The sequence below is a fragment of the Mastigoproctus giganteus genome, chromosome 14 (assembly GCF_048544385.1).
Source record: "Mastigoproctus giganteus isolate SK-2022 chromosome 14, ASM4854438v1, whole genome shotgun sequence".
In the NCBI taxonomy this organism is placed as follows: Eukaryota; Metazoa; Arthropoda; class Arachnida; order Uropygi; family Thelyphonidae; genus Mastigoproctus; species Mastigoproctus giganteus.
Window position 1 is genome coordinate 104,595,488 of NC_143588.1, and position 144,179 is coordinate 104,739,666.

Here is a 144,179-nt window from a genome sequence, read left to right on the forward strand (position 1 = left end):
ATTGAGACTCTTTCAACTTGGTCTCAAAGAAAATGGGTTGTGTAAATGTGGAGAGCTAGAAACATCTGAGCATGTTAGCTTGACTGCAATTATTATGTTGAGTTGAGAATGGAATTGGAATTATCAATTGGCTATCTGGAGAAGGAGAGACTCCATGTCATGTTCACTGATAAAAGGTTATTTACTTATTTTAATAAGTATGTTGCGGAAGTTTTTAAAAGAAGATTTAGATTGCTGGATAGTAGTGTAGTGGCACGCCTCCAAGTGGCAGGGATGTCAACTCATCCAATTAGGATCAAAGGATAAAAAAATTTCAAAATTGATTCTCTTTGCACGAGGCTAAGTGGCCAGGATAGGAATTGTTTATTGTTGGGTTATTATTTATTTATTTATTAATTAACAAAATTTGAATTCTAAAAGTTAGGAAAATCCCATTTTCTGACATTACCGCGGATAGGCTATGGCCTCGGTAGTGGATTCGGCGAATGGAGGTTAAAATGGAATGTCCAATCAAATTAGTGAGACAAGTCTTCCCCTTTACAAACCCATGCTGTGTCCACGTCTAGAAGTCTTGTCTAGATGATCCTGCAATGCTTCTTTAACCAGTGCCTCCATTAATTTCCCTGGAACAGAAGTTAAACTAACTGGTCTGTAATTACCTGTCTCCCTTTGAACCTCCTTTGTGGATTTGGGTCACATTTTCACATCTCCAGTCCATGGGTACCTCCCCTGAGTCCAGGGAAGCTCTCATAATTATGGCAAAGGGTTTGCTTACTTCCTTTGTCGCCTCATTTAATATAACTGGATGGATTCCATTCACCTCAGGTGTCTTTCTTATGTTTATCTTCAACAATTTCTCCTCCACTTTACTCTCAATTATTAAAAGATTATCTAGCTTACTGCCAGAGTTGAATACACCTCTGGCATTCCCCTCCCTGAATAACTCATGTGTGAATGTAGATGCAAAATATTCATTTAGTTTGTTAGCTACCTGAGCTGAATCATTGACAGTTGAACCATCAATATCAAGTGGACCAATCTGATCATCCCTTTCCTTCTAGAGTTTACATAAGTAAAGAACTCTTTGCTGTTTTTCTTTGCATCCTTTGCCAAAGATGTCTCGTAATCTGCCTTCGTCTGCCTAACCTCCTTTGTAACTTGGTTACAGACCAGCTTATATCTATCATAGGCTTCTGTGTCACATCTGTTAATTTATATGTATCCCATGCATTTTTCTTCTCTGTCACGTGTCTAATTAGTTCATCTGACATCCATGTAGGATTAATCTTGAACAATATTTCTTTGTTGGTATGAAAAGCCTAGTAGCATCCAAGATTAATCCTTTGAATGCTTCCATTATGAATTTGCCATTGGTAACATCATCAGTTGGTCCCACCGTATATAATTTAAATACTGTCTCAGATCACTGTAGTCACCTTTACGGAAGCAAAAATCCTTCCCTTTACCCTTGATAGTAGTTACCTCTCAGTAAATCCCTACTTCAGCACACTGTGATCACAGCCACCTAGTGGTTTCTTTATCTGCAGATTCTTGATGCATGAAGAATCATTACTGATAATCAGATCAAGAGTATTATTCCCTCTAGTTGCCTCCCAAACATACTTCTGTAGAAAACAATCATCCAATAAATCCACAAAAGCCTTGCTAGTGTGTGTGTGTGACCAACCCACAAATTCCAGTCTCTGGGAAATTAAAATTCCCCATTATAAGACACTCTGATTTACTGGCACACTATTTCTCTGCACAATTGCTCATTATACTCATCAAATTCATTTGGCCTATAACACACACCTACTCTCAGTTTTCCTTTCCCAGTGCTTATGTCACACCAAACAGACTCAACATTGCATTGTCCAACCCAATTGGATGCACTTCCAATTGTTTCTTAACTAACAGCATAACCCTTCCTCCCTTTCTGTACACATTGTACTCCCCAAATTCCAGTTCTGCACTGCTTATGTCTGTGACCCCATGTGTCTGATATCCCAATTCTTTGAATGCTTACCATTTTGAATTTGCTGTTGGTAACATCATCAGTTGGTCCCACTGTATAGAATTTAAATACTGTCTCAGACCACCATAATCATCTTTGTAAAAGCAAAAACCCTTTCCTTTACCCCTGATGGTAGTTACCTCTTTGAGTAAATCCCACTTCAGCACACTGTGATCACTGCCACCTAGTAGTTCCTTATGCAGTTTACTTCCTTTGTCATCAAATCATCAACAGCATTATTATTATCAGCCATATGGTGCAAGGAAACCTGAGGCTTATGCTGCACCAGTCAAAAAAAAAAAAAAAACATTCCCGAGTTACCCTGAGAGAGAGAGAGAGAGAGAGAGAGAGAGAGAGAGAGAGAGAGAGAGAGAGAGAAGCAGAAAGGAATCATCAAGAAAGAGAAGAATGATGATATCCAGCTCAGGCTCCTGGGTGTGCCAAGCCCATACTCACCAGATGAGAGCTCCTGGGATAATCAAGCTAATAAATTCATTAGAAACTATGTCTTCCAATGTTATATTTAATAAAGAAATATTTATTACTAAAAATATGTAATATATTCATTTTAATAATTTCTTTGAATGGCATGATATGCAGGTAGATTAGATGTCAGATACAAAATTAAACACTGACCCTGCAAAGGTTTTCCCACCAGATTTTTTATTCAACTGTTATACTGAAAGATACACGGAGATTACTTGCAATAATTATTTTCTGCTTCTTTCAAATATGGTTTAAAAACTAACCATCATAAGTAATTAAATGCTCCAGTACTTAAATTGCATAAAATGTATAAGCATTTTTCAGTTCAGTACAGACTGTTTCATGTTAATTAAAAAAAACTTTATATGCTGCAATTGCTTTTGAAAAGATGAAGTATAAGCTAACAGACAAAAAATTTCTTGTACACAGGAAACTTTTGTATTAAGAGAGGCTGTGAACATTTTAATTTGTGATCTGTTTGGTAATAATTACTTTATGTTACAGCCAAATTTTTTTAATCCAGTAAATAGGACCAAAGGGCAGAATTAAATAAAAATACAATTTTAAAAGGATTTAGTTTAATTTTAAATTGTAAAAGAGACCATTACTTACAGGTTGCCTTTTTTTTTTTTTTTGTGAACTGCTAAGGTTTAATGCCTGTAGGTCTATCAAGCTTTTTTCCAGACAGATTCACCCACAGAGCAAGGCAGAGCTATTTTTGTGGAGGAACATGCTGGAACAACATTCCAAAACAGTTTTCTCAGGACACTACCAGCATGCATTTATGCCTTTCCCAACTTCAGAATAAAATCAAAATATGCAATCTTCCACCTCCATAAATCTTAGATAATAGCTACTAATAATAGATAATTGGCAACTAACCTAGCTAGGCCGATCTGCTAATCTGGAACCAACCTTATGAAAGTGTGCACAATATTCTTGAACTAAGAGAGCCTACCTATTGGTAAATTTCCATATAGTTTAGAGAGACAGTTAAAAATTCAGGATTGTCTGTTAACTTAAGAGACCTGCATAGTCCTTTAATAAGGGAATGAGCTGACACGTTTAGTTTGGTTTCAGCATTAGAGCAAACAAAAGTGTTCCTGTAGCAGCTTGGATATTATTTGAACCCCTCCCTTGGTGTAAAAATTTTAAGCTAAATTATATAAAGGTTATTTCCAATGAGAAAATAAGGAAACAATTTAAAGGCCAAATAAATACCTAAGAAAATTATGTTAATTGGAATGCATAAGTTTCCTAATTACAAGAATTTTTTTTTGTCCATTTGCCTATGAATTGGGCCATCTTTCCAATTTCCAATTGGGTGGTAACATGTGCATTTCTTTAATATAAAGACCATGCCGAAGTTAAAATGTTTGTAATACAGTCGAACTTGGTTATAACGAGCATGGAAATAACAAGATCATGGCTGTAACAAGCAAAGAGTCATAATGATTTTAATTTATGCGTATTCCCAAACAGTTGATCGTTCACTATTATAATGAGCATACTACACAGATATACCATACAAATATTGGTAACTATGTGTACATTCTTAATTGCTCGGGTAGTCAAAAAACCCTAATCCTTGGAATAGACAAAAATGAAAAGGGCGACTTAGCCATTATGACCACCCGCATTGCATCAGATTAGTGGCCGGTTTATGACCTTGTCCTTTTGGGGATAGGGGCTATACAATAGTGCATTGGTGTTGCGCTTGTCACATTACCCTATTTACAGATTGTTGTAAATAGTGAACCATAAATTTTTTTTCAGGACTTCTAAGAACTTTGTATGCAGATCGCTTTACTGTCATTTTAAAGTAAAATCAGTTAGAAATGAACCCTTCCTTCGGAAACATGTCTACTAACAAAAGAAAGTGTCTCTCGATTCACAAAAAAGGCAAAATTATTTGTGAGTTAGAATGTGGTGCAAAAAATGTTGAAGTGTGTAAAAAGTTTCTTTGTGCTCTTCAACAGTAATGACATTGTGGAAGAATAAACATGTTTACATATCGGCACTGGAAAAGAACATAACTGAAAAAAAAATTTAGAAAGTCTGAGGTTACAAATGCAGAGGAAGCATTGCTTCAATGGTTCACTACACAAAGAAGTGCTGGATTTTCAATAGACAGTCCGACCTTGAAAGCCCAAGCTGAAAATTTTGAAAAACAATTTGGATGCGCCAATTTTGTATGTAACAACAGTTGGCTGGATCGATTTAAAAACTGAATACAAGCATATTAATACAAATAATATGTAGGTATATACTAACATTATTTTTTTTCTCTCTCTAATATTTCTTTCGTTTTTTGAATCTATCTTTTCATCAAGTTATTGAAAATTAAAAAAAAAAAAAAATAGGAGGTAGATTTAACTCATCACTGATATAGTGAATAACAGTTATAACGAAATTTTTTTGGTCCCTTGATGCTCATTATAATCAAGTTCGACTGTATTTTAACTCGAGTTCCATAGAATATTTAGTTACTTGTGACAATCTTTTCAACCACACAGAAGGAAAATAAGAATTATTCTGTGAAATATCTGTGTATTTTAATAATTTATTTAAAGTAGACCCTTGGTTATCTAGGCTGCAGATTAACTTTGGTCTCTATGGTCCCCAGAAAAGCACATCAGTGCAAGTTGAATAATTAAAAGAAATATGCAGAATCTACTGTGGGTGGCATTTGGTTTACATTTTGTAATGTTGGTTCCTTGTAGTACTAAAAATGGATAGTGCCATCTATCCATCCTGGTATTAGTGTTTGCCATGTGGTGAAAGAAAGGCTTTTGCTGCACCAGCAAAACAAAATAAAAGATAAAAATCCTTCTTATGTGTTCCACTCCTCAATTGGATGCTAATCTTCCTAAGTTTCCAGCCTCAACTACACATGGAGGTAACTTATTTTGGTAATTTACAACTTTCTAGCTATGGGAAAACTTCCTACAATCTAGTCTGTAATTCTTTCTCCATAAGTTTGAGTTTATTTCCCCTAGTTCTAGTATATATGTGAAATCACGTTTTAGCCAAAATAAAAGAATCTGCACAAACCTTATTACTAGCAATTACCACCACCTTAACATTTTTGAAAACTTTTTTTTGAAAGTTAAACAGTTTCAGGAAGAGCAACCAAAGGAAAAAAAGCAAACGTCATTGTTTTCCCTTTTTAAAAACATACATATGTATTAAACTTTAAGCTGAATCTTCTCAAGTTGTAATATACTTTTATAAATGTGAATACAGTATTTATGTAAACATTTAGATTTTTGTCACATTCACAAGCTTTTCTTTCATTTTGCAATTTATCCAAAAAAATCTGATTCCCCATTTATTCCAAATAACCAAGCGTCTACTGTATTTTGGTGTCATAACTAGATAAATAGAAATTTGGTAGAACAAAATCTTTTACAGGATTACTTCTTAATTTTTTCATATGACATAATATATGAAAAAATTCTATATATGAAATAATATATGAAAAAAATAATATATGAAAATTATCATCTAATTAACAATTACTACTAAAATGAGTTCACAATATAAGACAATCTCATAGGATAAGGTGCTTTCCTAGTATTTATATAGTAAGTTATACCAAAAAAGACCACTTTGCTCATTTCATATGTTACTTAAACAAGTTTTTTCTCTCAAATAGCAAAAGCCTGTCTGATAAAAGAATAGCAAAATATTCATCTGGTTCGTCTTCATACAAATAAGCTGTAAAAGTCATTTATTGATGCATATCTATAAAACATTAATGCACAATAAAAATAAACACTTATTTTTAAGATTTTATTAAAATCTTGAAAACAAAAGAAACTAAAAAGGCTAAGACTTTGTGGAATACCATATACAAGTAATGCTTTTTTTGTTCTCATTGTTCTACAGTTGTTCAAATTGTAGATGTATCATGAGTCATGGTTATTAATCACGTAAAATATACAAATAATTACTACTAAAAATAGGTTAACTGCGACATTACATTTTAATTTTTGAAGATAATACCTAACTTCTAAATTACTTAGAAACTATTATATACCATTATAAGTTTTTTCCCCCTTTTTAATTCAGCAGTACATGTATTTATCCATTCTGATCAATATATATGTTATGTATGTGCAGATCATGAAGGCACACAATTCATGAAATGTGTAGTTTCTTGTCCATTTCATGAATTGTACATTGCTCTTGCATAATTCCCGAAATATGTAGGGACCAGCACATTTCATGAATTGCATATATGTATTTCTGCACAATTCATGAATTGTGCATCGTTATACACCAAAAATTGCCTGGTCAGATTTTCCTGGTCAGATGAAGTACATCAAACCTCCTTGCAGTTCATAACAATATCGTTACTGAGTTCCTACTCTGACATAGTAAGTATTAGCTCAGTGTTGTTATTATAATGTCATTAGATCTTGCCTAATTGTTATTTCCAAATGAAAGCATGTACACTCCAAATAATTAATATTTTAGTACTTTTTTTTAGATTACAGAGGTTAGTTGCACATAACGTCAGTAAATTTAGATTATGTTCTTGGTGGCGTAGATGGTAAAGGTGCGGTTTTCTAAACTCAACGTCGCAGGTTTGTGCCACAGTGCAGATAACTATTAACATTTTTTTTATTATATTTTTATTGTATTAATCATTTTTCCAAACATTTTATTTTGAGCTATTCATTATATATTGTTTTAGATTTTATCTTCAAATGTTGTGTGGGAGGGGTTTACCTCTAAAACTATTCCCTTGTTTACCATATTGCTAACCATAATATAAACACGCAGTTTCAGCTTTTCAATGCTCCACAAGCCACCATAAAATCCAAAAGTTGAAAAGTAACCTTTAGATGTCCTTCCTTTTTAGCCATATAACTTTAATCAGAATTACTTTCATTCCTTCATAATCGTACCAATAAAACATTTGAATATAAATTTAACTGAGAATGTTATTTATTTTTGTACATATTTGTAAAAGATCCGACATCTATTTTGATTTTAAAATTTTTAATTTGATTACTTTTTAGACCCACAAAAAAATGAGTGATATGCATGAATATCTTGAGAATGTTGTTAGAGAATGTGATACTGTATGGAGCCCGGAATTCGAAAGACATGTCATAAACATTCTAAACGATAAAAGAGCTGGCATGAAAAGAAGTAGACAAGAATATCATCTTAGAAGTAAGTACACTTATGTAAAATTTAGTGGGTGTTACGAAAGTAGTGACCAAAAAAAAATGGTCGATTCATGGCAACAAAAGAATCTGCTATTTCAATCATTCATGATATTCATCTGTCTACTGGACACAAAGGCGAGACAAAAACGCATAAAAAAGTAATGGAGAACTACGGCAACATCCCAAGATGAATTGTTTCTGAATTCATGAAACAATGCGAAAGACGCACCGAGAAGCTAAAAAGGAAAGAAACCGTGAGTGGAATTGTCATTAGACCTATTACTGTTAGTGATATGAATCAAAGGGGCCAGGTAGATCTTGTTGACTTCCAAAGTTTACTGGATGGGAATTACAGATTCATTATGCACTATCAAGAGCATCTAACGAAGTTTCACTTGCTTCGAGCGCTGGTCTCAAAAACTGCAAAGGAAGTGGCTAAGCATTTATTAAGTATTTTTCTAGAGTATGGTGCTCCACATGTCTTGCAATCAGATAATGGGAGGGAATTTACAGCTAAAATAATCAGAGAACTCTCTGCTCTTTGGCCGGGTTTAGTTTTGGTGAATGGAAGACACAGACACCCACAGAGTCAAGGATCAGTGGAAAGGAGCAATGCAACACTTAAAGATTCTCTAGTTGCATGGATGAGAGATAATAGAGTCCTCTAATTGAAGTCTAGGAATAAAGTTTTTACAGTGGAATATGAATACTACATACCATGAAACTATAAAAATGGAGCCGCTTATAAAGCTCTGTTTGGAGTGAAACCCAAACTGGGACTTGGTACAAACCTTCCAATAGAATTCCTGAATAAAATTCAGCCAGGAATTGATGAAGTCTAGCTGCTTCAGAAATGTTAATAAAGGATGGAGATATTGATGCAGATGACCATCCAGCAATTAAGTTAAGGAAGGTTGCAACATGGAATGTGTTGCTACAAAAATGGTTCTAAGAACAAATAAGAAACTGAAAGAAGTGGAAGTTGGTGACTGTGTAAATGTTTTTGTATCCACTTTTGATCATGGCCAAGGAGACCCTGCAAACCTGATTGGTGTTGTTCTTGACATAAAAGAGGAAAAATACAGAACTGGCACCAAAGGTGGAGTCATTGAAAACTGGCTTCAGAGGAATTGTTTTGAAACAGTTAGTTATGAGGGATTATCTATAAGTGAGAGACCAATTATGGAACTCAGTATCAGAGCTCTGGTTCGCAAACTTTCTGTTGGTAGTGGACAAGGATTCAAAAGATGCTGTTGTAAAGTATGTTGTGCAAGTATAAAATTGGAAATAGGGCAATTGGAAATGCCAATGTTTTAAAAATCAAGTTCTTTGCAATTCCTCATGCCATCCAAATAAATCTTGCGAAAATTATTGAGGGTTTTCTTTCAAAGAAAAATTATATAACAATATCAGTAATGTTTGATTATAGGTTCATTATGTTTTTTGTAATTGTCATGAAAATTGACTACATGAATAGACATATTATGTCATCTCAGTTTATGTAATTTGTCATGAAAATTGACTATTATGTAAGAATGAATAAAAAAAATATATTGGAATAATAACTATATTATTTCTGCTTCTATACAATTCACGAAATGCACAGAAATCATTGTGCACAATTCATGAAATTGTGTAGTTTCTTGCCCATTTCATGAACTGTACAAGGGCATTGTACAATTCATGAAATGGGCAAGAAACTACACATTTCATGAATTGTGCACCTTCACAATCTGTGTGTAACATATATATACCTTGTCATAGCAATAAAATATGGAAACAATTTTTTTTTTTAAAAAACTGCAGTTCATAACCCAAACATGTTATAACTGTGCATAGTTAATAATATTCATTTGGCTACACTGCTGCTAGAGCTTGCCTTAATTCATTTCTGTAGTTTATTATACATAATATCTTCAGATATACAGAATATCTTATGAAGTATATACAAATTACAAATTCATGTAGCAAGAATATTAAATAACTTTTAAAATACATGTTCACGTATTCATAATTTTCTTGATCTTCAGTTGACACTCCAACAATTCCTTGAATGCCCGATATTTGCTATCATGGTATCTGAAAAATTATATTAACTTGCTTTAATGATTGTGTAACCAAAGAATACTCAGGTATGAGTAATTCTGTATAACAAAATTATTCCAAAAGTCATGAAATCTACAAACAAGGGCAAAGGTTTAATAAAATCTCGACTTATAACAAGGTAAAAATAATATTTATGCTTTGAAAAGTATAAATGATGTTGGAAACCTTCATTTATTACATAATGCATCAGCATCTTTTCTTTACTGAACTTTTCTTCATTCTTTTCTTCTACTTCCATTTTCTGGAATAGCCTTCCTCCATATACATTACTTAACAAAGCTCAGACTGAACTCTCTTAAAGATTGGCAATTATCTATCATCCTTTGGACTTATACTTCCACAGAATTCCAGCTATTGGTATTTTCGCAAATGCAATAAGATAGAGATTACTACCCATTTATAATTAGATGCACAAACAGAAAAGTCCAATAACATGGAAAATGCAAATTATTTTTATTGTTTTATGGTAGTGACCTCCAGAAATGTGCTTTAGTAAAATGTGCACTCGTGCAGGGTGATAATAGCGAGGTTTCGCCTTAACCCTGTGAAGTTCATTACAGAAAATTTCATTTTGACCGTTATCATGGTGCCGACTAAGAATAAGTGACAGCAGTACTAGTAAATCTACCAAGAAAAGAAAGTGATCGATTTGGATCAGAAAATTAAACTAATAAGGATGTATGAAAATGGTCAAACATTAACAAGTATCGTGCTGAATTCAGATTTGTCAATAATAATATAGTAGCAATATGTTATTAGTCATTCCCTAGTTACGTAAAACTCGACGAAGTAAGAAGTCCTGGAATGTATCTCTTACGTATGTCGGGGACTTCTGTATTTTTGGATTAACCGGGAAATCAATTATCCGGGATTTGTTTTTTACCATCTATCCCGGAAAATCAAGAGTCTACTGTATAAAAATTATTTTAGTGTAAATATGAAACAAATTCTTGTTAATGGTATTTAAAACGTGTGAATTATTATGAATTATTTATGATGTTGTTGTAGTAGTAGTAGTAGTAGTAGTAATAATAATGGCAAATGTGTGAGAAAGCAATCTTATATAGCATTGGCCAGAAAAAAAAAAAAAGTTCACCCATACCCTCCAAGGATTTTTCTAGTTCTCCCTTTTCTTATTTATTCAACCAATCTACTTCTACAACAGTTGGAAGACTGTTCCAACAATCAACCAACTGCTGATTGAAGGCAAACTTCCGCACATCTATTCTGCAACCACATTTCCTCAATTTGAATTTATGCTCCTTCATGTGCGTAGTCTCAGTTAAGGCTTTAAACACCTCAATCTGATATCCCCACAGGTGCCTAGTCTTCAGATGCTGAAATTTGCAGAACTCAAATCTTTCTAGGTAAGAGCACCCTTTTGTTCCCTTTACCAATCTGGTTGCCCTTCTCTGCAACTGTTCCGTCAGTTCTACATCCTTCCTAAAGTGAGGCCTCTAGATCTGTATACAGTACTTAAGATGCAGCCTAACCATGCCCTTATACAAAGGGATAATCACTTCCTTATCTCAGTTAGCAAAGTTTCTGTATACAATTGACAAAACCCCAAGGAGCTGTCCTAGCAGCATGTCTGCACTGTTCAGAGTATTTCATGTCTGACTGCACAATTATCCCCAGGTCTTTTTCATTCTCCACTACCCTGAGTGTAGTGCTACAGTTGATAAGTTACTTTGGGATTACTGCTACCCATGTGCATAGTATCTTGCATTTATCAACGTTAAACTTCAACTGCCATTTCTCAGCCCATCGACTCGATTTTCCTAGATCTTGTTGCAGTAGGTCACCTTGATGACCGTCATTAATTAACCCTGCCAAACTTTGAATCATCTGCAAACTTAGACATTAAGCCTGATATACCTTCATCAAAATCATCAACAAATATTGAAAACAACAATGGGTCCAGGCTGAACCCTGGAGAACTACACTAATAACATTAGTCCAAGAAGAGTAGTGCCCATTACTAACCACTCCCTGTCTTCTTCCACTTAAATATCCCTTTATCCATAGCAGTAACTTGCCCTTAATTCCACATAGACTTCTGGATCAATGTGCCACAGTATCAAAAGTCTTCCTGAAATTCAAGTATATGATTTCAAAATTATTTTTTGCATCCAGTTTCGTGGTTACTGCACCATAGTAACCTACCTATCAGATTGGTTAGACAAGACTGCCCCTTTACAAATCCATGTTGTGATTGCAAGATAATTGCATGTCTGTCCAGATAGTCCTGCATTACTTCTCTAACCAGTGATTCCATTATTTTCCCTGGAACAGATGTTAAGCTAACAGGTCTGAAATTACTCATGTTGCCTTTGTATCCCCCTTTATGAATTGGGGATACATTTGCCATCTCTAGTCCATAAGGACCTCCCCTGAATCCATGGATTCTCTTATAATTATGGCTAAGGGTTTGCTTACCTCCTTTGCTGCCTTCCATAATATAATTCGATAGATTCCATCCACCCCAGGTGTTTTTTTTTAATGTCCATCTTCGACAATTTTTTTCTCTACTTTCCTTTCCCACCTTTGTCCAAACCAGATGGTTCTGTTGTCACTTCAGCCAAGGATAAAGCTGACCTGCTAGCACCCCATTTTTCTTCCAACTCGTGTATTAATGATCTAGGTAAAACACCTCCCAATCATTCCCAACATACTCCATTCAATGCTTCCTATGGTCTTCCATCAAAATGATGTCAGAAGGATTTTGACGAATTTTGATGCTGAGAAAGCTCCAGGTCCCGATGGTATTTCTCCACTTGTTCTCAAAACCTGTGCTCCTGAACTTACTCGTGTTCTTTGCCGCCTTTTTTCACTTTCTTATTCCAAAGGTGTTTTTCCATCTGCTTGGAAATTTGCTCATATCCAGCCAGTTCCTAAAAAGGGTGACAAATCTCTCCCATCCAATTATCGTCCCATTGCAATTACTTCTACTCTTTCTAAAGTAATGGAGAAATCAATTAATCGCCAACTCTTAAACTACCTAGAAACCTTCCATCTGATCAACGATCACCAGTATGGATTTCGTCAGTGTTGATCCACTGGTTTTTTTATTTTATTTTTTATTATTTGGTTTTTAGGAGCATTAGCAACTAAGGCCATATTGCTCCGGGATATGCGGTGGTCATTCCCTGACCTTTCCGCTTCCTCCGTATTTGGTGGTGACGGGCTCGAACCCCGGTCTAATCAAGAAGCGTGTGCTACGCACTACTGCTCCTTCCCACCTGGCTACGGAGGCGCCTGATCCACTGGTGATATTCTGGCTCATGCTACCCATTTATGGACTAATTCAATGGAAAAGGTTGGTGAAACACAAGCAGTTGCTCTTGACATCTCAAAGGCTTTTGATTGTATTTGGCATAAAGGTCTTCTAAACAAGCTTCCATCTTATGGTTTGCCAACTGATTTTTGTAATTGGTTATCTAGTTTTCTCTCTGATCGCTCACTGAGGGTGATGGTAGATGGCTTTCTGTCTTCTAACTTCTCCCCTAATTCCAGTGTCCCCCAATGTTCAGTTCTTTCCCCCACTCTTTTCCTCTTGTATATTAATGACCTTCTTCCATTGACTGGAAATCCTATCCATAGTTTTGCTGATGATAGCACATTGCATTCCACTTTCCATTTTGAGAAACCTTGCCCTGCTCAATCAGCTTCAACTTCTCGAAAATCTGCTACCAATTCCTTAAATGCCGATCTTTAGGTAATTCTCCAGTGGGGCAAAGACAGCTTAGTTGATTTCAACCCTTCTAAAACTCAGTCTTGTCTTATATCTCGCAAAAAGGATTCTTCTGCTCCTATGCTTATCTTTAGTGACACTCCGATTTCTAGGCAAAATGATATATCTCTTTTGGGGATTACCCTGACTTCTAATCTCTCTTGGCACAAGCACATTACAAATATCGCTTCCTCTGCATCTAAAAAAACTTGGTTTTTCTCTCTCGCTCTCGGCATTACTTTTCTTCCAAACAGCTGCTTACTCTGTATAAATCGCAAATCCGCCCTGCCATGGAATATTGTTCCCACATCTGGGGTGGTGCCCCCAAAACCTCTCTCAGATTTTTTGATTCCATTCAGAAGAGGGCAGTTAGGTTAATTAATGATTCATCTCTAACAGAGTCTCTCCACTCGCTGTCTCATAGACGTACTGTTTCTGTTGCATGCCTCTTCTACAGATACTTCCATGGGCACTGTTCTTCTGAAGTGGCTTCTATAATTCCCACTCTCTCTTTCAAAACAGTCCGAACACATGCCGCCACCAGCCAACATCCATTTACTGTCCAACTTCAAACTCACAGAACCAACTTTTCATCTTCCTCGTTTATTTATTCAACTGCCATTTTCTGGAACAACCTTCCTTCATACGTATTTCCTGAAAATTACAGTCTACAGAAGTTCAAGTCCAATGTTAACAAATACCTTCTTTCATCTTCTCAACCTCCAACCCAAGCACGGTACTAAGTATGATAGTTTCTAATACCTCTCGTGTTTGGGGTTTACATAAAAAAAAAAAATAAATAAATAACTTTAAATGTTCAAAATATACCTGTTATCTGCAAGGTTTGGCTGTATAACCTTTCCAATTCCACACATGGATCCCATTGCTGATATAACACTTGGAAAATCACCTGCAGCTTTTGCTCCTAATATTGCAGCACCCAGGAGTACTGACTCTGTTTCATGAGGCAATATTACTGGTAGTCCTATAAAATACAAATTGGCATATTAGGTATCTTAAATGAGTATATGTTGATACTAAGAAAAAAAGAATTCATTATCTTTAATTTTAGGATTTTTATCAGTTAATATTTATTTGATTTATCAAGCACAAGGCTAAGATGCTACAATTTGCAAAAATAAAACCTTTCTTGGTAAGAACACCTGTTACTTTCCTCACCAATCTTGTTGCTCTTCTCTGCACCTGTTGCAACAGATCCGTGTCCTCTCTAAAATGAGGCCTCCAAACCTGTATGTAGTAATCAAAATGTAGCTGCCTAACAATTACCTTATCCATTGGGAATAATCTCCTCATCTCTGCTATCAATATTTATGGATATCATTAACAAACCTCCATGAGCTGTCCCTGCAGTGTGTTTGCACTGCTTGGAGAACTTCATACCCGACTGTACAATTACCAAAGGTCTTTTTCATTTTCCACCACCCTGAATGTAGTACTACAGTTTGTACATTAATCTGGGATTACTACTACCCATATGCAGCACGTTGCATTCATTAGTGTTAAACTTCAACTGCCATTTCTCAGCCCATCTCCCTAATTTTTCTAGATATTGTTACAGTAGCATACCTTGATTACTGTCATTAACAACCCTGCAACCTTTGTATTATCTGCAAACTTAGACATTAAGCCTGATATGCCTTCATTAATATCATTAATAAATATACAAAACAATGTTGTGCCCAGTACTGAAACCTGGGGAACTGCAGTAATAACATTAGCCATGAACAGCAGTGTCCATTGATAACCACTCTGTCTTCTCCACTTAACCATCCCTTTATTCATAGTACTTGCACTTAATGCCACATTGCTCGAATTTGTATGGCAGTCTTTTATATGCAACAGTAGCAAACATTTTTTTGAAATCTAAGTATATGATATAAGAATTAATTTTTGCATTCAGTTCCTGTCTTACTGCATCATAGTATCTAATCAAAGTGGTTAGACAGGTTCCCCCATTAACAAATGCAGGCTGTGACTGCAGTATAATTGTAATCCTGTCTAGATAGTCCTGTATTACTTCTTTAACCAGTGACTCCATTATTTCCCTGAAATGAAGTTAAAAAGTACCCCAATTCACAAAGTTTCCCCTTTATGAATCAGGGATACATTCACACATCTCCAGTTCATAGGGACCTTTCTTGGATCCAAAGATGCTCTCATAATTATGGCTAAGGGTTGCTTAACTCCTTTGCTGACTCCCTTAATATAATATGATTTATTTGGTGCATTTTTTATGTTTAACCCCTCCATTATTAAAAAACCATTTAGCTCCCTGATAGAGCTTGATAAACTTCTGGCATAACCTTCCCTAAAGAATTCCTTATGTGCGAATGTAGATGCAAAATATCTATTCAGTATGTCAGCAACCTGAGCAGGATCATCAACAGTTAAACCACTGACATTAAGTGGACCAACGTGATTCAACCCCTTCCATCCACTGTTAATATAAGTAAAGAAGTTCTTTCCCAGAGACTTCTCATAATCTACCTTATCTTGCCTAACATACTTTGCGACTTGATTACGGACTAATTTATATCCACCATAGGCTTGTGTATCACTTGGTAATTTATATGCATCCCATGCATTTTTCTTTCCTGCTACAAGCCTCATCAGCTAATCTGACATCCATTAATCTGACATCTAAACACTGAATAGTATTTCTTAGTTGGTATGAAAAGCCTAGAAGCTTCTATGATTATTTTCTTGAACGCTCACTGTTTAGAATTTGCTGTCGGTAACTTCATTTGGTCCCACTGTACAGAATTTAAAAACTGTCTGAGACAGCTGTAGTCTTCTTTTCAAAAGCAAAAGCCCCTTCCCTTGCCTTTGCAAATAGTTACGTGTTTAAGTAAATCCAGCATCAATGCATTGTGATCATTGTCACCTAATGGTTCTTTTATCTGCAGATTCTTAATTCATGAAGGGCCACTGTTGATAATCACATCAAGAGCATTGCTTTTTCTTGTTGCTTCTCTAATATGCTGATGTAGAAAATAATCATACAATAAATCCACAAAATCCTTGCTACTATGTGAGTGATCAACCCAAAAGTCCAGTCAATCTGGATTGTTAAAATCCCCCATTATAAGACATTCTGATTTACTTGCCCACTATCTCTCTCTCTGTACAGTTGTTTGTTGTACTCATCAGAGTCATTAGGCCTATAATACCCTCCTACTCTCATGTTTGCTTTCCCAGTGCTCATGTCACACCAAACTGACTCAACATTGCACTAGCCATCTGTCAACTGGATGCACTGCCTTAGATTTTATGTTTTTCTTAACTAATAGCAGAATCCTTTCTATCCTGTCTGTCCTTTCTGTACACATCGTACTTCCCGTATTCAAATTCTGCATTCCTTATATCCGTGACATCACATCTCTCATATTCCAACAATGTCCACATTTGATGTCTTTGATCAGCACTTCAACTTCTTCAAACTGATTTACTATGCTCCTGGCACTGGTGTACATGCACCTGTTCTTACTCTTCATTAACCTAACATAGCCCATGTATTTACTTGTTCCATATGACTCCCAGCAGTCCTTGGAATTCCTGGTATCTTGCTTTCTAGGCCACTACTTGTTCCAATAGAAGCAGTGTAAGAATCACTTTCACCTCTGCCTGTGGCTATTTTATTATTAATCTATTAGTCTATGTATCTTTCCAAGCTACTAGTTTTCCGACCCACCTAACACTGCCTCAATAGCATCAGCAAATATTATTGCACCCTTTCAATTTAAGTGAATCCCATTCCTGTAGAAGCAGTCTCTTCTGTTAACAAGCAAAGTCCACGCTGAGAAATATTTTACCCCATGAGCCTTGCACAATCTCTCCAGGGCCAAATTGAATGACAAGGCTCTAATCATATACTCTGTCCTATCATATCTGGGCAGAAGTGCACACACTTTCAAATTTAGCTCCCTAACTTGCAACTTATTTTTCAACATTGACCTATACTTGTTAAGTAAGTCTGCAGATCTCCTCTTAGTGTTATTAGTGCCAACTTGTATAACAGTATCACCTTTTTTCCCCCTTAAAAGATGACATCTGCTCTACAATGTCATCAACTTTTGCCCCTGGCAGACACCCCCCCTCCTGGTCCTATTGCACCTATCCTTTTTGCACAATATATTTCACATTTCCCTGTGGGATCAGCACATTCAGCCTTTGCTGTGTTGTGTGATGATCAAGGGCAAGCTCTGGCACTGATGTGGGCGGCTGAGAGCGTTTGATGGACCACTCAAGTTAAATCCTTTGAGGGCATCCACCCTGTTCTTCAAGCTCTAACTAAAATTAAACTCTACCAAAAAGTATAAACTTTTGCCTTTGTTTACAATTTAATCGATACATCCTCTGTAAGCCTAACGTTAGTATGACCAAATGCTCGGAAATTATTTCATCCTATACAGCTACCCAGGCCATCAATCAATTAAAATATACTGCAACAGAAAAATACTTCACTTTTTTTTTATAATAATTACATTTGTCAGCATTTTTAACTTTCGTTGCTTGTTTACTCCACAGTTACTAATTATTTGTTGAAATTCTTTTTTAATAGAGAAACTAAAGTTCACACTGTTCCCGAAAGGCTGCAAGTCATAGCTGGGTGGAAATGTGCTGGAGAGCAGAGAAGAACTATGTTAGAAAGGGTGCAGAGGGAGGAGGAGGCTTATTTGAAATTTGTGGCCACAGTGCAAGAAAGTCATTATGATTTTGTTGAACCAGTGGGGGCAAAGGAGGAACACTATCTATGTGGAGGTAATCCATTCTAATCCCTTCCCCCAGTTCTAGCATCATTTACTCCTTTCCAGAGTACATATAATCATGTGCAGGGCCTGCTATGGTATATACGTATGCTGTATTAACATTTTTAAGGTCATTTCAAGAAATATGCTTACTTACATATGAATTGTCTTGAAATCTTACAAGAAGTGCCATCATCTGTTTATTGGTGTTTCTAAGTAGTTATAAACAATTAATAATAGATGGCTGCAAAAATAACTTTTAAAATTGGAAGAGTTAAAATTATACCTGTTATTCTGAGTTGTCAGATTTCATCTTATAAAAGCCTAAATTGAACTTTTTCTGAATTTTTTAAAATAATCTCACTATAATGGAGGGCTATTAAATCAGATCAAATGAATATTTAAAAGGATTTATGCACATAATTTCAATTTTACAAAAACTTAAATTCTACAAAGAAGCTCACTACTTAGATTACCCAATATCAGTAACCTCACTATCTGAGGATCACACACAATTGATAAACTCAATCTGGAAAGGATTAAAGATTTACCTTCATTCATTTTACTCCCATCTCAAAGCCTTATAAGCTTTGATCAGATCTTCTCTATGGTACTCAGTTATCAGTATGTGCAGCATACATTCAAAGTTTCTCCTTGTGCTGTCAATATCACCAAGTGTCACTTGTCTTTGGACTTCTCCATTTGTTTCTCTATACACTCCTTGTTTACTATTGGGTTAATGAAAGCTTATCTTTCTAACACAAGGCATCACCTTCCAATAAATAAACCTCACTTTATTTATGATTGCACACAACAGGCTTATGATATGCCAGTTGCAAGTGATGGTTTGTGTGCTTCAGTCTTAATGTATTGTTTATCATTGTAATATAAGAGCAGAAATATTCTTCTGAGTTTGGAAGGGTGGAACCTCAGACTAAATCACAGGTAATTAATACTACTTCATCTGATAATACTGAGATTTATAAACCTAACTGTTCTTATTTAAATGCATATTACTAATAGATAAAAATTTTTATGTATGCTACTACTACATATTTTTATTAAAAATGCATAAAAGTATCACACCTGTAATATCTGCATGTAACTGTACATATAGAGGATTATGAGATAGGCCTCCACACATAAGAAGTGTATTTATATCATATCCTCCCTCTGACAAATTTTCAATTATATCTTTTGTTCCATACTAAAAGATAAAAAACCATGAGTATACAGACCCAACTGTTGTATCATAGACACTACAACTGCAATAATATCCAAATTAAAATTTTTCAAACATTTTCTAATCTAATACTAATTAGTAGGATTTAATGTAATCTTATATATGATATTTTAAAATAACATAATACAGATTAATCTTTTGTTTTACTAGTCATATAGATTTTTCTGATAGTTTCATTTGTTGAAATATTTTCAATTAACTTAAGTAGGGTTGTTCTTACTAAGAATGATGACTTAAGTTCTGAAAATTGCAATGACTGGAGACTAGGTACCTGAGAGGTGATCTGATTGAGGTGTAAAAGGCTTTTAATGGTTTGAGCAAGCTCAATGCTCATGGGATTCTTCCTCTTGCTCAGATTGCACACCTGAGGGGGCATAAATTCAAGTTGAGGAAAGACAGATGTGAAGAAATTTGCCTTTAGTCAGCAGGTGGTTAATTGCTGGAACAAACTTCCATCTGTAGTTGTGGAAGTTGATAGTTTAAGTGGACTTTTGGAGCAAATGGATGGGTGACATGGGGAGGGTTTTAATTAATTTTTTAGCTGATGCTGTATGAGCTTGCTTTCTTACATCATATGCCTTTTAGAATCGGTGATTTGGCATAGATAGCTAGCATGAGAGTTCGAACCACGTGGGTGGCAATAGATAGTTAAATTTACATCTATTATAACTACTTAGATTTTACAAACAATTTTTTAAATTAATACATATAACTTGTTAGGGGATACGAAATTCATATAACTTAACTCAGTTGGAGATAAAACTTGATACTGAAAAAAAAAAAAAAAAAAAATATATATATATATATATATATATATATATATAGTGTTATAACTACATTGGGATATAAGCTTAGTGTTATTATTATAACACTAAGCTTATATCCCAATTGCACCATATGAACCATATGAACTTCCTTGCACCATATGAACCATATGGTGCAAGGAAGCCTGAGGCTTATGCTGCACCAGTCAAAAAAAAAAAAAAAAAAAAAATTCTGAGTCACCCTAAGAGAGAAAGAAGTAGAAGGGAATCACCAAGAAAGATAAGAATGATGATATCCAACTCAGGACCCTGGGTTTGCCAAGCCCATACTCACCAGATGTGAGCCCCTGGGGTTGAATATATTTTAAATTGCATTGGAATTGAATCGAAATCATACCTCAGACCAGAGCAGCACCAAGGGGGGATGGTTGTGCTCTGAATCACAGCCTTTTAAAATGTACTACTTGTTTGATGTTTGTGAAGCAATCAGGAACGGGACATGATATTGCCAAGGGGAATGTGGTTTTGTGTGTGCTCAATGTAAGGAGTGTGAGGAAATCAGGCGACAACTCAGTATTGTTATGGGCCTATATGGGAGCTAAAAGAATAGAGTAGATGCCCTCGAAGGATTTAAATTGAGGGCCCATCAAGCTCTTAGCTTCCCAGATCAGAGCCAGAGCTTGCACTTGAACATCAGGCAAAACAGCGACAATACCAAGGCAGAATGCACTGATCCCACAGGAACTAGTCGTTGCCAGTGACTCAATTGTGAGGGAAACAGGAAATATATTGTGCAAAAAAGGATAGATGGAACAGGACCAGGATATATCTGCCAGGGACAAAGGTTGATGATATTGTAGAGCAGATATCATCTTTTAAGGGCACAAAAGGTGATATTGTTGTACATGTCGGCACTAATGATATTAAGAGTAGGAGATTGGCGGAATTACTTAACAAGTACAGGTCAATGTTGAAAAAAAGCCATGAGCTACGGTTGAATTTGAAAGTGTCTGCAATTATGCTCAGACATGATAGGAAGGAGTATACAATGAGAGCCTTGTAAATCAATTCGGCCCTGGAGAGATTGTGCTCATGGGGTAGAATTTTTCTCAGCCTGGTCTGTGTTTGTTAACAGGAGAGAATGCTTCTAAAGGGATAGGATACACTTAAATAGAAAGGGTGCAAGAATATTGCTGATGCTATCAAGGCAGTGTTAGGTGGGTCAGAAAACTGCTAGCTTGGGAGGATACACGGACTAATAGATTAAGAGTAGCCGCTGGCAGAGGTGAAAGTGATTCTTGTACTGCTTCTATTGGAATGAGCAGCAGCCTGGAAAACAAGGTGTGGGGGATTTCAGAGACTGCTGGGAGTCATTGCAGAAGAAGTAAATATGTGGGCTGTGTTAGGATAGCTAAGAATAGGAACAGGTGCAGGTATACTTGCGTGTACTCCTATGCTAGGAGTTGGGTAAATAAATTTGAAGAATTTTAGGTGCTGTTAAAAACATCAAAGGCAGATATTATTGGGATATCAGAGATGTGGTGTCACACAGATATAAGGAAGGCAGAATTGGAATTTGTGCAATACATTGTCTACGGGAATGATAGGATAGGAAGGGAGGAGGGGTTATGCTGTTAGTTAAGAAACACAAAATCTAAGAAAGTGCAGCAAGCAGTGTCAAGTCAGTTTGGTATGACATAAGCACTGAGAAAGCAAAATTGAGAGTAGGAGTGTGTTATAGGCCTAATGACTCTGATGAGTATAATGAACAACTGTACAGAGAAATAGAGTGGGCCAGTAAATCAGATTGTCTTATAATGGGGGATTTTAATTTCCCAGATATTGACTGGAACTTGTGGGTTGGTCACTCACACTAGCAAGGCTTTTGTGGATTTATTGGATGATTGTTTTCTAAACCAGCATGTTCAGGAGGCAATTAAGAGGGAGTAATACTCTTGATCTGGTTATCAGTAGTGATTCTTCATGCATTAAGAATCTGCAGATAAAGGAACCACTAGGTGGCAGTGATCAGTGTGCTGATGTGAGATTTACTCAAAGAGGTAACTACCATCAGGGGTAAAGGGAAGGGTTTTTGCTTTCGTAAAGTCAACTACAGAGGTCTGAGACAGTTTTTAAATTATATATAGTGGGACCAACCCATGATGTTACCAACAGCAAATTCTAAATGGAGCATTCAAAGAATTAATCTTCAAAGCTACTAGGCTTTCCATAACCACTAAGAAATACTGTTCAAGGTTTAGGCCTAAATGGATGTCAGATGACCTAATGAGACATGTGGCAAAGAAGGAAAATGCATTTGATACATATAAATTGACAGGTAACAGTGGAGCCTATGGTAGATATAAGCTGGTCTGTAAGCAAGTTACAAAGAAGGTTAGGTAGGCTAAGGCAGATTATGAGAAATCTTTCTTTGGCAAAGGATTCAAAGAAAAACAGCAAAGAGTTTTTACTTATGTAAAGTCTATAAGGAAGGGGATGAATCAGATTGGTGCACTTGATATTGATGGTTCAATTGTTGATGATCCTGCTCAGGTAGATAACAAATTGAATGAGTATTTGCATCTGTATTTATACTTGAAGAGTTATTCAGGGAGGGGAAAGCAAGAGATGTATTAAACCCTGGCAGTGAGCTATATGATTTTGAAATAACTCAGAGCAAAGACGAGAAGTAATTGTTGAAGATAAACATAAGCAAGACACCTTGGGTGGATGGGATCTATCCAGTTATATTAAAGGACGCAGCAAAGGAAGTAAGCAAACCCTTAGCAATAATTATGAGAACTTCCTTGGACTCAGGGGAGGTACTTGTGAACTAGAGATGTGCAAATGTGATCTCAATTCATAAAAGAGGATCAAAGGGTGACGCAAGTAACTACAGACCTGTTAGATTAACTTCTGTTGAGGGGAAAAATAATGGAGGCACTGGTTAAAGAAGCACTGCAATATCATTTAGACAACACTTCAGTTATAGTTTAGACACAGCATGGGTTTGTTAAGGGGAAGTCTTGTCTGACAAATCTGATTGGATACTATGATGTGGTTACAAAGGAACTGGATGTAAAATATAATTTCGATAACATACACTGGAAGACTGCTGCACAAATTGGAGCAGTGTGGCATTGGAAGCAAATTGCTGCTATGGATAAAGGGATGGTTGAGTGGGATAAGACAGGGAGTGGTAATCAATTGACTCTGCTCTTCATGGACTAATGTTATTAGTGGAGTCCTCAGGGTTCAGTGTTGGGTCCATTGTTGTTTTCTGTATTTATTAATGATATATCAGGCTTAATGTCTAAGTTTGCAGACAATATGAAGGTTGGCAGGGTTGTTAATGACAGTACGCTACTGCGATAGGATCTAGAAAAGTTGAACAGATGGGCTGAGAGGTGGCAACTGAAGTTTAACATTGACAAATGTAAAGTACTGCATATGGGTTGCAGTAACCCCAAAGTGATGTATCAACTGTGTGGTATTACACTGAGGGTGGTAGAGAATGAAAAGGATCTGGGAGTAATTGTACATTCATATATGAAGTTTTCTGAGCAGTGCAGATGGTCTGCAACAGTAGCTCATGATGTCTTGTCAATGATATATACAAATTTTTCTAGCAGGGAAAAGGAGGTGATTATCCTCTTGTATAAGGCAATGGTCAGGCCACACCTTGAGTACTGTATACAGGTCTGAGGCCTCATTTTAGGAAGGATGTAGAACTGCTGGAACGAGTACAGAGAAGGGCAACAAGATTAGCGATTAGAGCAAAGGGTTACTCTTACGAGAAAGGGTTAAGTTTTGCAAATTACAGTGTCTAGAGCAGGGGTGGGCAACAGCTGGCCCGCGGGCCACATCTAGCCCGCGACGATGTTGCATCTGGCCCCCTCGGTAAATGCATAAATATAGAAAATCCATACCTGACTACACTCGCCGTAAACATTCGGCTTAATTCGGTTCAATCGGGAATCGTGGCCAGGACAACAGTAACCAAGTGATTCTACGCAGCGTCAAAGAGTTATTTCCTAATTATTATTGTAGCATCGATCGAACAAAGTTCCTTTGGGTTTGACTTCTTATTGAAAAAAATAATATTGGTGCGAGATATTTTATGTTTTATGCCTTTTCTAATTATTACAATTTTTAATTTAATATAATTTATAGCCCATAAAATGAGCCAATTAAAAAAAAAAGAAAAATTGATGCCGAATGCCGCATTTTCAATGATAATTGGACATTCAGATATTTTTTTTAAAAATACATTAATAATTTGGTAATTCAAGTAATATAACATTTTTTAGGTTATGATTTTTTTATTAAATCGTTCAATCTATTCCGGCCCGCATCATGATGCGAAAATTTCATTCGGCCCGCATCATGATACGAAAATTTCATTCGGCCCACTGACGAAAAAAGTTGCCCACCCCTGGTCTAGAGGCTAGGTAGTGATCTAATTGAAGTGTATAGGACCTTGAATGTTTTGAGCATGCTCAATGCTGATGGGATTCTTCCTCTTCCCCAGATTAATCACTTGACGGGACATAAATTCAAATTGAGGAAAAACATCTGTGGAATAGATGTGTGGAAATTTGCCTTTAGCCAGCGGGTGGTTGACTGCTGAAACAAACTTCCATGTTGTTGTTGTAGGAGTTGACAACTTAAATAAATTTAAGGCAGGACTAGACAAACATTTAGAACAAATGGATTGGTGAAATGGGAAGGGTGTTTTTTTTTTTTTTTTTTTTTGGCTGATGCAGTATAAGCTTGCTTTCTTGCATCATATGCCTCTGCTAATGCTAATTTTTTCCACATGGCACTATTGGTTTGGGCCTTATTTTAATAACAGATATGATCCAACATACCACACAGCCTCTTTTATGGATTAGCAGTAAACCAATAAAGAGTGAGAATTCTCTAATCTTAATCAAAAAGAACCTGTATTTATTTGGTACAATTTTTCTGGAATGCTCTCCAATATCAACCCCCTCACTAATATATAGGAATTTACAGCTGCTGTTAGCTGGGAATGAAGACAACTGGCTTCATAATTATATTTCCACCATGAAGAGAATATTATGTGACCTATATTCCAGTGATAAAAATTATGAATTTTTGTTTCATATTTTGAAACTTGCATTCAAGGGTGAAGAGAACAGCAAATATATTTGTTATATCAGTTTTGCATCAAATCATATTCTTTTCCTAAATATTTATTAAAATATAAGTGCATCTTTGAGATATTCCATTTTTTATATTTGTCACTTAACCTTGGATACATCTAAATCTAACTTTAAATGATTTGAATGTTGAAGTGGTTTGTTTGTTCAATGTTTATAAAATTTGTCTTAGCTGAACATAATACAGTGGGGGCCCAACTTACGATGACATCGACATCTGATATTCTCAGGAACTGATATACCATTGTTTATTTTAAGGACCGATGATATTTTCAGGTACTGATGGCTTTCTGATATAGCTGGAATGATACGTGGGCGAAAATTTTCAGACTCGTGGCGCACGGAACATCACTCGTACAATTGTTTTCAACCAATTAGCATTTTTTTTTTTTTTTTTTTTTTTTTTTATTGTTCAACGCATGGCTCACAGAACATCACTCGTATGATTGTTTCAGATCTATGACAATCCATCATAGATCTGAAACTTAAAAAGCTCCATCAACCAGTAGCAGTGCTGTGTGCTTTGAAGACTTTAAAGCCAGCAGAGGCTGGTTCAAACGCTTCAAAAATAGGGCGAATATCAAAAAAGTGTTGAAAAGCATGGGGAAGGCATCCAGTGCTGATAAAAAAAGCAGCTGAGACCTTTAAAATTGAATTCCAAGAGTTTGTTGATCAGGAGGGTATCTTCCCCAGGCAGGTTTTTAACATTAACGAAACTTGCCTCTTCTGGAAGCGAATGTCCAGGAGAACATATATCACTAAGGATGAGGCTAGTTAACCTGGGCATAAGCCTATGAAAGATAGGCTCACTATCCTGTTGGGTGCCAATGCCTCTTGAGATTTTAAGCTGAAGCTAGCATCCCCCAGAGTATTTAAACAACAAAAGGTTGACAAAGGCATACTGGGAGTGTTTTGGCGCAGTAATAAGAAGGCCTGGGTTACAAGATATGTCTTCAATGAATGGGAGCTTGAAGTTTTCTGTCCTTCAGTGAGGAATTATCTTGAGAAAAATAATCCTCCTGTGAAGGCACTGCTCCTGCTGGATAATATGCCAGGCCATGATCCCAACCTTGCTCAATCTCTTTAGGCACAATTTGACTTTATTCAAGTCAAATTTTTGCCACCCAACACCACTCCTCTTCTTCAACCAATAACCAGCAAGTGATTGCAAACTTCAAAAAAATCTACACCACGAAAATGTTTGCAAGTTGCTTTGCAGCAACCTCTGGTGAAAATTCTGTCACCCTCAAAGATTTATGGAGGTCGAAGTTCAACATGCTGGATTGTGTGAGGCTGATTGTAAATTGTTGGAATGATGTTTCCACCAGGTGCTTAAATTCACCCTTGAAAATCATTTGGCCTTTAATTATCCATAATGTTGTATGGATTTTGAAGATGATGGTGCTTTGACAAATGATATTGTTACTCTTGGTAAATCAATGGGTCTGGAGGTTGGCGAAGAGAATGTAGAAGACCTTATTGGGCTCATGGGCATGAGCTACAAGAGTTGGGGAAAATTACAGAGAGTGACACTGGAGAGGAAGAAAAAGACACCCAAAGACACCAAAAAGTGTCAGCTGAAGACTGTCATTTCTTGTTGGGAGTGTTTAAGAGAAGTGATAAAAAAAACACCCTGACATTGAAAAGACTGAACTCATGTGAAATGGAAGACTAAGTCATTTCTTACTTCAGGAAGCTACAAAAAAGTCATAAAAAACAGTTTCTTTGCCAGTAGCAACAAAAGACACTTGATATCGTCCTACCACCACTACGCCACCACTGATTTCATCAGCTCTGCACTTCAAGTCTAAGGTAAATGCTAATTTGTTTGTTTTTTATTTTAAGATGTTTTATGACTATTTATTAAATAATCTTTATAAAACACTAATTTTTAACGTAAAATTTTAACATGTAAGAAATACCTATTTTATGTGTTCTTGGGGAATGAATTGCAGGAAATCAATGTTTTTATTATTGGTTTCAACTTACAATATTTTCAACATACAATGGCTTTTGTGGAACAGATTACCATGGGATGTTGAGGCCCCACTGTATTCTGTAAAATTACTAAAGTTATTTTAAATACAGAATTTTTTCTAAACGAAAAATTTACTTTTGAATGAATTAGAGTAGTAGTTTAAACTTAGATAACATAAATATACTTACAGCAAGGGCCTGCAGCGTTGCTAGGTAGTATAATTCTAGATTTCTCATATCTGAAGAAAGAGTGAGCCCACATACCTGAAACAAATAAGTTTTGATGTATATAATTTTTAAAAAAAAGTTGCAGGATAGATGTGTGGACACATCATTTGTTCTAACAAGCAACTGGCCAAAGGCCAGTTGCTTGTTAGAATAAACTTTCATCGTTGTGAGGTGGATAACTTGAATAAATTCAAGGAAGCACTAGAAAAACTAACAGAGGGGATGGACAGGTGATGTGTGAAGGGTTTTTTTTTTTTTTAAGAGCATAGTAGCACTAACGGCAAATATGAATTTACTGCTCCAAATGCTTGGTGAAAGGCTAATTTCAAGAAATGGTCAAAATCTCTTTCCTGCCATTTTGTTTATTTGGCTACTAAAATGCTTATGTGTACAAAAGAATTTATATATATACTTTCTATAGTAGAAATACACAATATAGGAGAGCTGACAGAAAAAACACAATATGTAATCAGTGGAATTAGCAAAGAAAATGCAACAAGCATGAATAATGTTTTGACAACATTCAAAATAGTAGTAGCAGTAGTAATAGAAGCATGTGATGCAAGAAAGCAAGCATATGAGCTTATGTAGCATCAGCCAAAAAACAAAAAAAAAAACAATTTCACACAACCGTTCCCTCTAAAAGTTTTCCCAGTTCCTCCTTGAATTTATTTAAGCTATCAACTTCCACAATGACAGATAGAAGTTTGTTCCAGCAATTAACCACCTGCTGGCTAAAGGCAAATTTCCACACATCAATTCTACATCTGTCCTTTCTTAATTTGAATTTATGCCCCCTTAGGTTCGTAATCTGAACAAGTGGAAGGATCTCATCAGAATTTAGCATGTTCAACCTCAAGGCCTTATACACCTCAATCAGATCACCTTGCAGATGCCTAGTCTCCAGCCGCTGCAGTTTGCAGACCTTAAGCCTTTCTTGGTAAGAGTACCCCTTCGGCCGACCGGGCTAGCCGAGTGGGTAAAGTACCTGCCCGGCAACCCAAAGGTCGCGGGTTCGATTCCCGCTTCGGGCTTGGATCAAAGTACTGCAAAAACCTTGGGAGGTGCAATATGGCCACAGAAGCCGATGCGCCAACAACTAACAAATCAAAAAAAAAAGTACCCCTTCGTTCCCCTCACCAATCTTGTTGTCCTTCTCTGTACTCACTCAAGCAACTCTACATCCTTCCTAAAATGAGGCCTCCAGACCTGTACACAGTACTCAAGGCATAGCCTGACCATTGCTTTATACAAAGGGATAATCACTTCCGTTTCCCTGCTAGCAAAATTCCTGTATATCATTGACAATACCCCATGATCTGCTCTGGCAGCCTGTCTGCATTTCTCAGAAAACTTCATATCTGACTGCACAATCACTCCCAGGTCTTTTTCATTTTCTACCCCTGATGGGATATTTCTCTTGCTCAGACTATGCATATGAGGAGGCATAAATCAAACTGAGGAAGGATGGCTGTAAAATAGATGTGTGGAAGTTTGTTTTCGGCAATGTGCAGCTGATTGCTGGAAAAGATTGCAGTCAATTGTTGTGGAAGTGGTTAGTTTGAATAAATTCAAGGATGACCTAGACAAACTGTTGGACTGGATGGATAGGTGAAAAAGATTTTTGACGTGTAACCGTCTTTGGTGGCACCTACTACATATCGGACAGTATTAAAATCAATTTGTCATGATTTCACGATGTGAAAATGTCATTTCCATTTCATAACAAAAAAAAAAAAAAATGGAGCTGGGAGAAGAGATCATGCAAAGGATCATGGGAGGTGATATTGAATGTGCTCAGAACTGGCATAAACCAGCTGATTGCAGAAAAACGTTTATGATTTTGGGCATACCACTTAGGTGGCTTTGGGCTAACCACTGTCACCCATAGCAGAAACCTTTCGGTAAATAGAGAAATGAATATCTTGAGAGTAGTGACCTTGGATGTGATAAACCAGCTCTGAGCACATTCAAGATCATTACATTACAAGCACTTGAACCTTACCAGTTGAAGCACATTTAATGTAGGCATTACAGTACCCGTCTGTATTAGCGAAGTGGTTGTATATTTCCATCAAGAGGCGAATCATAAACGTTTTTCCGCAACCAGCTGGGCGGGTCAAGAATATTTGAATCAGTTCATGATTGGGATATAACAGACTCCAAATTACATGTATGAGTAGAATCTTTTGCTGTTATTGGCCATTCTCATTAAGGTTTCGTGTTTCTTTGCAATTGGGCTGATCTGGTTGAGCGTGGTGAGCTTTAGATCCTCATTCATCTTGCTGTTTGTATGATTGTAAAAGCTTTTAAAGGGGTCTTCTTGCAGTCATGTTACTAGGCATGCAGGTCATTACCACATGTTTGTCAGGGTCACCGTCGTTGTTGTCTTGACATATTGTTTTACATATTTCAATCGTTTTGCAAATGTCCAAGTCTGATTCATACAATTTACGATATAGTATGAGCTCTTCATAGATCTTGACATATTTCATCTCTGACGGTATCTCTGTGTCCTCATTGCAAAATGGAATGTGCAGCATTACCATCTCGCGCTTGTTCTTGTTGAGATCCCAAACCAAGTCATGGTTTCGATAGCGTATTATGCATGGATACTGTTGTTTCTTGCAGATCTCGTTAGTACTGCATGTGTAATTTGCAACAAAGCATGACAGAATAACATGATCCAACATGATAGTATGATTGTAACAATACAAATATTGTATTGTTGCATACTATTCAACAAATGGCTACAATCAAATGGGTAATTAGGCTATTGGCCTAACCTCTTCCAAACGTTGATTCGGTAGAGTAAGCAGTGGGCATGTGTATCTTATTTATCACTAACACTGATATGGTGTTGTGGGTGTGAGCATAAATTTCATTGTTCATGATTTAATTTTTCTATCTGTTTAAAATTTAGTAGGTGTTGTCAAAGATGTTTACATATAAAACATCTTTCATGCATACAGGGTACACACGCAATTTTTTTTTTTTTTGGTTGAATCTGTAGAAACTTACTCTCTTGCATTATTTGCTACTATTAATATAATACTAAAGTCATTTTACAGAAATGACCTCACAGTTTTGCCAAGCCAGTGATATGAAGTAAATCTACAAACTATATTTTAATTTTGTAAATGATTTTATTTAATCTTACTGCTACAATATAATTCATTTTATTGTAAATCAATTTGTAGCATATTGGTGACCCACCCTGTAGTTAGCAGTGTATCTCATCTTCAAATTGTACCAAAACTGAGATGGTATTTGGTATTTGGATTTTTTAGGAGCATTAGCAACTAAGGCCATATTGCTCTGGGATATGCGGTGGTCATTCCCTGACCTTTCTGCATCCTCCGTATTTGGTGGTGACAGGCTCGAACCACGGTCTAATCAAGAAGCGTGTGCTACACACTGCTGCTCCTTCCCACCTGGTTATGGAGGTGCCCAAAACTGAGTTGCAACAATAAACACAAATGTTACAATCTGATCTGAAAATTGTATGCAGTGCTGTATACAGTTTATCTTTTAGAGAAATTTTACACAGCAATATTAGAGATGATACCATTATCAATGGTTTCAACCTAAGTTGCTTAATATCTTTTAAATGACCTCACCAATAGCTATTAATCATTTTCTTAAAAGACCAAGGCATATTATGACAGCTGTGTCAAGATTACTCATCTCTCATAAGGTTGTCTTGATTGGTGAAAATATGATCATCTGTGAATAACATATCAAATCTAAGCAAATACATTTGCTCAGTAGTCTTAAAACTGTCATGACAATGATCTTTGAAAGTTTTGGTGAACACTGTGATTTGTACAATTTTCAAATTATTTTAATTTCTGCATTGAAATATAATCCAATAATCCCACTCTATAAGGAACATGGCTAAAGAACATGCTGTGTAAAAATTTTAACATACCATTCCTTTCAGTGAAGGATCTGCATATGGTGAGCGGTTTCCATGAAAATCAGGTAGTATGTGAAATTCTGAAGAAAGTCTGGAAACAGATGGCACATTAAGCGTCTTTCTCTTAGTATCCTCCAGTGACCCATTCAAGAAAGCATAAATATCACTAATAAAAATAATATAATAATATAATTTAATATAATTATTATAATATAATATAATATAATATAATATAATATAATATAATATAATATAATCATATTTGGAAATGTGAAAGTTAAATTTTGTGACTGGGGCAATGTTGTCACTTAACTGCCAAGTTTCAAAATATGAAAAATAGAGAATAAATTTCTGCTTGCATTCATCCTCCTTGAGAATAGTGGTTATTCAATGCTTGACACTTGTTTAGAGAGATATGTGTTCATATCCCATCAGAAACTAGAGGAATTCTCAAAGGCTTCTTCAACTCAGCTGTGGTTAGCCAGTCGTGCATAGAGAAAGTAGGGTTCCCCCTGTGTGAATTATTTTGGGTTTTTATAGCCTATACAATATAAAAACCAGTTTGTAAACACACTTTTACAGACATGATACACAAAAAAATCATAAAACATTACTCCAGGAACTGACACAATGTGACCTGTAGCCAGGGCAACAAAGATTCCCAAGAATAAGGCTGGTTTCTTGCTTTTGCACAGGATAGACCCATAGAAACAACACCTCAGTAGCATTCAGAGTACTACCATCTGTATGTGATGGATGAAATGAACAAACAGGCCACATGACACTTATAGGGAAAGTGCTGCCTTTATAACTAACCAATTTTTCTTTAACTCTCCCTTTAAACCTTTCTCTCTCTTATTGTACAATTTCTAGTAACAAAATTAAATTTCCTAGTAAAAAGTGTCATATTCTGTTTTAATTTAACTCATTAAAAAAAGACAATAATATGTTTAAAGAGGAACATAATATATTTTTAGTCATAAATAAATTACAGGCATTCCTATAAAATGGTGGGCTACAATTGGCAGGTGGGTAAACAAGAAAGGAAAAAAAAAAAAAGTTGTTTGTATAAATGTCTAAAATTTCCTTATTTTTGAGAAATGGCCCTTTTTTGCAATTTCAGAGAGTGAGAAAATTGACAAACTAAGAATAGTATACAAATTAACTAAGTTATCATTCATTGTAAATGTTCAAAATGTAAATGTTGTCCATTTATATCCAAGCAGCACTAGACACATCTCATTGCCTTTGCTGCTCAAGCATATGTGGGCAATTCCCAGCTGTCTTACAAGCATTTGTTAACATGTTTCTATAGGTCCAGTATATGTTCTGGGGTATGGTACACTAACCATTTTAACATTTTAAATACTTCCACGAAAAGAAATCTAATGGATTTAGGACAAGCAGGAATGGTGACCATAGTATGGAACCTGCTCTACTTACCCATCATCAAGGACAAGTTTGACCAAGAAGCTGTAGGACCACAACACTGAGACATGTAGGAGCACCTACATGTCTCAGTTTCTACTAAAAGTCTCATACCTATTAAGAAATATTGTTCAAGGTTTAGGCTTAAATGGTTTTCAAATGAACTAATGAGACTCGTGACAGAGAAGAAAAATGCATGGGATGCATATAAATTATCATCAAGCGACTCAGAAGCCTATGGCAGATATAAGCTAGTCTGTAATCAGGTCACAAAGGAGGTTAGGCAGGCGAAGGCAGATTATTATGAGATATCTTTGGCAAAGGGTGCTAAGAAAAACAGCAAGGATTTCTTTACTTATATATACTCTAAAAGGAAGGGGATGAATCTGATTGGTCCACTTGATATCAATGGTTCAACTGTTGATGATCCTGCTCAGATAGCAAACAAACTGAATGAGTATTTTGCATCTACATTTACACATGACGAGTTATTAAGGTTTGAAAATGGCAGAAGGTTATCAAATTGTAGCAGGGTGCTTAATGGTTTTGTAATAACTGAGAGCAAAGTGGAGGAGAAATTGTTGAAGTTAAACATAAGAACGGCATCTGGGGTGGATGGGATCTATCCAGTTATATTAAAGGAGGTGGCAAAGCAACTAAGCAAACCCTTAGCCATAATTATGAGAGCATCCTTGGACTCAGGAGAGTTCCCCACGGACTGGAGATGTGCAAATGTATCCCCAATTCACAAAGGGGGATCGAAGGGTGACACGAGTAATTACAGAACAGTTAGTTTAACTTCTGTTCTGGGTAAAATAATGGAGTCACTGGTTAAAGATGCATTGCAGGATCATCTAGACAAGACTGCAGCAATAATTCAGACACAGCATGAGTTTGTTAAGGGAAAGTCTTGTCTAACAAATTTGATAGGATATTATGATGTGGTTACAAAGGAACTGGATGCAAAAAATAATTCTGATATCATATATTTGGATTTCAGGAAAGCTTTCGACACTGTTGCGCATGGAAGACTATTGTACAAATTGGAGCAGAATGGTATTAAGGGTAAGTTGCTACAATGGATAAAAGGATGGTTGAGTGGGAGAAGACAGAGGATGGTAATCAATGGGTGCTACTCTTCGTGGACTAATGTTATTAGTGGAGTCCCACAGGGTTCGGTGTTGGGTCCACTGTTGTTTTGTATATTTATCAATGATATTGATGAAGGTATATCAGGCTTAGTGTCGAAGTTTGCAGATGATACAAAGGTTGGCAGGGTTGTTAATGACAGTAATGGCAGTGTGCTACTGCAACAGGATCTAGAAAATTTGAGCAGATGGGCTAAGAAGTGGCAACTGAAGTTGCCACTTCTTAGTGAACTTGACAAATGCAAAGTACTGCATATGGGTAGAAGAGAAACGTAACCCCACAGAAACGTACCAACTGTGTGGTACTACACTTAAGGTGGTAGAAAATGAAAAAGACCTGGGAGTAATTGTGCAGTCAGATATAAAGTTTTCTGAGCAATGCAGACAGGCTGCCAGGGCAGGTCAAGGGGTTTTGTCAATGATATATAGGAATTTTGCTAGCAGGGAAAAGGAGGTGATTGTCCCTCTGTATAAGGCAATGGTCAGGCCACACCTTGAGTACTACTGCATACAGGTCTGGAGGCCTCATTTTATGAAGCATGTAGATTTGCTTGAGCGTGTACAGAGAAGGGCAACAAGATTGGCGCGGGGAATGAAGGGATCCTCTTAGCAAGAGAGGTTTAAGTTCTGCAAATTGCAGTGGCTGGAGACTAATCACCTGCGCGGTGATCTGATTGAGGTGTATAAGGCCTTGAATGGGTTGAACACGTTGAATTCTGATGGGATCCTTCCACTTGTTCAGATTACGAACCTAAGGGGGCATAAATTCAAATTAAGAAAAGACAGATGTAAATAGATGTGCGGAAATTTTCCTTTAGCCAGTGGTTAATTGTTGGAACAAACTTCCATCTGTCATTGAAGTTGATAGGTTAAATAAATTTAAGGAGGAACTGGACAGGCATTTGGAGGGAATGGTGTGATTTTTTTGGCTGATGCTCCATAAGCTCATACACTTGCTTTTCTTACATCACATGCCACTACTACCACCATCACACACAAACCACATCATTCTTGTAAGTAAAGGGACATCAAGTAATTCTGGCAGATAACTGTCACTAACTGTCAATAGAGAAGTTCTAGCAATTTGTTTGGCACAACATGAGGACCTATCAGTTGGTCTCCCAAGGATGCCTGCTCATGCACTAATTGGGAACTGCTTATAGTGCCATGATTGTCTGAATGCTTGGAGATTTTCCTAAGCCCATATAAGGATGTTATGAATTATCCAATTTTGAGCAACTCTCATTTCCTCTGTACACAACATTTGCAAAAAGAAACCAGGATTGACACACACTGTTGCAAAACTTATTTGCAAAACTTGAGGTGGATAATCTTGTGCCTTGAGGTCCTGAAGTTACAGCATATGATAAGGACAGGGAACTGCTCATGTAGAATGTACCATACAATTGACTTTGATATTCCCTCTTCCACAGCAATCCTGCTCATCCCAGGATTAAACTCTTTCTAAAAATTTTTCTTCCATTTCAGGTGTGCACACTGCCCTAGTTTACCCATGGTCCTGACAGGATGGAACAAATTCTTTTCTCTCACGGAGGCACTCGTCAATTCTGAAAATTTTTCATTTCAGAGTTTGGGCCACAACCTCTTGACAGGAAAATTAGAGGCATACCTCTTAGTAAAGGCAAAGTGCCTTTTGTGAATTTACATTTGCAAGGCCATAAAAACCAGTGTATATTGCTATCTCTGCAAATGTGCAATTACTGTCCATTTGGACCACAAACAACAAAACGAACATCTGTGGCCATAGTGGTACTGGCACTAAGCAAGTCACACATGCACACTGAGTAGCACTACTGTATATTTAGTACATCCTCTTGTGCAAAATAAAAGAATTGTAGGCTAAAATGGGCTTTTACATTTGGCCAGGTAAAAGTGGGTGGTGCTACTGTTTCCTTCCATCCAATGTAGGGGAAAAATAGGGAAAGGAACTGCAGCCCCATTGGCTGCATTTTCCCCAAAATATGTACTACAAATATCTTATTTACCTTCTACCATATTTTTTCTGACTCTTAGTTTTGTGTGACCACTTTCCTCACAAAATGCACAGTATTTCAAAATGAAGCATTTGTGGACATCAGGACAACATACACAATGCATCCGAAATTAATGAGAAAAAAATTCTACAAAAAAAGCAAAAGAATTTATAAGTGAACAGAGTACACTTGTTACACCTCTTATAATTGTTGAAAGCATACTTGAAATTCTTCCCAAGTTAGCTTCTTGGGATGGCCTGTCATAGTCTTTTAGATTGTATGTAATAGTTTCCTCTTAAATTTTCATCATGTAGGTAACTTATTCCAGCAATTTATAACTCACTGGCTAAAATAAAAATTACTGCAATCCAGTCTAAACCCCCCCCCCCCCCGGTAACTTGAAATTATGACTCTTAGTTTTAGAATCATTTATAACCGTGAAAATTTCGTCCTCATTCATTTTACTTATGCCTCTCAAAGCCTTAAACACCTCAATCAAGTCTCCAAGCTCCACAACTCACATATTTGGAGTCTTTCCTCATATGGATGCAATGCCCTTTTGCCAATCTCACCATGCGAGTTACCCGTCTTTGGGCCCTTTCAAGAAGCACAATGGTGCGGATTACTGAGATGAATCTCCCCACCAGATTTGGCTCCAGCTGACTTTTTCTGAAGTTAAAAATAAAGCTGAAAGGAAACTATTCCATGCTATTCAAAATGCCCAAAAAAATACAAATGATCATCTCAAAGAGATATCTTTGAAGGAATTTCAAGAATGCTTTGAACAATTAAAAGAGAGACGAAGCAAGCGTATAGCGTTCCTTGGGAATTATTTTGAATGATTTTTATAATAAATTCTTTTTCTGAACGTTGCTTTATTTTTTTTTTTCTTTTTAGAATTTTTGACTCATTACTTTTCATATGCACTATATTTACTGTGTAAATTTTTACAGAATAGTTTTTTTTTTTTTTTTTTTTTGTTGTGTAGTGCCACTTTTGGCACTCATTTGCCAATTTTCACCTACCATTTTAGGCATACACTGTATATACAGGGGGTCCTCATTATCCGAGGATAATTGGTTCCAGAAAATTCCACTTAAAACGGGTACCGAATTTTCGTAACATGTATTATGTACTTGCACATAGTAAAAAAATGGATTGAAGGAACTGAGAAATGAGGCAACTATTTTTATTAGGTGTTTATTACAATATGTTGATCAATGTAAGATTAAGTAAAGTTTATTGAAGTTACACTATTTTTCAGTTTTACAAATAAAGAATGAATCCAGAGTTGTTTGTGTTTTTTTGCCTTATTTTTTCAGATAAAATTGTGTTGTAGCATTTAGTTATGTCTTTAACTTTGCACTTAACTGTTGTTGTTGTTATTTGGGTTTTTAGGAGCATTAGCAACTAAGGCCATATTGCTCCAGGATATGCAGTGGTCATTCCCTGACCTTTCCGCATCCTCCGTATTTGGAGGTAACGGGCTCAAACCCCGGTCTAATCAAGATGCGTGTGCTACGCACTGCTGCTCCTTCCTACCTGGCTACGGAGGCGCCTCACTTAACTGTTGTAGCACGATCATGAAGAGGGTCGTTCCCAGAAAAATATTCGAGTGCTTGGTCAGTTTTCTCAAGGGCTTTAATTTTCAAATCCTTGTAACTGCAGGGACTCGGATAATGAATACTCTGATACCAGGTACCCCCTGTAGTTACACATAAACACAAACAAGCATTGCCTAAAATGCCTGAGACATTTGATAGTATGCATTCAGAGAGTGAACATTTCTTTCTTTGTTCTGTGAATTTGAGATTAAAGGCCAGAGGACTGTCAAATGAAAAACTGAAATTATTCCACATAAAATTATTGAAACACTGACTTATATTTAAAAAGCTGATAAAATTTATTGCTGAAAATAAACTGCCTGTACAAAATAATAAAAGAATACTAATGGATATCATCATTCTTCTCTTTCTTGGTGATTCCTTTCTGCTTCTCTCTCTCTCTCTCAGGTGGTGGCTTGGGAATTTTTTTTTTTTTTTTTGGCTGGTGCAGCATAAGCCTTAGGCTTCCTTGTACCATATGGCCATTAATAATAATAATAATAATAATAATAATTTTTTATAGCATCATTAGGGTGTAGGTGTGCAGTGAAATAAATCAGGTGTCCTTCTGAGATCCTTTTGTAGTATTTAAGTGTCCACTGTGTTATGTTTGTAGAAGAAAACAGAATTTTAAGAAGACATAGCAGATTTGCTCTTTTATTTATTTCAGTTATTTTATTTTGCAACAAGTTTAATCTGTATTTTTTTTTCAACACATTTTTGTTCTTTTAATTCTTTTATTGCACGGGAGTTTTATTTTTAGCAACAAATTTTTATGTACAGGTTAGTGTTTGAATAATTTTATTGTGGAATTGATTCTTAACTGACAAGGTTAAGAATCATATCCATGAAAAAAAATTAGCTGTTCTCTTAATTAAAAGAAAATAACTAATGTTATTCCCTTTTAATTAAAATAAGAAATGTTAAATCTTGTTTTGCATTCAAACAGAAGAAACTGAACACTCAACTTTTGTATTTATAAAAAAAAAAATTTATTTATTTTGTATATATTTTGAAAGCACCAATTAATTTATTAAGGTTCTTTGGAGACTCAATTTAAGATTCTGCTCATTAGGAATTCATATTTAAAAGGTTTTTTTCTGAATTTCATAACTTAAATCAAGTACAAGTAACTGCCAACATTCAACACAGATCCTATTTTTATCGCATTAGCATAGGCATTTGATGCAAGAAAGCAAGCTTATGCAGCATCAGCCAAAAAAAAAAAAAAAAAAAAAACCCACTTCCACTTCACCCCTCTGTTCATTCAAAATACCTGTCCAGCTGAGCCTTAAACTTATTTAGGCTATCAACCTCCACCACAAGGGATGGCAGTCTGTTCCACCAACCAACCACCCGCTGGCTAAAGGCAAATTTCCGCACATCTATCCTACATCTGTCTTTCCTCAATTTGAATTTATGCCCTCTCAGGTGATTTTTCTGAGCTAGAGGAAGAATCCCATCAGCATTGAGCATGCTCAAACCATTCAATGCTTTATACACCTCTATCAGATCACCTCGCTGGTGCCTAGTCTCCAGACACTGTAATTTGCAAATCTTAAGCCTTTCTTCGTAAGAGCACCCCTTTGTTCCATTCACTAATCTTGTTGCCCTTCTCTGTACTCGTTCCAGCAGCTCTACATCCTTCTTGAAATGAGGCCTCCAGACCTGTATACAGTACTCTAGGTGTGGCCTGACCATTGCCTTATACAATGGAATAATCACCTCTTTTTCCCTGCTGGAAAAATTCCTGTATATCATTGACAATACTCCATGAGCTACTCTTGCAGCCCATCTGCACTGCTCAGAGAACTTCATATCTGCCTGCACAATCACCCCCAAGTCCCTTTCATTCTCTACCACTGTCAGTGTAGTACCACAGAGTTGATACGTTGCTCTGGGGTTGCTGTTTCCCATGTGTAGTACTTTACATTTGTCAATGTTAAACTTCATTTGCCACCTCTCAGCCCATCTGCTCAACCTTTCCAGATCCTGCTGCAGCAGCATAGTGTCAGTAGTGTCCTTGACAACCCTGCCAACCTTTGTATCATCAGCAAACTTGGACATTAAGCTTGATATACCATCATCAATATCATTTATAAATACAGAAAACAATAATGGACCCAACACTGAGCCCTGAGGGACTCCACTAATAACATTAGTCCACGATGAGCAGTGTCCATTGATTACCACTCTCTGTCTTCTCCCCCTCAACCACCCCTTTATCCATAGCAGCAATTTGCCTCCAATGTCACACTGCTCCAATTTGTGTAGCAGTCTTCCATGTGCAACAGTATCAAAAGCCTTTCTAAGATCCAAGTATATAATATCAAAGTTATTCCCTGCATCCAGTTCTTTTGTGACTGCATCATAGTATCCAATCAAGTTGGTCAGGCAAGACTTCCCCTTAACAAAACCATGCTGTGTCTGAGCTATAACTGAAGTCTTGTCTAAATGATCCTGCAGTGCTTCTTTAACCAGTGCCTCCATTAATTTTCCTGGAACAGAAGTTAAGCTCACAGGTCTATAATTACTTGTGTCAGCCTTTGATCCTCCTTTGTGAATTGGGGTCACATTTGCACATTTCCAGTCTATGGGTACCTCCCCTGAGTCCAAGGAAGCTCTCATAATTATGGCTAAGGGTTTGCTTACTTCCTTTGCTGCCTCCTTTAATATAACTGGATAGATCCCATCCACCCCGGGTGCCTTTCTTGTGTTTATCTTCAACAGTTTCTCCTCCACTTTACTCCCAGTTATTTCAAGATTCTGTAGCTTACTGCTAGAGTTGAATACACCTCTGGCATTCCCCTTGCTGAATAACTCCTCATGTGTGAATGTCGATGCAAAATATTCATTTAGTTTGTTAGCTACCTGAGCAGGATCATCAACAGTTGATCCATCAATATCAAGTGGACCAATCTGATTCATCCCCTTCCTTCTAGAGTTTACATAAGTAAAGAACTCTTTGCTGTTTTTCTTTGCATCCCTTGCCAAGGATTTCTCGTAATCTGCCTTCGCCTGCCTAACCTCCTTTGTAACTTGGTTGCATATCAACTTGTATCTATCATAGGCTTCTGTGTCATGTGTTAATTTGTAAGTATCCCATGCATTTTTCTTCTCTGCCATATGCCTCATTAGTTCATCTGACATCCATTTTGGCCTAAACCTTGAACAATATTTCTTAGTTGGTATGTAAAGCCTAGTAGCTTCCAAGATAAGTTCTTTGAATGCTTCCCATTTTGAATTTGCTGTTGGTAACATCATCAGTTGGTCCCACTGTATAGAATTTAAATACTGTCTCAGACCATCATAGTAGCCTTTACGAAAGCAATAACCCTTTCCTTTACCCCTAATGGTAGTTACCTCTTTGAGTAAATCCCACTTCAGCACACTGTGATCACTGCCACCTAGTGGTTCCTTTATCTGCAGATTCTTAATGTATGAAGAATCACTACTGATAATCAAATCAAGAGTATTACTCCCTCTAGTTGCCTCCCGAACATGCTGATGTAGAAAACAATCATCCAATAAATCCACAAAAGCCCTGCTAGTGTGTGAGTAACCAGCCCCCAAATTCCAGTCAATATCTGGGAAATTAAAATCTCCCATTATAAGACTCTCTGATTTACTGGCCCACTCTATTTCCCTGTACAGTTCCTTATTATACTCATCAGAGTCATTAGGCCTATAGCACACTCCTACTCTCAATTTTGATCTCCCAATGCTTATGTCACACCAAACTGACTCAACACTGCACTGTCCAGCGATGTCGACTGGCTTCACTTCCTTGGTTTTTATGTGTTTCTTAACTAATAGCATAACCCCTCCCCCCTTCCTATCCTGTCTATCCTTTCTGTAGACATTGTACTCCCCAAATTGCAGTTCTGCATCCCTTATATCTGTGTGACACCACGTCTCTGATATTCCAACAATATCTGCCTTTGATGTTTTGAGCAATACCTCAAATTCATCAAATTTATTTACTAAACTTCTAGCATTGGTGTACACGCAAGTATACCTGCACCTGTTTCTATTCTTAGCTACCCTAACACAACCCATGTGTTTACTTGTACCGCAATGGCTCCCAGCAGTCTCTGAAATACCATGCATCTTGTTTTTCAGGCTTCTGCTCATTCTAATAGAAGCAGTGCAAGAATCTCTTTCACCTCTGCCAGTGGCTACTGTCAATCTATTGGTCTTTGTCTCCCCCCAAGCTAGCAGTTTTCCGACCCACCTAACACTGCCTCGATAGCATCAGCAAATATTCTTGCACCCTTTCTATTTAAGTGTATCCCATCCCTGTAGAAGCAATCTCTCCTGTTAACAAGTACAGTCCAGGCTGAAAAAAATTTTACCCCTTGAGCCTTGCACAATCTTTCCAGGGCCGAATTGATCGACAAGGCTCTCATCATATACTCCCTCCTATCGTGTCTGGGCAGAATTGCAGACACTTTCAAATTCAACCCTAATTCTCGGCTTTTGTTCAACAGTGACCTGTACTTGTTAAGTAATTCTGCCGGTCTGCTACTCTTAATATTATTAGTGCCAACGTGTACAACTATATCACCTTTTGTGCCCTTAAAAGATGATATTCGCTCTACAACGTCATCAACCTTTGCCCCTGGCAGACATACCCTGGTCCTGTTCCACCTATCTTTTTTACAAAGCATGTTCCCCGTTTCCCTGACAATAGAGTCACCAACAACTACTAGTTCCTTCGGGACCAGCGCATTCTGCCTTGGGGGTTGTCTCTGTGTCACGCGATGCCCAAGTGCAAGCTCTGGCGTTGATGTGGGCAGCTGAGAGCTTGATGGGCCCCTCAATTTAGTTTCTTCGAGGGCATCCACCCTGTCCTTCAAGCTCTCATATAGGCCCACAAGAACGCCGAGTTGTTGCCTGATATCAATACACTCCTTGCATCGCGCACACACAAAGACATCCCCCTTGGCAGTATCATGTCCCGTACCCGATTGCTCTGCAAACATCAAGCAAACAGTGCATTTTATAAGGCTGTGAGTCAGAGGACAACTGCCCCCCTCAGTTCTGCTCTGAGCCACAGCGCTTCCATTAGCTTGAGCCTTTTGCTTTGCTGCTCTGGTCTGAGTCATGATTCTATTAATTTATTAATTAATTATAATTAATTATGTTATGTTATTAATTATGTTAAATATAATTAATTATATTACGTTTGTAATCTAAGTCGTTATATGTATTTATTTAAACGTACAATTTAACTGCTAACGAAGTTCAACTAACGCTATCTAGTACGGCATACAACTATCGTATCACAATGGCGGGAAAATTACGAACGGTAGCGGAGTTGAAACACGTGGAAACCTTTACCGATACTTTTATGCAATTACAAGGCCGAGTAAAGAATAAATACACCAAGTTAATCAGAAAATCACAAAATAATGTTATACTACTAAATTTAAATCAAAAGTTTTAGAAAAACAATAATTTCAAATCAATAAATAAGAAAAATCCACTTAGCGGCTTGGAACACGACCGTCTCTAGTAGCCTCGTCAGCAGACATCGCTCTGTCATTCTGAGTATAATTATTTGTAGTCAACGAGTGACAATAACATACTCGCATGGGTTATTGTTCTGAATGGCCTCTTTGCAGTGCAACCACTTTTGACACTCAAATGTAAATGTTGATACTCGTGATGATGAAGTGTAGTATATCAAGAAAAGTTAATTTCGTCACAATGAATTTCATCGCAATTATCATTACAGCAAGGAGAAAAACAAATGGCAGCTCAAAGTCATTCACTAGGCTTAATAAGTGACCTTGAGTCACTCATTGTTTTTCTCTTTAAAAAACTATAGTAAGGAGAAATAGGGAAGAAAACAGTATTATAGTAGAAGTAATATAAAATAACAATAGTAAGGAGAGATATCCATTATTATTTATAAATAATAAAAAATAATAAAATATATCTCTATAAAACAGGCAAGCCTTTTTACAATTCTGCATAAGCAAACATATAGAAATAAGATAATTTCCATTCACCATAATTACCTTTCTTTCCCAACACTAGTTTTTAGACTTCGTGATGACGGGTGACTGTGTATAATGTGATCAACCTAAAAATAAAAACTCTACATTATATAAGAAATATTTCTTTCATACAATGAGTTTAATGAAATACAGAAAAATTATGTGAGGCTTGTATCAAAGCCCACATAATTTCTCTTTGAAGATCACAGGGATAAATTTGAAGAGAGAAACATGCATACAAATAAAAAAAAAAAAAAAAAGTAATAAAAGATTAAAATACTTGTAAGAAAACACAGTGCTGGAAACTAACAGACTTCTAATCTGCACAATATTATAGAAACAGAAAGACCTTAGCTGACTCTCGGGTTTGTTTGTGGAGCTGAGTGCACAATAACTATGGAAGGCTGGGTAAAAAACAGCAGCGTGGGGCTGGCAATTAGCATTCTAGGAATCTCTTTAATAAAAAAAAGATAAAGAAAATAAAATAATAGCAGTAGAATATTTGATATTACATGAACAAGAATGTTAAATGTAATTATAAACTTAAACATTAGATTTTCAAAACACCTAAATTAAATACAATTCTTTTAAACACAAGAACATGCTAATCTAGAAACAAGATTAGGCATATTGAATAGAATTAAAATTAGATTAAATTAAACAAATTATACTTAATTCTATATTTTGAAAGCACCAATTAATTTATTGAGGTTCTTTGGAAACTCAATTTAAGATTCTGCTCATTAGGATAATTTAATCTTATTTTAAATTAAATGAATAACACTTAACTCTATATTTTGAGGAAAACAGTTCATTTATTGACTCTGTAATGTTAAGAATTCCTACAACCAGACCATTCAATCTGGCAGTGATGGCATCTTGTCCAATAGGAATATCAGTAAAATATCTATAGTGCATTAATCTCTCTCTCTCTCTCTCTCTCTCTCTCTCTCTCTCTCTCTTTCCCCCCCAAATGTTGCCTGAATAATAAAAATTATTCAGGCAATGTGACTTGAATTTTTGAAGTCACAAGATAAGAGTAATTATGTCTTTATCTTATCTTCTCTTCCTTCATGGATTAGGTGATCTGCCTGGTCCGATCTCGAAGAGGTCTGCCCATCTTTTCTTTGTCTTCCTCTGTCTCTTTTTCCTCTATATGTATAAGCTAATTTAGGGAATCTATTATCATCCATTCTTTCTACATGTTCTTTCCATCTTTGTCTATATTTTATAATTTTTCCATTAATTGAGTAAATCTTTAATTCCTTTCTAATATTTATGTTTGGTATTTTATCTAATTTTGTACATCCTTTAACAGATCTTAAAAATTTCATTTCTGCAGCTTGTATTCTATTAATGTCTCTTTGTTTCAGTATCCATGTTTCAGAACCATAAAGACGTGTTGGTATTGCCATTACTTTGTAAATTTTCAATTGTGTTTCTTTCCTTGTTTTCTTAGCCAGAGTTCTTTTTATTGTTCCACATATATTTTGAAATTTTGCCAATTTCTGGTTCATATCTTCTTCACCATCATATGTTATATCACATCCTAGATATTTAAAATGTTTTACTTATCCTAATATTTTATTGTCTATGACTATTTTTGTTCTTACCGTATTTTTCCCTTTAAAAGCCATTGTTCTATTTTCATCGTTGATATTTTAACTTTATATTCTTCTGTTATTTGGTTTAATTTAAATACTGCTCTTTGTAAATTATCTTCACTATCTTGAATAATTACTTGATCATCTGCAAATAACAGTGTATTAATCCTATTCTTTGTATTAAATATATACCTGTATTAATTTCTTCTTGCTATTTACATATCCTCGATATATATGTTAAACAGCATTGGTGACAAGCTACATCCCTGTCTAACTCCTTGATTTATTATACTTTATTCTGTTAATTTATTACCTGTATCTATTACTATTTTTGTTCCTTGATATAAACTCTGTATTATTTTTGTAAGATGCTTTGGGTATCCTTTATTACTCAATATGACCCATAGTTTTTGTCTGTTTACTTGATCAAATGCTTTTTCATAATCTATAAATGCTAAAGGCATTTCTAAATTAAACTCTTTTTGTTTTTCTATTATTCGTTTTAATATAAATATATTATCTGTACATGATCTTCCTTTTCTGAATCCTGCCTGTTCTTTTATTAATATTTCATCAGAGATAATTTTAATTCTATTATTTATCATTTTGCTATACGTTTTATATACTGTATTTAGTATGCTAATCCCTCTATAATTCATTGTATCATTTCTATTTCCTGCTATCTTCCATTCTTCTGGTATTTTATATTGTTCCCAACATTTATTAAATAAATTCAGTATCCCGTCTTTTAAAAAACTTTCTCCATACTTGATCAGTTCTGCATTTATACCATCCATTCCTACTGCTTTCCTATTTTTTGTAGTTTTCAATGCCTTTTCCAATTCTTCCTTCGTTATCGGATCATGTCACTAACTGGGTCTAATTGTAGCTCTTCTGTTTGATATGTTGTGTCTTTCCACAATTCTTCATGTTTTTTACATTGTTCTTCCTCTATTATATTTATTCTTGAAGTGTCTTTCTCTGTGATATTCAAGTGTTTCATCATTTTATATGCCAAATTTTGTCTTCCATGAACATCATGTTCTCTTGCGCTTATAAATCTATCCCATGACTCTGCTTTAGCCTTCCTTATTATATCTTTAGTTTTATTGCATTCTTGTTTATATATTTCTTCATTCTCACTTGTACTGCTTTAGCTATATCTTCATCCCATATCTTTTCCTTTATAGTTTTTCCTGAATTGCCCTAGTGTCTCTTTTGCTATCTTTTGAATTATATTTCGTATATTATTCCATTCTTCTATTTTTTTCTCTCTCCGACGTTTTACTTATTTGTCTTTAATCCTTTTCTCATATAAATTTTGTATACTTTCTTCTTGAAGTAGATATACTTTATAATCCAACTCCTTCTTCCCCTGTTTAATAGCTTTTCTCTTCCTCCATTTAGCCCATAACTCTATTTTTGAAGCCACTAAAAAATGATCTGAATTAATATCATAGCCTCTAAACACCCTAGTATCTCTACATTGTTTTGCTAATTTTTGATTTACTATTACATAGTCTATTATTGATTGTGTACCTCTTGCCGACCATGTATATTTATGTATATCACATTTTCTAAAAAAAATGTATTTGTTATCTTTAAATTATTAAATGTTGCAAAATCTTTTAATTTATATCCATTTCCATTTACTTTATTTTCTCCATAACATCCCATAATATTTTTTATTGGCTTATTCCCTACCCGAGCATTATAATCTCCCAAAATAACTACATGGTCGTTTTTTATATTCTTATCTAGTTCTTTTTGATAATAAATAAATTTTATCTGTTTCTTCCTCTTTTCCATCTTCTGGAGCATAAATTCCAATTATACATAAATAACCTCTGTCTAATTTAAATCTTACTGTTATTATTCTATTATTTATAAATGTTTAGCTCTGTATTTTGGTTTTCCATTTCCGATCTATTAATATTGCTACCCCTCCACTAGCTATTTCCTTTTGATCTAAGGAGTAGATCAAAAGTAATTATGTAAAACATAATTCTTAAATTTGGAATTTAAGATTATGGCCAGACCAATATGGAAATTACACGCTAGACTGAACAATCACTCAGTCCTTTCCTCTTTTGCAACACAAATAAATAACCTGGAATACAACATTTCTTGCATTGATTGCAACTTGTCTTATCAAGGATCGATGCAGCTTCCGCTGGTTTTAGGATTAAACAGCACCTGTCCTCAGTTCATGCTTCTCATTCAGCAGTGTCAGAATTAGCCTTTAATGCCATTAATGAAAAACACTTTTTTATTCAATAAGGCCAAAATACTTAGTGTCCAAAGTAATTATACGAGACTATTAATTGCAGAAATCTCGAAGTTAAATTACATGAGAATTCTATTAATGTTTGCTGTCAATATCTAAATCTCCGATTTGTGGTCTTTTATGCACATGTGGAAAGACAAATAATCTCTATTTAAGATTCATGCTCACACACATGCCATAATTTTCATTCCTGTGATCACGACATACGGTTGAAAAACTCTGTCAGCTTCAAGGGAAAATCGTTCTTCAAAATTTATGTTAAACTTTTTAAATTAAATTAATTGTGTTCAATTGATTTTTTACTGTAATCATTTTGTGTTAATCTGGAGAGTATCATATTGAGGGTAAATTTCTCTTATTCTTCTACAAATATTGAAATCAATGTAGAACATATTGAGCATCATAGCTCTGGTTTATAACTAAAATATAATACATAAGAAAACAAAGTTCCACATGCACGCACGCTCATTGGCTAATTTTAGCAATTAGCCATTTTTCCCCTTCTGGTCTCTCTCTCTCTCTCTCACACACACACACACACAATTAGCCATTTTTCCCCTTCTGGTGGCACATTTACATTTTACCTAAAGTATAATACTGCCATCCTTCAACTGGTACTTGACCATCAACCCTCTTTCGAAGTCCATCAGATCACATCCTTTGCCCATGTTTATCAATACTTTGTGCGGACTGTATGCCACGATATCACATTTATCACCTGCAATATCACATTTACTGATTCTTACCATGACCACATATGTTGTGGTGGGATTATGTGATCCTCTGCCATGGACTACTGGAGAGCTATGGGATGCAAATGGAAACATGGTACAGCATACTTCCTGCAATGTTCAGAGGCCTTACAGAGTCCATGCTATGTAGTGGCAGTACTAGCAGAAAGAGGAGGATATATTCATTATTAGGTAGGTGGTCATAATGTTTTGACTGGACAGTGTAAATATATATAAACTGTACTTACCAGAGATCCAGAAGAACTTTGTCCAGCCTCATTTAGCCACATTTCAGGCACCATTGCTGAATAATAAGGTCCCCAAACACCAGGAACAAAGGTAGGTGCTGAATTAACCTAACAATAAGATAATATACAAATTTCTATACTATATACAGTGCTATTCTTTCTTTCCTTATATTATTATGATTAAAATTGTAATGAAGATTATGTTTATATCCTCCCTGGGGCACCAAATGGGGGAAAAATCATATGACTAAAGAAAGTCAATTTTTATTATCAAGTGACTTCCCCACCACCACCACGGGCTTAATAACATCAGTAACTCTAGATGACACTTTATTTGATATGTGGAGACTAGAATTGTACTCCTCTCCTCCTATTAGGCTGGGACTTGTTCTATGACTGAATTAGGATATTTTCTTTAGGTTCTCAATTGTTTTTCAGAAACATTCCAAAGGTGTTCAACTGAACTTAAATACTAGGCTGGAAATGACAGGTTCACCACACTGTTATACTGACTGCATGCTTTGAGACAGTGCCATGCAAATATGGCTCCTCTCTAAAGAAGTGCCACAATTTAAGCAAATCAAAATTATTCAGAATATCAACAATAGACAACAACAACATTCACTTTCATCAATGACAACCAGTGGACCGAGCCTAAACCACATAAACAGATCTAACTACACTAAACTTTAATGTTAGTGCAAAACAATCTGGGTAAAACCATCTATGGGCATATGCCACAAGCAGGTATATCATCTGATTCCTGGATTGCAGCATGATTCATCACTCTACATCGCATTCTGCCACTGCTGTTATGTCCAACGTTTTTGCTGTTTGCAGTAGGATAAGTGGTGATGTGGACTGATAGGAGACACACTTATGATAGCTGTTGGTCATGATAACCTATTTTATGAAGTGTTTTCCTGATGACTGTTGAGTCTTTTGTTTATCTCAGTTTTATCAACTCTATTGAGTCAACTAACTGAAGGTGCCTTTGCAATGTTACAACTGTATGTAAAAGGGCATTCTTTTCCAAAAAAGGGCTTAGTACACTAAATACTGATGGTAGCTTTATTTCTTCAAACATATACACAGGAACAAATTCAAACTGAGAAAAGGATAGTTACAGAACTGATGTGCAGGAATCTGCCTTCAGCCAGAAACTGATAACTGATTGTTGGCAAATTTCCCAGTGTTGTAGAAGTGGGAAATTTGAATAAATGTAAAGGATTGGACATATCATTAGGAGGGAGAGAGGAAACGAGGAATGGCTATGAGGTTTGCTTCCTTGTATCATTTTTCCAATATTAAAACAAATTGCATTAAAATAATTTAAAAAAAAAAGTGCCTTACAGTAAAAAACAAAAGTTGGAACTACTGTTTAAAAGACTGGCTGTTACCATAATTCTTCCAATTTGAATTTTTTTTTTTCAAATGGGATGAATAAAGTTTTTATAATTGTAAAAAAAAAAAAAAATACAGTCCTCTAGTATTTTTATTATAATACATAATAATTTAACGTTTATCTAGTAAGAAACAGTGATATATACTAAACACATTAATACAGGCAACCCCCGTATAACACTATACTTCTACAATACAGTTTCGCTCTAACATGGTTAGAGAATTTAATAAACCTTGCATAACAGCTTATTTTTGAACTTTTGTGCGGGGAAAACCCTGCTATTATGTTGGATAGTAGTAGCAGGTGAAGCAAGAAAGCAAGTGTATGAGCTTATGCAGCATCAGCCAAAAAAAAAAAAAAAAAAAATCACACCATTCCCTCCAAATGCCTGTCCAGTTCCTCCTTAAATTTATTCAACCTATCAACTTCCACGACAGATGGAAGTTTGTTCCAGCAATTAACCACCCGCTGGCTAAAGGCAAATTTCCGCACATCAATTCTACATCTGTCCTTTCTTAATTTGAATTTATGCCCCCTTAGGTTGGTAATATGAACAAGTGGAAGGATCCCATCAGAATTCAGCATGCTCAGCCCATTCAAGGCCTTATACACCTCAATCAGATCACCGCGCAGGTGCCTAGTCTCCAGCCACTGCAATTTGCAGAATTTAAGCCTCTCTTGGTAAGAGGATCCCTTCATTCCCCTCACCAATCTTGTTGCCCTTCTCTGTACACACTCAAGCAAATCTACATCTTTCCTAAAATGAGGCCTCCAGACCTGCACACAGTACTCAAGGCGTGGCCCGACCATTGCCTTATACAGAGGGACAATCACCTCCTTTTCCTTGCTAGCAAAATTCCTATATATCATTGACAAAAGCCCAAGACCTGCCCTGGCAGCCTGTCTGCATTGCTCACAAAACTACATATCTGACTGCACAATTACTCCCAGGTCTTTTTCATTTTCTACCGCTTAAGTGTAGTACCACACAGTTGGTACGTTTCTCTGGGGTTACTTCTACCCATATGCAGTACTTTGCATTTGTCAAGGTTAAACTTCAGTTGCCACTTCTTAGCCCATCTGCCCAAATTATCTAGATCCTGTTGCAGTAGCACACTACCATTACTGTCAACCTTTGTATCATCTGCAAACTTCAACATTAAGCCTAATATACCTTCATCAATATCATTGATAAATATACAAAACAGCAGTGGACCCAACACTGAATCCTGTGGGACTCCGCTAATAACATTAGTCCACGAAGAGCAGCACCCACTGATTACCACCCTCTGTCTTCTCCCACTTAACCATCCTTTTATCCACTGTAGCAACTTAATTAATACCATTAATTAATACCTTAATTAATACCATTAATACCATTGTGCTCCAATTTGTACAATAGTCTTCCATAAATTTGATAATTGAGAGCTATTAAATGCTCAATAATTCCTATATTCTTTTATATTATAAATCAACAGGGATTACCTTTATTTTAGATATAGGAAGCTTCTTTTCCAACTCTCCTCGTTTCCAAGGAGAGTTGGAAAAGAAGCTTCCTATATCTAAAATAAAGGTAATCCCTGTTGATTTATAATAGTCTTCCATGCGCAACAGTGTCAAAAGTTTTCCCAAAATCCAAATATATGATATCAAAATTATTTTTTGCATCCAGTTCCTTTGTAACCACATCATAATATCCTATCAAATTTGTCAGACAAGACATTCCCTTAACAAACCCATGCTGTGTCTGAATTATTGCTGCAGTCTTGTCTAGATGATCCTGCAATGCATCTTTAACCAGTGACTCCGTTATTTTACCCAGAAAAGAAGTTAAACTAACTGGTCTGTAATTACTCGTGTCACTCTTCGATCCCCCTTTGTGAACTGGGGATACATTTGCACATCTCCAGTCCGTGGGAACCTCCCCTGAGTCCAAGGATGCTTTCATAATTATGGCTAGGGGTTTGCTTAGTTGCTTTGCTGCCTCCTTTAATATAACTGGATAGATCCCATCCACCCCAGATACTTTTCTTATGTTTAACTTCAACAATTTCTCCTGCACTTTGCTCTCAGTTATTACAAAATCATTAAGTATCCTGCTACAATTTGATAACCTTCTGCTATTTTCAAACCTTAATAATTTCCCATGTGTGAATGTAGATGCAAAATACTCATTCAGTTTGTTTGCTATCTGAGCAGGATCATCAACAGTCGAACCATCGATGTCAAGTGGATCAATCAGATTCATCCCCTTCCTTTTAGAGTTTATAAAAGTAAAGAAATCCTTGCTGTTTTTCTTAGCATCTTTTGCCAAGGATTTCTCATAATCTGCCTTCGCCTGCCTAACCTCCTTTGTGACCTGATTACAGACTAGCTTATATTTGCCATAGGCTTCTAAGTCGCTTGATAATTTATATGCATCCCATGAATTTTTCTTCTCTGTTACGAGTCTCATTAGTTCATTAGATAACCATTTAGGCATAAACCTTGAACAATATTTCTTAATAGGTATGAAACTTTTAGTAGCATCCACGATTAATTCCTTGAATGCTTCCCACTTAGAATTTACTGTTGGATGTAATTTATCAACTTTTCCACTCTTTTTGAATCCCCACTGTTCACTCGCTAGTCAAAAAAAAATTTAGAAATCTCTGTATTTTATTTTGTTGGGAATCCCCGTGCTATGTTCTGTGCTATTGAACTTGTGCTTGTTGAAATTGTGGAAAAATCTAGATTTCAAAGTTTTATTGCTATTGGATAGCACACCAGGCCATCCAAATGTTGAAGTTATGTTCCTACCACCACAGTTGTACTAGGTTAATACAACTTCTTTCATTCAGCCATTATATCCACCTTTAAAACTCATTACATCAGAAAATCATTACAATGGATTTCGGAAAAAAATGATTCCAAATCTATTGAAGTAATGGAGGCATGGAAACATTTCTCAATTGTGGACTTTAAAAGAATCATAACTTAATCCTGAAAGAAGTAAAACCATCAACGTTAGACGTGTGTGGAAAAATGTGTGGCCAGAGTCAGTTCATTCAGGTCTAACCAGCAGAAAACAGAGTCGGTGCAATAGTGGAACTTTACTATGTGGGTGGGAGGGGAAGGTTTTGATGATATTACTACTGAAGCCCTTGTGGATAGCACAGTTGATTGAATCACCCTCCTCCCCACACCGGGTGGAAAAGACCTGAGTCTGAATCCCATTGATGATGGAAGGAATTTTTATTTATCTTTTACATGGCTGAGTTAGTTGGGCTCAGGCAAGGGTAGCATGGTTTATTCTCCCAGAAACTTTGGGTTTTTGTCCAGCAAAACAGAAAATCGACCTCAGGACACACAATTTATAGACATTATAGACAGAGTAACATGGCCTTAGTCACCAATGCACCTAAAAAAAAAAAAAAAAAGATATGATTACTGAAGACGTTCAAGAATTACTAGTAGAAAAAGTGGCTAGGAAAGCAGATTTGGTGGAAATGGCATTGGAGGTAAAACCAAATCAATTCAGAGAATGATAGCACAGATGAAAATTCTAAAACTTCCAACTTTTACACTAAAAAGCATACAGGAAGGCAAAACGTTAGCCAAGCAATTAGAATTCTTATTTTTTGAATGTAGATTCTTGAATGAAAGGAGCCCAAAGTTCAAAAGGGAGCACCAAAAATGCCTAGTTCCATACAATGAAATTCACAGAGTTATCAAGCAAAAGCAAACAAACCCAGATTACTGATTTTTTTAAAAAGAGCAGAAGATACACGAAATCTAGAATGTATTTTTGTTAACATTTTGTTAACGAAAGTGTATTTATGTTAGCTTCAAATGGAGCTGTAGCTAGCAGATCTCAGGCAGATGGATTAGTTTCCACCTGAAAATTACTGTTGTTCAGCCACAGATAAGTAAATCAGCCTGTGAACATGCCTATTGTTAAGAAAAAATACACACTACCCAACATCAGAACTAGGGGTGGGGGAGAGTTGCTGACTATGGAAGCAAATAGTAAACAGATGTGTTTCTTTACAAACCATGGTTGTCAGTAAAGATGGATGAATAAATATATACACACTAAATCCGCATTTTACAAAAGGAATGCACTCCTTGAAAGTCTTTTTTTTTTCAGCAAAAAACTTAAGTGAAAATGAATTTTGCAATAATTCTAGGTTGTAATTAGTGACAGAGCAACTTATGATAATGTATACATTAATGAAAAATATTGTAAAACATTTTTCATTAATATTGTACACAAAGTAGTGCATATTGTGTTTGTAAGTTGAGTTATATTTTATGGAACCATAATAAAGTTTAACCTGTTTGTTGAATGAAAAAACCAGAGTTTCTGGAAGATAAAACCACACAATCCTCAACTAACTTGCCCACACTGAAAGAAAAGTGATAAAAGTTCCTTGCTTTATTGATAGAATTCAAACTCAGGCCTTTTGCAAATGTAAATATAATGGTATATATATCTAGCTAGCCTTGTATATTATGATAGACTGTCTAGAATTCTTCCCTTTAGTACTAGATGGAAATGTTGAACTTTTGGAAATCGTGATGGAGGGAAAAATGTATTGAGATAAAACTCACAAAATGGCAATTGCTGTATGCATTACCCACACACAACAAACAATACAGCACAAATATGGTGACTGGATGTCTGAGATATTACACATACAGTCCTTGTACTGGCTAGAGGTCAGCCATAAAAGAAATTATTGTAGCACTTGTAAACTGATTAGTGGAAATAATATATAATTTAGGATCCTTTCAGAAAGGACAGGACAGAAAAGTGGGGAGGCTGTATAAGAAAAAGTAGGCACTTGAAACAAAAATTCTGCCTCAGCAGTATAAATGCATTCCTCAATGAGAGGAACAATACTTTCATTTGTTACCTAAGGCAGTGACGCCGACCTTATTAACCTCATTCTTTGATTCAATATAGTTCCTGTTCCCCAGCAGCTTGGTCTGATGATGGGTATCGGTAAGATACCCGAAGTCATATTAATGTATAGTAACATAGGCAAACAGCCTAATAAACTATATTAATTTTCATGTGGTATAAGAGTGGTTTTAATATAATAATAACCTTAATGTAAAACAACCATGTAATGTCCTTCCCTTAACTATACTGGATCTTCTTGTATTCTTTTAACAGAAGACAACAACATGAGTTAGAAGAAAAGTAAGATGCTAGCAGGTCAACATTATCTTTGGGTGAAGCAGCAATTCAACCATCTGGTTTTGACAGATGTGGGAATAGAGATGGGCAAAAGTTTTGGCAAGACACCAGAATGCTCAACTACTGTTTGGACAAGAAGCAAGTTTTCTACTCCTAGCCTGTTCAAAATCTAGTTTGGACTGATTAATAACTACTTTACAATTGTTGCGAGCTTTGGTGTAAGCAGAAAATGAACCTAGAAATTTGACAAGCCAATTACATGTGCAACATTCTTATCTTGAACAGCCTTAGCACATTTATTGAAAATCCAAAGTTTAGATAAAGGACAAGATTTTCAAGTGTAGTGGATTAATAAAGGATTTCATCCCTACAAGAATAATTCACCAATACGATCTGAGCAAATGTTGACATCAGAAGATTTGAAACGGTAATCTGATCAAGGAAAACAGAAAGAAAAGATCCACAGATCATCCCATTTTGCATTCTTGTAATGCCAAGCAACATGAGGTTGAGAATGGTTACAAGAGAAAGGCTCCATCAGAGAAGACACCTTCACCCAAGTTGTGATTTGAGGTGCCCAGAGGGCCACTCACCTCAACGGTGTACTTAGAAAGGTTATTTGTGAGAAAAAGATCAAGCATGTTGGCTGTGCAGTTAGGATTTTCTGGTAGCTAAATAAACAATCTGTGCAAGGTCATTAGTAAGTGCAAAAGCCTCAGCATCTCAACCAGCTGGATCCGTGACTAGAAAACGGAAGCCAGCTGGAGTTGCAAACATTAAAATCTAAAATCACCAAGGAAAGTTACCTCATTGTTAGGAAAGTTGGACTGGAGAAAGTAAAGTTTTAAAGAGAGGAAGTCAAAAAGTTCCAAGTGATTAGTGGAGTTGGGAGAATGATAGAGGAAACAGAATGTGGTAGAGAGATTTTAAGCCAGGGAAGATCGAAAAGAGGAGATTCCAAATTATTAAATCTCTGACAGGGAATATCAGAACAGACATATGCACAAGTTCCACCTTTGAAGCAAAAGGAATCATACAGTGAACAATTAGGACAACTGAGATGAGCAGTGGTTGAATCAACCAATATTTTAGATTCTGTCAGAAAAAGTACACTGGGTTTGGCAGACTAAGTGGAAATGGACATCATTGAGACTGCAAGTGAGACCATGTATATTTTCTATTAATTTGACAATTCATGATGTATTCAGTATTAAGAAAAGGTGGAGGGGACATGTTGTATGAAATAATGAAATTTTTGAATAAACCGTACACATGGCAAGAATATACCCAGCTTCTTGACATAATGTGGCCTCAACAATGCTCCCTGCATACACACTACTTGGACTCCATCCAGTCACTATCTGGGTAGAGTAGATGCAATGAGATTATACACTAGCTGATGCAGAAGCCTCCCAGAGAGTTACCAATAGATTCAGGCCAGTGGACTATCTAGCAGCTGGCCTGAATCTATTGTAAGGAAGGTTGGATCTTGCCATGATGTCCAAAGGCTAACACGAGTTCCAACAATGCTCCCTGCATACACACTACTTGGACTCCATCCAGTCACTATCTGGGTAGAGTAGATGCAATGAGATTATACACTAGCTGATGCAGAAGCCTCCCAGAGAGTTACCAATAGATTCAGGCCAGTGGACTATCTAGCAGCTGGCCTGAATCTATTGTAAGGAAGGTTGGATCTTGCCATGATGTCCAAAGGCTAACACGAGTTCCACCACTTCAAGCCTCCAATAAGCAAAGTAGTGGTATTGCACCGGTTGATGAGAATCATGTACCATCTAGTATGGCCTGATAACATAGAGGGATGGCATTCCTCTGTGTGGTGCTACACTTCAATCCCTGCTTACGTTAGTTCACACCTGGGTGGTCACCTCCAGTATAGTAGGTTGTTGTTATTTGGTTTTTAGGAGCATTAGCAACTAAGGCCATATTGCTCTGGGGCAGTGGTCATTCCCTGACCTTTCCGCATCCTCCGTATTTGGTGGTGACGGGCTCGAACCCCGGTCTAATCAAGAAGCGTGTGCTACGCACTGCTGCTCCTTCCCACCTGGCTACGGAGGCGCCCCAGTATAGTAGGTGCCATATTTCAGGACTTGCACATGGGGTTATACACAGGGTTACTAACAGTCCCAATGTGAAGGTGCAAGCAGAAGATTTGGCTGTCACAGACTGAGAGGACTTCACCGAAATTTGGTCCTCTTGACTCGAGTGTCACCCAAATATCAGGTACTGCATCAAAAGATCTACGAATTGTTAGAAAGGTTAAAACTAGACAGGATGTGTCTCAAAAATATTGTGTATTATGTACATCATAGCCAGAATAAAGTAGCCTGAAACAGCCTTATTTTGTTGATTATAGTTCACAAACTTGACTTTGATTTGCTTGATTACACTACACAAGGTTTTATTATTGTATTCAGGGTAAGAGCCTCCACTTGAACACTCAAAGTTCAAGACTTTCCCCCCTCAAGGTTTTAAGAAGTGTTTTGAATAGTGCATAATATTAACACATTATATTTTCCTGCAGATCTTTCAGAATGCTTGGGATAAATAAAAACTTTCTCCTTGATAATCTTCCACAAGTAGATATCTTGTGGAACCAGTTCAGCAAGCTGGACATGAGTAATCAATTTCTCTTGAGTTGCTGCTGCAATAAGTTCAGGTTAATTATCCTGGGGCAACAAATCACTTCTCTTCATCAATGAATATTATCACAGTGATGCAATAACTCTTCTGATTGTCAGCAACAGAAATCCTTTTGTCCTCCACAAAGCTAGGACTAATAATCCTGACCAATAATGGAACATCATACTGTCATGCATTTGCTGTATGCAAGAGGCCTCTTAGAAAGCTCATTTGGCCACTGCATTCCTTAAAATGCATCATGGGATCTGAAAGCAGTATGGTTCCTTCTCTTTTTTGTTAGGATCATTTAGTTCTTTTCACATTTAAATCTTTTGTATTACTGCACTGGCTTTTTGTCAGACCATGCCAGTAGATTTGTCATCAGTAACAGTAGATTTCATCACTTTCCTGAATATCCTGTATGCTGAGTTGACAGACAGCCAGTCTAACAGTGCCCGATCACTATATTATATCTGTATTGTGTGTTTTGGAGGTTATTTTGAAATTCATTTCATATACCAGTTTAACTGCTCGAATGTTTGGTCTATTAGCAAACCTATTTCTGCAAGAGGGAAAAAAAATGCACTGCAATGAACATCTGTTCACAGATATTCACTGCATCTTCTTGCACAACAATACAGGTATAATGAAGTGGGATACAGAACACTAACCTACACAAAATTTCAAATAACTTTAATGAATAGTACTTGCTGCTCTTTAAAGTATAGGTCAAATATTAGCACAAACTTTATACACAACAATAAATAAGTCTGAAATGGAGGCAAAAATAAATAGAATAAATTGAGCAAAAAAAAAAGTAAAGGGGAGAAAGATAAAGTGGAGTGCAGTCAGTCTCTCTCTCTCTCTCTCTCTCTCTCTCTCAGTGAATGTGCATTAAGGTTATATGCTGCCACCTTTCAAGGTACTTTATTCTGGGTCATACTGTTTATATAACTATAAAGTATATGAAAAAATAAAACAAAACCTTACCATCATATGGCAAGTGGAAGTTCCACATATCATTGCCATCCTGGTATTTATAGGGTCTTGTATTCCTTCTCCAGAAGAACACCCAAGTAATCCTCCAAAAAATAAAAACAGCAATTTAGGAACTATCCATTTATCTACACACATACTATATATATATATATATATATAAATGGACATTCAAAAAGAAATGAAAACTGAACATTATTTCACAAGATCATTTTATAAATGATAATGTTTCAACATTGTCATAGAATAAATACAAAACATTATTCTTTATAAAGTAATCCACGGTATACGGTTAATGCAAATTACTTTTCTCCATACCTCGAAATTTTAAGACCATACAATATTTTTTTATTGTGCAGTTTAAAACACACTACAGAACATATTTATATCCTAAACAATTGAGCATTTAGATTTTATTTAAAATATGTTTAAAATACAGTACATTCTCAGAAACAGTTGCCAATTTATTTGTCACAAAGTAGACAATTCTATGTACTATACTAGCTGAAAATGTTTACTGTAAATAAATAATGTATTAATTTTTGTATGGGGCATGCACAGTTTTTGTGAACTATTTGAAATGAAATATATGCAATTCTTTACTTAAAATTTGATCTAACAAGAGTCTGTTATAATAAGCATTTTTTATTATTTTTTCAGCTCTTGTAATAGCAGATTATCACTATACATACATATATATATGAGGGACATTCAATAAATTATTTACCTAAGGTACTTTCCATAGTTATATTTTAATGATTCATGGTTTATCATGTTCCTACATATCTCAACTAGAATCATACTAATTTTGACTCTACTATGTTTTTGGGTTGTGCTGCTGTAACAGAAAGAAGACACCTGTATCAAATTATAGATTTGCTGAAATTGGAGCATTGTCCAGTCATCAAGTTTCTCATCAAAGAAGGAAATGGGCCAAAGGCCATTCATGAAAGGATGGTGGTTGTGTATAGCAACAGCGCACCTTCAGATTACCAGGTGAAATTCTGGCCAAAACAATTCAAGTGGGGTAGAGAGTCCGTCAAAGGTGATCCACATCCAGGCAGGTCTGTGACAGCAACCACTCCAGAAATGTGCCAAGCTTTTAAACCCTTGTGCTGAATGACAGATGCTTAAAGGTGTCCCAAATCTCTAGGAAATGTGACATATCTTAGGGATCAGTTATAACCATCCTCCATGAACATTTGGGGATGAGTAAGGTCAGTGCAAGGCAGGTCCCCAGATTTCTGACTCCCTGTGCAGAAGCTTGTTTGTTTGTTATTGTTTGTTATTTGGTTTTTAGGAGCATTAGCAACTAAGGCCATATTGCTCTGGGATATGCGGTGGTCATTCCCTGACCTTTCCGCATTCTCCGTATTTGGTGGTGACGGGCTCGAACCCCGGTCTAATCAAGAAGCGTGTGCTATGCACTGCTGCTCCTTCCCACCTGGCTACGGAGGCGCCGCCCCTGTGCAGAAGCAATTCAGCATATGGTGTTGTGAGGAGAATTTAGAGCTTTATGGAAGGGATTCTGACTTTCATCTACAGAATTCGTATGGGTGATGAAACATTGGTTCATCACTGGGATCCTGAGACCAAGCAAGAACCAATGCAATGGAAGCACAAGGGTTTTCCTCCACCCAAAACATTTTAGACACAACCTTCAGCTGCCACCATTTTTAGGGATGCTGAGGAAATTTTGTGCATTCACTACTTGGGATTCAAGCAGTCATTGGGGGGTCATGTGCATCCCTACTATACAACCTAAGGGATGTCATAAAGGAAAAATGCTGTGGAAAACTTTTCAGAGGTGTGCTGCTTCTTCATGACAATGCACCAGTGCACAAGTCACATGCTGTTGCTGCTGCTTTGAGAGACTGACTTTACAGAACTTACCCATCCAATTTACAGGCTGGATCTGCCCCCCAGTGACTATTTCCCCCTATAACCGCCCCCAGTGACTATTTCCTGTTTTGACACCTCAAGAAAGATGCATGTGGATGTTGCTTTGCTGATGGTAATGAACTGAAGTCTGCTGTTTCTGTGTTCTTTGATGGACAGGACAAAGAATTTTATTTGTCTGGTATTTCCTCATTGCCAACAAAATGGAACAAGTGCATTGAAGTTCAGGGGAGTTACTGAAAAATAAAAACATATTTTTGTCTCTATCTCATTTTCTTCATAGGTAGATAGATAATTTATTGAATATCCCTTGTATATATAAATTTAAAATTAAGTTTAAAGTAACACCGTATGATATGGACAAAATGGGGATATAAGTATTTAATTATAGTATAAAGGCTATAAGGCAAATGTACCTAAGTGCGTGAAAGCAATAAAAGGATACAAAATTAAATAAGTAAAGTTATAAGTGAGAGAAAGAGCTGACAGATGGAAATGCAAAGAGCACAAGGTGCCAACTAGTAAGGAAAGGATAGAAAGAAAGAAAAGTATTAAGGGTGGAGGACAGGGAAAGAAGGCAAAAAAACCTAAGCGATACACTAAATTATAAGAAATTAAAGGCTGAATTTAGAAAGAAGAAGAAGAAAGGCTGAATTAGAAAGCCAATTAGATGGAATGAAGCTACAAAGGAAAAGTAAAAAATAAATGATTATTAATATTAATGAATACAATAAAATAGCATGTATCAAATAAGGGGTGGAAAAATTTTTGATGTAAGAGTAAAGTATCAAATAAAGATGTGAGAAAGTAAAAACTAGTAAAATAATAAAATTTTTGATGCATGCTATAAATCATTTATACATAAAGCAGGTAATTCTTTAGGGGACTACACCTGATTATGTATCAATAAACTGTGTTTCTATGCCTACATATAGCTATGGAAGAAAATATTAAAAAGGGTACTTTTTAACATTTTTTCTTCCATAGCTATAAAAGCTATAGTATTAATTTTTTTTAAAACTGTTTCGATTTTTATCAGTGTACCCTTTTAAATATTTTTTAATATTATAAATATATATATATTTTTAAAAGTGAAATTTTTGTAATGCAATAACTTTTTTGGAATAGCTGAATTTAGTTACCAAGTTAGATATTATCTAAGTACACATAATTTAAGGCAATTATTACTATAATGTGATGCAAAGAGAAGAAAAAGATGGGGGATGTTTATGAACAGCAGACAAAGAAGAAGAATTAGCAGTAATGCCTTCTTCGCCCTCAAATTACCCTATTAATTTGGAAGGCAGAAAAAATGCAAGCTAAAAGTATTCAGAAGAAAATAAATGCTTGATCCTCAGGAAAGTCAAAAACAGCATCCCATTCTCATAAGAGAGTGCTCTAACCAAAAGAGAAGATGGTCATTTAGGTGACAGGATTAATTCTCTATTAATAATAAACACTCATGTCATATGAACAGTTGAGTTTAATGGCAAAGAAGAAAAAAATGCGTAGCATGATTATAAAATGTCAGGGAACACAGTCCTATAGTAAGTATATATTTAGCCTGTAAATCAAGTTACACAAGGTGTTAGGAATACTAAGGCAGATTATGAGAAATATGGCAAAGGGTGCAAAAAAAAAAAAAATTAGCAAAGAATTCTAGTTATGTCAGCACTAGAAGGAAAGGGATGAACCACATTGGTACACTTGATATGAATGGCATAACTATTATTGATCCTTTACATGTTGCTGACAAACAAATAAATATTATGCATCTATATTCAAATATGGAGAAATTTTTAGAGATGGGAATATAGCACAGAACAGAAGTATATCTAATACCAACTGGGAACTCTATTTTATAATTACTGTGTAAGGAAGCAGAAAAGAAGCTGTTGCAGCTAAAAGTGAACAAGGCACCTGGAGCCAATTATATTAAAGCAGCAAAAGACATAATCAAATGTTTAGCTTTAATAGTGAGAACATCCTTGGATTCAAGGGGACCTTGAACCCTGCAAATCTGCACATCACCCTACAGATTGCATATGTGCAAATATCTGCTATTCACAAAGGTGGTTCAAAAGTGAAATGAGCAATTACAGACTAGCAACAAGTCTGACTTCCATGCCAGTGAACAACAGTCATCAGTTAAAGAAGTAATACAAGTAAATCTCAATAGGAGATAAGGCAATCACAACATAGATTTGTTAAGGGGAGATCATGCCTGACCAATGTAATTAGCTATTATGAGGTTGTTACAAAGGAGCTGCATATAAAGAATAATTTTGACTTCATATACTTCAATTTAATAAAGCTTTTGATACTGTTCCTCTTGACTGTGTGTAAATTGGAGTAATACAGCATTAGGGGAAAGTTACTACTGCAGATAAAGGGATGATTAAGTGGTAGGAGACAGAACAGCTATAAATGACCATTGCTCTTCATGAACTAATATTGTGAGTGGGGTACTATATAGTTGAACTTTGGGCCTCTTATTGTTTTATATATAATATCAATAATATTTGTGTAAGCATATTAAGTTTGATGCCTAAGTTTTCTAAAAGTACAAAGGTGAGAAGAGTGGTTAATGACACTAATCAGGTTGTGCTACTTCAACCAGATCTAAATAAACTATTATAAAATGAATTAGAAGTGGGAAAAAAAAAAACCACCATGAGGACATTCCCTAAGCAGCCATGAAAGAGTGTGCGAACAATATTCCAAAAATTGACTTCCAAAGTTGCTTTAACAACCTCCAGTTGTTGGCAACATTGCGCTGATGCAGAGGGAAACTACTTCAAAGGAGAAAAAGTGCCATTATTTCAGAAGTACTTTCTATTATTTTTTTTATAAATCAGCCCTGAGACAATACCATTTAATAATATAAAAAAAATGCTCAGATGTCTAAACTCTTCAATCAGATAACAATTGAATTAGATGTGTATCTGTATAACCTGTACTTTCTAGTTTGTCACTCTGTATAATTCAGTCATTTTATGGGAGGACGAGCTCAGAAGAGCTGGGAATGACTGAGATATTTTACAGTGCCACATGCTATCAGTTTTCTATAACAATAGTCATTACTTTGAATAACAAAATAGTACTTTTAATTCTTTTGTTGATTATAGCAGCCTATGTGACATCAACGAAGATCTACTTAAAGAGAGAGAGCACTACTGTTATGTTTCTCTCTTTCTAAAGTAAAAGAGAGAACTAATATAGTATTTGATGGGACATTTAATTTGAAGGCAACAAACCTGTTTTGTCTGTTTAATGTTATTTTGTTTTTGCTACACAATTACCTATGCCACCAGCATGTGCATCAATGATAGATGTTGCAACTGGAGTTCCCGGAATAAGTTTCATTTCCTCAGCAGCAGTTTCACTAAGTCCCTCTTCACATACTGGATCTCCTGGTGGTTTTATCACAGAGCCTACATTAAGAATACAAAAAACTCATGAAAATAAAAGAAGTATATTTTTCTGACAAACCCTAGAATCTTATATTGCAGCTGCAAATTGAAATATTTTGACTAATGTACAAATAAGATTTTAATATTTTAAAAAAATTAGTGGATATGCAAATTATCATTCTTTCTAATTAATTAGTACAGATTATAAAATGTAAAAATTCACATATGCAGTTACAACTGGGTAATATTACTAAGGTCACTCAAAGTAAAAAACTATAATTCACCACAAAATAATAAGGAACTATTGGTTTCAGGTTGAAAGTCTCTATTGGAAACTAATTACAGCCATAATATTAGCCATTAAAATGTTTTTCACAAGGTGGCCATTAGATACTCTCTTGCAAGATAAATTCCATATCTAAAATTTTTATTAATTCATATATGTTCCTCTCTCCTGAATTATCTACTAAATGCATCATGAATAGTCAAGTAGCGGAACAAAATTATCTGCAAAAAGGTCTAAACCTCCCAAAAACCTCTTCATTCATTTCAGAAATATGTGGTCTCAGTTCCAATCTCAATGATGTCATGTCTACTCTCACCTAGAATCTGCAAAGCACCAGTTATTTTTCTTATATTCTCAATTATAAGTTGCCTCAACCACTACCCATCTCAGTTTCCATAATTCTTCGCGCCTCCGTAGCCAGGTGGGAAGGAGCAGCAGTGCCGTAGCACACTCTTCTTGATTAGACCGGGGTTCGAGCCCGTCACCACCAAATACGGAGGATGCGGAAAGGTCAAGGGAATGACCACCGCATATTCCCGGAGCAATATGGCCTTAGTTGCTAATGCTCCTAAAAACCAAATAACAAACAAACAAACAAACATAATTCTTCACTCAATGATTCCTTTTGTTTAAAAGGTGGTAGTGCATATGTGTGCTCTAATAATTCCTTACCAGAGACTTCTTAATTTGAATCTGTTTTTTTTATCTTCTTTGGACTAAAATCTCTCTGCTCCATTCTGTCAAGTTTATCTGTTTCCTCTATTAATCTCTAAACTCTACTAATCACTTGGAAATCTTCAACTTCCCTTCTTTTAAACTCTCCAGTCTAAACTTTCCTAACAGCAATGTAATTTTTCTTAATGTTCACAACACCAGATGGCTTCAGTTTTCTAGCTACATGGACCCATTTGGTAAAGATGCTAAAGCTTTTGCAATTACTAATAACTTTATATAGCTTGTTCATTTACCTACTAGGATATCCGATAATTCTTATCACACACCCAACATTCCTGATATTTTCCTCAACAACAACCCTGGAAAGTTTGTGGTCAATGTAAGTGGTGCTTTAGGCACCTCAGATCACGACTCTGTGATCTCTTCTCCAATTGAGCTTCTGTCATAGCCACTGTGATTATTTGTGCAATATCATCAAGAATGCATTTGTAATCTTGATGATTTTCACAATTTTTATTCTAGTGGATTACTGAAAAAAAAATAAATAAATAAAATAATTGTTTTAAATCTTCCAATCCCAATGTTTCAGATCATTTCAGTGAAATTATCCTTGTAGAGATAAAATCCTCTATTCCATCCTAAAATCTTGTCCTTGATCTAAACGTTGGCTTTCCGACAAATGTGTTAATGCTGTTTCAAGATAAGGATGTAGCAAAACGCAACTGCAATCTATGCAAATCTCTCGTTTCATTTTCTGCCTACATTAACGTGTGCAACGATTGTAAAGCAGTTATTAATCAAGCAATCAGAACTTGATTTTAAACAGGTTAAGAGTAGAAAACTTGCTTCTTTCCATAGCTATTTGCCACAACTTCTGTTCATATATACTCTAACTCAGGCCTGGGCAAACCATGGCCCGCGGGCTGTATGCAGCCCACTGCAAATTTTTGTGCAGCCCACGAGCTTTAATTGTATTTTCAAAAAAGTTTACTTATTTTATGCCTTTTGTGACGCCTTTTTGAAAAATGAATCTATATATGTAATACATTATAGAATTTGTTGACTTGTAAATTATTTTATCATCTCTGTATTGTTCAAATTGAGATAGAATTTGAAATTGTGTGCGAACCGGAGCGAGCCAACGGGCGATTTTATAACGGTATAATTTGCGATTATAAACTAACCGTGCGATATTACGGTAACAGACAAGTGGTGATGATGACGACAACGGCTTTGCTGCGGTGGCGGAGTAATAGGATAGGACTGCTGACCGGCCGCAGTTCCAATCTGTTTTCTCTGATGGTCATCCCACAGTTAGTTTTTTTGCATTATCTTCGGTTATCATCTTGGTGCCAGTAGCGATAAAAATAATATTTACCCTTTTAAAAATGAATAAAAAACAAAAATTTCAACAAGAGCATCGTGTCTTCAATGAAGAGTGGAACACAAAATATTTTTTTGCTAACATAAATAACAAGACTATTTGTCTCATCTGCCGAGAGAGTGTCTCAGTGTTGAAAGAGTACAATATTAAAAGACATTTCACTACTAAACATTCCGAATATGGTGCCAATTTAACTCTGGAAGCAAGAAAGAAAACTGCTGATGGATTGATTCAAAATTTATCTAGACAACAAAATGTGTTTATGCAGCTAACTAAGGAACAAGAAGCTACTGTAGAGGCAAGTTTTGTTATTTCTCATATAATTGCAAAAAGCAACAAGCCTTTTTCTGATGGAGACTATATTAAAGAATGTATGACTGAAGCTTGTGGAATTTATGTCCTGACATTAAACACAAATTTGAGAATATAAGTTTATCTCTGTGAACCATAGTAAGAAGAATTGAATGTATCGATACAAATTTGAATGAGCAATTATTATCAATATTAGAATCCATAACATGATACTCAATAGCTCTCGACGAAAGTAATGACAAAAAAGAATACTGTGCAGTTATTAATTTTCATACGTGGATGTACCTCTAATTTTAAAATTATTGAACAGTTTCTTTCAATGGAATCTCTTAAAGACCAAACAAAGGGAGCTGATATATTTGAAAACGTTGATAAATGCTTAACAAGATATAATTTACAATGGAACAAAATGGTAAGCGTAACAACTGATGGAGCACCAAGTTTGACAGGTAAAAATGTTGGAGCGTTAAAGAAAATTCAGGATAAAATTTGTGAAAATTATCCTGATTATAATTTAATTACAATTCATTGTATTATACAACAACAAGTATTATGTAAAAATGTGTTAAAAGTTGAACATGTCACATCTTGTATTATTAAACTAGTAAATTTTACCAGTAAATAAAAATTAAACTAGTAAAATAAGGGGGAGCCAGACGTGTTCAAAGCCGCTAAGTGGATTTTCTTATTTATTGATTTGAAATTATTGTTTTTCTAAAACTTTTGGTTTAAATTTAGTAGTATAGAATTATTTTGTGATTTTCTGATTAATCTAGTGTATTTATTCTTTATTTGGCCTTGTAATTGCATAAAAGTATCGGTAAGGGTATCATATCCACGTGTTACAAGTTCCAGCTCCACTGAACAAGAAGTTTTTTAGCCATATTTAGCCGCTTTATTGACCAATTGATACATCAAATTATTTTCTATAAGTAGCTTACAGACCTAGTCAGGATCGTTAGTTTATTCTGAATTGAGACAGCGAGATTTGGAAGTTGATTAATACTTAAGTGTCCGTAGATTTACCGTTCATAACTTGTGCCATTGTAATATGATACAATGTTATATCCCAAACTAGATAGTGTTAGTATAGTATAGTATAGTATAGTATATAATATAATATTGTCAAGTAATCAGCAAAATCTATTAATTTTGTTAAACTTTGTTGTCAATTAAATTAAATTCTACTTTTAACTAAATACATATAACGACTTAGATTACAAACGTAACTTAATACATAACTTGATACGGAAGTTATATAAACGGAACTTGTAGATAATATTTGATACTGAAAAATATATATAGCGTTATAACTGTGTTGGGATAAAAGATTAGGGTTATAATTTTGTACTGAAATTGAAATTTTATTGAAATTAAATCGAAATCATGACTCAGACCAGAGCAACAGAGCAAAAGGCTCAAGCTAATGGGAGTGCTGTAGCTCAGAGGAGAACTGGGGGGGGGGGGGCAGTTGCCCTCTGAATCACAGCCTTTTAAAATGCACTGCTTGCATGATGTTTGCAGAGCAATCAGGTATGGGACATGATATTGCCATGGGGAATGTCTTTGTGTGTGCGTGATGCAAGGAGTGTAACGAAATCAGGCAACAACTCAGCGTTGTTATGAGAGCTTGAAGGACAGGGTGGATGCCCTCGAAGGATCTAAATTGAGGGGCCCATCAAGCTCTCAGCTGCCCACATCAACGCCAGAGCTTGCACTTGGCCATCACGCAACACAGCGGAAACCCCCAAAGCAGAATGCGCTGGTCCCACAGGAACTAGTAGATGTTGGTGACTATTGTCGGGGAAACGGGGAACATGCTTTGTAAAAAGGATAGGTGGAACAGGACCAGGGTATGTCTGCCAGGGGGCAAAGGTTGATGATGTTGTAGAGCGGATATCATCTTTTAAGGGCACAAAAGGTGATAGAGTTGTACACGTTGGCACTAATGATATTAAGAGTAGGAGACCGGCAGAATTACTTAACAAGTACAGGTCACTGTTGAAAAAAAGCCGTGAATTAGGGTTGAATTTGAAAGTGTCTGCAATTCTGCCCAGACACGATAGGAGGGAGTATATGATGAGAGCCTTATCGATCAATTCGGCCCTGGAAAGATTGTGCAAGGCTCAAGGGATAGAATTTTTTTCAACCTAGTCTGTACTTGTTAACAGAAGGGACTGCTTCTACAGGGATGGGATACACTTAAATAGAAAGGGTGCAAGAATATTTGCTGATGCTATTGAGGCAGCGTTAGGTGGGTCGGAAAACTGCTAGCTTGGGGTGATACAAGGACTAATAGATTAACAGTAGCCACTGGCAGAGGTGAAAGTGATTCTTGCACTGCTTCTATTGGAATGAGCAGAAGCCTGGAAATGAAGATGCAGGATATTTCAGAGACTGCTGGAAGTCATTGCGGTACAAGTAAACACATGGGTTGTGTTAGGGTAGCTAAGAAAAAGAACATGTGCATGTATACTTGCGTGTACACCAATGGTAGGAGTTTGGTAAATAAATTTGATGAATTTGAGGTATTGCTCAAAGCATCAAAGGCGGATATTGTTGGGATATCAGAGACGTGGTGTCACACAGATATAAGGAATGCAGGACTGGAATTTGGGGAGTACAACGTCTACAGAAAGAATAGACAGGATAGGAAGGGAGGAGGAGTTATGCTATTAGTTAAGAAACACATAAAATAAAATCCAAGGAAGTGAAGCCAGTCGACATCGCTGGACAGTGCAGTGTCAAGTCAGTTTCGTGTGACATAAGCATTGGAAGATCAAAATCGAGAGTAGGAGTGGACTATAGGCCTAATGACTCTGATGAGTATAATAAGAAACTGTACAGGGAAATACAGTTTGTTGAGTGGGCCGGTAAATCAGAGTATCTTATAATGGGGGATTTTAATTTCCCAGATATTGACTGGAATTTGTGGGTTGGTTACACACACTAGCAAGTCTTTTTGTGGATTTATTGGATGATTGTTTTCTACATCAGCATGTTCGGGAGGCAACTAGAGGGAGTAATACCCTTGATTTGATTATCAGCAGTGATTCTTCATACATTAAGAATCTGCAGATAAAGGAACCACTAGGTGGCAGTGATCACAGTGTGCTGAAGTGGGATTTACTCAAAGAGGTAACTACCATTAGGGGTAAAGGAAAGGGTTATTGCTTTCGTAAAGGCTACTATGATGGTCTGAGACAGTATTTAAATTCTATACAGTGGGACCAACTGATGATGTTACCAACAGCAAATTCAAAATGGGAAGCATTCAAAGAACTTATCTTGGAAGCTACTAGGCTTTATATACCAACTAAGAAATATTGTTCAAGGTTTAGGCCTAAATGGATGTCAGATGAACTAATGAGACATATGGCAGAGAAGAAAAATGCATGGGATACATATAAATTAACACTTGACACAGAAGCCTATGATAGATATAAGGTGATCTGTAACCAAGTTACAAAGGAGGAAGGCAGATTACAAGAAATTTTGGGCAAAGGATGCAAAGAAAAACAGCAAAGAGTTCTTTACTTATGTAAACTCTAGAAGGAAGGGGATGAATCAGATTGGTCCACTTGATATCGATGGTTCAACTGTTGATGATCCTGCTCAGGTAGCTAACAAACTAAATGAATATTTTGCATCGACATTCACACATGAGGAGTTATTCAGCGAGGGGAATGCCAGAGGTGTATTCAACTCTGGCAGTAAGCTAGATAATCTTGTAATAACTGAGAGTAAAGTAGAGGAGAAATTGTTCAAGATAAACACAAATGAGGAGATAAACACAAGAAAGGCACCTGGGGTAGATGGGATCTATCCAGTTATATTAAAGGAGGCAGCAAAAGAAGTAAGCAAACCCTTAGCCATAATTATGAGAGCTTCCTTAGACTCAGGGGAGGTACCCATAGACTGGAGATGTGCAAATGTGACCCCAATTCACAAAGGAGGATCAAAGGCTGACACAAGTAATAATAGATCTGTGAGTTTAACTTCTGTTCCAGGAAAATTAATGGAGGCACTGGTTAAAGAAGCACTGCAGGATCATCTAGACAAGACTTCAGTTATAGCTCGGACACAGCATGGTTTTGTTAAGGGGAAGTCTTGCCTGACCAATTTGACTGGATACTAGGATGCAGTCATAAAAGAACTGGATGCAGAGAATAACTTTGATATTATATACTTGGATCTTAAAAAGGCTTTTGATACTGTTGCACATGGAAGACTGCTGCACAAATTAAAGCAGTGTGGCATTGGAGGCAAATTGCTGCTATGGATAAACGGGTGGTTGAGAGGGAGAAGACAGAGTGGTAATCAATGGACACTGCTCATCGTGGACTAATGTTATTAGTGGAGTCCCTCAGGGTTCAGTGTTGGGTCCATTATTGTTTTCTGTATTTATAAATAATATTGATGATGGTATATCAACCTTAATGTCCAAGTTTGCAGATGATACAAAGGTTGGCAGGGTTGTTAAGGACACTACTGACGGTATGCTGCTGCAGCAGGATCTGGAAAGGTTGAGCAGATGGGCTGAGAGGTGGCAAATGAAGTTTAACATTGACAAATGTAAAGTACTACATATGGGAAACAGCAACCCCAGAGCAGCATACCAACTGTGTGGTACGACACCAACAGTGGTAGAGAATGAAAAGGACCCAGGGTAATTGTGCAGGCAGATATGAAGTTCTCTGAGCAGTGCAGACGGGCTGCAAGAGTAGCTCATGGTGTCTTATCAATGATATACAGGAATTTTTCTAGCAGGGATAAGGAGGTGATTATTCCCTTGTATAAGGCAATGGTCTGGCCACACCTTGAGTACTGTATACATGTCTGGAGGCCTCATTTCAAGAAGGATATAGAGCTGCTGGAACGAGTACAGAGAACGGCAACAAGATTAGTGAATGGAACAAAGGATTGCTCTTATGAAGCAAGGCTTAAGTTTTGCAAATTACAGTGTCTGGAGACTAGGCACGAGCGAGGTGATCTGATAGAGGTGTATAAAGCCTTGAATGATTTGAGCATGCTCAATGCTGATGGGATTCTGCCTCTTGCTCAGAATAATCACCTGAGAGGGCATAAATTCAAATTGAATAAAGACAGATGTAGGATAGATGTGCGGAAATTTGCCTTTAGCCAGCGGGTAGTTGGTTGGAGGAACAGACGTCAGCCGACCGGGCTAGCCGAGTGGGTAAAGTACCTGCCCGGCAACCCAAAGGTCGCGGGTTCGATTCCCGCCTCGGGCTTGGATCAAAGTACTGCAAAAACCTTGGGAGGTGCAATATGGCCACAGAAGCCGATGCGCCAACAACTACCAAATCAAAAAAAAAAAAAAAAAAAAAAAAAAAGAACAGACGTCCATCCCTTGTTGTTTAAGTTCAGAGCCTAAATAAATTTAAGGCTCAGCTGGACAGGTAATTCGAACGAACAGAGGGGTGAAGTGGAAGGTTTTTTTTTTTGTTTTTTTTTTTTGGCTGATGCTGCATAAGCTAGCTTTCTTGCATCATATGCCTCTACTAATGCTAATGCTAAAATTTAATACGATCGAGGGGCCTGAAACACAGACAGTTCGTTAATTTTCTTCAAGATATTGAATCCCAATACACTGATATTCCTTATCATAGCCAAATTCGATGGCTTAGCTTAGGAAAAGTTCTTCGGCGAGTATGAGATCTTAAAGATGACATCATTCTATTTTTAAAACTGAAAAATATTATGGATGTTCCCGAATTAACTGGTAATAACTGGATTTGTGATTTTGCATTTACTCTGGACATCACGACATACTTAAATACTTTCAATACCGTGTTACAAGGGAAAAATTTATACGCCCATGATATGCTAAAAAGTGTATTTTAATTAAAACTTGAAGTTGCTGAAGATTCCAGAAAATAAATTTGAAAAATATTGAAATTATCAATGCTTTGAATGACGACTTTTCACAAAGATTTGGATACTTCCAAAAAATTGAGACAAGTTTGGCAATAGTGCATGACCCATTTTCAATAGAAATTGATAGTGCACCGAGTGAACTACAACTTCAAATTATAGATCTGCAGTGTGATACCGATTTAAGACAATTGTACCATCGTGAGGAAATCTGTAAATTTTACAATACTCTTAATTCGGAAAAATTCGACTAACTTAAAAAGATTTTGCCCGAAAAATGTTGGTCATTTTTGGATCAACCTACATATGTGAACAAACATTTTCCATCAGGAATCTAAATAAAAATTCTTTACGATCAAGCATCACTGATGAACATTTACAAGCAGTTTTAAGAATCTCAACTACAAAATTAACACCTGAAATTAAAAAAAATGTTAAAAGATGTAAAACAGTTCCATTCAACTCATTAAATTGTTGGTTGTTAGAGAATAATTTTTTTTATATTATATTTCTTCTTCATCTAAAAATAGTATTTTACGTGCGGCCCGCCTTCTTTTTGAATTCCTAATGTGGTCCTTCAGCCAAAAAGTTTGCCCAGGCCTGTTCTAACTTGTCACAACTTGATGGCTTTATTACATCCTCAGCCTGAAGACAAAGCTTACTTACTAGCATCCTGTTTTTTCTGTTAACTCTTATCAAAGATTTGGGTAAACCGCATCCCACCATACCCAATATACTCCACTCAATGCCTCTCGTGGTCTTTCAACAGAAAGAGAAAGCATTAAAAGAATTCTGAACCACCTCAATGCCAAGAAAGCCAGGTCCTGATAACATTTGTTGATTTGTTCTTCAAACCCGTGCTTCTGAGCTGGCTGTTTTGTGGACTTTTTACACTTTCTTAGTAAAAATTGTGTTAGTAAAAAAAATTTTTTACTACAATAAAAAATGAACATTGACAAACGAAAGGTACTGTAAATAGGTAGCAGTAATCCCAGCTGTGTGGTACTACACCCAGGGTAGCGGAAAAATTAAAAAGACCTGGGAGTAACTGTGCAATCAGATAATGAAGTTCTCTGAGCAGCACAGACAGGAGCTCATGGGGTCCTGTGAATGATATGCAGGAACTTTGCTAGCAAGGATAAGGAGGTGATTATCTGATTGTATAAGGCAATGATTAGGTTACATCTTGAATACTGCATACAAGTCTAGAGGTGCCATTTTAGGAAGGACTTAGATTTATTCGAATAGGTGCAGAGAAGAGTAACAAGATTAGTGAAGGAAAGAGATGGATGGTCTTCCAAGAAAGGCATCAATTCTACAAACTGCAGCATCTGGAGACTAGGCACCTGCAAGGCAATCTGACTGAGATGTTTAAAGCTCAGGGGCTCACATCTGGTGAATATGGGCTTGGCACATCCAGGGCCTTGAGCTGGATATCATCATTCTTTCTCTCTCTCTCTCTCTCTCTCTCTCTCTCTCTCTCTCTCTCTCTCTCTCTCTCTCTCTCTCTCTCTCTCTCAACAAAGTTTCTGTATATCATTGACAAAACCCATGAGCTGTTCTGCATGCCTGGGGTTTTGTCAATGATATACAGAAACTTTGCAAGTACGAACAAGGAGGTGATTATCCCTTTGTACAAGGGCCATGGTTAGGACACATCTAGAGTATGGTATACAGGTCTGGAGGCCTCACTTTAGGAAGGAAGATTTGGATAATATGTGCTCCAATATTATCATGACCAACATCACCTAAGAGAGCATACCAACCTTGTGAACCAGGGGCATAATCTCTCCCATTCAAAGTTATCTTCAAAAAAAAAAAAAAAAAACCCACAAAGGGTGAGTGCAATTACTGATGCAATAGATCACAATTAACATCTGTGTTCTTTTATTTTTCTCCCCTCTACAGTTCTGCTGTTAAACTGTGGTACTGAAGGAAGGAACAGACCTTTCACACTACTAATTTTTATAAATTTTCTGTTTATACTCCAGCATGACAATCGAGTCAGTAGAGTTTACAATAAATCGCCAATACAAATATTTATCGTATTTAGTAGTCACGGGCTTGAACCCTGGTCCACTCAAGGAACGTGTGCTATGCACTCTTGCTCCTGACCACTGGGCTACGTCAGGCCTGTTTCTGTTATAATCCTTAATTAGCTATGTCAAAATAAAGTGTTTAGCAAAATATTAGTGTTTAGTGTCACTATTCAAGTTACCAATGTTTATTTAAACTGTACATACCAACTTTTATGTAGTTATTGGCAAAAAGATCTTCAATACCAATCTGTCTATACAAATCATGATTCCAGCCTTTAGAATTTACATCTGCTTGATATAGCCATTTGCACACTAATGAACATAAAGATCTAAAAAATAAGAATATTACTTAATATTTGAAAATATCTAAATCTGAATGAGCTTAATAAGAAGAACGTCAACCTATCATGAACTAAATAAATAAAAAAATACTTTTGTCTTTCCCTTCAGTACACCTTGGATGCATAAAGAAATTGCATCCATTTAAGGCTTTAAATTAATTGAATAAACTAAATGCTGACAGTATTCTTACTCTTTCTCAGAAAGCACACACAAGGAGACAAATTTAAATTGAAGGATGGCTGTGATAAATTTTGCTTTCAGCCATAGAGTAACTGAATGGAAGAATTAAATTATTAGAGGGGATGGACAGATAAGGCAGTATTTTACCCTTTTTTCCCCCCTTTGGTTACTGGAATTATGTATTAACAACTCAGTAACCAAGAATGCATATGTATGTCTGGCAAAAAGATTTAATACTGATATTTGAATATTACTTTAGATAATTAACATCAACAAATTTTGTATAACAGCACTATATTTTTGTATAACAACACTATTATGTTCCAGCTACAGTGACTTAAATCTTATTCTTACTTCCATATTTCTCAAAATGCACTACTATACTATAAATACTACATCCATTTTCTGTGACATCCTGTTTGGGAAGGGGTGCACAAACATTTCACTATATTTTTTTACTTGTATTTTTTTTGTAAGCAACACAATTTATTTCTTTTTTGTGCCAAAAGGCACAAAAAAATGAACAATTATGAACAGAGAAACAACATTAAGCAAGGACCTTTTGTACTGAAAACATTTTATAAAACAGCAAGCTAAATGTATCTAAAAAATATATATATTTAAAGTTGCACAACTGATAAGTAAACTTCAGACAATATTGAGGGCAAGGAAACCAACCACTGTCTCTAACATGGAGCAAACCAATATTGTCTATAACATTGCTTGTGGGAAGTGCAACTCCTTTTACTTCGGTTCTACCCAAATTTATCTTTCGATGCATTTACAACAACACAAGGCATCTGTGAGGGCGAAAAGGACAGGTGCATCTGAACTTTCCTTTCACGCCATTCAGGAGAACCATGTTTTTCTGTTTAACGAAGCTAAGGTAATTAATTCACAAAAAGAATATATAAAAAACTGTTAATAGCAGAAACACTTGAAATTAAATTAAATTGTTGTTCTATAAATGTACGGAGACCATATACTATTTCGGACTCGTGGACCTTCATGCGCATGTGCGAATAGAATGATTCACATTGGTTAATGGTAATAATCTTGTTGCGATGCGCCTATTTTAAAATATAAGAGAGTGGATATTGTTTTTAACTCGTTACTTCTTGTGAGCATGGTTTACGACTGAAATACCTGGTCATGTATTAAGAAGTTCAACCTTAGAATATTTTAATACGGTTTTAATTTAATATAGTTTTAACAGTTTGATAATTGTCTTCTCTTTCTGGTCTATCAATGCTAATGGGTTTAGTTTGGGATAAGTTGATGTGCATTGGCTGCGTTTGGCTCTTCCTTGGTGGCAGCCGGCTATGTGAATTGAAGACAAGTTTAGTTTTTTATATAATATTATATAATTCAACAATCCTTCAATAGGGATATGTTCACGGTTTTAAAGATTTTAATACTTAAAGATTTTATATTACATTAATTGGATTAGTTTGATGTGAGCGTCGGGTCAAGATTTCCTACACTAAAGGTATGATATCGATCTTATATTTAAACGAGAGTACTTAAAGTATGAAAAACTGAGCTTCATTGCTCTTACATTTTGAAATATATATTAAAACACTTATAGTCAGTTTCCAATATTAATAAAAACAAACCTGCTTAAACTTCCTGTAGCTCTCCATGTCAAAAAATCTGGCAAATCAAAGAAGTAACCAGCAGCTTCCCATACCTCTGGCATGTTCTAGGATATAAACAGAAAAAAAAAAAAGATTTACTTTTAATGCTAATAATAGCATATTAGTAATATTCAAAATGAAACTCTTTTTATGGATTGCTATATATAATTTTATTTTTAAAAACCAATATTTCCTTATTACTTTTATCTGTACTACTTGAAAAAATTAACAGAACACAGAAAACGTGGTGTAACTCGTACAACTTGCAATTAAGCGGGACAAAAATTGGTATAGTGGTGTACCACAGAAAACAGGTGAAATGAGACAGCAATAAACATTGGACAGATACAAGGGACATTTCTATTGGTTGTATAAGAATTACCAAAAAAGGTCACATTACAGAAGTCGATACCAGATGCTCGAAAATATGGTCAGATGACATCAGTACATTGTATGATCCCCTCCAATAGCTAAACAGGCCTGACAGCAATGAACTATGCTCAAGAGCTCAATATAAGGGTGTCTATAAGATTCTATGGCAACAAATCCCGTTCTACCAGCGCAGATCTTAGCTCACTAAGTTACTGAAGGATGGGCTCTCGGTGTGCAATGTTTAATTGGATTTAAAGTTGGTGTTTGTGCTGCCCACAGCAGCCCCTGGATATCTTCAGTTTTAAGGTATTCCTCAACCACTTGAGCTCTATGTGCAGTGGTGTTGGTGTGCATGAAAAGAAAATCTGGACAAATGCACCCCTAAAAAGTGGCACATAAAGGGTCGAGAATCTTTTATCAGAACCTCTGTGCAGTTACAGTACCCCTATAAAAAACATGAAGAGGGGTGCAGCCATTGATCATTATTCCACCCCACATGAGAACACTGCCTCCACCATAAGTGTCCCTATCTCTGATGTTGGAGAGATGGTACCACATTCCTTTTTAGCTTGAAATGAAATAACATCTAGAATCTGTTTGTAGGCTAAAATGGAACTCATTAAAGAAAAGAACTATACTCCATTTGTCATGGCTCCAAGTCATATGTTGATGGCACCAGTTTCGACGAGCTCTGTGGTGGTTTTGGGTTAATGGGATACAAACCACTGGCTTCCTTGCACAGTCTACTTGAATTGAGCCTTCTTAACACAGTTCGGTTGTAAGTGTTTTCATCTGTGGCTGCAGCAACCTCAAGAGACAGTTGATGACAGGAACCTTGTAGGGTTCTGCCTTGCTGATAGAGCCAGATAGTGGTCTGCTCTGGTTGATGTAGCCCTAGGGCTACCTTGGCCAGCTCTTGTAATGGTATCTGTCTCCTGAAACTGCTTCCATAGTGCCAAGATGACACTGTGTGACACATTAAGCCAATGTGCCATCTCTGCCTGCAACTGCCTGGCTTAAAGTCATCCAATGGCTCGCCTCTCAAAGAATCATCTGAACGATGACTTGCTATCCTGAGTACTGGAGATGTGGCTATCTCATTGAGTAAGCCAAAAAAGGGGAATGAAGTGATGTGGTCACAACCTGAGTTTTTATAGGCATGAATAATTTACATAACGTGTGGCTCTGTAAGGATGTGGTTCAATTTCTATTGGATACTCAGAATTTGCATCCAAGATGCCTATTATATTAAATATTTGCCTTTGGTTCACAAAAAAAATATACATGAAAAACATTTTATTCTGTTAATTGTGTCAAGCAGTGCAGTAATGTTTATTTATTAATGCAAAGTAGCACAGTGTTTCAAGGAAATGTAGTACATAGAAGAAATTAAAATCGTAAAAATTATTTGATTCTATCATGAAGTTTGATTCCAGTAAACTGGGTCTGCAAGACTTTATTCTTTTGTAGTTATCACAATAAATTTTATTCCTAGACTTTTGGTAGTCTTGCTAACTTTCTAACTATCCCAACAGATAGTCCTGTTTTTCCAAGAAAACCATTTTATTTAGAAATTACATGAAAATTTTGTTACCCATGCATTTAGTAAATATGCCTTTATCAATTTTATTAAATGGATCTCATCCTGCTGGGATATATATAAAAAATAAAGAAACTGATCAAAAATTATAATCTTCAGAGATGACAGATTTAAGAAAAATAATGGAACTAACAGATGAAAGTAATGAAAATACCACATTACAAATAAAAAAATTGGATAAGAGATATCCACTAAAAGGTAAGTGAAGCAAACTTAAAACGGTGAGTGCACATAGAAAAGATGGGAGAAGAGAAATTAGCTAAACAGATGTTTGAAGCAAAAATAATGATAATAGAGAGGCAGACTAAGAGAAAGATAGATCAATGGTGTCAAGACACCACTGATCTATCTATGGTGTCAAAACAGCATTGTAGGTAAATGCAACTTACTCTGGCTAGGCAAAAGACCTAACAGGAAAGAGGATAGCACAGACAAAAATAGTGAATGGAAGACCACTAGTCCAGAAGGACTGATTTATACTACCATAGGGATCTGTATGCCCATTGGATATAACCTATTTGAATGAAGTTTTGAAAAACAAATACTTCCATTATATGAACATAATTGTTTTGTATTGTGCATGGCACCATTCATCAAGGGGTAAAAAATGTGAGAAATGTAATATATAGGCACTAATAGTGGTTACTGAAAGCATTACAATTTTGATTCTCAAGGGTATCTATATATTTTTTTTCATTTAATTACTTCATTAAGAAAATACCCATTTATAAAACACATGAATTAGAATTATATTTAAAAATATGACTGGGATTCTATTTCTTTAAGAGGATTTTACTGAAGAAAATGTGCTAAAGGAAACCCAATTCTATTTCAGATATGTACTGGTATATAAAGAAGTGTTTAGAAACATGGATGATTAGTTTTGAACATATACACACATTGCTGCAATCTACAGCAAGCAGTGAAAAGGAAATGAAACTTTATTAGTGAACCTACTGAACCTCATCTTCAAGCCTTAAGGGTGTATTAATCCTTTCAAGATTTCAACTACACCTGTAGCTTATGGCTTTCCATACCTAAAGTATTTTTCAAAGAAAGGTTTATAATTAAAACTGGTAATAAGAACCTACAAGAAAACTGCCAGGCCAGCCAAAGCAAAATTAATGATATGAAATTGTTGACACTGATAGCATTACCAAGCAGGTGCCACCTCTAACTATTCCTATACAGAACTGGAGAGATGCATTAAAGAAAATACGATGAAACTTGCAAAAAGGACAGTCCACAAAAAAATTATTACTTCAGGATTCTTCCAACAGGACAAAATAGTGCTATCATCAAAATGTGGTCAACTGAAAACCTACTCTGTGGTTGCTTGCTCATCACAATATGCTCATCTCTCCTAACAGCATTTTCAATGGCAGAACTTATCATGCCTGCTATTGGGGTCAGAGCTGGCTTGAGATACTCTTCTGACTGAGCACCACAATCCAAAGGACAAAAATGCTTGAAGTACGACACAAAAATGCAAAGAAAATAGTACTTTGAAAGCAATAAAAGATGGGGAAACAAATTAAGAATATAGATGTTGTAGAGCAGTGGTTTTCAAAGTGTGTTTCATGGAACCCTGGAGTTCCCCAAAGTTATCTCAAGGGTACCACAAATGTTTTGTTATTGATTTTTTTTTAATTTAAACAACAGTATTTTTTTTTTCCCCAATATATTGAGATTCTACAAAAAATGGAGTTCACAAAAGGGTTCTGCTGTTGAAAAATGGTTTAAAAGCACTCGTAGAGGGATACAATCCTAAATTAATTTAGAAATTACAACCAATAAGAACAAATTTAGTGGCACCCCCGAATGGTACCCATACATGAATTGTATGAAATATCACTATATACAGAACTAAAAATCTACCACAACAACATTATCATAATGGGAAACAAAAACAAATCAAAACAGACTGACCATTGAGCGCCACCTTCTCTGAGGATCACAAGTTTTAAAATGGTTGTGGAGTCAGATTTTAAATGAGAAACAAATCAACACATCAACTGACAAATAATCAAGCAAGCTGATAAAACAGATTTGCATGACAGTGAGAAAATAACGTGACGAAAAGCACTCACAGAGCAAAGCCAAACTTCAAAACCAAGAACAGAGTTAAATAGAAAATAGCCAGGATATAGACAGCAGCATGGGCATAGCATTAGCATCACAACTGATATAATTTCTAAATTTATGGAACATATTCCTCTATAACACCCTTATTCTTAATTTATTTCCCTCTGCACATCATTAGTTTCTGTAGTTAAGTACTAATTTTTTTTGTATTCGTATCTTACTTGGTTTGACTTTCTGCATACCAATTCGTGATTTGTAGTTCATTATCACTTTATTCAAGCAACATGCAGTTAGTAAATACACTGCAGCTACCACTATTTTTGTTTGACTATATTTTCTTTATTTTTGATGCTAGTATTTCCACATCACCATTGCTACACTGCTAGAATTCTCAGAATATAGCTTCAAAAGGACAGCATGTTTTAGTAAAGTCTGGGACACATTTTGCATTGTCTTAGTAGCACACCCTACACCTAAAACTGCTCAAATAGCCTGCTTTTACATCCATAGGTAAAATATGGAACACTTTTTTTTTTTTGGATATCATGAATCACCTCATTGCAAATTTCAGTTAATCTTTAGTATACAGTACTAACTACGACTGATCATTTTGAAGCATGATGTGAATCACTGATTGACAAGCCTAAATTGGCATGTGATGTGAATCACTGATTGACAAGCCTAATCTTGTCAATCAGTGAATCACTGATTGACAAGATTAAAATTGGAAAATACTTTTATAATTTTAAACCAATGGCAAAGGGGGGGGAAGTCTAGTTATCTGGCAGCAAAGTGAGGAAAGTGTAGAAGTCAGGTTTGTCAGTGCATTCTAATGCAGACTACAAGTAATTATCAGCCTATCAAAGCAATGAGTGAAAGGGGCTATCGTGAATTGAACACATGTCACACATGGGAACGTTCAGTCAGAGCTAGTACCGTATACTAAAGATTAATCCAAATTTCATTATATTTCCTTTAACACATCACTCTTAAAAGTTCTTATAAGGATAGTTTTTAATTATAACCACTCTGTATATAGGTTAAGACAAGGCAAAACTGAAATAGATATGTTGCTGACAGTTTTAAAATTAAAAATCAAGTCTTCATTATAAACAATAGAAGTATGATAGAGAATAAAAGTTTAATATTTTAAAATTCTTTATTTATAATTAATACTTACTGTTTTTAACCACAGCAATTTAGGGGGCTGCATTTCAGGAGAAACCCTCCCTCCAACAAATTTTAAGGCTGGATGCGCAAGTTTAGTGATATATTCAGCTTGAGTCACTGCTCTATGGTCCATCCATAAAATTACATTTTGATCTCGGCTTTCTAAATTTATATTGTACATATTTATAAAGTGAAAAAATATATATAATCAGTAAAGAATAAAAATTAAATGAAATACTTAAAATATGGATCTTTCTTCTAAAAAAGAAGACTTTTCAAATTCAATTAACCGGTTTCTCTTACACTGCATAACAGATAAACTTCTCATAAGAGAGGGAAGGGAAAAAAAAAAGGACTTCTGTTCAAAATGGCTATATATATACATATATATATATATATAGGCATTTTTTATTATAGAAATTTAAGCTCTTACAGTTAACAAATCCACTTTTCTGCTAAATGATTGAATGGTTTAATAAACGATCATTCACCTTCTTTATGAAAGCAAAGAGGAAATGGAAATACAGTTGTAGAACAGTTAGAAAGTAGCTGAGAGTTATATTCAAATAAAATACAGGTAGTTCTCGACTTTACGAGTTAATTTGTTCCTAGCGCGTGCTCGTAAAGCGAAAACTCGTAAAGTGGGAATTTATTTCCCATAGACAATATTAAAAATAGGGGTTACTTTATCAACAATGAAATTAGTTAGCTAATTGGTTTATGTTTAAACAATGATTGATTTATCCAAAGAAATTAAAACATAGCCTGTAAAATCAAGCAAATTATAACAGAGAAATTATTTATTACTTACAAATGTTAAAGAATGTGTATTCTTCATCATCATCGACTAAATGCACACTTGTTGATCACTCATTATTGGCTCGGCATTCGTTAGTTTGTTGCACAAGGAGTAGTCTTCTTCCGAAATGCTTCAAGAGGCATTTGTTTCCAAGATAATCTTTTCTTTTCTTTATAAATTTCAATAGCATGCATAAGCAATTTTTAACAGAACACACAAATTGCAATTAACACGACTGCCGTGGAGTACCAAGTTTACGAAGCTTAAAAAAAAAAAAGAAATGAAGAGAAGATTCTGAAAATTTTTTCTGTTTTTCATATGATTGAAGATTTCAGTAAAGGGGAAACACATTTCACCATAATAACGTAAAAATCCACACAATTCTAGCTATCGGTATTTTCACAAATGTAATAAACATAGAGTTTACTATCCATTTATAATTGCTTGCAGTAACAGAAAATCCCAATAAACCGGAAAGTGCAAATTGTTTTTATTGTTTTTTGGTTGTGACCTCCAGAAATGTGCTTTAGAAAAATATCACAAAGCCATTCAAAATTGGTTCTTATAACATAACATATGATAACGATGAAAGTGTAATGCATTTAATGATTTGAATGGGTAACTAATACAATTTACACTATAAAAACTGCCTTTTAGGGAGTTATATAGCAAAAATTTGAACTTCCTGAGGTCGTGGAATGAATTACCAAAAAACAATGTGTTATTGGGTTCACATTACAATATTGTCGCAATACGATGGTAGCTGGGTATTGTATAGCTATGTACATGGTTTGAAATGCAGTACACCTAATTCTGTTTTTGCACGAACTTTTTTTACACGAATTTGGTTTAACACGAATTCAAAATAAATATTTCATTCTCTTTTTACGCGAGTCATTTTGATTTAACACGATTTCTATGAATTTTTTTTTGCCTAAATTCTAAGAAAATTTTTTTTATTTGTGGCATATTAGTATCATTTCTATATTACACGCATCAATAGATTGGATAACAGCTAGTGTATGCGTTTTGAAACGCGTGCTTTTGCTTACCAATGTTTACGTCTAGGTATCTATGAATCATCAACGTTTTTATTGAATGTGGTGCACATCTACGGTATTCGTGCATTGTATCTTCGGCAGACATGTAGTAGTAAGCTCTATTTCAAAGTGAAAGAATCTTTAGTGAAATCTGTGCACATATAAATTTATTAATTTTGCCGATAGTCAATAAATTGTAAGTTTACAAAATTTTCATACCTTTTTTTATTAATTATAACTGAGATATTTTTCGGTAGCCCTTATATAATGTCGAATAATTTGCCTATTACCAAAATGAAAAGGAAAGCGATTTCTTTGGAACTTAAAATTCAAATTTTAGATCGTCTTGCAACTGGACAAGGGGCTACGTCTGTAGGAAAGCATTTTGATGTACATGAAGCTACCGTAAGAACTATTAAGAAAAATGAAGCTGCGATTAGGAAGTCGGTATGTTCTGGAACAAAAGTAAGTGTTAATTCATCATCATATACAAGAGATATTGTCAAGGAAAAAATGGAAAAGGCCCTGGTAATATGGATAGAAGATCAGTCACAAAAAAGAGTACCAGTAGATGGAAATGCCATCAAGCAAACAGCACTAAGAATTTACAGACAGATTAAAGAAAAGGAGCCAAGCACTTCATCTCAGTTAAACAGAAAGTATGAATTTTCTGCGAGTACAGGTTGGATGACAGGATTTCTTAAAAGGAATGCTCTTCATAATATAAAAATTAAAGGTGAAACTGCATCTGCAGATGAATCGGCTGCTAAAGTATTCCCGCAGGAACTTGCAAAAATTATTGAAGATGGAGGATACACTCCTGATCAAGTGTGGAATGCAGATGAAACTGGTTTCTTCTGGAAACGAATGCCGAACAGAACGTATGTAGCCAAATCGCAGAAAACTGCTGGTGGTTTTAAGGTAGCTAAGGATCGTGTGACCTTATTATTTTCCTCCAATGCTTCAGGAGATCGTATGTTGAAACCACTGCTGGTAAATCGAGCCCTAAACCCACGTTCAATGAAAGGTGTAGATATCAATAAACTGCCTGTTCACTGGATGGCAAACAAGAAGGCATGGGTGACCACTACTATTTTTACAGAATGGTTCAACAATTGTTTCGTCCCAGAAGTCAGACGTTATATGAATTTGAAAGGTCTCGAATTTAAAGTTCTTCTGATTCTTGACAATGCACCCGGCCATCCTGTCTTGGAACACCCAAACGTACAAATTTTATTTCTGCCACCTAATACTACATCTTTGATACAACCGCTAGACCAAGGTATAATTGCGACAATTAAAACATGCTACGTAAAACGAACATTCCAACACGTTTTGGACAAACTGAATGATGAAACACTAACAGTCATTGATGTGTGGAAGAAATTCTCAATTATGGATTGTATCAATCAAGTTGGATTAGCGTTAACTGAATTAAAACCAGCAACTTTAAATGCGTGTTGGAAAGCGGTTTGGCCACAATGTGTAAAAAGCAAAGATCCCATCATCCCTAATACGACCGAATTTCCCAACATCATTACAATGGCACACAAAATTGGTGGAGAAGGATTCGATGATCTGTCATTTGAAGATATTGATGAATTGTTAACCGACAAAGCCCTAAGCGAAGATGAAATATTGGAGGTTGTCCTTGGGACTCCTTATCCCACAGAACGTAGTGATAATGAAGAAAATGATCCTGTTCTAAATGCTGATTTAATAAAAGAAGGTCTGGAACTGGCCAGAAAATTAGGTAATCATTTTGTCAAACATGACCCTAATGAGGAACGCGCTGGGAAGTTTCAACGTGAACTGAAGTTGTTGACAGCCTCTTACAGAGAATTATATAACGGCCTAACCAAAACACGAACACAACGATTAATAACTGAATTCGTTCGTAAAACCGGTGAAACATCAGCACCAGAGGAGACTCGTGCTGATTTTGCTGAAGAGATTACAGAAAGAATTTCATTAGAGGAAGAAGACGATGTCCACAACATTTCTAGTGATGGAAGTAATATTCCAGTCGTACGCAAACGTATGCGCCATTTATTATCAGAAAGTGAAAATGAATAAAATCTTGTTATGTGTAAAACAGATTTTTTTTTGTTCGTGAAGAATTTTTTTTTGTTCGTGAAGAATTTTTTTTTGTTCATGAAGAATTTTTTTTTCATTTCATATGCATACAAATTTATTTTAGTACATTTTAATTACATATTATTACATGTGTATTTTGTTGAAATAAAATAATAAGCTGAAAACGAATATTTTATGTGTTTTTTTTAATTATTTTTACTGATTTTTTTTAGATCCGGAACCAATCTTCTTTTCTTCCATAAATACAATGTCTTTTTTTACACGAATTTTTTTTACACGTATTTTTCAGGAACGTATCTATCGTGTAAAAACAGAATTAGGTGTATTTATGTTTAACATTCATTTTTTGCAATTAATGTTCATATTTTCCGATTTTGTTGATACTTGATACTTGGGGGGGAAAACTTGTAAACCTGGGAACTCATAAGCAAAAACTTGTAAAGTGAGAACTGCTTGTACTCTAAAATACTACCAAAACAAAAAAAAAAAATTTTTTTTTTTTTTTTGTTTTGGTAGTATTTTAGAGTATTTGGTGGAGTGGGTTTCTCTGTAGAGTGCGTTTCATCGTGAAATGTGTAAACTTTGAATATAAATGCTTTTAAAGTATTAATTTCTTATATAGTTAGGGAAGGACTATATAAAAAGCAGTTATGTGGTTATTTTCCATTAAGATTATTACTATATTTAATACCACTCTTATACCCCGTGAAATTAATAATATAGTTTATTAAGCTATTCGCCTAAACTAGAGACAAGAGGAGTCTGTCAGCAGCATGGTCTGATGATGGGTATCGGTAAGATACCTGAAATGTCACCTTAATGTACAGTAGTTTAGGCGAATAGTTTAATAAACTATATTATTAATTTCATGTGGTATAAAAGTGATATTAAATATAGTGATAATATTAATTTCTTCTTATTTTGACTTGACTGCCCAGAATTACAGTAAAATTATCACCAAATCAAGTCAAAATTTAAAAATAATAATAATATAAGTCTATAAATAAAAAAACATGTAAAAAAAAAAGTTGAAAAATACTTCATTACTTTTTTAAAGCCAGAATAGTTTTTTAATCTGAATTTCAGAAAATGTCTTCAATTTCAGCTTTTTAAAGACAAAGCTGGACAATAATAATAATAGTCAACAGTTCAATGTCCTTCAATTTTCAAAACTAATTTTGCATTGATATATGATATTGAGATGGCAGCATGTGTGGACAAATTTTACGATAATTCATATATACACAGATGCATTATTTGAAATGTACTCACAATGACCTTGCAAAATTGTTCACAGATGATTATTCTTCACTATATACTCAAATATATTATCTAATTATCAAGCAGGATAGTTTATTCATTCACAAGCAGCACAAAATGCAATACACCTAATTCTGTTTTTACACGATAGATACGTTCCTGAAAAATACGTGTAAAAAAAATTCGTGTAAAAAAAGACATTGTATTTATGGAAGAAAAGAAGATTGGTTCCGGATCTAAAAAAATCAGTAAAAATAATTAAAAAAAAACACATAAAATATTCGTTTTAAGCTTATTATTTTATTTCAACAAAATACACATGTAATAATATGTAATTAAAATGTACGAAAATAAATTTGTATGCATATGAAATGAAAAAAAATTCTTCATGAACAAAAAAAATCTGTTTTACATATAACAAGATTTTATTCATTTTCCACTTTCTGATAATAAACGGCGCATACGTTTGCGTACGACTGGAATATCACTGCCATCACTAGAAATGTTGTGGACATCGTCTTCTTCCTCTATTAATGAAATTCTTTCTGTGATCTCTTCAGCAAAATCAGCACGAATCTCCTCTGGTGCTGATGTTTCACCGGTTTTACGAACGAATTCAGTTATTAATCGTTGTGTTCGTGTTTTGGTTAGTCCGTTATATAATTCTCTGTAAGAGGCTGTCAACAACTTCAGTTCGCGTTGAAACTTCCCAGCGCGTTCCTCATTAGGGTCATGTTTGACAAAATGATTACCTAATTTTCTAGCCAGTTCCAGACCTTCTTTTATTAAATCTGCATTTAGAACAGGATCATTTTCTTCATTATCACTACGTTCTGTGGGATAAGGAGTCCCAAGGACAACCTCTAATATTTCATCTTCGCTTAGGGCTTTGTCGGTTAACAATTCATCAATATCTTCAAACGATAGATCATCGAATCCTTCTCCACCAATTTTGTGTGCCATTGTAATGATGTTGGGAAATTTGGTCGTATTAGGGATGATGGGATCTTTGCTTTTTACACATTGTGGCCAAACCGCTTTCCAACACGCATTTAAAGTTGCTGGTTTTAATTCAGTTAACGCTAATCCAACTTGATTGATACAATCCATAATTGAGAATTTCTTCCACACATCAATGACTGTTAGTGTTTCATCATTCAGTTTGTCCAAAACGTGTTGGAATGTTCATTTTACGTAGTATGTTTTAATTGTCGCAATTATACCTTGGTCTAGCGGTTGTATCAAAGATGTAGTATTAGGTGGCAGAAATAAAATTTGTACGTTTGGGTGTTCCAAGACAGGATGGCCGGGTGCATTGTCAAGAATCAGAAGAACTTTAAATTCGAGACCTTTCAAATTCAAATAACGTCTGACTTCTGGGACGAAACATTTGTTGAACCATTCTGTAAAAATAGTAGTGGTCACCCAGGCCTTCTTGTTTGCCATCCAGTGAACAGGCAATTTATTGATATCTACACCTTTCATTGAACGTGGGTTTAGGGCTCGATTTACCAGCAGTGGTTTCAACATACGATCTCCTGAAGCGTTGGAGGAAAATAATAAGGTCACACGATCCTTAGCTACCTTAAAACCACCAGCAGTTTTCTGCGATTTGGCTACATACGTTCTGTTCGGCATTAGTTTCCAGAAGAAACCAGTTTCATCTGCATTCCACACTTGATCAGGAGTGTATCCTCCATCTTCAATAATTTTTGCAAGTTCCTGCGGGAATACTTTAGCAGCCGATTCATCTGCAGATGCAGTTTCACCTTTAATTTTTATATTATGAAGAGCATTCCTTTTAAGAAACCCTGTCATCCAACCTGTACTCGCAGAAAATTCATACTTTCTGTTTAACTGAGATGAAGTGCTTGGCTCCTTTTCTTTAATCTGTCTGTAAATTCTTAGTGCTGTTTGCTTGATGGCATTTCCATCTACTGGTACTCTTTTTTGTGATTGATCTTCTATCCACATTACCAGGGCCTTTTCCATTTTTTCCTTGACAATATCTCTTGTATATGATGATGAATTAACACTTACTTTTGTTCCAGAACATACCGACTTCCTAATTGCAGCTTCATTTTTCTTAATAGTTCTTACGGTAGCTTCATGTACACCAAAATGCCTTCCTACAGACGTAGCCCCTTGTCCAGTTGCAAGACGATCTAAAATTTGAATTTTAAGTTCCAATGAAATCGCTTTCCTTTTCATTTTGGTAATAGGCGAATTATTCGACATTATATAAGGGCTACCGAAAAATATCTCAGTTATAATTAATAAAAAAAGGTATGAAAATTTTGTAAACTTACAATTTATTGACTATCGGCAAAATTAATAAATTTATATGTGCACAGATTTCACTAAAGATTCTTTCACTTTGAAATAGAGCTTACTACTACATGTCTGCTGAAGATACAATGCACGAATACCGTAGATGTGCACAAAATTAATAAAAACGTTGATGATTCATAGATACCTAGACGTAAACATTGGTAAGCAAAAGCACGCGTTTCAAAACGCAAACTCTAGCTGTTATCCAATCTATTGATGCGTGTAATATAGAAATGATACTAATATGCCACAAATAAAAAAAAAATTTCTTAGAATTTAGGCAAAAAAAAATTCATAGAAATCGTGTTAAATCAAAATGACTCGCGTAAAAAGAGAATGAAATATTTATTTTGAATTCGTGTTAAACCAAATTCGTGTAAAAAAAGTTCGTGCAAAAACAGAATTAGGTGTACTTGGGTGTAAAACTGAAATCATTCAGTATACATATGCACTGTATCTTTCATGTGAAATTTGCACATATCTTTAATTTTTCATAAAAAATTTGTCCATTCAGCTTCCATCATTCCAACTGTTAAGTCATTACTATAATGGTCACAGATGGTACATAAGTTCATAGAAATAAACTTATTTTGAATCAGCCATTAAAAAAAAATAATAAACCATAAAATTCTCCAGTCACTTATATTAATCCCAATGCCAGAAAGTACCAGTTACAACTTAAATATTGCCAAACTCTGCTTCAGCTATCACAATGGCAATTAATAGTTAAAAGCTTTTAACTAAGTTCCACTGCCACATAAAAAATTCCCTATGAATGAAATGCATAATGGCTACTAATTCTTTATATATAAAAGTATGGATTTCAAAATTTAATACAAACCTTACACAATGTTTATGAATATCTGATGCTGGAGTTAATTTTATGTGAATCTCTCCAATTTGAGAGTAAAAGAATCTATATACATTAAATAAATTCTCTTTATCAGCAAATAGCTAAAAAAAAAAAAATCTCTACATTAGCAAATAGTAACAATTCATAAAAAAAAAAAAAAAAAAAAAGCAATGACTTATGTGAACAATGAACACTTTGTTTCAGTTCATCTGCCATACCTCAATTTATTCCTCCAAGCAGTGTACGGCAAAAACATAATACCCAGTGCTTCAGCTACAATATCTGGATAACTTATGTTGTACGTATAAAAAAAGAAATAATTGCCAGATTTCTACTGGTCCAACTTTAATGAATCTGGGATGACTTGATAAATATATCTAAAAAAGCCAAAAATTTTATGAAACTCCATCCACTAAGATTTGGGTTATTGCACATGGACAGATCGATGGAGACGAACAGAACAGGCACTATGCACATCACTCTTAAAAAAGTTCTTATAAGGATAGTTTTTAATTATAACCACTCTGTATATAGGTTAAGACAGGGCAAAACTGAAATAGCTATTTATTTATTTATTATTTTTTGGCATGTTAGCATGCCAAAAAAAGAATAACTCAGTAGGCAACTTAGCAGATCCACAAAAAACATGTAAAGGTAGCAGCAACTACATTTACCTCCATCTTTCCTGTAACCATTATGCAAATCAACTGGATGTAATATATTACATTTTAATTACATGGATTGGTTGGAGTAGACCAGATTGTATCACACTAACATGTTTGAAGAAAAAAAAAATTATAATGTAATGAAGGATAAGGCAATGAGTTTCTGATATTTACAGTCTAATGTATAATGAAAGATAATGCAAGCTCTTTTATTTATAGTCTACAGTAATAATATAAATTTGATATTACAAAAACATCTAAGCCAATTCAGAATCACATGCATTCTATTATCAACAAATTAGTCTTATCAATGTTTTCTTCTCAATTGTTATTTATGTTTACAGTAGTTCAATTTGTTTATAGTGTCTGACTGTTATTGTACCTATACTAGAGTTCACGATCTCAACAAAATGCCTCAGATCATCTTTGGGATATGAATAACTGATTTTATATTAGTTTTAAAAAAATGGTGAGAATAGGTTAGATAGGAAAAAAAATCATTCTGTGATTTTTTTTTTTGCTTTTTGAATCTACGAAGAAATGACTGAAATGAATCTATTAAACATATTAGTATTAAATAAATATCAGATTCACTTTTTTTTGGCGATGTATCATTTTATACTAAAATGACATTAGAAAGGGCCAAAATGTTTCTAAGGCAGAAATTGAATGTAGAAGAAATACATACAATTTTGAAAATTTTATTTCCAGTGCCTGCATTAATATTTTCTTAATTTTTAGAAATCAGAAATAGTCAATAATACAGGTCTCTTATTTATCTCTACAAAATATTGCCTACATTCAATATCTATGAATTAATGAATTTAATGTCATGGTTATGTTTCAGTTTTGAATCGTACTTAATTAATCATATAGTCATAATTTTAAGGAAATTTCAATTATTTCAAATATTTTACAGATCTTAGTTTTATTTGGAATTCTAGTTTTTAAAGGAGGTGCACAAGTTACTGCATATGGGCAGCATGAATCCCAGATTGGCATACCAACCGTGTGGCTCTACACTCAGGGTAATGGAAAATGAAAGACCTGAAGATAATTGTGCAGTCAGACATGAAGTTCTCCGAGCAATGCAGACAGACCATCAGGACAGCTCATGAAGTTTGTCTGAGATACAGAGTAACTTTGCTAGCAGAGATAAGTAAGTGAATATCCAGTTGTATAAGGCAATGGCTAGGCCACATCTTGAGTACTGCATACAGGGCGGCACCTTGGTAGCCAGGTGGGCAGGAGCAACAGTGCATAGCACACGCTTCTTGATTAGACCGGGGTTCGAGCCCGTGACCACCAAATACAGAGGATGCGGAAAGGTCAGGGAATGACCACCGCATATCCCCGGAGCAATATGGCCTTAGCTGCTAATGCTCCTAAAAACCAAAATAACAAACTAACAATAACAAGCATACAGGGCTAGAGGCCCCTCATTTTAGGAAGGCTGTAGATCTGCTGGAATGGGTGCAGAGAATGGCAATGAGATTGGTGAAGGAAACAAAAGGCTGATCTACCAGTGCTGCAAATTGTAAAATCTGCAGACTAGGCACCTGTGAGGTGATCTGATTGAGGTGTTTGAATGGAATGAGCATGCTGAATACTGATGACATTCTTCCTCTTGCTCAGACTACACACATGAAGGACAAATTCAAATTGAGGCAGGATGGTTGCAGGATAGGTGTGTGGAGTCTGCAGCCAACAGGTGGTTGATTGTTGGAACAGACTTCCATCTGGTATTGTGCAAGTGGGCAGTTTGAATAAATTCAAGGAAGAATGACAAATTATTGGGAGGGGATGTGGGAGGGTTTTTATTATTATTATTTTTTTTTTTTGGCTGATGCTTTATAAGCTTTCTTTCTTGCATCATATGCCACTAATAAAAGTCATGTTCAACGAGTTTGAAAATAAACAGAAGTCATATGCTGTAGTTCAAACTTCCTCTAACACAGAACATTAACATTACTAATGAAAGTGGTTGCAAGTAACAACCACTTTCATTAGTAGCATTAACATTCTGTGTCACAATTTTGCAATGGAGCAACAAATGAATATTAAATTTTGTTTTAAACTGGGAAAATCTGCAACAGAAATGTAATAAATATTAAAAACTGTTTGTAATGAAATGTTACGTTGTAACAGTGTATTTGAATGGTATAAATGGTTCAAAGATGGATGTGAGGATGCTCATGATAACCCAAGAAGTGGGCATTCAATCTCTTGAAATTAGGACAGTGCTGCAAAAGTTTGGGAAATTATGGCAAGAGATCATTGTTTGACCCTAAGAATGATGACTGATGAGTTGGGTATGAATAAGCAGACTATTTGTCAAATTCTGTATGGAGGTCTAGGGAAAAGGAGTCTGTGCAAAATTTGTGTAGCCTCATGGATGAGCAGAAGCAACAAAAAGTGTCACCAGGCAAAGACTTCATCCAGACTTGTCAAGACAATCCTAATTTCCTCGAATGTATTTCAAGTATTTACACTCAAAATACATACTCGTATGTACATACCTCGAATGCACACTGGAGACGAGTGTTGAGTGTTTCAGTACAACCCATAACGAAGTGTCAGAAAGCAGTGGACTTCAAAATCATCACCAAGGTCCAAAAATGTTTATTTTACAGAAGTCCAGAACTAAGACGATGCTGATCATGTTTTTTTTGGCAAATAGGGTGTGAGCACAAGGAATTTGTACTTGAAGGGGGGGGGGGGGGAAAGAGAATGTTGCATTCTACATACAGGTGTTTCAAAGACTACTAAACAACATTTCCCAGGTGAGGCTGCAATTTTGAAAGAAAGGAAGTTGGTTCTTGTTACATCAGAATGCCTCCGCCCATTCCATACTTGAAAAGACATTTCTGATAAAACACGGCATCGTAGAGGTCAACCATCTGCCCTATTCTCCTGATCTAGCACCAGCAGAGTTCATCCTCTTTCCCAAGGTAAGAGCTGCCCTCAAAGGAAAGAGATTAAGATGTTGAGGACATAAAGAAAACAGTAATAACCATAAAACTGAATATCATCTCCTTGGACAGAAAATTTTATAATGGTGTAATAAGTGCATTCAATCAGGTGATTACTTTGAATAAACTTTTGAAGTAAATGGATGGTCAAAATGGGAAGTTTTATTTTTTATTTTATTTTTTTGGCTGATGCTGTATAAGATTGCTTTCTTGCATCATATGCCTCTACTAATGCTAATAAATATATAAACCATTTTTGAGCTTCATTTTGTGTTCTATTTTATTGCACCACTCTGTAAACTTTACTGCCACATCTCTTACAATACTATTTAAAGTTTTGTTTTACTTACTATCATTATTGATGGAAAGTGGCAAAAATTCATGATCCAGCACTACTAAAGAGCATGTTGCATCAAATCCAATGCCCTGTATCAAATGAGGACTAACACCTTTGGTCACATTCTGAAAATGGATATTATATCAGTATATCAGAGTCACATAAAAAATTTGGCACAATAAATCTTAAAACTGATTTATTAAATAAAATAAAAAGCACTCTTTCTTGGACAACATACAAAAGGGGACATAAATTTAAATTAAGAAATGATTGTTATAGGACATATGATCAAAAATTTGCTTTCAGACAAAGAGTAATTGATTGTTGGAACAGGCATCCATCTGGTGTTGCAGAAGTGATAGTTTGAATGAATTTAAGGAAGAATTAGACAAATTATTAGCGGCAATGGAAAGATGTGGTTTTTTTTTTTAGCTAATGTATTATAAATTTGCTTGCTTCCTTGCATCATTTGCCATTACTAATACTACTAAAACCACAAATAAATATTTTTATACAATTTTATTTAAATCTAGTACTTGAATTGCAGAATTTGGGTTCTTTTACAATGGTGTAAGATGCGAGAGAGAGAGAGAGAGAACACTTAGGAAAGGCTTTTTTTGAAAGATATTTAGAGAAGTTTAGTAGATTCCCCTCTTTGAACTTGTAGAGCAGCTCATCACACTGAAATTCTATGAGTTTCAGATGTAAATTTTAATTGCCATCTTTGAAAAGATTTGCAAAGATTTTCAACATGTTTTTATCATGCTCTGTCTACAAACCTTTCCATGAAAGACTGTTGAATATGCTCTACATGACAAACATACTTGGAACTATTCATATTATATCTGTTAAAAGTTTCTTGGCACTTAGTGAAGTGAGTGGCATTATTTTGCTAGTTGTTCTCTAAATAGTTCTAATTTTATCTGAAAGGCTGACACACTGTTGACAAGTTCACAAATCAATTGGTTTCTTCCTTGTAATTTCTCATTTAATTCATTAAGATGGGCTGTAATATCTGTCAAATCAGAGCATGGTGTTTCTTCTGTCTAAACATTTACAGCATTTGGGATACAATAATGAGTTGAAGGACTATCACTGCATAATCCACCTGAAACATTTGATTGGGAGAGACCTTGGTGTTCATAAAGTTATGGATAGAGTTATTAAGGCAGTTAACTTTGGATCTAGCTCTTTAAGTTGTCTGTGGTTTAGAGAGCTAGATCCCAAGTTAACTGCCTTAATAACTCTATCCATAACTTTATGAACACCAAGGTCTCTCCCAATCAAATGTTTCAGGTGGATTATGCAGTGACAGTTCTTCAACTCATTATTGTATCCCAAATGCTGTAAATGTTTAGACAGAAGAAACACCATGCTCTTTTCAGCTAACATCATAAGGGGGAAATTTGGGATCATATTATAGTGTGGACTGCACGTTCATTGGACCATACTTCTTTGAAAAGCTGGTGAAGTGGCATAGATGTTTGCAGATATTGAAAAGTTATTTAATGCAAGGGTTGGAGAGATATTTATTTTCAATATGAAGGGGTGTCTGCTCATTGTGAAACTGCTGTTCAGAATACTTATCTTTCCCAATAACTTTCCATGACAGAATATTTTTCTATCTTTGGAATTTATTCTTTAAACATTATTAGAATATTATTTTCTAAAACCAGTGGAATGGTGATCCATGTGGGGTTATATTAAAAGCAAAGCTGCCCAGCACTATATGATTTCAGATGAGCTCAAGATATACATTCAAGAAACCTTCAACACAATTATGTATGTCATGTTACACTGCAAGATGCACTGCACATGGTGAGGGATCATCTTGTACCTTGACAATCATGGCTTGTACACTATGTATATGTGCTCTTGGTTACTATTTGGATGAGGTTATTTATACTTGTTTTATACTAGATTTTTTTTTTCATGTTGATACTCTGGGATGACCACATGGTCATGAATTCACAAGATAGAGGATACAAGAAATTATACTGTAATTAGCAGTCATGCAGGCTTGAACCATGCACTTTGAGTGATATGGTTCAAGCCATGAAACTGCTACATACAGCGTTCCGTCTTCTATTCTCTATCTTGTAAACTCCCCTGACTCTGTGGCTGTCCCAGAGTAAAAATAGGAAAAAAAAAAAAAAAAAATATATATATATATATATATATATATATATATATTATATATATATATATATATATATATATATATTATATATATATATATCAATGAATATGAAACAGGTGAATAATTTTAGTGGCTGGGGAAAAGTTTTAAAAACTGCATCTTGACACATGCAAGGTAAACTGTCTGGCAATGAAGTAAAAATTGCAAAACCAACTGTGAGGCTATAAATCTGTTCATATGCTTTATCTAATTAGATTGAATCCAAAATTACTATCAGAATATCAGCAGATGCTAATCTGCCAAAATATGATTGGATAATCCAATAATATAGTTACTGAATATGCAAATGTTTTAACACTTACTTAAAAATACAAAACTATATAATTATTGAGTGTTTACAGATTTACCCGGACTACGGTGCAGCAAGCATTCCAAATATTCTTTGATGACTGCTCATAGTGATTTGGAGAAGGATTCCACGTTTGGATGATATAAGAAGAGGTTGTTATAATTTTTCCATTACTTGCCACTAAACCAGCTCGCACACTCTGCGTTCCAACATCAACTCCAATATAGTATTTTGGCTGAGTTTCAACCCCTATATAAATTATGGGAAAAATTATTCTTAAATGTAGAAGCTTTCACAACTACAGAGAACAGAATATATTAAATTAACTCAATGTGAATGAATAAGGTTTAATGAAGTAAACATTCAAAAATTATAAGCATGATTTGCTTAATAATAATAAACAAATATGATAATTAAATTCTGTTGTTTCAGATTCTTACTTTTTCTCTAAATACAGATATCTGGCTGACAGTGTGCACCAGAGGTCCCCAATTTTTTTCAATGAGCAAAATGCATCATCCTTAACAAGTAAAAAGGAATGTTTTATAAAACACTAATAAAGAGGAACTGGGTCAACAAATGATATTTTCTAAGTTTTAAGGGATGAAACTCTTTTCTTTTTATTTTTCTTAAAGAAACAATACTCTTCCTTTTTTTTTTTTTTTTTTTTTGGAAGAGTGTCATTTCTTTAAAAAAATAAAAAATAAAATAAATAAATAAGAGGAATTTGAATTTCAAATTGAAAAATATCATAGAAGGGCACAAACAGGTTGCTTCAAGTTCACAGCAGCACCTGTTAACAGTAGGTTGAGAACTCACTAGTGGACAGTTACCCAAATAATAAGTATCATCAAAAGGAACATTCAGGAGTGATGGGAGAGGACAAGTGGGGGAACAGCTGTCCCAGAATCTGAGTCCTCTACATTGACCTAAAATTAGAATTGAGGCCTTCTATTGAGGAAGGAAAGCTGGCTTGGTAAGGCTGGTTGCTCCAGGGTCCATGCTTGCTTTTAACAGCTTGGCTGTGGTCAGGAAAACAGTTAATGGCCCATTGTCTGAGGGGCAATAAACATGACGGATCATTTGAACTAGATTTTACAAACTAAATGTAACACACCCTTCCATGGATAACACTAAACAGGTTAATGCTCTAAAACAATGTGCTTTGGGAGATCAGCGTATAGCATCATAGAAAAGGAATGAAATTTCCTCAGTGAATTTAATGGTGTACAGTTTACTTTACAAAAAAAATACTGAGAACAATATATGTGAAGGAGGTTAAAGTTACTATGACATATCTTCAATGCAAGATCAGAATAAATCAGGAAGCTACTAAGGAAAATCTCAATGGCCCTTCGCCTCTTCTGCAGCCTAAGGCCTTTGGTACACATAGAAATACAAACAAATACTTTTTTTCTTTCTTGCTTTCTCATCTGATGCTGATTTGACTTTTATAAAAAATCACATTTCATGATTTATGCATAATGTGTCTGAGACACCCCAATCTTACTGACACTTATTTCATCGTATATATGCATACTAACTTGTGATTTTAGAATCTGTGCTGCTCAAATAGGGCTATTCAGTTTCAGAGGATTTTTCAACTGTTACTAGTGCAAGATGTGGGATAGGGTGGGGGGTAAGAAATGGGGGTAACAAAAGTGATATTGTACTACTCCAAGCAACTAGATACATGTAATATCTAGTGATATTAACGCCAATTTGTGTGTTGATTTTGAAGTAAGCATCCGTGAAGTGGGTGGAATAACATGATAGGTAAAATGCAGTAAGAGGTTCCAAAGAGGGCCATTTATCACCATGGCAACATCTCTATAACTTTCATGCAATCAGCAATTTAGCTGATTCTCATCTCCCACTAATAGTTCCTGCCAGTCAAACTCCATGACACACAGAAAGCCTTAAAAAGTACAGATATATTTCCAGAAATACTCTTTATATTTGTTCAATTCTAATTTTTGTGAAATAAATATATATATATATTTTTTTTTTTTTGGTAGTTGTTGGCGCATAGGCTTCTGTGGCCATAATGCACCTCCCAAGGTTTTTGCAGTACTTTGATCCAAGCCCGAGGCGGGAATCGAACCCGCGACCTTTGGGTTGCCAGGCAGGCACTTTACCCACCCGGCTAGCCCGGTCGGCATATATTTTTAATTCAGATAAGTCTGTAAAACAAATAAGTGTTAAAATTCATTATATATAATATTATTAGATTCTGTTTTGTCTGTAATAATAATTAATTTTCATCCATTAACGAAAACAATGTGTGAAGGAGGCCAAAGTTATTATATATATCTTCCATGTAGAGTCAGAATAATAACTGTGTTCTTAAATGTGGAGTATCCTCTGGGACACAGTCAAAATAAGATGCTATGAGCACTGTTAATATAGAAATGCGAATATCCCCTACAGCCCTTGATTAAAAATTGAATACTGTAAGCAACATTAATTCAGAAATGCAGGATGTGTGCAATCGACTCTAGCTGCTTCAATTCAATACACATATGCTATCTAGCAACTGTTCTCGAAACTAGAAGAATCAAAGCGATGGTCGCTCTGTCAATTGAGGTGGTTTCTCATTATTATTATTAGCCATATCATGCAAGGAAGCCTGGAGGCTTTTGCTGCACCAGCCAAAAAAAAAAAAAAAAAAATTCTGAGTTACCCTGTGAGAGAGAGAGAGAGAGAGACTCTCACTTCTCACACTTGCTCTCTCTCTCTCTCTCTCTCTCTCAAAGCAAGTGTCAGAAGTAGAAGGGAATCACCAAGAAAAGAAAAATGATGATATCCAGCTAAGGACCCTGGGTGTGCCAAGCCCATACTCACCAGATGTGAGCCCTATTTCTTATAGTCGAAACTTGAGTCACGTTAATCTGTACGGCATGAGAAGTTTGACTGACAGAAGCTGTCATTCAAAAGTATTAATCCGGTTTTAGTAAAAGTCAATGAGAGGCAAACGTCACAGTGATTCCCAGCTAACTGAAATTTAAGAAAATAATTTTCATTTTTCACTAAAGACTACTTCCCACCTCTAATTTAAATCTTGTATCTAATGCATATAAATAAATAAATATTGTATCTAATGCATACCTGAAAGCGCGCGGGTATATACATAATATCTTACAAAGGAACCCGAATGCGAGTTTTCTACTAAACTAATTCTAAGACATAATGAAAAATCTAAAAAATAACCAAATTTTTAAGCGAAAAGAAAATGAAATTCCTACGAGCAGCAAGCTTTAGGTTGACCTTCGTTTTCGATATGATTCGATAAGGCTGCACATAAATACCAAAACTACGTCCTAACTCACGCAGTACACTACTTGAAGACAAAACACTTCGTAATTTCAACATATATTTTTATATTAATAAAAATCTTGCAGTTCCTTCACAAATATCCTAAACTTTCAGAAAAATGTTCAAAATCTGGTCAAAGTGTTTTTTTTTTTTTTTTAATTTCTTAACATAATGATATAAAATTAACAAATAAAAATCCTACAATAAATGGACATGACTTCTGCCTTCTGTTTGTCTCAAAATTCTCTAAGAGTGCGTACTTAAAATACACTCAAGTTCAAGAAAAATAAGCAATAAATCATATCACCCCATCTTCAAATTTTCGCAGCTACACAAGGATAGGCTTCATTCAGTAAAATAAAATAAGCTACCGCAGAAATAGATGGATTGTATTAATCCCAACAAACTTCAGATCAAACAACAGCAAAATGCAATTCAAAATAATTAAAAAAACGAACAACTTAACTTGCATGGCGTAAACGAGCCTCACGTGCTTGAAGCGGTTAAAAGGGTAATCACACACGCACAATGTTTACATTTTTGAAGGACATCTTATCCTTTAAGACGCCATCTACATTTTTTGATAAAACTGCAAATTAAAATTGAGGAAAGGTACTAGAGAATTTGAACTTGAATTTCAGGGATGGTGCTAGAGAATTCCTTTACATAAGTGTTATATTTTTATCAGATAAACACTAAAAATATTTTTGTGTAAAACAAACACAAAAATCTGGAAGTTAAACAAGAAAGTTAGAGATTACAGCATTAATATTCAGAGATAATGTATTCATGTATGGGTATATAATTATAGTGTACATCAATGATCTATTGCTTTCTTCATTTCAGTTTTAAACATTTTTGAATTCTTAAAACTGAAATTATGCTTATTTACTTCGTCATGGAAGATAAAAGACTAAACATTTCTAGGAATATTTTCTTCTATGTTAAAACGATTTGGTGCTAAATCAAAACAACAAACAAACAATATGTACTTTGAGTAAAAGAGAAATAACACCAATATATATTTTGTGTTATTTCTTTGGAGGAGAGGGAGCTGGGTTTCGAATATGGTTTTTGTAGTTTCAGAGCTGGTCAGAGGCTTTTTTTTTTTGGCTATTTTGACCAGTTTCACTTATAGTATATCACATTCAGAGTATTATTGATTATTGTTACCGCTGTATATATGCTGGTAATTTTTTTTTCTTTTACAATTCTCAAAATTATTGTTTATGACTTCCGAAGGGTATTTATTTCCTTTAGTTGTATATTTATATGATTTAATTCATTTTTTATTTTTGGTGAAGGTAGGTGCATGATTGAAAATTGAACAATGTGGTAACTGGGTTTTCTACATTTGTTTGAATACTGCTGTTTACTTTTAAGTAGCTTGGAGAAGAGAAATTTTAATTCGCTGTTATCACACTATGGTCAAGCTACCCGATCAATAATCACTGCATTATTTTTTCTTCGCTTTTTCAGATTTTCCACAAATAGCAAAAAGTGCCAAACAAGCCTGGAAGCTCTCTCTCTCTCAGTGTAACTCAGAAATTTTTTTTGGCTGGTGCAGCATAAGCCTCAGGCTTCCTTGCACAACAACAACAATACAGATAATCATCGTCATCACTGGGTGTGATGGCTCAGTGGTTATGACACTGGACTACCAGTGCCCCGCCTTGGCCTCATCACACAGGGAAACCGTTATAATAATAATAGCAATAAATGAATTAATAATATAATAAAATAAATTAAATAAACATCGTGACAGTTGCTCCAGTCGACCTACCCTACCCCAAGACAGATTATGCCGCCATCTGGTGTCACTCCCGCTAAACAGGTCAACCTCCATAGATGGATAATGTCGTAGAGTAATCGTGAAGTGGCTCTTCGTGAAGAAGTCGTGCGCTAGTGAAGGAAGCCAACGCATGAAGGGGAACATAGAAATGCCAACGTACAGGGCGAGACCACATACCAAATGGTTGGAACGATTCTTGGATATTCAGGTTAGCGGACCAGAGAACCTGATAGTTCCTGCAGTGTTGCAGAAAATGGAGCAAATTGACAAAGGATAAAAAATATGGTTAATACGAAACCATAGGACGAAGAACGTACCACTACCGAAGAAGAAATACAACCCACAGCAGCTGAAGTGGAAAGAGTAGAAAGGTCATGATATCCAGAATAGAAGACGAATAATACCCACGTAATACCGAAGCAAAGGCCCAATAGAACCTTGGAGAGAGTCACTGACAACCTCAATCTGCAAATACCACATTAACTCGACAACAATGGTGCAACACTGAAGGTCATCCACACGTGCTGCCACTAGGTTTAATGAAAACAAAAGGAACCACCAGCTTGGGACAAAAGACCTCAGCAGAAGATAGAAGAATTAAGAGTCAAGACCAACGGGTAATAGGAGTAAGAAATTGCTTGGAAAAGTGAAGAGCATCGATGCAGCATCCTCAAGAGAGACAGCAAACATGAGATACAAATAGAGATTACACCAATGAGGATCAAATGAGCCTTCTACAGGAGTCTTGGGAAAGAAGGACCACCAGAGCAGAAGACAATTGAGGAGCTCTGGGGCAATATATGGAGCAGGGAAGACATAAGCAGAGTCCCCTGGATATTGGAGAAAACCCATAAAACGTATGAGAGCGATTCGGGAAGAAGAAGTAAAACAGAACCTATTTCGCCGGGTTTCGGCGAAATACAGGCCTCCCAAAAAGATTCTGACCAGTTGCATAACCAAGAAGATATCCAGAATAGAAGACCATAGGAGAGCCAGAACATAATGGCCGAACATCAGAAAGGATGCAAGCAGCTGAGCAAAGGATGAAAGGAGCAATTGACCATAGATGCCTACAAGGTATCTACAAGGCGAGGAAGCCTACAAGAAGCGCCGCAACCACATCAATTACCACAAGGCTTTTGACTCCGTGTTTCATAACTGGCTAATAGAGGCGCTGAACATCTACAAAGTCAATCCGATAGTGACGAACTTCCTAGGAGAAAAGATGGCGAAATGGAGAACCGCCATTAAGGTCGACAACATTAGGCCAATCCCCATCAGAAGAGGAACCTTTCAGAGAGATGTCCTGTGGTTCAGTCTAACACTATCCACCATGCTCGACAACAGCAAGTACGGAGAACCTGTACAGCCTCACACACCTGATGTAAATTAAATTTTCTGTTTATACTCCAGCACGACAACCAAGTCAGTAGAGTTTACAATAAATCGTCAATACAAATATTTATCGTATTTAGTAGTCACAGGCTTGAACCCCGGTCCACTCAAGGAATGCGTGCTAAGCACTCTCGCTCCTAACCACTCGGCTACGTCAGTATATGGATGACATTGAGCACGCGGTAACCAAGAAGCAACTAATCTGGATCACCGAAGAATTCAGCAATGATATTAGGATGGAATTTGATCTAGACCCACGGATTGCACCAGGGAAAATTAGTCAATCGAAACTACCAGCTGCAAAGCCATGGCAGTGGGAGAGGGAGGCCTGGGGATGATGCAGGCTCAGCAGTTACAGCACAAGGAAATATATCCGTACTTGCTGCTGTCGAGCATGGTGGATAGAAAGTTAAGTGAACAGAACCACAACAGAACCGCGACCAAACCAGCGGACCCGGTACATACAGTAACTACGTTTTCAACCAACCTAGTAAAGCCAAATGTTATCCTCACTGAACTTAAAGATGAACTTAATGAATTTAACTGGAATAATCTCTGCTTCAAACCAGTGGAAGAGGCAATTAATGCCATTTCTAACGAATTGAGACACATTGCTCTCATTGGTGCGTCAAAGACAATTAAAATCTCCTCAAACACTAAGTGGCGGTTCAACTCCGAAACGAAAGAGACTTTTAATCTAAAGCAAAAAGCCTACAGAACCTGAAAAAAGTCTGGCTTCATGCTAGATCTCACATAGCTTACAACAAACAAACAAAGAGCGAATTTCCTGCGTGTTTGGAAAAAGGCACATCGTATATATATCCAGAGAAGACTTAGGCATTCCAAGCGTATCGTTTCCACACGTGGTTGTCAGGTGGAAATGGATGAAGAAAGGATAAAACTGTGGACACAGTCAACCTTCCACTCTGACCAGGAAAAACATCCGCTCCTCCCTGTAGCGGCCATCACAGATAAGGCCAGGACCGAGCTTGTGCATATTAAGGTATTAAGGGAAATGATTATGAAAGCAATAAACAGCCTTTCCAATAAATCTACAGTTGGTCCCGACGGATTTCCCCTCTTTATTCTCAGAATAATCAGTTTCTATGTGATTGACTTGTTACATCACCTCTTCAACCGCATCCTCGAGACTGGTATCACACCGACAATATGGAATGTCTACCATGCTGTATTAGTTCCAAAAACTAATAAACCAAAAGATCCCAGAGATTACAGAGCAATATCTATTTCCTGTGGACTACTAAAAGTGTTTGAAAAAACGATACAGTCCACCTTAGTCGATCACTACTTCAATGGGCGTCCACAGCATCTTCATACTGTTATTCCCAGGAGGTCTACGCTTTCAAATATATTAATGACCAGCTGGGCAGTCCAAAACGCCCTTAACTCTAAGAAACAACTTGAAATCTTATTCCTAGACATACATACAAATCTTTTATTTCAGAATCGAAGGGTTCTTGCTGTCCTCCATCAGCTCCTCATCAATAGGCAAATACTTATTAAATATGATCATAGATTGGAGATGTCCACCAGGACCTCTGTCGGCATCCCACAAGGAGGAGTTCTTTCATCATGGTTTCTTGCCGCAGCACTAGAGCCCTTCCTTGCGAAGCACACAAACTTCATTTCATACGCTGATGATCTTAAGATGCTGGTCACATCCGATGATCCAGCAAAAGCTGAGGCAGTCGCCTATGAAAATCAGATAGTACTGTGCGAGCTCCAGAATTATCTAGGACGTCTGGGACTAAAACTGAATAATCAAAGAGCAGCTCAGATGACTTAAATAAAAAGGAGGACTATTAATAAAGGTTCACTCCCACACGGATTTGGGGTTGAAGTGGGATGATCGGCTTACTTTCAAAGACCACCTCAATGGCCAGGCTAAAAACGCTTGCGGCGTACTGGGCAATTCGGCAGGAGTTGGTCAGTGTTCCCGGCAAATACGTTCGGAATGTATAACTCTCTGGGAATTGATGCCTCATCTTTCTGCAGCTCGAAGTGCTATAGACAGGACATAGTGAAAGAACTCTACAAACACGAACAATAAGTGCTATGTGAAAAGAATTCCCTGCAAAGGCTTTCCTGGATTTACCACTGTGTTTTTTTATTGTTTGTTCTTTATTTATTTTATTATTTATTATTTTATGTATTGATATTTACCTTGTTATTTATTTGCAATCTGTTTTGATCTCTTTTCCAATGAATGTAATAACGTTCATTGGAAAAGAGATCAAATTTGCATAATGTACACCCTTCTAGCCGAACCAGGCTGTTCCAGGGGTGCCCACTGATGTGGAAATAAAATGATATTAATAATAATAAAATATTCTTGGATTCGAGGCCAAACACTTTCCTCTTGAAACGAGATGGTGTGATGCTACTGGTTCTTTTAACGAAACTGTAGAAAGTGGAAATAATTTAAATGTAATCGCAGAGGAAGAAACACTATAAGTGAAAAATGGAAGCTTTGTTCTAAAATAATTCCTGTGAGGCTGAAGCTGTCCGTCTTGCCCATTTGATCGACCAAATTCACAAATAACTTAGAGTATACACTGAGGTGCGCGTTTTTCCTCCTAAAAGCTGTTTTTTAAGTCGATTTTATTGTGTTATTGAAATCTATCTTTATTTCAGAATGCAGAATTGTTTTCATTACCTGGAAGATCAAACCAGGACCCGTGAGTTTTATTTAGACTCCCTTACAATCGATATTATTCTGATTAACATTTCAAATAAAGGTGGTGGTTGTGAAAATCTCAAAAAAGAGCAATTGTAAATTTAAATCAATTCTTAAAAAAAAAAAAAGTGTAGTCACAATTAGGAATGTCGATATGTATGGAACATGCAATAGCTATTTCTGCCCAATGAGATGTTGCAATTACTTACAGCAAAGTGCGTGAAGAGAAGCAAGGGCTGCAGACCGCAAGAGCCAAGCAATTACATGAACTCACGAGTATCGCAGAAACAGTGGTTCTCAAATTTCAAATCATTGTACTATTGGCCGACAACGATTTTGATGCTATTTACAGTTTCACTTTATGAACGAATTATGTAGCTTCCATGATATTCACCTTGGCAGTCGATGAATCGTTGGAAAGAAAACAAAATTCGTGGGGACCCCGCACCAATCGCAATTCAGAGAGACACGTTATTCGTGAGATATTTAGGCTGGTGGCACAAATCGAGTCGAAGTCTTTCTAACATTTCTACTGTTTTTGACTTTGAAAAGATTTTCGATCACTGGCACATATTACTGTCGCCCAACTCAAATACCTATTTGACTTCAGAGTACTGATCCTTGATGTACATTTCTGTTGTCAGTTGGGATACAAATCCATACTAGCATTACTGGGGAGCGTAAAGTAAAACAACTTGAGTGCTTATCCACCTGTTGAAAGATTGGGGGCAGCCTGACCATTTGACTAAATACTGGCGTTGTCCTTTAATTGTCCTTTCCTTAAGTACTCTTTTGATAGAGTATATGTCACGGGGAAGATTATCGTCGAAGTTAACTTTCTGTAACTGCGATTCGTAGAACGTTCCTTCGATTTCTTCACCATCACAACCAGTCTCTATTGGCCGACAACGATTTTGATGCTATTTACAGTTTCACTTTATGAACGAATTATGTAGCTTCCATGATATTCACCTTGGCAGTCGATGAATCGTTGGAAAGAAAACAAAATTCGTGGGGACCCCGCACCAATCGCAATTCAGAGAGACACGTTATTCGTGAGATATTTAGGCTGGTGGCACAAATCGAGTCGAAGTCTTTCTAACATTTCTACTGTTTTTGACTTTGAAAAGATTTTCGATCACTGGCACATATTACTGTCGCCCAACTCAAATACCTATTTGACTTCAGAGTACTGATCCTTGATGTACATTTCTGTTGTCAGTTGGGATACAAATCCATACTAGCATTACTGGGGAGCGTAAAGTAAAACAACTTGAGTGCTTATCCACCTGTTGAAAGATTGGGGGCAGCCTGACCATTTGACTAAATACTGGCGTTGTCCTTTAATTGTCCTTTCCTTAAGTACTCTTTTGATAGAGTATATGTCACGGGGAAGATTATCGTCGAAGTTAACTTTCTGTAACTGCGATTCGTAGAACGTTCCTTCGATTTCTTCACCATCACAACCAGTCTCTAAACAAAGGTGTTACGCTTCAAAACTCGAGAAACAGCAAACACTTCTCTCGTCCAGTTTCCCCAGTAACCTTTGGGGAAAGGTGCACTACTCAAAACAAACTGTATCTCCGAATTTAAATTTAGGATTCTGAATTTTGGCTCGAGCAAAGTCTTGCATACACTTCGTTAGCAAGAGCAACACTTCCAGGGACCCTACCAATTGAATGGTGGGGGCTCGATTACAAGTGTCCACAAAATCGTCGAGGATATGACTATATTTCCAACTTTTGCAAAAAGAAATCCATTTTTTTTTTTTTTCTTTGAGTGTTCGGATGAATCGTTCGGCAATAGCAGCTTTCTTTTCTGATCTCATGCAGAAATTGATATTAAGAGATTAATATTATTGAATAAGGCCTGAAGAGGAGCATTAGTGAATTCTTTGCCTTGCTCGGTATTAACGCAGAAAGGAATTTCTTCTTTTTGGAATAGATTTGAATACCTCTACCATTTCATTAGATTTTTTGCTTTTAAGATTTCTAACCCAAGCATATCACAAGAAGCAATCCACACAAACCAGAAGGAGACGATATTTATCGTTTGCGTCAGCGAGAGCCGACAGGTCATCTAGGTCGCATTGGAACGTGTGATTAAGTCCTGAAACTATAATTTTGTTCCTCTGAAAGTTAATTATTTGAGGTCGATGTCTATCTTAAGTTGGTTGACTAGCGAGGAAATCACTCATGACATGTTTAGGCAATTTTGTATGTTTTGAAGAGCATCTATAGAACTGAAACTACCTATTATCTTGGGATTATAATAGTCTGCTAACATTGTTTTTTCTTTCCACAGGTAACAACAGAAAGGAGGCAGCTGAAAACAACGCCCTGCTATATTCGTGATCATCGTGATAATGATAATCATTTTGGAGCAACTCCATGAAGATTGAAGAATGGAATTCTTAAATACAACCGAAAATCTACTCTTTGTTTGTAATCGGAGAAATACAAATGAACATTTTTTTAAAAAATTGCTTATTAAAAAGTTAGAATTTTAATTTGGTGTTTGTGTTTTCTTCGAAAGCACACGTTAAAAATAAAAATGAGCACCATAGATATTGAATAAGGCTAAGGCAAGTCAATTAATTGTTTATAAAGGTTAAGTTTTAAAAAAAAATACAAGTCTAATTACATACAAACAAGATATACATGGTGTCTATTTAAAAAATACACTCAAATTAAAAGTTGAAGACAAACAAGATCTACCTGGAGTCTATTAAAGAAAATTAACTGGAAAAGTTGATAACACCATCTACATATAAAAATAATTTCACCACCCTTACACTTTTCATTTGCACAGAAAAAAAAAAAATCACTGAAGTCTATTTTTAAATACCATCTACACATTTCTTAGGATAAAATACCATAAAAACAATCTCACCACCTGGAGTCTAATTAAACCCCTGTACACGTTTGGGCATGTCTTGGGACAGACACCAGCATCTCTGACATGAAAAGAGATAGAAGACAGCTCAAGGTCTACTCTGTTTGAAGTACATGGTCTTGTACCTGTAGGGCTTTAGGAGCATCAGCGACTAAGACAATATTGCTCCGTGTATACTGTCTGTAAATTGTTTATCTTCCGTGGTTGAGTTTCTGTTTGCAAGACCAAAAAAACCATGCTGCCCTAGCCTCAGATCGACTAACTCAGCCACATTGTGAAAAAAGCCCATAAAATTCCCCTCGTCTTTGACGGGACCTGAACTCAGCTCTTTTCCACTCCGCGTGGAGAGGACGGCGATTCTTCCAACTGTGCTACCTACGATGACGGGTATAGGTAGCAGTAATCCATATTATCGTACCAACTGTGTGGTACTACACTCAACGTAGTGGAAAATGAAAAAACCCTGGGGTTAATTGTGCAATCAAACATGAAGTTCACTGACAATACAGACTGGCAACCAAGACAGGATATGGGGTTTTTTCAATGATATACAAGAACTTTCCTAGCAGCGATAAGGAGGCAATTATGTCATTGTAAAAGGTAATGCTTAGGTAGCATCTTGAGTACTGCATACTAGTCTGGAGATCCTTATTTTAGGTAGGAGTCGATCTGCTGTAACGGCTATAGAAAAGAGCAATTAGATTGGTGAGGAGAACAAACCGGTGGTCTTCTCAAGAAAGACTTCAGTACCGCAAATTGCTGCATCTGAACACTAGTCATATGGAAAGTGATTTCCTTGAGGAATTTCCTTTTTTTATTGGATTAAGCAAGCTCAATGCTGATGGAATTCTCCCTCTTCTTGATTCTGTCCATATGAGGTGGTATAAATCATATTGAGAAGGATGGTGGCAGGATGGATGAGTGGAAGTTTGCCATCATCCAGAGGGTAGTCGATTGTTGCAACAAACTTCCATCTGTTGTTGTTGATGTGGATAATTTGAATAAATTCAATGAGGAACTAGACAAACTATTGGATTGGAGAGACGGTTAAGTGGGAAGATTTTTTTTGCTAATACTGTGTAAGCTTGTTTTATTTCATCATTTACCATTAGTAAAACTAATACTGAATTGTTAACGCCGCATCCCTTAAAAACTCATAGATCCCAATGTTGATTGATTTCATGGCAGGCGGGGCTTAAAAATATGTTAAAAGTTTTTTTATCATTTAAGATTCAGGTTTACAAAGTGAATTATACAGAAACCAGAGATTTCTGTTTCAGTTTAGTTATAATTCTCTTTTGCTTTAACGAGTTTCAATTTCAATTTTAAGAATGATATCACGCATATCACAGTGATATTCAAAAACACTTCTTGAAAGCTTTCAAGAAATAAAAACTAATATTATTACAAACTGATGATGATGTAACAGTATTTTCATGGGTCGAAAGTTACACCCTTCGTTAGATCGAAATCTCTACATAAAAATATTACTAATTTAAGGCTGTGTGCTGTAAGAATAAAATTGCTAACACCTTTCTTTTTTTATCGTGACGATGTCATTGGATAGTTGCTGGAGAGGCCTACTTCCTGCAGCGGATGAAAAATGGCTGATGATGATGTCGCTGTCATTAAACAGAAATTTCTATCAACTGAAACTTTCCATTATATTTAGAAGGGATATTTTTAATGGTGCATAGGGTACGCTAACGATGGAGCGCCTACCACCCAGCAAGAGTCACAATCAACGTATAAGTGAAAAGCTAACCAAAGAATAAGATCAAACCATGGAGACATTAACTGTACGATCTCTAGATATAAGAACACCTGCAATTTCTTTGAAGTGGTTACTTAAATGAGAAGGTATATACAGTATACCTTCAAAAACACGAACATTTCATGAACTAGAATATAGCATAAGGGCTGAAATCGATGTAATAATAGTTGTGGTTGTATTAGAATTTTAAGAGCATCAGCTATTAACGCTAACAGCATATTTCTCCATATATATAATCATTATCAGTAATTCAGTCTTGTGATTGGTCGATTCCTCTGATGAGCTGTCGCCATTTTTGTCTCCCCTTTGCCGTTTGTTTTAGTTCCTCAAAGTTCTGAAGTCCTGCTTCATCCAGCAACATCCCGATGGTCTTTTTTGGTCTACTCCTAGGGCGTTTTCCCCTCCACAGTTCCCTCCATTGCATCCAGAAGCAAACCACCATGTCGAATCACGTGGCCCACCCATTTTAATATATTGGATTTTTTTTTTCTACCTAAAATTTTCCTTTTTTCTTATACACGTCTTAATACTTCCACATTCGAAACATTTTCAGTCTATTTAATTTTTTCCATCCTGCGCCAGCACGCATTTCGAAGGCCTGAAGTCTCTTTTTGTGTCTCTCTGTTAGAATCCATGTCTCAGCTGCATATAGTGCCACTGACCAGATATATGTCTTTATTACCTTCTTCCTAATTTCTTGTGACATCCTCTTCTGTGTAATCAAGGACAGTTTATTCTTAAAAAATTGTTTTGCCATTGCAATTCTGGATTGAACCTCAGTTTTACATGAAATGTCCTGTGCAAATCGATATCAGTTCGGAAGGGAATTAACCTTTTACTAATCATCATTGCCTTAGTCTGCAAACTTAATAGCCTGTACGTACTTTTCACCTATTTTAATCCCCCACTTCTTATTCTCAAGTTCCTCCTTTATTATCACTTCGGCAAAGGCATTGAACAAACCAGGTGAAAGTAAGCATCCATGTCTTACTCACTTTTTAACTTTAGCTTTTTCTGTTATTCTTCCCTCACCAGTGGTGTATTGCTAAAAAAAATAGTACAGGAACGCTTGTCGATTAACTGCATATAGTTACCTAAGCTTTCTTTCATTTGCAAACTCGAAAATAATATAAAAAATTCTGTTCAGAAGAATCATAGAAATTCCTATACAGGATCGGTTAGGTATTCTTGTGTGACTGCCCTTTTTGTTTGTTGATCAACAGCAAAACGATGAGACTGCAAAAAGTTCGGACATAAACATTTCGATTCCATAATTCTAATGGTGAACCGTGTAGTTTAATAAACAACAAGCTTGCCACTTGTTTAGATTACTATTAATATATATATATTTTAGTAGCAATGGATAAAATAGATATTATTTCTTTTTCCCCTTTGATTATGCCATTGTTTCGTAATACAGTATTAGATGAAGAAATTTAACGATTTTCTATTATGACATTTCGAAAAAAAAGTACCGAAATATCGTTCCGGTGCATTTTGGCCCGAATACACCACTGCCCCTCACTCTTATCACCGCTTTTGTCTTCTATATAAGTCATAGATCAGTCCAATAATCTTCTTCTTGCATCCGATTTTATCAAGCAATGAGAACAGTGCTCTCCAGATCAAACGCTTTCTAGTAATTCACAGAACGCACATAGAGGTTTCTTTCCATGTTATACATTTTCTCACCGAACATTCTCAACCTTCCAATCTCTCATCAATCTGCCTCTGCGAAAATCACACTGTGAGTCATCCAGAAATTATTCAATGATTCCCCATACGAACTTTGATACCTTTCAGCAGAATTTTGGATGCATGGGTAATACGACTTATACACTGGTGTGCAAAACTTAAGGACAGGTCAGGTTTTCACCTGTAGTGTCTCATAGCAGTGGCCTGGATATGGGAAAAGCATACTAAAGGAACCTCGTGGGATACAGAAATGACAAAGGAAACAACACCGACACAACAACGGAAACAAACGGTACAGAGGGAATTTATTCAAAAATGGCAACATAGCACTGGCTGCCATGATACAGAAGCATCACTGCCAAAGATGGAACAAAGGGAAGAGGTGGTAATCAGTAGGAGATATGACCACCCCTAATGTCGATGCAGGCTTTGCACCACCTGTCCATATTTAGAACAATGTTGTTGATAAGTTCTTGTGGTAACATCGTCCATTCTTCTGTCAATGCCATCTTCAGCTGGTGAACATTTTCTGGTGGGTGTGGACGTGCCATTAGGCATCTCCCCAGAGCGTTCCATATGTGTTCGATGGGATTTAGATAGGTGGAACGGTCAGGCCAATCCATACGAACAATGTCCTCACTTTCCAAAAGCATATCAACAGCTGCAGTGTGATGGGGTATGGCGTTATCATCCATAAACACGAACGGGGGCCAATGGCACCTCGGAACAGATGCACATGGGAAGGTTTACCTCAGCACAGAAGCTTGCACCGATTACAGTACCGCCTTCCAGTATCTGGAGTTGTGTACGTCCATCTAAGATAACTCCTCCACAGACGAGAACACTTCGACCGCCATACCGATCTATTTCAGTGATGTTTGCGGGGTTATACCGTGTGCTAACCTCTTGCCAGATTAACTGACGTCCAGAATCGCCGCTGATACTGAATCTACTCTCATCAGTAAAGAGTACCTTACCCCATTGCGCTGCTGTCCAGTCCTTGCGTTCGATGCATCACTGTAAATAATGTCTCCGTTGGGCAGGTGTTAAAGGGACACAGCGTACTGGGCAAACAGTCCACCTTTGTGGTGTCGCCTAGCCACAGTAAACCGCGATATCCTGCATCCTGTGCTCCTGTGCAGCTGATTTGAAATGGATCCCGCTGTCTGGTGTCGGTCCCTCTTGGCCTGTAGGAGTATATAGCGGTCATCATTGAGCGTTGCTTTTCGTGGGCAACCACCAGTGGTCCTTCGAATAGCTGTACCTGTCGTTCTGAAGGCCGACCAGGCACGTGAGACGATGCTATGGGCAATACCGAACTCTGCAGCCACACTCCTCTCATTTCTACCTTCTCAATTATTCGACCCCGGGTAAAGTCATCCAATGTTGTCTACTGACCCATTTTGTTGTCTGTAGCACTGTATGAAACCAATCGAACGTCTGTAACAATCATGCTCACCATTTGGTAATTTGCACATAACTGCTGAACTGCTGCTTTTATCTGTTTATGTGAGCCCTCTCATCACGATTCAAATTTTTGCATGTGCACCAGCTTTCTACTGAACGGCCACAGTTACGCAAATCGCTATTGGCTGTTTCGTTTGATTTTGTGGTTGTAACCTTTAGAAACAGTGTTGGTCCTTAAGTTTTGTACACCAGTGTAGTTCTGTAGTCTTGGCATACTGTTGGTGACATTTCTTGGGCATGGGGATTATGACTGATGTGCAGAAATCCTGCAGCCAATGTTTATTCCTGTAGATCATCTTTATCAGTTCAAAAAAGGCTTTCTTCAGATTTTCTGCACTGTATTTTAAAAGCTCTGCAGTATGTTGTCAATTCCTTGTGCTTTGTTATTGCTAAGGGACTTTAAGGCTGTGTTGAATTCATCGTTAAATATTTCCTCCTCCTCCTCCATGTTTTCTTGTTCTTCTAGCGCCGTATTCCTCCATATGTATGTGTTTGAATCGCCATAAAGTTCTTCAACATAACCCCTCCATCTTTCTATTTGCTCTTCGAAGCGCATGATTCTATCTCATGAATGTTTTCCTTTTATTCAGGCGCAACATATGCTATCTGTCAATTGCGTGTGCTTTGTGATCGATTTTCTACTTGCTGGATGAAAAAAACCCGAGTTTCCGGGATAAAAAACTAAGCTACCCTCGCTGAGACCGACTAACTCAGCCACGCTGTGAAAAAGGCCATGAAAATTCCTCACGTCATCGACGGGATTGGAACTGAAGTAAATAATAGCTGAAACGTTAGATGCTGTTATAGAAAATATTATTTTAAAACTCAAGTGATTTTTAAAATTTTAAAATAACTAATCCTTAATTACTTTTCATGCTTAAATTGATATTTATAAACCTTTCCTAATTGCTGTTTAAATTTTTGAATTAAACGTTTTCCTTGCGGCCGTATCCCCTTATTTTTAGGGGGAAAGAATAGTGTTGCCCAAATCTAAGGGGAGGGGGGGGGAAATATATATACAGTATAAAAAAAGCAAATGTAAAGACCCAAAACATGAAGCCTTATCGTACATTAACTATAATAAACTATAATATTGATAGGATTTTAAATAATTCGCTCTAGATCTATGGCAAAATATAGTCAGAATAAGCAATCGTTTACAATTGCTAATTCACATTTTATATTGTGTTAATAATGAATCTTTGTATGAAGACTAGAAAAATTAAGTTAAAAATAACATTTAACATAATAATGGCAAAACTGAACGATAGGTTTAATTTACTAACCATATTTCTGAATGTGTGATTTATTAAAATTTTACACGCTATCCTTTTTCTCATAAATAAAACATGCTTATAAAACAAATATTTCTCTTCAAATATAAACTTTCGTACTATGTATATCTCTGTTTATAATTATTATTGATTTTAAAGTTGATAATAAGAAAGCAGTAATAAAATAAGTAAAATAAAGCGGAAATTACAAAATAGTCACTTCCGCTTCTTTTGATAGTACAAGTACAAGACAATGTTTACGAATAAATAATGGGAACTTTTAAAATAGTTCTGAGCGATATTTATTACAACGAAAAGAAAATGATTCTTATCCCCCCCCCAAGAAATCTTTATAACTTGCATTCATCATATTAAAATAACCACTCATAATCCAGAAGTACAGAAATATGAATTTTAAGATAAAGAAATAAAATCATTACAATAATACTGGAAGATTTTGAATATCTATTTCCCTCTGCCACCAAATAAATAATTTAAAATCACTCCCCATTTGAAGGGAGTAATCAAGTTGTTGAAGCGTTTTAGGTACAGCAGCAACTGAAACTCCAAAAAAGTATGCATTAGGGTTTGAGTTGTACATATTTTGTCTATAAATTGCGTGTATTCCATAGTCGATTTGCCTGTTCGCTGGAGGAAACCGCGTTGACAGGAGATGAAACTATACAACCCTCTCTCTCCTGAGACCGAATAACGTACTCAAGTCTTGAGAAAAGCCCATAAAAATTGCTGGAATCAATGACGGGATTCGAACCCGATACTTTTAACTCGGGTGGGGACAGAACGGTATGCACTGTCCTACGCGACAGGGAAGAAATCTAGTAAAAATACGTTCTTTAATATTAAAATTCTCCTGTAGAACGTCACTTGAGTATGGAAGCTAGATTTTCTGTTTCAGTTTAGACTTTCTTTTCTTATCTTATCTTTCGCTTTCACTTTCAAAGTTAGATTGAGTTTCAATATCGAGCACTTAAAAGAAACAGAGATGCATGTCTACCGAAATTATTGTCTGAAGAGGTTATTTGCGTGTGACAAATGGGATTTGAAGAGTAGTTCTTTATCGCTATTGATTTAAGTGCTCGCGGTGCAAAATGCCTACTAGAACAACAGGTCGACATGGTAAGAGTAGACTTCAACATTATTTGAAACGGATTCTTGCTAATCAAGTGAAACTTGAAAAAACTGAAGCAAAACTACATTGTAAAATCGTTACCAGTTTGCTGCAATTTATTAAAGATCAAATGAGGACTGACAACTTATTTAATTCCCTTTTTAATAGAACTGACGGCACAGGGAGTTACTTTGAAGGCTTACGTGTTGCCGAAGCAACGGAATTTGATTTTAACTTCGTCTTTCGACTTCCGTTCAGCAGAGAAGATGTTTTTAATGTAATTGAAGTGAATGTCCCACCATCATATGCTTTCGTGAAGTTGAACACATCCATTAAAGAATTGTTCCAGGAAGGAATTTTGCACCACAGGTATCACGGTCTAGAAAGGTTTTTCGATGGAGAAAATTATTTTTTATGTACCAAAGTTTTAAGTTGGATGCAAGGAATGGTTGATAAAATTCCTTGGGATACATTTGAAGGAGTTGTGAAAATTGTGAAGACCAGTAGTGGTCCAGCAAGAACCTTATTAATAACAACAGAGGATGGGACTGAAATCAGCGTGGATTTAGTGCCCGTTTTTGAGTTTTCCGGAGAGCGATTCTTGAAGAAAGTTGATCGAAGGGAAGATATCTTAGAAGATGAGGTCACAAAACCATGGGTTTTGGTGCCCAAACCCTTTCCAAAGGATGGAAGTGTTTATAGTCCTGCTGAAGAAGACATTCCTCGCTTGTGGAGACTGCACTGTCCTTTCGCAGAGAAACGCCTAGTTAGGAAACGAATGGCACTGAAGCCTGTAATAAAACTGGTAAAGCTTTTGAAAGAAAACGAACACTGGAAATGCATTCCTTCTTACTACGTGAAGACCGTTGCCTTTTGGCTGATTAAGGACCATCCTGAACCCGAGTTCTGGAACGAACGAAATATGGCGAACTGTTTTTTGCTTATGCTAGAGAAACTTAAGGAGTGTGCCGCGGAACACCAGTTGAGCCATATTTTCTATCCAGACTTTAATATGATGTACAAAATGAAAAAGGAAGAGGGGCAAATGGTCCAAAGCCGCCTGGAAAAGATATTAGTGACAGTACAGTCTTCACCTAAAAGTGTAAATTTGTTTTTTAAGAAGTAGTGGTGTGATGGAAATGAATTGCCAGAGGGTAAATAAACACAAGAAGATGTATTTCCGTTTATACCTGAAATGTAACAAATGTTTTCTATTTGTTATGGTGAAAGATGTAAATAATGCCAACGACCATTTTTAACTATATTAATTAAAAACGGGAAAAAACAGTTTTTATTGTAAATAGATATTCGCAATTCTACTTGTTTTCAAGGATACTCATGTTAAATTATTTATGTATTTATTTATTTTCGTGAAATAAACGTCATCAATTTATATTCTAGATTGTCATGACAAATTACTTTGCATTTATTGTTCATTTTCTTGTACTTTGAAAAGAAAAATATGTAAAATCTTAAGATCTTTTTTTGAATTCTCACTGAGTTGGTTGTGATAGGGGTATCAGCAATTTAGGCATTTTAGGCCGTATTACGCCACATATAATAACTCTCTAAATTGCGTATGGACCTTTTTCACAACATGGCTGAGTTAGTCGGTCATAAACAACAATAGCATGATTTTTTCCTCGGAAACTGGGGTTTTTCGTCCAACAAAGAGAAAATCGAACATAGAACATACAATTTACAGACAGTATATACGGAACAATACGACGTTGGTCCCTGATGTTCCTAAATATCCTACAACAATGACAACTGTGGGCAGAGAAAACAGTATGTGTAACATAAAGCACGTAAAATTATCCTTTGAAGTTCAATTTTATCACTAATATTTGAAGATGGCGTCTCCCTCACTCATTGAACCCCCAGTCGTTCTCCCTCACTCATTGAAACCCCAGTCCTTCTCCCTCACTCATTGAAATTCCAGTCGTTCTCCCTCACTCATTGAAATTCCAGTACTTTTCCCCCACTCGTTGAAAGCCATTATTGCAGGCTATCTAAGCTAAATGTGTTCGGCCTAGAAAACAATTTAAAATGAAATAATACTGGCCACTTGGCCGATGGTTCCTATAATCAGTCTGCAATTGGAGATTGGCTTCTACCAACCTACAGAAGGTAAACCAAAGACAAACAGGCTTAGCCTTTTAAAATATATTGATTCCAAGTTCACACTTTCAAACAACAGTGCTGAACATAGAAAGCCACGGTCCACTGTTGTTTTGTATATTTATCAATGATATTGATGAAGGTATATATCAGGCTTAATGTCAAAGTTTGCAGATGATACAAAGGTTGGCAGGGTTGTTAATGACAGTAATGGCAGTGTGCTACTGCAACAGGATCTAGATAATTTGGGCAGATGGGCTAAGAAGTGGCAACTGAAGTTTAACCTTGACAAATGCAAAGTACTGCATATGGGTAGAATGGGTAGAAGTAACCCCAGAGAAACGTACCAACTGTGTGGTACTACACTTAAGGAGGTAGAAAATGAAAAAGACCTGGGAGTAATTGTGCAGTCAGATATGAAGTTTTCTGAGCAATGCAGACAGGCTGCCAGGGCAGGTCATGGGGTTTTGTCAATGATATATAGGAATTTTGCTAGCAGGGAAAAGGAGGTGATTGTCCTCCTGTAAAAGGCAATGGTCAGGCCACGCCTTGAGTAATGCATACAGGTCTGGAGGCCTCATTTTAGGAACGATGTAGATTTGCTTGAGCGTGTACAGAGAAGGGCAACAAGATTGGTGAGGGGAATGAAGAGATCCTCTTACCAAGAGAGGCTTAAGTTCTGCAAATTGCAGTGGCTGGAGACTAGGCACCTGCGCGGTGATCTGATTGAGGTATATAAGGCCTTGAATGGATTGAGCACGCTGAATTCTGATGGGATCCTTCCACTTGTTCGGATTACGAACCTAAGGGGGCATAAATTCAAATTAAGAAAAGACAGATGTAGAATAGATGTGGGGAAATTTGCCTTTAGCCAGCGGGTGGTTAATTGCTGGAACAAACTTCCATCTGTCGTTGTGGAAGTTGATAGGTTAAATAAATTTAAGGAGGAACTGGACAAACTTTTAGAGGGAATGGTTGTGTGAATATTTTTTTTTTTTTGGCTGATGCTGCATAAGCTCATACACTTGCTTTCTTGCATCACATGCCACTACTACTACTACAGTTACGTTCTGAAAATGTTTAAACTACCGCTGCCTAAATTAGTATGAATCTGCTATATATTTACCAGTTCTTGAATAAAAAAGCATGTGAACAATATGCCTGAATACCTTCTCTAAGTGATCTACCTATTTCTTTTACCTAAGTACTTTATATTGCCATTTAACTAATTTTACAAAGTCTGAAAATATGTTACAGCAGCACAATTCATGACCTGATCTGACTGACAAAGCCTTTCTTTTTTTAACACAACACGACTCATAAAACACACTGTGCTAATTTAAACTCTGAATTTTATGATCCCTTTTAGGGTTTGAGGATGCGCTTAATCATAAAACTGTTATTTTTCCAGACATCATGACAGAGTTGGCTTTAAAATGAGTGGTCGCACATGAGTGTAGCTGCTTCCATTCGTTCAAACTTTTAATTACCGGAAAATGGTTTACAGAATTATATATACAGATAAAAAACCGCTTTAAAAAATCCATACTGTGCTCGTTGTACAGACATGCAATTACTGATTTCACCCAGATAAAAAAAACAAAAAAAACGATGTTCGTAAATTGAAGACACAATTGCACACCTCCAGAGTGCCTGATTTTCCTCTCACTTGAAACCTGCTTTCTCCTCATTATGGGCAGTTATTTACTTTTTATTCAACTACACATTTTCAAAAAAACACACTCAGCAGTCATAGTAAGAGTAAAAATGCACGAGAATGCAACAGAGACGTCATTTAACAACTACAATCTGACTGATGAAAATTAATTAAGAGTATTAGGTGGAAGGGAAAACTGCTAGCTTGGAGGGCGTCACAGAGTAAAAGATTAAAAGTAGCCGCAGGCAGAGGTGAAGATGATTCTTGAACTACTTCTATTCGAATAAACAGCGGCCTGGAGCGAGGGATGGTGCGGGTTTCAGGGACTGATGGCAGTCATCGTGAAACAGGTGAGTATATGGGATGTGTTAGGGTAACTAAGAATAAGAATAGGTGCATGTATACCAGTGTTAGAAGTATAGTAAATAAATTTGATGAATTTGAAGTGTTGGTCAAGACATCAAAGGCGGATACTGTTGGGACACAGAGACGTGGTGTCACACAGATATTAGGAAATGCAGATGGAATTTGGGGAGTAAAATGTGTACAGAAAGGATAGACAGGATAGGAAGGGAGGAGGTGTTATGCTGTTAATTAAGAAAAACATAAAATCAAAAGAAGTGCACCCAGTTGATATAGATGAACAGTGCACTGTTGAGTCAGTTTGGTGTGACATAAGCACTGCGAAAGCAAAAATAAGAGTAGGAGTGTGTTATAGGCCTAATGACTCGAATGAGTATAATGAACAATTGTACAGAGAAATAAAGTGGGCTAGTAAATCAGAATGTCTTATAATGTGGGATTTTAACTTCCCAGATATTGACTGGAACTTGTGGGTTGGTCACTCACACACTAGTCAGACTTTTGTGGATTTATTGGATGATTGTTTTCTGCAGCAGCATGTTCGAGAGGCAACCAGAGAAAGTAATACTCTTGATCTGGTTATCAGCAGTGATCATTCGTGTATTAAGAATTTGCAGATAAAGGAACCACTAGGTGGCAGTGATCACAGTGTACTGATGTGAAAGGGTTTTTGCTTCAGTAATGGTGACTACAGTGGTCTCAGACAGTTTTAAATTCTGTACAGTGGGATCAACTGATGATGTTACCAATAGCAAATTCTAAGTGGGAACCATTCAAGGAATTAATCGTGGAAGCTACTAAAAGTTTAAAGCCTATTAAGAATTATTGTTCAAAAAAAGGTTTAGGCCTAAATGGTTGTCAACTGAACGAATGACACTGGTGGCAGAGAAGAAAAATGCATGGGATGCATATCAGGCGACACAAAGCCTATGGCAGATATAATCTCGTCTGTAATCAAGTCACAAAGGGGGTTTGGTAGATTACCAGAAATCTTTGGCAAAGGATGCTAAGAAAAACAGCAAGGATTCTTTACTTATATAAACTCTAAAAGGAAGGGGATGAATCAGATTGGTCCACTTAACATAGATGATTCCACTGTTGATGATCCTGCTCAGGTAGCTAACAAACTGAATGAGTATTTTGCATCTACATTCACACATGAGGATTTATTAAAGGATTGAAAATTCCAGAAGGTTATCAAATTGTAGCAGGATACTTAATGATTTTGTAATAACTGAGAGCAAATTGGAGGAGAAATTGTTGAAGTTAAACATAAGAAAAGTATCTGGGGTGGATGGGATCTATCCAGTTATATTAAAGGAGGCGGCAAAGCAACTAAGCAAACCCTTAGCCATAATTATGAAAGCATCCTTGGACTCAGGGGAGGTTCCCACGGACTGGAGATGTGCAAATGTATCCCCAATTCACAAAGGGTATTAAAGGAGGCGGCAAAGCAACTAAGCAAACCCTTAGCCATAATTATGAGAGCATCTTTGGACTCAGGGGAGGTCCCCACGGACTGCAGATGCGCAAATGTATCCCTAATTCACAAAGGGGGATCGAAGGGTGACACGAGTAATTACAGACCAGTTAATTTAACTTCTGTTCCGGGTAAAATAATGGAGTCACTGGTTAAAGATGCCTTGCAGGATCATCTAGACAAGACTGCAGCAATAATTCAGCCACAGCATGGGTTTGTTAAGGGAAAGTCTTGTCTGACAAATTTGACTGGATATTATGATGTGTTTACAAAGGTACTGGATGCAAAATATAATTTTGATATCATATACTTGGATTTCAGGAAAGCTTTTGACACTGTTGTGCATGGAAGACTACTGTACAAATTGGAGCAGAATGGTATTAAGGGTAAGTTGCTACAATGGATAAAAGGATGGTTAAGTTGGAGAAGACAGAGGGTGGTAATCAATGGGCACTGCTCTTCGTAGACTAATGTAATTAGTGGAGTCACACAGGGTTCTGTGATGGGTACACTGTGGTTTTGTATATTGATCAATGATATTGATGAAGGTATATCAGGCTTAGTGTCGAAGTTTGCAGATGATATAAAGGTTGGCAATGTTGTGAATGACAATAATGGCAGTGTGCTACTGCAACAGTATCTAGATAATTTGGCCAGATGGGCTATGAAGTAGCAAGTGAAGTTTAACCTTGTCAAATTCAAGGTACTGCATATGGGTAGAAGTAACCCCAGAGAAACGTACCAACTGTGTGGTCCTACACTTAAGGTGGTAGAAAATGAAAAAGACCTGGGAGTAATTGTGCTTTCAGATATGAAGTTTTCTAAGCAATGCAAACGGGCTACCAGGGCAGGTCATGGGGTTTTGTCAATGATATATAGGAATTTTGCTAGCAGGGAAAAGGAGGTGATTGTCTCTCTGTTTAAGGCCATGGTCAGGCCACGCCTTGAGTACTGCGTACAGGTCTGGAGGCCTCATTTTAGGAACGATGTAGGTTTGCTTGTGCGTGTACTGAGAAGGGCAACAAGATTGGTGAGGGCAATGAAGGGATCCTCTTGCCAAGAGAGGCTTAAATTCTTACAGAACACACCAATTTATATAAAAATATTGATCATGCTCTTTCAACAAAATGATTCAATTAATTACATCGAGAATTTTGGTATAGATACATTGAATAAATATTCATCTTATTTAAAAGTGCACCACGAAAATATCATTTGTATATTAAGTAGTAATTTTTGGTAGTAACATTAGCATTAGCATTAGTAGAGGCATTTGATGCAAGAAAGCAAGCTTATGCAGCATCAGCCAAAAAAAAAAAAAATAATAATAATAATAAAAATAAAAAATAATAATAATAAATAAATAAATAAAAAATAACCAATTCCACTTCACCCCTCTGTTCGTTCGAACTACCTGTCCAGCTGAGCCTTAACCTTATTTAGGCTATCAACTTCCACAACAAGGGATGGAAGTCTGTTCCACCAACCAACCACCCGCTGGCTAAAGGCAAATTTCCTTACATCTACCCTACATCTGTCTTTCCTCAATTTGAATTTATGCCCTCTCAAGTGATTTTTCTGAGCAAGAGGAAGAATCCCATCAGCATTGAGTATGCTCAAACCATTCAAGGCTTTATACACCTCTATCAGATCAACTCGCTGGTGCCTAGTCCCCAGACACTGTAATTTGCAAAACTTAAGCCTTTCTTCGTAAGAGAACCCCTTTGTTCCATTCACTAATCTTGTTGCCCTTCTCTGTACTCGTTCCAGCATCTCTACATCCTTCTTGAAATGAGGCCTCCATACCTGTATACAGTACTCTAGGTGTGGCCTGACCATTGCCTTATACAAGGGGATAATCACCTCCTTATCCCTGTTAGAAAAATTCCTATATATCATCGACAATACACCATGAGCTACTCTTGCAGCCCGTCTGCACTGCTCAGAAAACTTCATATCTGCCTGCACAACCACCCCCAGGTCTCTTTCATTCTCTACCACAGTCAGTGTAGTACCACAGAGTTGATACGTTGCTCTGGGGTTGCTGTTTCCCATGTGTAGTACTTTACATTTGTCAATGTTAAACTTCATTTGCCACCTCTCAGCCCATCTGCTCATCCTTTTCAGATCCTGTTGCAGCAGCATAGTGTCAGTAGTGTCCTTGACAACCCTGCCAACCTTCGTATCGTCTGCAAACTTGGACATTAAACTTGATATACCATCATCAATATCATTTATAAATACAGAAAACAATAATGGACCCAATACTGAACCCTGAGGGATTCCACTGATAACATTAGTCCACGATGAGCAGTGTCCATTGAGCAGTGTAACAGTTACCAAACACTTGGACAAATGCACACAGACCACCTGTTGAAAAACAATCCCACTGACATTTTGTCTAATAAACCGCTCAAATTACGAATCTTTTGTTGAACTCTAGAGATATATATGTTGTATAAATGATCCGGGTAAATAAAAGTGAAACAGTGAAGAACAGTTTGGATGTATCTAAAAATAAATTCTTCTTCTTCTAAAAACGAAATTATTTCACCTTCACAAGTGGCTGTCTGATGGGTGTGTTGAAGGTTACACTCTTTGCATGTTCAAATCTCGACATCACAAAAATACGCAACATACTGTTAACTCTATGCAGCTGCAGTAATGTTAACATTGCTAATAATTCTAAGAATTGATTCTAAGAATTGAGCCAAGATTGCATATATCCTCAGAAATACAACGTTCGTTCAATCGTTTTATATACACTGCTAGACAGAATTAACAGAACACATAGAAAACGTTGTGTAATTCGTGCAGCTTGCGATGAAGAGAGACAATATTTGGTATGGTGGCGTACCATAGAATAACAATGAAAAGAGAAGACAGTGAGAAATTTCAGACATGTTTAAGGAATATTTATAGGAGTTGTTTAAGAATTGCCAAAAATGTCACATTACAGAAATCGATACAAGTTGCTCAAAAATATGATCACAAGACATCAGTATGGTGTATGATCCCTCCCACCACGGCTAAAGAGGTCTGACAGCGGTGAACCATGCTCGATATAAGAGTATCTATAGGATTATGTGGCAACAAGTCCCATTCTTCCACCACTTTAGCTCACCAAGTGACCGAAGAGTTCACTGTCGGCCTGCAATGAGACTCCCAAGGGTGTCTCGCACATGTTCGATCGGATTTAAGTCTGTTGATCATGCTGGCCAAAGCAGTCGTTGGATATCTTCAGGTTCAAAATATTCCTTCGCCACCTGAACTCTATGTGCAGTGCCATTGTCCTCATGTAAAGAAAATCTGGGCCAACCGTACCCTTAAAAAGTCGCACATAGGGCTGGAGGATCTGTTCTCCGTACCTCTGTCCAGTTACGGTACCCCTATCAAAAACATGAAGAGGGCTGCTGCCGTTGTTTATTATCACGCTCCACATGAGAACACCGCCTCCACGGCATATGTCCCTTTCTCTGATGTTGGAGAGATGGTACAGCATTCCACGTTGCCTACAGATGAAATAATGAATCTATTTGTAGGCTAGAACGGGGCTCATCAGAGAACAGAACTTTATTCCATTTGTCAAGGCTCCAAATTGCATTTGGAAAGACAAGGCTCCAAAGTTCATGGCACCAGTTTCGACGAGCTCTGTGGTAGTTTGGGATTAATGGTATAGAAACCATTGGCTTGCATAGAGTCCACTTGAATTGAGCCTTCTTAACAGTGCGGTTGAAAATGTTTTCACCTGTCGCCGCAGCAACCTCAGGAGACAGTTGATCACGAGAAATCGTAGTGTTCCATCTTGCTTTCAGAGCCAGATAGCTGTCTTTTCTGGTTGACATAGTCCTCGGGCTACCTTGACCAGCATTTCTTGTAATCGTTCCTGTCTCCTGAAACTGCTTTCATAGTGCCGGGAATACATTATGTTACATGTTAAGCCAACGTGCCACCTCCGTCTGCGACTGCCCAACTTCAAATCTTCCAATGGCCTGCCATTTCAAAGAATCATCTAAACGACTATGACTTTCCATCATGAATATTGGAGATGTGACTGTCCTACTGAAAAAGATAAAAAAAAAACGGGAATAAAGTGATGTGATCGCAACTCGTGTTTTTATAAGCAAGAATAATTTACATAATCTGCTGCTCTGTAAGGTGGTAGATCGATTTCTATTGCATACTCGTAATTTGCATGCCAGGATGTCTATTATATCAAATATTCTCCTTCAGCGATACAGTTCACAATAAAATATTCATGAAAAACATTTTGTTCTGTTACTTTTGTCGAGCAGTGTAGAACAATCTATCCCTGGCTTCTTTTTAAAATTAATCTTTTCGATTCGTCCTCTCTGATAAGGAGTGAAAGAAATCAAGGAAATGCTTTTTTTAAAGAAGATTTCCATACTGACAGCGACTTGTATGGAAGCCACAGTTTTACTTTTTAGTACACACTCTTGTTTCCATGGTTTGGTTTGGTTCTGGTTTGTTATGGCGCATGAGCGACTAAGTTCTCCCAAGTCCATGTTTTCTTAGGTTTCACTTTCAGCTTTAAGAATGATTTCAAGTAATTCAAAGTGAAATTGATAAGAAAAACAACTATGATGTTCTAGAAAATGAAAACGGCTTTTTCTCCCGGAAATTCAGGTTTTATGTCCAACAAACAGAAAGCACGCAATTTACAGACTGCGCCCTACAGAAGTATAAACGGATATGGAAGAAATGACTGAATATATGGAGAAATTAGAAATATAGCAATGTGGACTAATAACTGAAAAAGAAATTTTAACCAGTGAAATTGAACATAGGCAAAGTTATCACATGCTTGCAGTGAAAACGAAATAAAAAAAAAAAAAAAAAACAACGAACGAAGTAATAGATTTTATAAAATTTTATAAGAATTTAGAAATTACGAAGAGTAAATATCATACACTGGTGTGCAAAACTAAAGGACCAACACTATTTCTAAAAGTTACACCCACAAAATCTTTACTTAAGATACTCTTTACTGATGAGAGTAGATTCAGTCTCAGCAGCAATTCTGGATGTCAGCTAACTGGCGAGAGGTTGGCACACGGTATCACCCCGCAAACATCATTGAAAGGGATCGATATGGCGGTCGAGGTGTTCTCGTCTGAGGAGGCGTTATCTTGGATGGACGAACATAACTCCAGATACTTGAAGGCGATATTGTAACCAGTGCACGCTACTCTACTAAGGTAATTCTTCCCCATGTGCGTCTGTTCCGAGATGCCATTGGCCTCAAGTTCGTGTTTATGGTTGATAACGCCATACTCCATCGCACTGCAGCTGTTGATATGCTTTTGGAAAGTCAGAACAATGTTGGTATGGATTGGCCTGCCCGTTCTACTGATCTAAATCCCATCGAACACATATGGGACCCTCTGGGAAGACGCCTAGTGGCACGTCAACACCCACAAGAAAATGTTCACCAGCTGAAGATGGCGCTGACAGAGGAACGGACGATGTTACCGCAAGAACTTATCAACAACATTGTTCTAATTCTGAACAAGCGGTGCAAAGCCTGCATCGACATTAGGGGTGGCCATATCTCCTACTGAGGACCACCTCTTCCCTTTGTTCCATCTTTGGCAGTGATGCATCCGAATCATGGCAGCCAGTGCTATGTTGCCATTTTTGAATAAAGTCCCTCTGTGCCGTTTTGTTTTCGTTGTAGTGTCGGTGTTGTTTCCTTCATCGTTTCTGTACCTCACGAGGTTCCTTTGGTATGCTTTTCCCATATAGAGACCACACCTATGAGAAGTTACAGGTGAAAACCTGACTGGTCCTTAAATTTTGCACACCAGTATATTACTCTACTCATGCTATTGCTAAAAGGCAGAAGAATAAGCTATATAATATAAAACCATGGTTGGCAGAGTGAAAAGGTGTGAAGCACTATGGAAGAAACAGCCTGAGTAAACAGTGATTCAGAGGTATAGCTAACTAGTCAAGTAATAACTGAAGAGGAAATGTTTTATACCAATAGATTTATATTTAAGAGAAGAAGAGTTTTAAATATATACTTAAGGTAAGATAATGCAAATAAACATACAAAGAAAAGATAGGTAGTATGTAAAATAGCGATGTTCTAAAAATTGCCTGAAAAACTTGGAAAACTACTGAATACAAAAGCATACTAAAACTCGCCAAATGAAACCTAAATATAAGATTATATTATAGCTACATCTGGTGATACAAATGTTTTGGTGATACAATTTTTCTGCTAACAAAGTCTCGATATTGTAAAACATGGGGACATTTCGAAGAGTAATAGTAGTAGTAGTAGGAGTAGTAGCATGTGATGCAAGAAACCAAGTGTATGAGCTTACGTAGCATCAGAAAAAAAAAAAAAATTACAAAACAAATCCCGCTAAATGTTTGTCCAGTTCCTCCTTAAATTTATTCAACCTATCAACTTCCACAACGACAGATGGAAGTTTGTTCCAGCAATTAACCACCCGCTGGCTAAAGGAAAATTTCCGCACATCTATTCTACATCTGTCTTTCCTTAATTTGAATTTATGCCCCCTTAGGTTCGTAATCTGAACAAGTGGAAGGATCCCATCAGAATTCAGCGTGAACAACCCATTTCAAGGCCTTATACACCTCAATCAGATCACTGCGCAGGTCTCCAGCCACTGCAATTTGCAGAACTTAAGCCTCTCATGGTAAGAGGATCCCTTCATTCCCCTCACCAATCTTGTTGCCCTTCTCTGTACAGTAATTTTATATCCTCTCTCTCCCTAGGAATAGTTTGAATTTTTGTTTTCGACATCATAGGGAAAAAAGCCATATACTCTTTTAATAAATATTGTAAATCTGATATATGAAGTTTGGAAACTTCATATATCAGATTTACAATTACACGAAATTCTCTTCTCGTTATCAGCTGCCTTATAGTTAGTGAGTTCCAAGTTGTTGTAGTTGGATTTTAGGAGCATCAGCGACTAAGGCCACATTGATCCGTATATGCTATCTGTAAACTACGTGTGCTTTTTGGTCGATTTTCTGTATGCTGTAGAGAAATGCATCCAGTTGACATAGATGGTCAGTGCAATGTTAAGTGAGCTTGATGTGATGAAACACTGGGAAAGCAAAAATGAGAGGAGTGTGTTATAGGCCTAATGATTCTGATGAGTACAACTGTACAGAGAAATAGTGGACGAGTAAGTCAGATTATCTAATTACGGGGGATTTTAACTTCCTAGATATTGACTGGAACTTGTGAGTTGGGTACTCGCATATCAGCAAGACTTTTGTGGATTTATTGGAGGTTTCTTTTCTACAGCAACACGTTAGAGGGGTAACCAGAGAGAGTAATACCCTTGATCTGGTTATCAGCAGTGATTATTCGCGCATTAAGATTCTGCAGATAAAGAAACCACTAGGTGACACTGATCACAGTGTACTGATGTGGGATTTACTTAAAGAAGTAACTACCATCAGGGGTAAGAGGAAGGTAAGAGGTTTTTGCTTCCGCAAAGGTGACTACAGTGGTCTCAGACAGTTTTTAAATTGTATACAGTGGGATCAATTGATGATGTTACCATCAGCAAATTCTAAATGGGAAGAATTCAAGGAATTAATCCTAGAAGCCACTAGGCTTTTCATACCAACTAAGAAATACTCCGCGGAGTATAGGCCTAAATGGATATCAGATGAACTAATGAGACTCGTGGGAGAGAAGAAAATGCATGCGATGCATATAAATTATCAGGCGACACAGAAGCTTATGATATATATAAGCTACTCTGTAATCAAGTCACAAAGGAGGTTAGGCAGGCGAAGGCAGATTACGAGAAATCTTTGGCAAAAGAAAAACAGCAAGGACTTCTTTAGTTTTATAAACTCTAAAAGGAAGGGGATGAATCTGAGTGATCCACTTGATATCGATGGTTCGACTGTTGACGATCCTGCTCAGACAGCAAACAAACTGAATGAGTATTTTGCATCTACATTCACACATGAGGAATTATTAAGGTTTGAAAATGGCAGAAGGTTATCAAATTGTAGCAGGATTCTTAATGATTTTGTAATAACTGAAAACAAAGTGGAGGAGAAATTGTTGAAGTTAAACATAAGAAAGGCACCTGGGGTGGATGGGATCTATCCAGTTATATTAAAGGAGGCGGCAAAGGAATTAAGCAAACCCTTAGCCATAATTATGAGTGCATCCTTGGACTCAGGAGAAGTCCCCACGCACTAGAGCAGTACAAATGTATCCCCAATTTACAAAGGGGGATCTCAGAGTGACACGAGTAATTAGAAACCTGTTAGTTAAACTTCTGTTCCAGAGAAAATAATGGAGTCACTAGTTAAAGATGCATTGCAGGATCATCTAGACAAGACTGCAGCAATAGTTCACACACAGCATGGGTTTGGTAAGGGAAAGTTTCGTCTGATAAATTTGATCGGATACTATGATGTCATTACAAAGGAACTGGATGCAAAAAATAATTTTGATATTATATACTTGGATTTCAGGAATGTTTTTGACACTGTTGCACATGGAAGACTATTGTACAAATTGGAGCAGAATGGTATTAAGGGTAAGTTGCTACAATGGATAAAAGGATGGTTCAGTGGGAGAAGACAGAGGGTGGTAATATGGATGCTGTTCTTCGTGGAACAATACTACTAGTGGAGTCCCCCGGGGTTCGGTGTTTGGCCCGGTGTTGTTTTGTATATTTATCAATGATATTGATGAAGGTATATTAGGCTTAGTGTCGAAGTTTGCTGATGATACAAAGGTTGGCAGGGTTGTTAATGACTGTACAGTAATAACAATGTGCTACTGCAACAAGATCTAATAAAGTTAGGCAGATGGACTGAAAAGTGGCAACTGAAGTTTAAAACTGACAAACGCAAAGTACTGCATATGGGTAGAAGTAACTCCAGAGAAACGTTCCAAATGTGTGGTACTACACTTAAGGTGGTAGAAAATTAAAAAGATCTGTGAGTAACTGTGAGATCAGGTATGAAATTTTCTGAGCAGTGCAGAAAGGCAGCCAAAGCAGGTCATGAGATATTGTCAATGATATACAGGAATTTTGCTAGTAGAGATAAGGAGATGATTATTTCCTTGTATAAGACAATGGTCAGGCCACGCCTTGAGTACTGCGTACAGGTCTGGCGGCCTAATTTTAGTAAGGATGTAGAGGTTCTTGAGCGAATACAGAGAAGAGCAACAAGATTGGTAAGGGGTACGAAAGGGCGATTTTACAAAGAAAGGCTTAATTCTGCAACTTGCAGAGTCTGGAGACTAGGCACCTGTGAGATGATCTGGTTTTGAATCGGTTGAACAGGCTCAATTCTGATGTGATTCTTTTTGTTGGTCAGATTACGAACCTGAGGGGACATAAATCCAAATTGAAGAAAGAAAGAAAGATAGTTATAGATGTGCAGAAATTTGCCTTTAGCCAGCGGCTAATTGATTGCTGGAAGAAACTTCCATCTGTCGTTGTGGAAGTTGATAGCTTAAATAAATTCAAGGAGGAACTGGACAAACGTTTAAAGGGAATGAATGTGTGAAATGGTTTTTTTTTTTTTTTTTTTTTTTGGCTGATGCTACATAAGCTTGTTTTCTTGCATTACATGTCTCGATTACTACTACTACTATTATTAAAGGCTATGTAAACTTAGTTCATTCGGCCTAGAAAACAATGGAAAATGAAATACAGTACTACTGGCCACTTTCCACACATTTCATCTAATCAATCTTACCTCCGGTTGGAGATTGGCTTCTAAGAACCTACAGACAAAAAAAAAAACGAGAAGAAACAGGCTTTCAAATAACAGTGCAAAGTCAATTACATGCATTCAAATAACAGTGCAAAGCATAATTAGCTATGATGGCAGCTACGCCCTGAAACTATTTAAACTACCCCGACCTAAATTAGTATAAATCTGCTATATTTACCAGTTCTTGAATAAAAATATGCGAACAGTATAGCTTACTCTACATAATCTATTTATTTATATTTATCTAAGTACTTTATATTACCATTTTATTAATTTTACAAAGTATATTATGGGCAGTAATTTATTTATTTATTCAACTACACGTTTTCAAAAAACCGCTAAGCTGTCACAGAAAGTGTGAAAATGCACGAGAATACAACACAGACGTCATTTAACAACTACATTCTGACTTCTCAAAACTGATTAGGAGCATTTGTTGTTTCCCGCTGGAAATAACAAATGTAGAGAGAACGATGCTCAACACGCAATGAACACCCATCAACACGCATGCATCCACGATAACAGCCCTCGTAGGTAGCACAGTTGGTAGAATCCCTTTCCGCTGAAAAAGACCTGAATTCGAGTCCCGTCGATGATGTGAACCATTTTTATGGGCCTTTTCCACAACGTGGCTGAGTTAGTCTGTCTCCGGCGATGGTACCGTGGTTTTTCTTCCCGAAACTTGAGTTTTTCATCCAGAAAACAGAAAATCAACCTCAGAACACATTTGCAGACAATATACACGAAGCAATATGGCCTTAGTTGCTGATGCTCCTAAAACCCTACCACAACAACCAAGACAACACAAGGCTGTTAGAATGGATTTTGTTTTGGACAATAATTTGTGGTAACAGAACACACCAATCTATATAAAAATTTTATATAGATTGGTGTGTTGATTTAAAAGGTAAGGGTAAGCAGCAGCCATTATCAATCGACTGCAGGATGGAAGCTTCTTCAACAATTCATGTTGAGGGTAATGGACCATAATCTACCACACTGGTCCAGTGCGGGTTGGCAGATCGACCGTATTTAGCAGTCAGGGGCTTGAACCCCGGTTTACTAAAAGATTGTATGCTACTGCCTCAATTGTATATTAGGTACTAATTTTTGGTAGGAAAAGTTGCCAAACACATGGACAAATGCGCACAGAACACCCATTCAAAAATATTCCCGCTGATAGTTTGTGTAATAACCTGACCGCTAAAAGTACTACTCTCTTATTGATCTCTACGGTTAGATATGTTGCATAAGTGATCGGGGTAAAGAAAAGTGAAACAATAAGAAACATTTCGAGGTTTCCAAAAATAAACCAAAAATAAACCAATAAAACAAAAATTCCAAAAATTCCATTATTGTTTTTTGTATTTATAAATGATATTGATGATGGTATATCAAGTTTAATGTCCAAGTTTGCAGACGATACAAAGGTTGGCAGGGTTGTCAAGGACACTACTGACACTGTGCTGCTGCAACAGGATCTGGAAAGGTTGAGCAGATGGGCTGAGAGGTGGCAAATGAAGTTTAACCTTGACAAATGTAAAGTACTACACATGGGAAACAGCAACCCCAGAGCAACGCATCAACTCTGTGGTACTACACTGACAGTGGTAGAGAATGAAAGGGACTTGGGGGTGGTTGTGCAGGCAGATATGAAGTTCTCTGAGCAGTGCAGACGGGCTGCAAGAGTAGCTCATGGAGTATTGTCAATGATATACAGGAATTTTTCCAGCAGGGATAAGGAGGTGATTATTCCCTTGTATAAGGCAATGGTCAGGCCACACCTAGAGTACTGTATACAGGTCTGGAGGCCTCATTTCAAGAAGGATGTAGAGCTGCTGGAACGAGTACAGAGAAGGGCAACAAGATTAGTGAATGGAACAAAGGGGTGCTCTTACGAAGAAAGGCTTAAGTTTTGCAAATTACAGTGTCTGGAGACTAGGCACCAGCGAGGTGATCTGATAGAGGTGTATAAAGCCTTGAATGGTTTAAGCATGCTCAATGCTGATGGGATTCTTCCTCTAGCTCAGAATAATCACCTGAGAGGGCATAAATTCAAATTGAGGAAAGACAGATGTGGGATAGACGTGCGGAAATTTGCCTTTAGCCAGCGGGTGGTTGGTTGGTGGAACAGACTTCCATCCCTTGTAGTGGAGGTTGATAGCCTAAATAAGTTTAAGGCTCAGCTGGACAGGTATTTTGAACGAACAGAGGGGTGAAGTGGAAGTGGGTTTTTTTTTTTTTGGCTGATGCTGCATAAGCTTGCTTTCTTGCATCAAATGCCTCTACTAATGCTAATGCTAATGCTAACTTGAATAAACACGAAGTTATTTCATTTTCACAGACCTTAGTTCACCAAGTGACGGAAGAGCTCGCTGTTGGCGTGCAATGCGATGCCCAAGGGCGTCCCGCACGTGTTCTATCGGATTTAAGCTTGCGATCGTGCTGGCCACGGCAGTCGTTGGACAGCTTCAGTTGCAAGATATTCCTCCAACACTTGAGCTCTACGTGCAGTAGCATTGTTGTGCATGAAAAGAAAATCTGGGCCAACTGCACCCCTAAAAGGTCGTACATAGGGTTCGAAGATCTGCTCTTGGTACCTCCGCGCGGTTATGGTACCCCTATCAAAAACTTGAAGAGAGGTGCAGCCGTTGATCATTATTCCACCCCACACGAGAACACTGCATCCACTTTAAGTGTCCCTTTCTCTGACATTAGAGGAAATGGTACCGCATTCCTCATTATCTCCACATGAAATAGCGTCTAGAATCTGTTTGTAGGCTAAAACGGGGCTCATCAGAGAAGAGAACTGTACTCCATTTTTCAGAGCTCCAAATTGCATATTCAATGCACCAGTTTCGACAAGCTCTGCAGTGGTTTGGAATTAATGGTATAGGAATCACTGGCTTCTTTGCATAGAGTCAGTCCACTTCAATTGAGCCTTCTTAAGAGATCAGTTGGAAATGCATTCACCTGTGGCCGTAGCAACCTCAGGAAACATTTGATCACGAGAAATCATAGGGTTCCATCTTGCTTTTAGAGCCAGATAGCGGTCTGTTCTGGTTGATGCAGCCCTCGGGCTAACTTGGCCAGCTCTTCAATTAATGGTTCCTATCTCCTGAAACTACTTCCATAGTGCCGAGACGCCACTGCCTGACACATTAAACAAGTGCAACCTCCGCCTGCGACTGCCCGTCTTTAAGTCGTCCAATAGCCCACAATTCTGAGTACTGGAGATGTGGCTATTCCAGTGAGCAAGTCAAAAAACTGAAATGAAGTGATGTGTTTGCAACCTGTGTTTTTATAGGCATGAATAATTTGCATGATGTGTGGCTCTGTAAGGTTACATCGATTTCTATTGGATACTCGAAAATTGCACCCAGGATACCTAAATATATCAAATATTCATGAAAAACAATTTGTTCTATTAATTTTGTGGAGCAGTGTAGAACAATCCATCCCTGGCTTATTTTGAAAATTAAATTTTTCGAATCCCCTCCCTTAAAAGGAATGAACAAAATTAAGGGGTGAACTCCTTTTGAAGAAGATTCGCGTATTGACAGCGATATGGAAACCACAATTTTCCTTTTTAGTTCAGACACGCTTGTATGTTATTTTAATGGGCTTCACACTCAAGTTTAAGAATGATTTCACGTAAATCAAAGTGAAATTGTTTAGAAATACAACAGGGATGTTCCATAAAATGAAAATGTTGTTCCTATACCAGTATTGTTTCTGTGTATTCGAAGGTACATCCTTTTTGTGACAACCCTCGTGAGCAAAATAATTATTAAATCTCAGGCGTAGATAGCAAGGTTTTTACCAGTATGTTCCTATACCAGTATTGTTTCTGTGTATTCGAAGGTACATCCTTTTTGTGACAACCCTCGTGAGCAAAATAATTATTAAATCTCAGGCGTAGATAGCAAGGTTTTTCCCTCCAGAAACTGGGGCTTTTTTCTTCCAGCAAAACAAGCAAATCGACCAGAGAATACACGTAATTTGCAGACACAAATACGGGTTAATTTAATCAATTACTGGTAACCCTAATATAATAAGTAAAATCGTCATCCTCCTCTAATGTCATTCAGTCCTTTTCCGGTTGGAAAAGAACTGAATTCGAGTCCTGTAGATGACGTGAGGTTAGGGCTCGTGGCCGATGGTGCAACTGCAGAAAAAAAAATAAATGAAATAAAATAAAATAATTATAAGAAAACCTGATTTTTACAATTTTACCAAATGATTACCTAAGTATGTAGGTTACACCTCAAAATAGTTTGTGACGCCTCAGGCCGACTAACTTGGCCACTTTGTGAAAAAGGTCCATAAAATTTCCTCACGTCATCGACGGGACTCGAACTCAGGTCTTTTCCACACGGTAGGGGAGGACAGCGAGTCTACCAACTGTGCTAACGACGAGATCGCGACTACACATACTGTCTTTTACTTTACGACAATTAATATGGTAACAGCCTAAGTAACTAAGGCTATGAGGTGTCACCATATTCTGCCTGTAATTTTCTGCATTCTTAGGATCGGTTGAGGTTTAGTTAAAGAAAAAACAGCATATCTGTTAAATTAAACCATGCAATTCTCACCACAGATCAAGGAACTCAACCATGCCAAAATAGTAATAATAATAATAATAATAATAGTAAAGTGATAAAATTCCATGTTTTGATGATCGGATACGAAGTCAAATGGTTTCCAGTGGTTTTCTGCAGACTGCTGGGACTTCCCCTCACTTGTAACCTCCTCTCCCATTATAGTAATTACAGTAGGAGCGAAAATGCCTAAGAACGCGACAGAGACGCCATCTAACAATTGCACTCTGACCGTCCAAAATCGATTAGGAGCACACCTGTTGATAACGACACATGTAGAGAGTATTATGCGTGATAAACCCGAATGTGTCCAAGCTAAGGAGGCGAGTCGCTTTCTTGGCTTCGACACGAGCGGGTTTATCACGCATATTCTGTTTGCTGGACAAAAAACAACTTTCGGGAGGAAAAAACCACGCTACCATCGCCTGAGACCAACTAAAGACATTTCATTAGCAATGAAATCTCTTTTTTATTATTATTCCTTTGACAGTCATTTACAGATGACTAAATCTATATAAACCTGATTACAGCCTTGCTTTTCCAACACTCTGCGTGGGTAGCATAGTGGTATCGTCACCATCCTTCCCACACCGGTTGAAAAAAGTTGTTGTTGTTGTTGTTGAAGGGTTTTAGGAGAGTCAGCAACTAATGCCATATTGTCTGTAAATTGCGTGTGTTCTGCGATCGATTTTCTGTTTTTCTGGTCGAAAAACCCGAGTTTCCAGGAGTAAAAGCCATGCTACCCTCACATGAGACCGACTAACCCAACCACGTTGGGTAAAAGGCCCATAAAAATTCCTCACGTTATCAATGGGACTCGAACTCGGGTTTTCTCCACCGGGTGTGAGGAGGACGATAATTCTACCAACAGTGCTACCCACGAAGGCAATATATGCCATTCCTGGCATGGATGGGAAATTGCACTTTTGGATAACCTAGCGCTAATTTTATATTCTTCATCCATATACATTTCATTTTCCTGCAACTGCTTTTTTCCACACTCTGGGCTATTAATTTATACCAGAGATGGAATGTCTATTCCTATCCTAATTCCATACCTAATTTCGCCTCCTGTTACCTAAATTGCTATAGCATTGCCTGTGACTACAACACACAAAACACGTTTATATATATATATATATATATAAAATTCTTATTCTTTAAAATTCAACCCCAATTTCACCCCAAACAGCAGCACCAGACGAGTATATTTATTTTCCAATTTGGATATTAGGATATCAGCAGCCCAGTAATCCTAATTGTACTAACATCTTCATCGATTTTGAAAACTGTTGCAAAGGACAACAACATTTCATTGGGTATTTTTATTATATTCACACAGCTGGAGAAATGTTTCTGCAAATTTAACTCTCCTATGTAGATCATCTTAAATGCTTGATGTGATATGATTTTCAAATATAAATATTTTATCCTGAACGTTTTAAAATTCTTCTTACTAAACTTTGGGATAATTTTAGTTCACTTAAAAGGAGAAAGTGGTCTAGAGACCGAGTGCAGTAATACATGTTTTATTATTATTTGTATTATTGCTCTTATATTATTTCTCCCTGATTGGGGGTTCCACCTCGTGACGGGTATTGCTACCAAGTACACAGGGTGGTTGTTGTTATGTCTGGTGGGTTATTATCATTATTATGTTCTTTGAGTATACCATGGTTCAAGCCCATGACTGCTAAATATGATTAACGTTTGTATCGATGGATTTGTAATCTCCACTGATATGTTGGTCGTGCCGGAGGTATGAACAAGTTCATATCAAAAGAATCTGAGAATCACACCAGGCTTTTGTGGTGATCTCATGGCTAGATTTTGGTGTTCGTAGGTCCTAGACACTTTTACTCCGAAATGTGCTAAAAAAAAGGGGGTAAAAAACTTTGACTGAGAATAACCTAAATTAATAACTCAAGTTTAAACTATAATAAATGATAAACCACCTCAATTGGCGCAGCGACCATTATTATTATCAGTTTATTAACTCAAGGTTCACCTCCCTGTACAACTAGTGGGCTAGGAGAATGTACAGAAATTTTGAAATATACTGCACGTTATACACGTTTATACAAATTTTCAGATCTTTGCAATATAATTATTGTATTGTAATAATTATTTAATAGGTATATACATTTACTTAATTGTATTCACTTTGAAATAACATAGATCTTAATAATTGAAGAGTTAAATACACAGGTTGACTTAAATACCTTTTCTTGAGCAACTAACATAACAGATTTATTTATTTTTCATTATATTATTGCATTTAATTGTTCATATCATACAAATTTCTGATAAAAACTGCTCAATTTTCACAGCAGTCCTGGTGATTTAGTCCAGATTTGGTCTATAATTTGGGTTCTGTATATTTTATTGACTTCAAACTTTACCGGATCAATGGAGAAGGTGTTGAAGTGTTCAATGGTGTTACATGGGAACATTCCTTTTAGGGAGTCCAAGTTTCATTGCTTCGTCCTAAGTGAGGGGATGGCTTCTATTTCTTCCTCTTGTTAGTGCGATGATGCTTCCAGGAGGTCATGCCTAAGTTGACCATCACTTCGATTCTTTTAGTTTCGAGAACAGTTCTCGAAACTAGAATTATAGAACTGTGCCTATGGTGCCTAATGGGAAATGCGGCTTGGGTGATCTATAATTGATGTTTATTTAGTACAGTAAGGTCGAAAACCCCAGGGGCTCACATCTGGTGAGTATGGGCTTGGCACACCCAGGGTCCTACGCTGGATATCATCATTCCTCTCTTTCTTGGTGATTCCCTTCTACTTCTCTCTCAGGGTAACTCGGAAATTTTTTTTTTTTTTTTTTTTGGCTGGTGCAGCATAAGCCTCAGGCTTCCTTGCATCATTAATAATAATAAACCACTGTATTAATTCATGCCATCTTCGTAGCAGTACGGTAGGTGTTTTTTACCAGTTGGCTAGGTAACAGCGCCGTCTATTCTCGACAGAAATATCCTTGCAAGCCATATATGTATTTAAAATGCGACATAATTAAAATTTTGCGTCTCATTAAAAATTAAAAAATTTAAATATTTAAAAATGTCTTTAAAATGAGACCCAGAACAAAATTATTATAGACTGCTGTTTCTGTAAATCGAAACTGTATCTCAGACTCTGGGGCTGAGATTTTTTGATTTCGTGGCAATTTTATTTCCATTTCGGTATTATCTTATGGTATTTTCTTAAGGATAAATTCATTAATAGATATATTTTTTATGCGCGTTTAATGCATCGAAAGGTGTTTACAGGCAATACGTGAGTTATTATCATTCATTATTACGTGTTAGAGTGACAAAATGTCTACTACAGCAACAGGCCTAAACAATAACAAGCTACAACATTATTTAAAAGGGATCCTTGCTAACCAAGTTAAACTTAAAAAACCAGAGGCTAAACAGAATTATAAAATCGTCTTCACTTTATTAAAGTATATCAAAGATCAAATGAAGAACGACAGATTGTTTAATACGCTTTTCAGAAGAACAGATGACACTGGCAGTTACTTCGAAGGCTTACGTGTTGCAGAAGCAACCGAATTTGACTTCAACTTCGTCTTCAAACTTCCTTTCAGAAGAGAAGATATTTTTAATATTACTGAAGTGGATGTGCCACCGTCGTATGCATTCTTAAAGCTGAATGCACCCATTACAGAAATGTTCCAAGAAAGATTTTTGCAGCACCGATACTGCGGTTTAGAAAACTTTTTCGATGAGAAAAATTATTTGCTGTGTACGAAAGTTTTAAGTTGGTTTCAAGGTCTGGTTGATAAAATCCATTGGAAAGCATTTGAAGACGTTGTGAATATTGTGAAGACCAGCAGTGGGCCAGCCAGAACATTATTAATAAAAACAGAAAAAGGCACTGAAATCAGTGTAGATTTAGTACCAGTTTTTGAGTTTTCTGGAGAGCGATTCTTGAAGAAAGTTGATCGAAGGAAAGATATCTTAAAAGATGAGGTAACAAAAACATGGATTTTGGTCCCCAAACCTCTCCTGAAGAATGAAACTGTTTATAGTCCTGCTAAAGAGGAAGACATTCCACGGTTGTGGAGACTGCACTGTCCTTTCGCAGAGAAATGCCTACTAAGGAAACAAATGGCACTGAAACCTGTCATCAAACTGGTAAAGCTTTTGAAAGAAAACGAACACTGGAAATGCATTCCTTCTTACTACGTGAAGACCGTTGCCTTTTGGCTGATTAAGGACCATCCTGAACCTGAGTTCTGGAGTGAACGAAATATGGCCAAATGTTTTTTGCTTATGCTGCAGAAACTTAAGGAGTGTGCAGCAGAACACCGATTGAGCCACTTCTTTTATCCTGACTTTAATATCATGTATAAAATGAAAAAGGAAGAGGCGCAAATGGTTCATAACCGCCTTAAGAATATACTGCTAAAAATAGAGGGTTCAGCTAAAAGTGTAAAGCTATTTTACAAGAAGTAGCGGTTTTAAATGACCTGCCAGAAACAAAATTCCAAGGGAACTTTTTTAATGAAATGCTAGGGAACTTATTTCGAAAAATAACTGTATGTAAAATGCCTACATTTTACCTGCCAATCTGCCTACATCCCTATACTTTTGTCCCTCTGCTATACTTTATGGGAGAAGGGATGTTTTTGTCATCTTATCGCATCTGAAGAAACTGTAACTATTGAAAACCAATCTGATAACTGCAGGGTAGTACACTGTACTATCAGCTCTTTTCGCAGAAATGAGATTCGCGAGTTCGGAATTTATGAACCTTCCCCCTGAACAAATATGAGTTTCATTTTCACACGGTTGTAACGTCATCTCTGTTGTTGATTCTACCCCAGATACCACTTTCTTTCAAAGAAATTAGATTGGCGAGTCTGGACAGTGCAAATCATCACCCTGAAAAAATAGAAGCTTTAGTATGGGTGTAACTCCTTCTCTGTTTTGGTCCCCAGCTTTCGGCCCTGAAGATTAGCCTCCCCCCACCAGATCGAGCACCAGCCTGACGGAAATGCATATGATAAGAGTCCTATATATGTGGGCAGAGGAAAAAGAAGGGGAGACAAGGAGCAGAGAGAGGAGACAATAGACGATAAGAGCAAGAACAGAGTAAATGGATGTCAGATGAACTAATGAGACATATGGCAGAGAATAAAAATACATGGGATACATATAAATTAACATGTGACACAGAAGCCTATGATAGATATAAGCTGGTTTGTAACCAAGTTACAAAGGAGGTTAGGCAGGTGAAGGCAGATTACGAGAAATCTTTGGCAATGAATGCGAAGAAAAACAGCAAAGAATTCTTTATTTATGTACACTCTAGAAGGAAGGGGATGAATCAGATTGGTCCACTTGATATCGATGGTTCAACTGTTCATGATCCTGCTCAGGTGGCTAACAAACTAAATGAATATTTTGCATCGACATTCACACATGAGGAGTTAATCAGAAAGGGGAATGCCTGAGGTGAAGTAAACTCTGGCAGTAAGCTAGATAATCTTGTAATAACTAAGAGTAAAGTGGAGGAGAAATTGTTGAAGATAAACACAAGAAAGGCACCTGGGGTGGATGGGATCTATCCAGTTATATTAAAGGAGGTAGCAAAGGAAGTAAGCAAACCATTAGCCATAATTACGAGAGCTTCCTTGGACTCAGGGGAGGTTCCCACGGACTAGAGATGTGCATATCCCCAATTCACAAAGGGGGATCGAAGGGTGACACGAGTAATTACAGACTAGTTAGTTTAACATCCCTTCCAGGAAAATCAATGGAGGCACTGGTTAAAGAAGCACTGCAGGATCATCTAGACAAGACTTCAGTTAATGTTCGGACACAACATGGTTTTGTTAAGGGTAAATCTTGCCTGACCAATTTTATTGGATACTATGATGCAGTCACAAAAGAACTGGATGCAGGGAATAACTTTAATTTTATATACTTCGATCATAGAAACGCTTTTGATACTGTTGCACATGGAAGATGCTGCACAAATTGGAGCAATGTGGCATTGGAGGAAAATTGCTGCTATGGATAAAGTGGTGGATGAGGGGGAGAAGACAGAGAGTGGTAATCAATGGACACTGCTCATCATGGACTAATGTTATTAGTGGAGTCCCTCGGGCTTCAGTGTTGGGACCATTATTGTTTTCTATTTAATTGATGATGGTATATCAAGCTTAATGTCCAAGTTTGCAGACGATACGAAGGTTGGCAGGGTTGTCAAGGACACTACTGACACTATGCTGCTGCAACAGGATCTGGAAAGGTTGAGCAGATGGGCCGAGAGATGGCAAACGAAGTTTAACATTGACAAATCTAAAGTATTACATATGGGAAACAGCAACCCCAGAGCAATGTATCAAATCTGTGGTACTACGCTGAGAGTGGTAGAGAATGAAAAGGAACTGGGGGTAATTGTGCAGGCAGATATGAAGTTCTCTGAGCAGTGCAGACGGGCTCCAAGAGTAGCTCATGGTGTCCTGTCAATGATATATAGGAATTTTTCTAGCAGGGATAAGGAGGTGATTATTCCCTTGTATAAGGCAATGGTCAGGCCACACCTGAGTACTGTATACAGGTCTAGAGGCCTCATTCAAGAAGAAAGTAGAGCTGCTGGAACGAGTACAGAGAAGGGCAGCAAGATTAGTGAATGGAACAAAGTGTTGCTCTTATGAAGAAAGGCTTAAGTTCTGCAAATTACAGTGTCTGGAGACTATGCATCGGCAAGGTGATCTGATAGAGGTTTATAAAGCCTTGAATGGTTCGAGCATGCTCAATGCTGATGGGATTCTTCCTCTTGCTCAAAATAATCACCTGAGAGGGCATAAATTCAAATTGAGGAAAGACAGATGTAGGATAGATGTGTGGAAATTTTCTTTAGCCAGCAGGTAGTTGGTTGGTGGAACAGACTTCCATCCCTTGTTGTGGAAGTTGATAGCCTAAATAAAGTTAAGGCTCAGCTGGACAGGTATTTCGAACGAACGGAGGGGTGAAGCGGAAGTGGTTTTTTTTTCATCATATGCCTCTACTAATGCTAATGCTAAAAGACTGAGAGCAGAGAAAGAAAACACCATCCTGAGTTTCCAACGGAATCCAAAGTTACCATAGTTCATAGCATTCCCCATATTGGTAAGTTATATTTTACTCTTACCCCCTTTTAGTACATAAGCATTCCTCCTCAGTCATATAATTGTTATTGTGATACCTTATTGTCAGTAAAGTAGAGTTTAGCCTACTAGTATTCTTAATGTCTTGATAATTATTGTTACAGTATATCATGATACATTGTTGGTAGATTTAACCTGACTAGTTTATTCATAATGTCGCCACACAAATTGTTACATACCTCTGTACTCACCGACATGTGGAAGACAGGCCAGAGATGAGAAAACCGTGGAAGAACCACATGAAGAACATATACATGTCAATAATTCACATCACTAACTAAGGGCAGATAAGTTGTCTTTCTATTGTTCATTTCAAGATGTTCTGTACTTATGTTTAGATCATATGTATATCGATTCATTATAATTCGATAATAAATTATGTTTTGTTTGAGTATCCCTGAAGTTGGCCTATTCTCTTACTACATGGCAACCATAACAGAAGTTATAGAATAAAGAACTATTATTGCAGCACTTCAGAATCTGACTATGACAGATAGGGTCTTGTAGGGAAAAACGCAATGCTGGTCAATGCTGCAGGCTCTATTCCCTATGTGGCAGAATAGA

At 36.5% G+C, this 144,179-nt stretch overlaps 3 protein-coding genes across 3 annotated transcripts; 2 read left to right on the forward strand and 1 right to left on the reverse strand.

The window, feature by feature from the left end:
• Positions 1–9,683: 9,683 nt before the first annotated feature.
• On the reverse strand, positions 9,684–100,569 carry LOC150075480 (FGGY carbohydrate kinase domain-containing protein). The gene is made up of 15 exons (XM_090388503.1): positions 100,536–100,569; positions 97,077–97,267; positions 94,543–94,654; positions 82,186–82,337; positions 76,928–77,013; positions 74,994–75,118; positions 64,088–64,219; positions 58,881–58,972; positions 48,658–48,765; positions 43,809–43,873; positions 31,621–31,774; positions 27,651–27,725; positions 19,378–19,498; positions 14,351–14,507; positions 9,684–9,762 (listed from the first exon to the last, which is right to left on the reverse strand). The coding sequence occupies exons 1-15, from the start codon at positions 100,546–100,548 to the stop codon at positions 9,684–9,686; spliced, it is 1,662 nt and encodes a 553-aa protein (XP_090244629.1). The 5' UTR covers positions 100,549–100,569.
• Positions 100,570–116,432: 15,863 nt separating this feature from the next.
• Positions 116,433–117,578, forward strand: LOC150075481 (cyclic GMP-AMP synthase-like receptor). Its single transcript, XM_090388504.1, has one exon. It carries the CDS (start codon positions 116,433–116,435, stop codon positions 117,576–117,578), a length of 1,146 nt encoding a protein of 381 aa, XP_090244630.1.
• A 22,189-nt stretch (positions 117,579–139,767) lies between these two features.
• LOC150075482 (cyclic GMP-AMP synthase-like receptor) lies at positions 139,768–140,913 on the forward strand. The gene has a single exon (XM_090388505.1). The coding sequence runs from the start codon at positions 139,768–139,770 to the stop codon at positions 140,911–140,913; it is 1,146 nt and encodes a 381-aa protein (XP_090244631.1).
• The last annotated feature ends 3,266 nt before the right edge of the window (positions 140,914–144,179 follow it).

Bases quoted from the DNA above. Each gene is read 5' to 3' on its own strand.
- LOC150075482 (XM_090388505.1), top strand. From the start codon at position 139,768: ATGTCTACTACAGCAACAGGCCTAAACAATAACAAGCTACAACATTAT.
- LOC150075480 (XM_090388503.1), bottom strand. The intron at 94,655-97,076 runs GTAAATCTGTAA...ATCCATTTTCAG, and splicing joins CTTGCTGCACCGTAGTCCGG to AATGTGACCAAAGGTGTTAG. The intron at 27,726-31,620 runs GTATGTTAAAAT...TATTTGTTTCAG, and splicing joins ATCCTTCACTGAAAGGAATG to GTATGTGGGCTCACTCTTTC.
- LOC150075481 (XM_090388504.1), top strand. From the start codon at position 116,433: ATGCCTACTAGAACAACAGGTCGACATGGTAAGAGTAGACTTCAACAT.